The sequence below is a fragment of the Glycine max genome, chromosome 4 (genome assembly GCF_000004515.6).
Source record: "Glycine max cultivar Williams 82 chromosome 4, Glycine_max_v4.0, whole genome shotgun sequence".
Classification (NCBI taxonomy): Eukaryota; Viridiplantae; Streptophyta; class Magnoliopsida; order Fabales; family Fabaceae; genus Glycine; species Glycine max.
The window spans coordinates 47,768,353-47,909,690 of record NC_016091.4 but is presented as its reverse complement, the minus strand read 5'-3'; the positions used below and the strand labels follow the sequence as shown (position 1 = coordinate 47,909,690).

At 32.5% G+C, this 141,338-nt stretch overlaps 16 protein-coding genes and 1 pseudogene across 26 annotated transcripts in view; 8 read left to right on the top strand and 9 right to left on the bottom strand.

Annotated features, from left to right (window-relative positions):
• LOC100801705 (protein ACTIVITY OF BC1 COMPLEX KINASE 8, chloroplastic) overlaps positions 1-14,203 on the bottom strand; it is a 14,286-nt gene extending 83 nt beyond the window's left edge. The window contains exons 1-21 of one of the 3 annotated variants that reach the window (XM_006578758.2): positions 13,654-14,203; positions 13,433-13,568; positions 12,047-12,213; positions 7,639-7,759; positions 7,393-7,493; positions 7,200-7,298; positions 6,185-6,295; positions 6,005-6,084; positions 5,802-5,871; positions 5,314-5,387; positions 5,123-5,192; positions 4,927-5,015; positions 3,926-4,050; positions 3,563-3,643; positions 3,418-3,478; positions 3,257-3,311; positions 3,084-3,182; positions 2,883-2,972; positions 1,571-1,630; positions 1,339-1,466; positions 1-428 (exon numbers count right to left, since the gene is read on the bottom strand). The exon at positions 1-428 is cut by the window's left edge and continues 83 nt beyond it. In XM_006578758.2, coding sequence (XP_006578821.1) covers positions 1,350-1,466; positions 1,571-1,630; positions 2,883-2,972; positions 3,084-3,182; positions 3,257-3,311; positions 3,418-3,478; positions 3,563-3,643; positions 3,926-4,050; positions 4,927-5,015; positions 5,123-5,192; positions 5,314-5,387; positions 5,802-5,871; positions 6,005-6,084; positions 6,185-6,295; positions 7,200-7,298; positions 7,393-7,493; positions 7,639-7,759; positions 12,047-12,213; positions 13,433-13,568; positions 13,654-14,091 — 2,244 coding nt within the window. In that variant the 5' untranslated portion in view covers positions 14,092-14,203 and the 3' untranslated portion in view covers positions 1-428; positions 1,339-1,349. Of the gene's footprint in view, positions 429-1,338; positions 1,467-1,570; positions 1,631-1,915; positions 2,781-2,882; positions 2,973-3,083; positions 3,183-3,256; positions 3,312-3,417; positions 3,479-3,562; positions 3,644-3,925; positions 4,051-4,926; positions 5,016-5,122; positions 5,193-5,313; positions 5,388-5,801; positions 5,872-6,004; positions 6,085-6,184; positions 6,296-7,199; positions 7,299-7,392; positions 7,494-7,638; positions 7,760-12,046; positions 12,214-13,432; positions 13,569-13,653 lie in introns of those variants that run through there. The other 2 variants (XM_014774895.2, XR_001388074.2) reach the window with 2 other exon arrangements.
• Positions 14,204-15,981: 1,778 nt separating this feature from the next.
• On the bottom strand, positions 15,982-21,394 carry LOC100801162 (protein HEAT INTOLERANT 4). The gene is made up of 14 exons (XM_003523216.5): positions 21,137-21,394; positions 20,924-20,962; positions 20,782-20,835; positions 20,609-20,672; positions 20,470-20,528; positions 20,032-20,156; positions 19,872-19,931; positions 18,555-18,613; positions 18,325-18,404; positions 18,124-18,162; positions 17,651-17,713; positions 17,518-17,565; positions 17,317-17,445; positions 15,982-16,430 (listed from the first exon to the last, which is right to left on the bottom strand). The coding sequence occupies exons 1-14, from the start codon at positions 21,257-21,259 to the stop codon at positions 16,383-16,385; spliced, it is 990 nt and encodes a 329-aa protein (XP_003523264.1). The 5' UTR covers positions 21,260-21,394; the 3' UTR covers positions 15,982-16,382.
• Positions 21,395-31,297: 9,903 nt separating this feature from the next.
• On the top strand, positions 31,298-42,185 carry LOC100800617 (E3 ubiquitin-protein ligase RKP). 5 transcript variants are annotated; one of them, XM_014774893.3, is made up of 12 exons: positions 31,298-31,480; positions 31,674-31,772; positions 32,273-33,853; positions 34,765-35,580; positions 36,763-36,923; positions 38,231-38,369; positions 38,728-38,811; positions 39,629-39,910; positions 40,006-40,137; positions 40,448-40,647; positions 40,831-41,035; positions 41,545-42,185. In XM_014774893.3, the coding sequence occupies exons 3-12, from the start codon at positions 32,351-32,353 to the stop codon at positions 41,830-41,832; spliced, it is 3,810 nt and encodes a 1,269-aa protein (XP_014630379.1). In that variant the 5' UTR covers positions 31,298-31,480; positions 31,674-31,772; positions 32,273-32,350; the 3' UTR covers positions 41,833-42,185. The 5 variants fall into 5 exon arrangements, with proteins under 5 accessions (XP_014630379.1, XP_014630378.1, XP_014630380.1 ...); XM_014774892.3 differs by lacking the exon at positions 31,298-31,480 and having other exon boundaries at positions 31,575-31,772; XM_014774894.3 differs by lacking the exons at positions 31,298-31,480; positions 31,674-31,772 and adding an exon at positions 31,852-31,882.
• An 808-nt stretch (positions 42,186-42,993) lies between these two features.
• On the top strand, positions 42,994-43,570 carry LOC100785806 (uncharacterized). Its single transcript, XM_041014677.1, has 3 exons — positions 42,994-43,251; positions 43,345-43,395; positions 43,463-43,570. The coding sequence occupies exons 1-3, from the start codon at positions 42,994-42,996 to the stop codon at positions 43,568-43,570; spliced, it is 417 nt and encodes a 138-aa protein (XP_040870611.1).
• Positions 43,571-48,792: 5,222 nt separating this feature from the next.
• Positions 48,793-51,253, bottom strand: LOC100800087 (uncharacterized). Of its 2 annotated transcripts, none has more exons than NM_001404075.1 (2): positions 50,894-51,253; positions 48,793-49,193 (listed from the first exon to the last, which is right to left on the bottom strand). In NM_001404075.1, exons 1-2 carry the CDS (start codon positions 51,185-51,187, stop codon positions 48,963-48,965), a joined length of 525 nt encoding a protein of 174 aa, NP_001391004.1. In that variant the 5' UTR covers positions 51,188-51,253; the 3' UTR covers positions 48,793-48,962. The 2 variants fall into 2 exon arrangements, with proteins under 2 accessions (NP_001391004.1, XP_003523262.1); XM_003523214.5 differs by having other exon boundaries at positions 48,805-49,190; positions 50,894-51,187.
• Positions 51,254-51,599: 346 nt separating this feature from the next.
• Positions 51,600-52,326, top strand: LOC100799036 (toll/interleukin-1 receptor homology domain-containing protein). Its single transcript, NM_001253034.2, has one exon. It carries the CDS (start codon positions 51,672-51,674, stop codon positions 52,203-52,205), a length of 534 nt encoding a protein of 177 aa, NP_001239963.1. The 5' UTR covers positions 51,600-51,671; the 3' UTR covers positions 52,206-52,326.
• A 4,329-nt stretch (positions 52,327-56,655) lies between these two features.
• On the top strand, positions 56,656-61,897 carry LOC100785271 (4-alpha-glucanotransferase, chloroplastic/amyloplastic). Its single transcript, XM_003522451.5, has 15 exons — positions 56,656-57,226; positions 57,312-57,400; positions 57,480-57,540; positions 57,740-57,818; positions 58,512-58,648; positions 58,759-58,917; positions 59,023-59,099; positions 59,799-59,938; positions 60,026-60,057; positions 60,132-60,206; positions 60,349-60,421; positions 60,522-60,610; positions 61,078-61,122; positions 61,215-61,367; positions 61,545-61,897. The coding sequence occupies exons 1-15, from the start codon at positions 56,843-56,845 to the stop codon at positions 61,647-61,649; spliced, it is 1,698 nt and encodes a 565-aa protein (XP_003522499.1). The 5' UTR covers positions 56,656-56,842; the 3' UTR covers positions 61,650-61,897.
• Positions 61,898-62,042: 145 nt separating this feature from the next.
• Positions 62,043-64,222, top strand: LOC100798508 (F-box/kelch-repeat protein SKIP6). Its single transcript, XM_003523211.5, has one exon. The coding sequence runs from the start codon at positions 62,787-62,789 to the stop codon at positions 63,864-63,866; it is 1,080 nt and encodes a 359-aa protein (XP_003523259.1). The 5' UTR covers positions 62,043-62,786; the 3' UTR covers positions 63,867-64,222.
• Positions 64,223-64,291: 69 nt separating this feature from the next.
• LOC100784736 (shikimate kinase 1, chloroplastic) lies at positions 64,292-68,438 on the bottom strand. The gene is made up of 10 exons (XM_041014676.1): positions 68,409-68,438; positions 67,273-67,359; positions 67,077-67,143; positions 66,914-66,986; positions 66,369-66,456; positions 65,877-65,959; positions 65,643-65,772; positions 65,412-65,490; positions 65,035-65,099; positions 64,292-64,901 (listed from the first exon to the last, which is right to left on the bottom strand). Exons 1-10 carry the CDS (start codon positions 68,436-68,438, stop codon positions 64,854-64,856), a joined length of 750 nt encoding a protein of 249 aa, XP_040870610.1. The 3' UTR covers positions 64,292-64,853.
• A 1,916-nt stretch (positions 68,439-70,354) lies between these two features.
• LOC100797982 (shikimate kinase, chloroplastic) lies at positions 70,355-75,512 on the bottom strand. 2 transcript variants are annotated; one of them, XM_006578756.4, is made up of 10 exons: positions 75,099-75,512; positions 74,054-74,112; positions 73,805-73,859; positions 73,634-73,715; positions 73,235-73,322; positions 71,675-71,757; positions 71,440-71,569; positions 71,210-71,288; positions 70,844-70,908; positions 70,355-70,702 (listed from the first exon to the last, which is right to left on the bottom strand). In XM_006578756.4, the coding sequence occupies exons 1-10, from the start codon at positions 75,316-75,318 to the stop codon at positions 70,655-70,657; spliced, it is 909 nt and encodes a 302-aa protein (XP_006578819.1). In that variant the 5' UTR covers positions 75,319-75,512; the 3' UTR covers positions 70,355-70,654. The 2 variants fall into 2 exon arrangements, with proteins under 2 accessions (XP_006578819.1, XP_003523258.1); XM_003523210.5 differs by having other exon boundaries at positions 73,643-73,715; positions 75,099-75,505.
• Positions 75,513-78,697: 3,185 nt separating this feature from the next.
• Positions 78,698-86,100, top strand: LOC100797441 (developmentally-regulated G-protein 3). Of its 2 annotated transcripts, NM_001254962.3 has the most exons (10): positions 78,815-79,064; positions 79,432-79,485; positions 80,363-80,536; positions 81,104-81,175; positions 82,362-82,421; positions 82,934-83,043; positions 83,914-84,213; positions 84,784-84,975; positions 85,373-85,424; positions 85,553-86,100. In NM_001254962.3, exons 1-10 carry the CDS (start codon positions 79,023-79,025, stop codon positions 85,601-85,603), a joined length of 1,107 nt encoding a protein of 368 aa, NP_001241891.2. In that variant the 5' UTR covers positions 78,815-79,022; the 3' UTR covers positions 85,604-86,100. The 2 variants fall into 2 exon arrangements, with proteins under 2 accessions (XP_040870461.1, NP_001241891.2); XM_041014527.1 differs by lacking the exon at positions 84,784-84,975 and having other exon boundaries at positions 78,698-79,064; positions 85,553-86,006.
• Positions 86,101-87,318: 1,218 nt separating this feature from the next.
• On the bottom strand, positions 87,319-90,179 carry LOC100305497 (uncharacterized). The gene is given in 3 exon segments (NM_001249300.2): positions 87,319-87,727; positions 89,039-89,278; positions 90,134-90,179. Coding segments are annotated over 3 exon segments (306 nt in total). The 5' UTR covers positions 90,152-90,179; the 3' UTR covers positions 87,319-87,679.
• Positions 90,180-95,456: 5,277 nt separating this feature from the next.
• Positions 95,457-100,791, top strand: LOC100796907 (ABC transporter F family member 5). The gene is made up of 9 exons (XM_003523208.5): positions 95,457-96,663; positions 97,317-97,658; positions 98,104-98,244; positions 98,349-98,528; positions 98,658-98,813; positions 99,395-99,496; positions 99,587-99,715; positions 100,338-100,442; positions 100,557-100,791. The coding sequence occupies exons 1-9, from the start codon at positions 95,824-95,826 to the stop codon at positions 100,650-100,652; spliced, it is 2,091 nt and encodes a 696-aa protein (XP_003523256.1). The 5' UTR covers positions 95,457-95,823; the 3' UTR covers positions 100,653-100,791.
• Positions 100,792-102,240: 1,449 nt separating this feature from the next.
• On the top strand, positions 102,241-105,555 carry LOC100796380 (programmed cell death protein 2-like). 2 transcript variants are annotated; one of them, XM_003523207.5, is made up of 6 exons: positions 102,241-102,758; positions 103,046-103,233; positions 103,352-103,781; positions 103,886-104,129; positions 104,233-104,434; positions 104,918-105,555. In XM_003523207.5, exons 2-6 carry the CDS (start codon positions 103,129-103,131, stop codon positions 105,044-105,046), a joined length of 1,110 nt encoding a protein of 369 aa, XP_003523255.1. In that variant the 5' UTR covers positions 102,241-102,758; positions 103,046-103,128; the 3' UTR covers positions 105,047-105,555. The 2 variants fall into 2 exon arrangements, with proteins under 2 accessions (XP_003523255.1, XP_014630377.1); XM_014774891.3 differs by lacking the exon at positions 102,241-102,758 and having other exon boundaries at positions 102,978-103,233.
• Positions 105,556-115,106: 9,551 nt separating this feature from the next.
• Positions 115,107-117,589, bottom strand: WRKY21 (WRKY transcription factor 21). The gene is made up of 3 exons (NM_001250398.2): positions 117,313-117,589; positions 116,998-117,147; positions 115,107-115,321 (listed from the first exon to the last, which is right to left on the bottom strand). The coding sequence occupies exons 1-3, from the start codon at positions 117,552-117,554 to the stop codon at positions 115,123-115,125; spliced, it is 591 nt and encodes a 196-aa protein (NP_001237327.2). The 5' UTR covers positions 117,555-117,589; the 3' UTR covers positions 115,107-115,122.
• Positions 117,590-122,466: 4,877 nt separating this feature from the next.
• On the bottom strand, positions 122,467-123,672 carry LOC100783675 (glucan endo-1,3-beta-glucosidase 8-like; annotated as a pseudogene).
• A 450-nt stretch (positions 123,673-124,122) lies between these two features.
• Positions 124,123-128,677, bottom strand: LOC100795327 (protein SLOW GREEN 1, chloroplastic). The gene is made up of 4 exons (XM_003523205.4): positions 127,871-128,677; positions 126,104-126,250; positions 125,854-125,934; positions 124,123-124,696 (listed from the first exon to the last, which is right to left on the bottom strand). Exons 1-4 carry the CDS (start codon positions 128,525-128,527, stop codon positions 124,511-124,513), a joined length of 1,071 nt encoding a protein of 356 aa, XP_003523253.1. The 5' UTR covers positions 128,528-128,677; the 3' UTR covers positions 124,123-124,510.
• Between the last annotated feature and the right edge of the window lie 12,661 nt (positions 128,678-141,338).

Genomic DNA, 141,338 nt, shown 5'->3' with positions numbered 1-141,338 from the left:
ACCGTATGGTAATTACAATAAGGGTCATGCTACATAGAAAAATACTAGTAGCTGAATTTTGACAGATTTTGGTCCAATTCGGGCGTGGAATGTAATTGTGAATTGTGAATATATGAAAACTCTATATCATACCTATACAAGTTACTATGCGGCAATAACTTATATTTATAATTTTTTGGGAGAGGTGGGGTGTATGACAAAAATGTGGCTCTAAGCCAATTTGGCTATCGTAGAGCACATTTTTTTTATTAACAGAAACAGGTGAATGGAGAAAGCCCCCATCATTTGCTGCTTGAAATTTTTGTACTTGCTGAAGTCTTTCGAAATGTTGGGTAATGCTTTCTATCAGCTCCCCAGGTCATTTAATCCTTTTCTGAAGGTTGACTTGCAACCATGACCGTAACATGTGCTATTTCTCGGTCCTAAATCTGCAATAAGCCCAAGCAAAAGCAATGAATAAACATGTCAAAAACCTACAGGAACAGCAAAGTATTATTTTTAAATACCAAACTATCCACAGCTTAAGTATTCTAAACACCCTATACTTGCATCTCGGTTATACATAATTAACTCTACATATCCGAACTTTCTTGCTAGCGAGTAAGATTTGCCCCTATCTGGGATGCTTGCATACAAGCATCACAGGACATGAAAATATATGATACCTAGGAGCCCAAGTAAATTATCATACTGAACACAAGGTTTCTTAAGTTGGCCTATGTTTGACATGACCAGTATATTACGTACAAAGGAAAAAGCACACCAACATACCAAAAGCGTCTTAGTGTACTATGATACACTGGAATGGATAGAACACCATTTATGAACCTTGACAAAAAAATTTACAGGGATATACATTAGAATTTGCATTTGTCAGATTCATTTAATTACCAACATTCACTTGAATAATTATCATTAACCTGTATTCCATGAAAACAATTATGTCAAAGGCTCTCAGGAAACAATTCTTTTTAAAAAAAAGAAAAATTATAGAGGAACAGGTAAAAGGTGTTATTTATTACTAGTTACTTCTTTTTCTTTGTTCTATTTTGAAAACTACCAGAAGAGTGCACACAAGAAAATGATCACATTAGCAAAAGACTGGGCCCTGTTGGAAGATGGACTTAATACAATAGTACTTGGGTGGTGGCATCATGTGACATTTTCTCAGCTCTAAAAGTTCACAACATGCATGCTTAGTGTCACAAACTGTACAGCAATTTATGGGGGGAAATGACCTTCATGCCATAAAATTGCTAAACGATCTTTTTCACCATCATAACTTGAACACATATTAGTATAGAACATTTTTATAAAAATCAATAAAGCAAGATTCACCATGTAGCTGCTCATGCAATCCCTGTTATCAATCGTTCCCGTTCATCTAGCTTCTTGACCTTTACAATGCCCAAGAGCACTTGAAAACCAAAGATTGCACAGAAGATATATGCTGCAATGGCAGGCACCTGAAAAAGATAACCCGTGACTGAGCAATGAGATCACACCAGATAATCAATTGACTTTATAATCACTTCCAGTAAAAAAGAGATGCCAAATGGGAACAGCTTACACGAATTGAGTTGAGATACAAAACTGTTGCAAGATTGATTAGGCTCCCAGCAGCTACTGCCTGTTAATTGAGAAAACGGTAACATGAATGAAAAGATGTTTGATTTTATTTTTTTCATTTGTAAAACTGTGTTTATAAAATTGATTTTTAGATAGTAGGAATGAGGAGGAAGATTGAAAGTGAAATGAAGAACATGAGTAATAGAAAACTGAAAGTTGAAAATCAAAACAACTTGGGAGATGTTCTGGTTTTAGTTTTAAAAACTAAAGAAGAGATTAATTTTGAAAACAATTTTCAAAAACTACTCTTGTCAAACAAGTTATTTAAAAAAGGAAAGAAAAAAAAAGAATAAGAAAACAGTTTTCAAAACCAAGAAACAAACAGACTGTGTCATGCCAACAGGTTTTCCAAGTCTCTCCTATAATATTATGCATTAATGAGATCAAGATTAAAAAAAACATGCATCTAGCTTGCAATGGATGCATGCATAAAAGCATGAAATTGTGTCAAAAGTCAACAACTATTTAGTATTTATACACATCCATCAGTATTTAGAAGCCACGGGAGAAATAGAAATATTGAAATTCTGAGTCCAAGTATGTTAAAAGGTAGACATCAAACAGTCACGCCTTTGCAATATATGAACATATACCTGGATGCATGGGCAGTTGGGCACAAGCGTAAAAAGTATAAAAAACTGACAAATAAGAGTTACATTCATCTACAAGCATGTTTACAACTTGTTTAATATAGTACTGTATTGCCACCACATGAGAAAACAAACCTATACCTATTCTCAGTCCCACAGTGATAGATCCAGAAATCTATTGAGGGGGGGCGCTGAATTTTTTTTTCTTCCTTTGTAATTGTTTAAATGTCTAACTTTTAATAAATAATAGTAATTTTTAAAAAAAATATTTACTATTTTTTACACATAAAATTGAAATTTATTTTTATTTTAAATGATAATACCCTTAACTGTTATCACAATAACAACAAACACAACTAATTTTACACTAGTTAACCTTAACCACTATTATAATCACAACATACAAAATTAGTTTTACACAATGTTACACTAAGCCCCTGACTGCCCCCCTCTAGATCCATCCCTGGTTCCATAAAACTTAGACTTTGCAAGAGTGACCCTACAACAGCCAACTGAGCCTAGAGCTGCTTCCGATAAATAATAAATGAGGTGCTAGCATACCTACAAAGATTGACAAATACATGTTTTACAGGCAGTAGAACAAACTCTAACCAAATGGACCAAAGAAGTAAACTTTACAGTTCACATATTAGATTGACTCACATTCCCTATAGTCTTCTGGACTGCAGCAACACGTTGGAATGCCCTCTCAGATTCCAAAGTTCGAACTCGCAGCTTTAGATCACCTTGCTCCTGTGGAAAAATTAAATAAGCAGTGATCTAGAGTACCAAAAGTTCAAAACAAACAACAGGTATGAATCAAATAAATAACTTGAACTATATATCTGAAAATCAGGGAAATACCAGTCTTTGGATAATGTTAGCAAGCTTGTCAACCCTATCAGCCTGTCTGATTAAGTTGTAAAATGCTTGAGATTGTCTATCCCATCTCTTCCTGAAGTCCTGTACGTGATAGGATAGATGTAAAAGAAAGAATTAAATTAACTGAATTCACAGTAGAACATGTTTGTGACTACCTTTAGGACAACTTCAACCCCAGCTTCACGAAACCTGAGCAACTCCAGGGCATAACTACATGGCCAGGAAGGCTAGTTGTGTTAAGTACGTAAAACATATAAATTTAACATGAATAAATGAAAATAATTCAAAAGTTAAAAATTATGAAGACAATATTTACGGTTTGGCAATCTCAGTGATGTCAAAACGTGGGTCAAGCCCCTTTCCAATGCCATCCAACACTGCAGAGACAAAAATTGACTTGTAACCTTACAACCATATGCATGGATTATGCAAAATTATGCATTAAACTTGATTGCATTTACCTGAGAAGGCTCTAACAACAAATGTGAATGTAGCAGGAAATCGGAAGGGCTGGTCTGCTGCAATAGATAATAAATCTTCACCTGCTTAAAGCAAGACAGCTGAGTATCTGATAGAAACTGGTTCAGATACAAATGAAGGAATGATTTTTGTTAAGAACAGTCCTGGACATTCAAGAGGTCCGAATCTCTCCCAATTCCTTCCTATATTGTAGCTGGGTGGGAGATAGCCTGCATATTATATACTCTTCCCCAACACATTTTTTATCTTCACATACAGCAGATAAATCAACAATAATACTTACAAGCACACATTTATATAGCCTAAACTTAAATATGCATTCAATTATACACCAGGTGCATTACCAATAGCAGCCAGACGTTGTTTTTTCTTCTTTATTTTTTCCTCCTTGCTTAATGGTTTTTTGAATCCAAGTTCAGTTGTTGCTTCCTCTCTCTCTCTCCTTTGTGCAGCCAGGCGCTCTTCAAAACTGTAGAAGATAAGATTAATTCAAGGTCAGAGATTTCAGTAGGTTTCAACCATAACTAATCAGTACCCTAAGTTGTTCTTGAGCTAAAATTTGTTAGGAATCCAGAAATTGATTGTTATTTCAGTGAGAGAGAAACAGAAAACACAGAAAGAAAACCCTTTTCAAAGGGTTTTCCCTTTCTACATTAGAGCTAATCCTCAGCTTCCCAAAAGATAACAGAACAGAATAGAGCCACTTCCCATACATCCTCTTATTTATTTATCTAACTAAACTCCCTCTGAAATTATAAGGTTGGCTTGGTGGTTGGCAAGGGAGGTTTAAGGGTGAGGGGGAGTAGGGGGGTTGAATCCCTCCCACTATCATTCTAGCAAAACCTAATAACCAACATTGGTTGATAAAAAAAAAAACTAAACCACCTCTAAATACTCTAACTGTCCCTAACTAATTACTCTGACTGTTCCTTACAAACTTATCCTTCCTGTGTTCTAACAAGAATATTAGTGTGCAACAAAAAAATTAACCTAAAAAATCGAAAACTGATCAGAAATATGCAGTAAAAAGGTTCAGATAGATATTGATATATTTCTAACATCATAACAAATCAGGACAGACAAGTGCTTCTGCACAGACCACATTCAACAAGCAATGCATTTCAGCCTCCCACATGACAGGTATAAATGAAACAAACCAAAGAACCATCTAAAGAAATATATTGAATCTGCAAAACCTTTCTTTTTCAAGAAAAAATATTTTGACTTGGATTCTCCAACCCTTAAATTTTCCGTATAATACTATTAACTTGTAGAAATATCACTGCTTAAGTACTGGAGGTGATTCCATTTGTGATATATTCCTACTAAATTGGTTTATAAATACCTGTTGAGGAAGAATTGTGCTGTTCTTCTAACAGCAGTCATATCTCCAGTGGGGACAAGAACTCCCATTTGAATCATTGCTTGTAGAACCTAATACCAGAACACAAGCTTCATTTGGTAAGTATTTGAGTCAAGAATGAGATAATATGGTACAATATTCATATTATTATTCAACATAATTCATGAAAAGCATTTACCTTGTCTGGATCTTTCTCATAAACCCCATAAAATGTTTCGAGCAAACCTTCTCGAATGTTTGGACTGATACTGTAAGACGCAATACCAAACATAATTGTAAAAAGGCAAACCATCTCACAAAACTTAAAGCATGTGCAGGTGCTGCTAGAGAATTCATATTTGAAATAGCCATAGAAGACAAAGAAAATACCTCCCCATCATTCCAAAATCATAGAAGATCAATCTTCCACCATTGACATCATCAACTGCAATATTTCCAGGATGCTGCAGGAACAATGTAAACATCTATGGGTTACACACAAGATCATCTGATAGGAATCCAATACCTGTGAGTCCCAAGGTCCCTAAAGCCCTTTTGCTTTATACCCGTAGACCAAAACCAATCAGGACCCTTAAGGATTGCTTAACAATAACAGTTGCTCTAAGGTAGTGAGAGAGATAGCCTGAGATTGTCAAAATACAACCAAGCAGACTAGCAAAAGAATAATAATTGTAAAACACAAGTAGCGTACATCTCATTGCTCAGACAATAGATGCTAACGTTGCAACATAAGAGCAAGTTCAAAGACAGTTAACATTTTGGCTTTACTATACAATTTACCAGATAGCTAATCCATATATAATGTAACATAATATATAAAGAGATTTCTGATATTGATTCTAAAAGTACAAACTCACAGGGTCAGCATGGAAGAAACCATGTGATAAAATTTGTTCCAAGTATGACTCAACCGCATATCTCCCTAACCTGTAGAACATAACAAATAATAATTTGAATCAAGTTAGATGCCATCCTCAACAGAGATACACAAAAGTAAAAGGTAACAATCTAACATGTTCATTGTGATTTTGCCAAGCAAATAAATAGAGATTCTACTAACCTTTTGCGGTCAACACCCAGTTGGTCTAAAGCTTGTATTTTGTTTATTTTAATCCCAGGAACATACTCCATTGTCAGAATCTGCATTGACAACATAGATTATAGATAAATAAGTTCAGACATAAGATGGAAAATATGCGCATTACTACATTTGGCATAATAAGAGCCATGAAGGTTAAACCTGTGGAGTGGTATAATCCCAGTAGATTGTAGGAACTTTCACATAATCCATGTTCTTAAAGTTACTTGCAAACAATTCAGCATTAGCAGCCTCCTTGGTGTAATCAATCTCCTGAAAATTATTAATCCATGTTGCAGTAACAGGATCAGAGAATGTTATTTGCTGTGAACACGTGCATACATCATACCAAAACAAGAACAGATTCACAACTCAAGCAGGAACTGGAACGGGAATGACCACTCTTATGTATGATGATATGATCTAAATCCATATTTGTATTATTTAGATGGTTTTCTTACATCAAGTTTTCCTATACGTAAACAATTTATGATAATGCAAAACTGTGATCTAGCCGCTGGTTATGCATGCTAGCATTAAATTCCCTCAAACTTCTTTCTGTCTTCCCAATCATAGCAACATTGCCATAAGAAAAAGAAACTCTTTAGTAATACATCTACTAGAATCTACCACAGTAACACTTGCAAATTAATATTGCAGTTTGCAGTTTAAAAAGCATCTAACGAAACATGAAATCTGGAACACCAAACAAGCATGCCACTTTTTGAAGAATTACAGCTGCAGAACATAAATACTGCTCTGCCAATTTGCTCCATTGCCTAGCCAGGTCATAAAGAAGTACCATTGCAAGCCTCCTTATCCCTTCTCTCCAAACAACTCAAATATAGTTATCTCCTTAGTCTTTGAGTAAAAGACCCTCTTAATCAGCCAACACCCTGCAGAATTCTAGGATCTTTGTTATGAAAGTTTCCCATGAACCAGAGGGAACTTCTTCAATTTCCTAACATGCAATTCCACAGATAGCAACTTACAATCCTCTTGCCCACTCCATGCACCCAAACTCTAAAAAGTAGTGTTTCAATACAATCTTATTATTTTATTGGACTTCACTTTTTAGAAGAACAGGATCAAGATGATGGAGAACTATACAAATTACTTACTTCAGTTCAGTAATCTCAAGTAACATAAAAATGTAGTAACTTCCAGAAATCATCACCTGATATAAGACAGAGGCACATTCATCATAAATAGCAACCCAATCCCTCTTTGCACCATCTGATTTTGGATCAATTTTTTGAAGATATTCAGCAATAACCTGGGGTTAAAGAAAAGACATTATCAGAAAGTCATATCAGATTTGCTCATAGCTCCATAAGCATTATAGAAAAGCCTTAAGTTATAACACTGACCCTCAGGTTTTTAAGATCAATATCAAAAAGATCCTTGAGACCAGGCCTTTGTACTTTAACAACAACCTCCTGTCCCTTTAATGTCGCACGATGAACCTGACCTACATTAGTTAAAATAGAAGAGTTCACTATTCCAGTCTTCTCATCAAATATGATATGCAGAATCATGCTACACTTGATCTTGGTTCCTTCATTAATTGAGCATAATTTCTGTTACAAAGATGTGCAAAGTAAAACATCAATTACCAAGACTTGCAGCAGCTATTGGTTCATAGTCAAACTGATCAAAGATATCACCTAAAGGAGCTCCCAGCTCTTCTTCAACAATAGCTACAGAGGTCTCTGAGGGAAATGGAGGAACTTGATCCTGAACAGAAAACAATAAGTAACTAAGGCACCAAAGAAATGCAACCTTACTATTTTTTTCTCATTTAGTTTTATGCTATTTTTACATGTAGCTTTATGTTGAGATGATCTTTGTCATCAGCTTTGGAATTCAAAGGGAAACATTCTCAATAGTTTTTTATCGCTTACTGCCTAAGTAGATGAGCAAGATGAAGTCTTAAAACTCAAGAATACAAGGATTACAAATGAATCTATACAATCTCATATCCAGAAAGTTTGTTTCTCATATAATAATAATAAATTACATCAAAATGCATCTAGATCATTTGTCATTCCGTTTATGGAAATACATTGAGCAGGTGAAAATTGAGAAGATAAGAAATGAAAATGTATTTTTGTCTGATAAAGTGTAGATGTAACTTTGCACTAATTACACTTACATCCTTCTTGATTGAAAAATTACACCGACCTCCCTTATTTTATATTAAAGTCTTTTTTTTTTTTTTTAATCGGCAAAGATAAGTATTATATATAAAAAGAAGTACCAGAGGTACTCATAGTACAAAAGAGATCCATATAAATGGTTCCACAGTCAGACTTAAAATTCTGAGGGGGAACCAAACTATGGATACAAAAGCAAAAGTTTTTACAAGTATCAATGGAAACACTATGCAGTCCCCTGCTAATACATAAAACTCTGTGGTAAGTTAGTTGACCATTGATTGAAATGCACTGAAAAATCCTTCTCAAATCCCCTAAGCCAAGACCAAAGAAGGAATATGGCCTCTTCGAACAATTTGTTAGCGTCAAAAGTCCCATTAGAGAAGATAATGCTATTTCTAAATTTCCATATGGACGACGTCAAAGCTATCCACCAACATTGCCATCTACTATTTCTCACACCAGCTGGTTGAAGACCCAAATGATGGAGGAAGTGTTGCTTTGGGTTTAAAGGTGAAGCGCCCTTGAGTTGCAGCCATGACATGGATTCCCACCATATGGGTTGAACTTTGCTACAGTGGAAGAAGAGATGGGATGCATCCTCTTGATGGATTCTGCATAGAGGACAGAGAGAATCTGTTAGATGAATTTGTCTTCTCTGCAGGTTTTTCCTTGTCGGTAACCTATCCCTTAAAAGTCTCCACCCAAACACCAGGAACCTAGCTGGAACCTTCATCCTCCAAAGCTTCTCAAAACATTCCTCCTGCCTTCTATCTCCTGCGCCCTCTCCAATCAAGTCATAGGCACTACGAGTTGAGTAATGACCCTCTGAATCTGCAGACCATTCCCAACTATCTGAAATCTGTTGTTGGATTTTAAATTCTGCAACATCTTTGAGAAAATTAGCTGCTGAGGTAATTTCACTGTCAAACAAGGCTCTTCTCCACGCAAAGTTCCACTCCCACTCCCTATCTCGAAATATTCCCATGGTTCTAATGAGCTGGTGCTGCTGCATTGAAATTGAATACAACCTAGGGTACTTCACTGCTAATGGGTCCTCCTCCCCTATCCATCTATCCTCCCAAAATTTGATGTGATTACCACTCCCCACCTTCCACTTGATACCTTTTTGAATAAGCTGTCCACTATTAGAATTAAAAAGAACCTTTTGTAAATCCCTCCACCAGATTGATTGATGACCCACCCTACCCGCTTCAGCCAAGCCTCTCCACCCTCCATACTTTGACTCCAACACCTTTGCCCACAATTCTCCTTTATGGTGCATTAAATTCCACTCCCATTTACCAAGTAGTGCCGTGTTGAAACTTGTGATGTCCTTTAAGCCCAAACCACCCTTGTCTTTTGGCAAGCACACTGATTTCCAGCTGACCCAAGCAATTTTATTTTGATCGGGTCCTCCCCCCCAAAGGAATCGACGCTGTAAACGCACCAGCTTATCTTCCACTGATTTAGGAACCCTGAAAAAGGAGAACAAATAAATAGGAATCGAGGTTAGCACAGATTGGATGAGTGTCACTCTCCCCCCAAAGGATATATGTCTCTGTTTCCACTTAGCTAGCTTCCTCTCACAATTTTGGATGATAGGATCCCACATAGCGCATCTCCTAGGGTTTGCCCCAATAGGAATTCCCAGGTAATTGAAAGGAAGAACCAACAACTGACAATTCAAAAAGGTGGCAGCCTGCTGCTTCCAAAGGTCAGATTGTCCAAAAGCTCCAAAGGAGCTCTTGGCAAAATTTATTTTAAGTCCAGATGCAAGTTCAAAGGACCTTAGAACAGCCTTAATGGTTTTGACATTCTCCATGTCCGCTTCCCCCAGAAAGATAGTGTCATCTGCAAATTGTAGAAGGCTGACTTCCACTTTATTGGGTCCCACTTGATATGGTTTGTACAGATTCTCCTCCCTAGCTTTTCTCATCAAACCATTCAGCCCTTCAGCAACCACATTGAACAAGAAAGGTGCAAGTGGATCCCCTTGGCGTAGCCCCCTTTTGGGAAGGAACTCTCCCGTAGGGCTGCCATTGACCAAGACTGAAATGGATGCAGAATTGAGGCATCCCTCAATCCATCTGATCCACTTAGAGTTAAAACCTGTACGTTGGAGCATGTATAGTAAAAATCCCCAGGACACCCAATCATATGCTTTCTCATAATCAACTTTGAATGTAAGACAGGATTTATCACTCCTTTTAGCCTCCTCAGTCACCTCGTTTACAAATAAAGCGCTGTGCAGAAGGCTTCTTCCTTCAATAAATGCAGATTGAGTTTCATCAACAATAGAAGTCATCACCTTCTTCATTCTATTGGCCAGCACCTTTGCAACAATCTTATACATACATCCAATTAAAGAAATAGGGCGATATTCATTCAGAGTTTGAGGATCAGCCACCTTGGGTATCAATGCTATGAAGGATGCATTGCCACCTTTTGGAAAAACGCCATGGACATAAAACTCATCAAGGAAGCGCAGAATATCAGGTTTAAGAAGATACCAGAACTTCTTAATGAACCTGAAATTCAATCCATCAGGTCCCGGGCATTTATCACTCCCACAATCCCAAATAGCCTTTTTAACTTCCTCCTCTTGGAATCGGTCAATCAACCTCTCATTCTGGTGCTGGTTTAATTTCTGGAAGCAAATGCCCTCCAGTGTCGGTCTATGATAATCAGATTCATGGTATCTATTTGAGAAAAAGGTTTTGACTTCCTCCTTCACCAAAGCTGGCTCCTGAATCCACTTGCCATCAACCATAACACCCTTCAAGTAGTTATTCCTTCTAGTTGCCTTCATCAGAAAATGAAAATAGCGGGAGTTGCAATCTCCCTGCTTGAGCCACCTAATGCGCGCCTTTTGTCTCAATAAAGATTCATGGGTCTGAGCCGCTGTCCACAAAGATTCCTGCAAATGTCTCAATTGCATCCCTTCTTGAGTGGAGAGCTGTCTATGGCTTGTTTCCTCTTCTAATTTGTTTAACTCCCCTTCAAGCCTCTTGACCCTCTTGAAGGTATCACCAAACTGATCTTTATTCCACTTCTTCAGGACTTGCTTCAGAATTTTTATTTTCTCTTTTAGGGCGTAACCACCCCAACCTGCTATCTGAGAGGAGGTCCAGCAACTAGAGACAATGTCCTTGAAAGATTTATCTAACATCCAACAGTCTAGGATCCTAAAAGGTTTAGGACCCCAATCCACTGATGAAGATCTAAGTAAGATAGGACAATGATCGGAAAAGTTTCTGGGAAGGGTGGATTGAATGGTTGTAGGCCATCTGTCCAGCCATTCGGTAGAGAGTAAAAATCTATCAATCTTACTCCTAGACGTCCCATTTGGTCTAAACCAAGTAAATTGCCTTCCCATCCATGGAGGCTCTACCATCTCCAAGTCCTCAATCCAGTCATGCTTGTTGATACACGTTATTTTCTTTAAAAAAAAAAGTATATCTCCCCCTTTTTTTATGTACACATCATAAAATAGTATCTTTAAAAATACCAAAAGCAAGGGATGTGCAAAGGAGGTCCGTATAATTTTTCAATCAGAAAAGGTGTAAGTGTAATTATTGTTAACCTTGAGGGAGGTTAGTGTAATTACCCTAAACTTTATTGATAATTTTATACTTTGTGAGGCATTAAAAGAGATCATAATAGAATAGAAAACAGTCAATAGAATGGTAGACTATAATTAGAAAGTCATGTCCCTTAACAAATGAAAAACAAATCTGCATACAAGGCTTTTTTTCTTTTATCCGTTTTTTTTAAAATGAAACTTATGACAAGTAATAGAAACAAGTTCAAAGTATCTCAATGCAGGGAAATAATCTTACAAATTCTGTTCAAAACTCTAATGTACCTGAAGTTCGGACAACTGGTCAACATATTCTTGAGGAAGAATGTCCACTCTAGTGGAGAACTGCTGGCCAATTTTGATGAATGTAGGACCTAATCTCAGAATGTTTTCCTTCAGCCACTTGGCAAGGGCCTTTCGCCTTAAGGTTTTTTTTTCCTCGGTCATTCCTCCTGTATATAATATCTTCAGATCAAATAAAAACAGAAACTGGCATCCTACAAATTTGTCAAATTCAATACAGAAACACTTCATAGATTAAATGGTTTTTTAGTTGTAGTTAGGCGTAGGCTTTAAAACAGATGATGATCATAAAAGAATATTGTAAAAGATCAATAAGAAAACAAGGCTGTTGGAAAGCCTCCTTAATTGCAGTCACTCCTAGTCCGCCTTATTTGTGGCCTCTTTAAAGCACTTGCATTGTGCTGGGTGAGGGGTGTGTTTAGTCCCACTCCCACATATATTAGAGATATGGCAAATGAAGCTCTTGTAAAGCTCAGACAATCCTCACCTTATAAACCAATTCTATGAGTTATGCCCTAAACCCAAATTCTAAAATGGTAACAAAGCCTATTCTAGATCTGTAATTAAGCCACTTATATTTGTCTATGCTCTAGATATCCAGTCCTAGGCGCGAGAGGGTGTGGGTATTGGACCACCAACATTTGTCCACACTTTAGATGTCCAATCTTGGACATGAGGAGGTGTGTTGAGATCCCACGTCAACTAAAGATATTATGGCTAATGTTAGACCCTAGACCCAAATTCTAAGTTAGTAGTAGAGTCTATCATAGATCCATCATTAGGCACCCATATTGTCATGCTTCAGGCTCATAAATGTTGCAACTATAACGTAACATATCATGCTAGGTGGGAGAGGGGGTGTAAGCTTCCAGCTTTTTAGCTCCCTAACTTATAGCTTATAAGCTACATTTTGTACTTTTAGTTTTCACATATGACTATAAATGTTACAACTATAACATAACGTATTAACATCCCTACAAATTCGGTTTACGATTGCAATCACTCAAAACCTCACTTGATTAACATAATATTTAAAATTTAACCAGTAAGGAGTCATGCTTGGTAGTATCTGTTTTGAATGGTTCAGTTTCTGTCCAATCGGAGAACAAACACTCCCACTCTCCTACTACAGACGCATATGAATAAACCACGACCCTTTTTATTGTAATCGAAATTCCTGGCATGACTTCAGAATATTCGTGAGCACTTCATAGTTCATACACATTATTTGTTTAGAGAAGAACCAATGCTTCTCCAAGCTTAGTCGCACCAAGTTACGTTAAAAACACAACAAGGCCATAAACCACTTATCGATGATCCTAACAAATTCCAAGTCGAAACAATTAATAAAATCTTCAATGGGCGAACCTTTGTAAGAGAACTTCTGGTTGTTCAGCCAAGCCTTAAAGATGAACGTGGCAACAAATCCCCAAATCTCAAAGGTTCTTTGTATTGTGGAGTAAGTCTTGAACCTGTTCCAACGACCCCCAGGTGCAACTGCCACCTGCGAAAAACCACACGTTCATACTTCATTCCAAGTTCCAAGTAGTAGAACCTACTTAAACTCAATCAAAACGACGACCCTCAACTTGTTCGTTCCCGGTTTGTTTGAACCACGCGTCTTCTTTCCCAATCTCCTCCAACCTCTTCTTCCTCCCATCCTCGCTCAGCTTGTTAGAGGCTTCAACTTCCACCACCTCCGCAGCAGCAACGTCGTTTCCGTCTTCGTAACCGTACTTGACCAAGCTTCCGTTAGTGGCGCCGTTGACGTATCCACTAACGGAGGCACCATTGGCGTTGGAAGCAGCGGCGGCGGCGCCATTTCCGGTCCATTCGACGTCGTTGACTCGGTCGGCCAACGCGGATTCTTCTCTGCTTGCGCGGATTCGCGCGGTGCGGAGAGAAACGTTGGAGGTGACGTGGCGGGAAATGGAGGGGAGTTTGGAGAGGGAAATACGGCGTTTGGGGGTGATTTGCGGAGAAAGGAAATGGAGTTCGGGTAAAGGGAGAGGAGAAGACGCTGCCATGAATCGGAAGTTAGAAGAGAGTGAGAGAGGTTAAGGATCACAGTGTGAGTGTGATTTTCATGGCGTTGAGAGTAGAAGAAGAAGACAAGGAGGGAAAGGAGTGGAGATGAACAGAACACGTGGCTTTAGCGAAAATGAGCCATAAAAATTTTATTTATTTATTATTTTCATGGATCATGAAAGTATCTATTCTCTGTTTTATTTATCAAGGATACGTTTGGAAGGAATGAAAATAAAAATGATAGTTTTTCTTTTGTTTGATTGATGAAAAAACATAAGAAAATTGATTTTAAGAAGAAAAAAATTAAAAATTACTTTAATTTTTTTCAATTTAAATTTTAAAATTTCCTTGCTCTCTAATTTTCTTTTTTCCCTGCCAAACATAGGGGTACATGTTACATGTCCAGGCCCTCGATTGGGGCTGTCCGTTACATATGACATGAGACTGACTGTTACACACTTACCGACTTACCGTGGTGAAATAAGAATAAAGAGTTAAAAAAACATAAAATGTGTTGCAGACGTGCAGGAAGTCAATATTTGGCTAATAAAGACCCAAAAATAATTAAAGAACTAGTGATACGAGTTGTTTTTTGGTCTTAAGTATCAAGTATGGATGTTGCTGCCCAGTATCTTAAAGATAATGAATAAGAAATTCAAATAGAGTTGATATTGAACTTTATATTTAAACTTTATAAGAAATTATAACAAATATGCATTAGATACTTTTAAGTGAAAAAAAAAGTATTTAAAACTTTTTAACCAATGTTGTTAATTGTTACACTTGTTAGTATATATCACTCAGGGCCAGTCACTCCGGTGTGACAATAAATGGCTCATGACTAAAGGAATCTAAAAAAAATCTAGATAATTATATGTGAGTAGGAAAAAAAAATCGCCACAACTTTATCTCGTAGGTTTTTTCTGAAACTCATTTAATTTCAATCTTTTTGGAGACCAGCTAGTTGCATTCATTAAAACAAGTATAGCCTTTTTCCAACCTCCTTACTTTGCTTTAACAATCCAAAGATGGAAAAAAAATCCAAACATTTCTTTCCAAGTGTGTGAACTTAATATTGCCTGGCCAATCTTCCTCAACATTCATTATAAGTCTTAAATGTTCCACCGAAGAATGACCATTTTTATGGGCAGAGAAATTGATGCCTTAATGTCGTACTAAGATGTTAACATAATTTGAAAATATATTTTGCTAGTATAATTTTTTGAGGGGCATAATATTTAAGACGGTATAATACTTGCTTATTTGAGGAGCGTTAGTGTAAAAGGATATTTTACAAGTATTTTTCTTTTTTTTTGTAACATATTGGTGTACACATTCAAGGAATTCAACAAAATTGTCCTTTCAACAAATCCACGTAATATTTAAGTGTCATGTATTCAAATATGTTAGGAAAAGGGAGTGTGATTTTTAACATAAGAAGGGAAGACAATATAATATGAAAAACAATTTAATACAACTTATGTTTGTGGTGATGAAACTGAAAAGTTAAGATGAACTTACAAAATGTTAGATTTTCAATTTAAGCAGACGTTCATTACAACTTACCGGTACGAGTGTTTGATGTATCACCATTAGATAGTGTACATTTTTTCCCAACAACAAAAATAAAAAGTTAAGATGCACAGCACTATCACAATTTCTCTCTCCTACCATAACCAACCTTGGTAGTTTGGTGACACCATATTTGTTACTAGCAGCATGACACCCATGGCCATATCATCTCCCACAACCCTTCTTCTGGGAGCATCAACAACTGTTCCTTGCAATCGTTTTTCTCGTTATGAAGGGGATTTGCAAACAAAAAAAAAAAGACTCGTGGCATAACACAACCTCAACAGAAATAATAGTTAAATGCATCATTCAAGGAATTCAACAAAATTGTCCTTTCAACAAATATATTTTCGTTCTTGGATGTTAAAAGGACAACTATCTATTTTCATTTAGCTTATAGTCAAACCTTGCCGTACAACTTAGAATGGACAAAGAATCTGAAATTTGAAACCAAGACAAGCAAGAGCCACACCAATTAAAGCTCCTGAACTTCGGCTATTCTCCACAGATTGGAAATCAGAAACCCGTCCCATATATTCCTCCTATCTAATGCACTTCTCTGGGATTTCTGAGCTTAATTTTACATGGTATGTTCCTTCAGACACCTACACTTCTAACCAGGCACCAGGAGGTTGCCTTCTGAACGTCATAGATGACTAAATCCTTAGTGTCAGGTAAAACAAGCCTGCAGACGAAGTTGGCATCGTCTTGAATCCAATTACAGAACCTCATGAGCCTTTCCATAATACCTGTTTATGAATGGAGACTGCCAAACAACTATGTACATTAAATGTGCATTACGTGTATTTTGAATGTATCAAGAAATCAACTAAATATAAATTAGAGAAAAAAAGTTAAACTAAAACAGTTTTATACTCTCATTCAATCCCAAACAACTATGTATAGTAAGTTTGTTGACTTTTACAACAACTATTTTAAAAGTCATACCAACAATAATTTCTTATTGAATGAGTGTAAAACTACTGTCAATGCATTAAACTCTATAAATTATGTGAAAGAAAATAGTTATTTTCATAAATGTTGCTATGATCATTTCTTTTCCCTCCACTGATTGTTAGCAGCATCTCACATTCAATGAAAGAAAATTGATTATAGGTTGACGACCAAAAATTATTAAAAGAAGAATCTCAATCTTTTTTTGAAGATAATTGATTATAGAAAAGTCACACTATTAAATGAGATAATATTGGATAATCCTTCTAAAATGAATTGACTGTTTTAATTAGAATATGACAGAAATAGAGTGGCTAACAATTTTAAGATTTTGCACCTCTGATTTGGACAAGCTAGTTGCATTCATTACAACAAGTATAGTCTTTTTCCAACCTCCTTACTTTGCTTTAATAATCCATAGAAGAAAGAAAAATCAAACATCTCTTTCCATCAGTGTTCTTTGGCCCCTCCCTTGTCATTATTAGATATATATTTATATAGAGTATAGACACATGCAAGTGTATGAACTACAATTGCTTGGCCAATCTTCCTCAACATTCATTATAAGTCTTAAATGTTCCACGGAAGAATTACCATTTTTAAGGACAGAAATTGATGCATTAATGTTGTACTAAGATGTTAAGATAATTTGAAAATTGGAACTCCAAAAAGTTCAGTTAGAATGCCCAAACACCTACCTTAACATTAGATACATCAGGTGCATCTGGACTTTGCACAGGGTAGAACTTATAAAATCTCATATTCTCAAATGCAGCTCTAGCTTCCTCACTCATTTCTTGAATGGCTTTTCTTCGAGCTTCCCTTGCCTAAAGGAGACAAAGTAGGTAAAAATGCATAAAGCAACAACACAATCAGGGCAGAACCAAAAGTAAAAGTACCTCTCTATTAGCTTTCTTTGCTTCCCGTACTTTTTCTTTGACAAATTCCTGAAACAATAAAATGATCAGCTTAACTGCTACTTGAAAGAGTTGGAATACTTGAATCGATTATTGATTTCCAATTACTCAATACCTTAAAGGTATCTTTTTGATCTTCCAATAACTCCTCCTCCTCTATGAGCTTATCAGTGAACTCCTGTGGAACATAGAACAATTTTATAAATGAGAACTTTGTCAATTATTATATATTACATTCTTTCTAGATATTCTTTACTTTATCATCTCTATCAGGAGGTTCAGTGTGGAGAAACAATACAACACTCAATGGAGATATGTCTAGATTCTTAAGAATTCAATTTAATTCAATAACATGCCTGCTTATTGAAAGCAGACAATGGTAAATGGACAATGACAAACCAAAGAAACAAAAAGTTCCTGAAAAAGAATGCCAAGCTTGATAGTAATTTTTTAGTGTATGATTATAACTTGTAAGTATTGTACTAAGTTTTAAATAAAAATAAATAAAACCATTCTTCCTAATTTTCACAAAATACAACCTGGCAAGTTTTATCTAGCATCCTAAACATTAGAGAAATAATTCAATACCTCAAGCTCATCTAATTCCCAATCAAATTCACAGAAAACCTGCAGGAAAAAAGAGAAAAAAGTGATAGATAAGTAAGCATGTAGAAAACCTAATATGGTACTAACCTGCCTTACTCGTATGTAAACATGTCATATAAAAAACAATCCCAAGCAATCCAAAATTGGGGACATCTTTGCAAAACTTTTTTCAATCATAATTACCGGCTTTGGCTCTGCTGGAAATATTATTTGAACTTCAGTGCTCTGTTCAAGTTCATCTTCCTTAAACGGATGGTAGAAGTCTGTTACAAAAATAACAATTAAAGGATATAACAAAGCAAATCATAACCATAAAAATATAATGTTATATCTCCTCTCCACTAACTATTGTATACAAGTACACAGCTATTATACATATTCAGACAAATTATATTCTAGAGCTAGAAACTCACAAGGCAAGCAATACTCGTATTTCTTTACACGATCCAACTTCAGATGTTTCAATGCAGCCCTGTATCACACAGATTAATTAATATCACAAGATAAAAAGTCATTCATGAACATTCTACATTAAGGATCAAGAGTATATGGATCAAAAGTTTCAACATGCAGCTACAAATAGCTACTACAGTAAACGGTCAACCCATCAAGTTGCATATAGATATAAATCCCGAAATTGGCACAAAATATCAAAGTAATGAACTTACAGTTTTCCTAATTAACACTTAAGTGTCCATAGAATTAAAACCACATATTGATTTATATTATAATATTTAGTTGCAAGAGATCAATAAAACTAAACAACGTAGGTATAGCTAAATCTAGAAAGGTTCAATCCATTTTCATTTATTAATTATATGCAGGGAGCTGGAAAACATCGCAATGGAACCTATCCTACCAAGAATAAATTTTAAATAATTTTGTCACACAAGCACAGTTGCATCAGTGAGAAAGCATGCTTCGCATGTTTACTGTTTAAGACAGGAACTACAATTTTTTTGAATAGAAGAACGCCCTTCTTAAAGTGGCACTGGTATCTCCTCTCCCCTACATCAAGTGTTATTTTGATCCTGTATTTACCAGCCTCCAGTGACGATGAACCACTCTTTCCAACTCAGCAGGATTGACACACAAGTACAAGTCCAATATCAAATGGGATTGAGACACAAGACACGTTGTTTGAGGCGGAGGCACTCCTCTTCATTTTAAAAAGAGGGTTTAGCTCTTCATCAGTCAGTTAAGAAAGAATGTGCTGGAATGTATAACATTGTAGACACAGCATTGAACCTTGAAGGTTCAAAAGTACTATTTGAAAAGGCATTGCAATTCATCAAAACAATATAAAATTAAAATAAAAACCAGAGAATTATGCAAAAAGTTGAAAAAACTATAATCATTTTGGCAATATCATGAAGGAAAAGGGTAAATGTAACTGATGAAAGGCCAAACAAAAAAATAAAATCATTGGTTTAAAGCTCATAAAAATGACCATGAAATGAAAAGCAATAGTATCTAACAAATCGGTAGAAAGGAAGCAAAAGCAAAAGAAAGAGGAGGATTAATACACTCCAAAGAAAACATATAAAGTAGCAGGAGACAATGTTCTTTCTAAGAAAGATAACTTTTCAAAGTAATTCTATTAAATCAGAACTTCTAAGTTTTAACAAATCAAACATCTTCAGTAATAGTGCATTACTGAGCTTGAACCTAAAAGCCTGAAACATATAAAGTTGCAGACTGTGAGGGGAAGGGCAAAGGGAGAGCAATACCTTCTTTGGGTGCAACTTAAGATAAATATTTGAGACTTTAATCTATCAACTCGGCTTTCTCTGTTGAAGACAAAAAATTAATTATATAAATAAGTTCATAGATAATCATGAAGCAATATTTCAAAAAAACCTCTCAGAATAGCCAAATTGAGAAGAATACCGGTCCTCAAGGGGGATATATGGAATCCAGTCCATTTTCATTTGTTTCATGGGAATTATCTCTTCGAACTCTCTCTGAACTGAGTTAATCCCAATTTTATCAGACGGTGGGAAAGGTGATACAACCTGAATACAATAGCAAGTTGAAACATCTTTAAATTTAAAATAAAAATGAAAAATTAAGATTTTACAATCGTCAAAATGGATACAGTCACAAAGCTGATTCCAACAACATTTACACCTGCAATCTATGAACTGGAATTTCCAGCCAAATGTATATGCCCAAGGCCATGCCCGCAAGGAGTGACATACATATATCACAGCTAGAAAACTCAAATGGCAATTCCTAATTTGCACAATCTAATTTTCCTCCAAAAAAGGTCATAAGCACTAATCAATTTAACCAAAACACATAGAAGAGCCAAATTTGACTACTTACAGCTACAACAACAGGTATGCAGACAACTTTGCTTTCATCTTTGAACCAGACCAGTTGAGCTGAATATATCAAAGTAGTAAGATGAAACACCAACTAAAGGGAAATGAGCTACCAATCAAATTCAAGTCGTGCCACTTACGCTCGGTGCAACCAAAGAGATAAACCCTTTTCCCATGAAGTACACCACCCTCTTCAAACGCATTCTGAACACAATTCATGGACCAAATTAAACAGTTAAGATAAATCGCGTAAATTCTTCAGAAATGATCATCTAAGAGGAAAGTTGCGTTGACCGTTGACCACGATACTCACTTCCAGGTTAGAGAAATTCCACTTGTATTGATACACAGAATCCAATTGATCCCACTGGCAACACAATAAGGTGCAATAAGAAAAAATACACAACAGAAATGAAGCTATAAACGAAGAAGAATTATGAAATAAATAGACAAACCTCTGTTCCGACAGGGAATGTTTCCCTCCATAAGTCTTCCTACAAAGCATTTATCAGTAACAATCATTAGTTCCACAACTTTACAGCCGATAATAAATATAATTGCCACTAATTTGGATCAAGAACCACAAGCATTAGTAGAAATCCTCAACAAAGAGACATAATAATAAATAAAATAAAAGGTTGAAATTGAAAATTAGGATGTAGTAGTACCAAGTTGCGCTGATCCTCGAAGTACTCTTCGTGCTCGGCAGGTTTAATTGTTGTGGATCGCTTCTTGCGTTGTTTGGGCTGTTCGTCTTGCTTCGCTTTCCTCTTATTAGCTCTTTTGCTCATTGCGAATTTAGAGAGAGAAAGAGCGGCGGGTCGATTGAATTCAAATGTAGAGAGAGAAAGAAGGAGTAGTGTCAATGTGTGAGAGAGAAACACTTTTCAAATTTGCCACTTACAGCAATGAACAATCACAAGCCCTGTATTCTTCTTCTTTCTTTTAATTTAAATAAAATTAATTAACTAATCCAAAACATAATTGATTAATTGTTTATTTAATTAAAATAAAATAACAAACATTAAAAAAATATTAAATTATATGATACAAATTTGAGTTTTATTCTATATATTTTGAAAGTCATATATAATTTTTTTTAATTGATTAGTAATATAAAAATCTTTCGAATAATGAAGAACTTTTTTTACAAATTTTTGTAACTACAAAATATTAAAGAAAAACAAAACAAAATGTGTTGTATCCTTCTCATTTTAGACTAAGTTATGTGTGTGTGGATTAGTAGTTCTAAACTAGATAACAACTCCAATTAACAAAATCTAATACAATCAGTAAATTTTTAGAAGCATATTATCATGGATTTGGGTCCTGATCATATGAATGGAAAAAATTTCGTTAGTAGAGACAAAATACAATTGCTTTACGTTTCAAAGAGAATTAATCTTCTTTTATTAGTTAAAAAGTATATTTAAGAACAAAAATTTTCGAGTCCATTTTTTCTAATCTCTCGCTTGAATCCTTGGCCCATAATCGGATACCCAAACTCTTCTTTTTTTTTTTGCTGAATGATTTAGACAAAGAGCCACAGACACCAATCAGGCAAGTCCCAAGATGGGTATTAATAATATCATCATCCTCCACCAGGGAGTTTACAGCAAAATCAGGGATTGAATTGAAATAAACCGACATCAAAAGACAAGATAAACCATATTTGGCAAATGAATCAACCAACATATTAGGTTCTCTACGAATGTGACCTATGACAGTTTTGAAACTAAACCTTCACTTTGAGAATCTCACTCATCAATAAGTTGGTTGAATCTCATCATTAGGAAATATATAGGAAATATATAATTCAAGTTTTACATTTACTAAAATTAATCCCACATTAGAATGTATAAGTGAGGAACAATCTTCATCCTTTGAACTAGTTTTTGGGGTTGAGTTAGGTCTCTCATCTTATATTTATTCTCTTTTATGTTTTCACTTTTTCATCAAATTCTTATATTTTACCGATTTACATTCTATGTTTACACTTATAATACTTATTCCCTCTATTCTAAAATGGCTAACAATTTAATATTAAAAAAATGTTAACTAATATTTTTAGTTTTCAATGAGATATTAAAATTTTATTTTAAAGTTATCCAAATAAATTACACCAATATAATAGCTTTTTAGTATTGTGTTTATTAATTTTTCAACTAGTAACATAAATCACCCAATAAATACGGGTAATACATTTATACAAAGTATAAATATTTTGGTAAAACTACTTCAATAAATAACTTATTTATGATTCTTCTTAATCAATGTGAAAACACTTAAAACATTGGTCAATTTAAAATGGAGATACTATCGTCGAAGCGGTAATTTTTTGACAAGCAAGATGATGATTTTGACCATGCTTGTCGAGAGAATGGGCGTAATTGTATGGATTTTTCAACACAAATTGAACATCTTGGTGCGGATCAGCACAAACCATTGGAAACTTAACCTTTAATTCTTACAACCTGGTATAGTAAGCTGGAGGGAAAAAAAATGTGACAATCAAAGAAATGGATCAATCACGAATGCTTGTGTTTTTACCTCAGAAACTGGGAAAAAAAATATGGTCAATCAAAGAAATGGATCAATCACCCATGCTTGTGCGATTGCAGGCAATGCTAAGCTGAGTTACAAATTTGTTTAGCTTCTTTTAGTATTAGTGCTAATGAAAAGTTAAAAGTTACAATTAAGAATTTTAAGATCATTGACAAGGAAATTCTAATGATTTGGACTTTGGAGAATTTGTTTTTGGGTCCCGAATGTTGGCAGTAAAGGTTCAAGTATAAGGCACTTGCTTCCTACATCCCACAATTTATTATCTGCACCTTCATAATTTTAAAAATCTTAATTGCCATTACATTCTTCATAAGTTCCTCTCAAACATTTTTTCGACTAAAGTTGAACTTCTTCATCCCCATAATTGTGTACCTCACACAACAACGTACATTACCTTATGTATCTCCTTCTCGTTATCGGTTGTCCCCTATCCTTCCGCCAGTCATATTTTGTGTGAAGTAGCTTCTTGAGGTAGAAGGCGTTGGTAATTTTGAGCTTCTTCATCCCTCATTCTCCTCCCATTAAGTTATTGTTTGAGACACATTCGTAAATTTTTTTTCTTCAAATTTGCATATATTTTAGAATTGACAAACTTGTAAGAATGAACAAAATTGTGCCCTTATAGAACACCAAATCCAAAATTATGCAAACATAATTTTAAATTAACGGATCTAGGATACTAACTTGTACTTCGGATTACTTAATCTAGAATTATGTTTGAATAATTTTTGATTGAATGTTTTGTAAGAAATGATTTTTCGTATCTATATTATGAATTGTATATTCCATAACTCAATTTTGTATTCAGCGACAATATCTTTAGATATGAAGTTGGTTGTGTGGTGTGAGATGGGTGAGACACTGCACTCACACCCATTTACTATACCACTGCAAACAAGTTCTTCAACGACAAAGAGTTGAACATCGACTACAATTTTGATTGTCTTATTCATATTTAGCATTTTTGTTTTGTATGCCTTGTTCAAATTTAGCTATATATTATCTCTAACTCTATCTATAATAAGTTATTGGCTATTATTTATAAGCTATTAATTATTTGCAAGAGTCATAACAACCCTTGTCAACAAAGACCTCTGGTTCCATTTCACTCTATAAATATCAATTTCCCTTGAACCCTCAAAACACATCATTCATGTACTACAAACACACCATATTCATTCGTACTTTCTTGAGACGAACACACACCTAATCATGTATGCATATTTTCCCATTTATTCTCTTAACTCTCGTACTTACTTTAGCGTCGGGATCATTTGTTTTGTAGGTCTTCTATTATTCTCTCAATAAAATCACTCTCACTTCGACATGCAAAGTCAAAAACCCACCTTAGTCACGTTCCATCATGTCGTGTGTCAGTTCCGAATTTTGATAAGTACAAGTGATCTACTTGTGCTGTAAAAAAAAAAGATGATTCACTTGTGAACCATATACTTGGTGTCTCGTCTACACATGAATACACCCTATCTCATTATGATTTATTATTGTAATTTTAAATGTTTTCTAAATATTCACGTGTCTTTTTCAAATATTATAAATTCATGAAGTTTTTTTTAAAATTTTAAAACATAAATATATTAAAATCTAAACTTCAACAAAATATTATAAAAGTCTTTCTAAAATCCTATATGTTAAAATAATTGTTTAAAACCTCATTGCAATCCATTTCCTTATTCATGTTATTTAAAAATTTTGATCCAACAACACAATATTTTTTTTATTAAAAAAATTCTTTTAAAATTATTTAAAATCCTAATTCAATATCACCATTTACTCTAATTCAACTATCTTTCGTAACTTAAATAAACAAAAAGTTAACGGCTTTTGTGTAGCCTTTGAAAGTGCGCATATGCACTACGAGAGACAAGGAAAGGAGTAAGTCAATCTCAAACCCATTGCTCCATTAGTGATAGAGGATACAGATCCTAGGATTGTAGGTTACCTCCACTACTGAAGTGTTTCATCTCAAATGTGCTCTAACAATTAGAACAGTTTGGCCATTGTAAAGAGCATCTTCCACTAATGGATCAATTCACTTACACTCCAATCCATTCTTCCAAAATCTAGGAAGATTCTTCTATTTTACTCGTATGATCTTTTTCTACTCATTAGCTAATTAAAGTTTAATTAAAATGCATGAACGATGAATTTTGAGTTGACGAGTACATCTAGTGTTTTTTTTAAAAGAACAAATACGTCTAGTTATACCTTGAAAGTAGATGATTAGATGAAGTCCCTAATGTTGAAGAGAGTTATCAGGGAAATAGTATTGTTTCACTAAAATGAGATCATATGATATTATTTTACTTGAAAAAGAAGGGGATATCTTAGATGTGTAATTATTACTAGGGGATAGACCACACTAAGAAGAAGGTATAACCAATTAAGTTTAATTAATAACTTGAGGTTATGGTTTTCTCATGTGTGACTCGAGTTTAATAGTAAAGTTTTTAAAATTCCAATGTTTGGAGAGTTATTTTATTTTGAAAATTTTGGACTGAAAGAAAATTATTTTATCTTTGTAAAATTATTATTGGCTTTTGATTTATTTATATTGTTATTCTTTGAAAAAAAACTGAATAGATATTCTTTTGAATTGACTTAGCTTGCTGTAACAAAAATTTTATGGGTACGAACTATACATTTGTTTATTTCATTTTTTTTTATTATATGATATAATTTTCACTGAGTTTGTATGACTCACTCTTTTCTTATTCATTTAAAAAAAATAAAATCTATGTTTTTTAGAAGTTACAGTCCATCCAATAAAGCATCATCCTGTTGGCATGCTTCTCCATTGTTTCGATTCCTCTGTTTTGCCCTACATAGTACTTTTATGCTCTCCAGCTATAGGAAAAAAGTAATGTTGTTTTGGGAATATATATATATATATATATATATATATATATATATATATATATATATATATATATATATATATATATATCCAAAATAATATTAATAATTATTATATTATTTTATAATTTTTAATTGGACGATGTTTCTATAAAATTTATCATGGATTGAAATTTATAAATTATATATGTAAAATTTCATATTAATATAAAATTATTTATTATCTCATTTATATATATTAAAATTGATGAAATATAATTATTTTAAAATATATTAAAATAGAAATAATTTAATTATCTTATTTTTAATGTTTAATTTTGATAAAATTTAACATAAATAATTTTAATAGTATATAAATATAATTTAATAATTAAATTAATAAAAAATAATATAATAATTATTAAAGTTATATAAATATAATTTCATCTTTGTTTCAAAATTAACAAAGAGGTAGTTATGACTTATGTGCTGATCACAAGTTGGACTTTATGACACTTGTCTAAGCTGGCTTTGCCCCCACAGTCAACATCAATTCAAGTAGCCGCCAGTAGCTTTCACTTTTTATGCCAATGATCACCATATGTTTAGATTTGGGCTGGGTGTGTAGTTTTTACTTATCAGTGAATATTTTTAAAATTAATTCTGGATAAACTTAATTTTAAAGTGAACTAAATTTATGTTGAGATTTTAATTTTACGAACAAATTAATAATAAATTTCAGTATAAAATCATTGATCTAACACAAAAAATTATTTAAAATAACTAAACTCATAATTAATTTTAAACCTAAAATACATTATTTTTAACCAAAAATCAACATTTATACTTTTTATAGCGTTAAATGAGCATACGTCAACGTGTAGGTAGAGAGTTTCCAAACAAGCACGGTGTCGTTTTACTTTTTTCTTCTTCTTCTTCTTTCAATTTCAAATTAAGGTTACATTAGATAAATAATTAATAACCATAATGAAACTGTTGGACACATGTTGACATTTGTTGATTTTTTTTTCTCGCATCACATGCATTTTTAGGGTTGCAGTTTGAGTCCTTTATTTTTAATCACTCGAATTTATTTTTTGTATTTTTTAATTGCTAAATTAAGTTTTTATTTCCAACATTTATTATTTAATAATTGATAAAATATAATTAAAGTGTAAAGTATCGTTAATTTGTATACAATAATAAATAACTAAATATACATTGTCTAAATAAAAATAGAAAATGTATAAATATATATAATGTAAACTATTCTTGTTTTGATTTTAATGTTTTATATTTTTCTCTCTCTATCAACTATCTCTTATGCTTCTTTTTTTTGTATTTTTGTTAATTATTAGATAGGATCTTAATTTTAACAGTTGAAAAATTATGAAGACTAGATAAGGGTAATAAAAACTAAGATGATAAAAGCATACATAAATTTAATATCATGGTGTAACATCAATAATCTAACTATTAATATTTTATTATTAAATGTCAATGCTCTAAAATTGACAATTGTATCAAAATTTTATGATTTTGAAGAATAAAAAAACAAAAATTATAGATTAAGTAAAATAAGAGAATTAAAATTATATTTTAATTTTTTTTTATTATCGGGAAGGTGAATAAACTCCAAACTAAGATCTAACTCTACAATACTAGGGCATATGACAAGGACCTTTTACAACAAAAGCCTACCATCTTAATTTTATAAGAAATTTTTTTGATATGTAAGAATAAAAATAAATATTAAGATTTATAACATACATTATATTTAAGTAAGTTAACTAAGTTAGACCCTTGAATAATTCTTGTGGAGGATGCTATGTAATAAAAAAACCTCATTTTCAGACAGAGCACAATTTGATAACATAATTACAAACTTAAAAAACATAAGTACATCCCTATATTTTAAAATTTGTAAATAGATCTTTAAATTTATAATTTTTAATTGACTTCTTTGTCACATTTTTTATGAGATTTTGCTAAGCACCTATTTATATATATTAAAAAACTTAGAGAATTATAGAAAAATTAAATAAACAACTTGATTTTTAAATTATTTAAAAAATTAATTACTTTAATGGATTCCTAATGAAAATGAATTCAGAGACCTAATTAAAAAAAACAATTTTAAGTTTTAGAGACTCAATTATAAATTTTCAAAGTGTAAAAACATATTTTTCTTTTGGTACAAAAGTATAAGAACTTATTGAAAAATTCGCTAATAATTTAGAAGCTTATTAATTAATTTAATGTATTAAGCATGTAAAGTCGTTTATATTTTAATCGCTTATTTTTCGATTCAATGGAAAAAAATATATATTTTAATCACTTATGCATGTATAATTAGTTCCAGTCCTGCGAATGAGCCAGCTAAGCGTGATTTTGCTGAGCCTAACAATCTCTTTTGTTTTTTATTCTATTCCAGATTTTATGGCTTTGTATTGTTTGTCTGACTCCTTTGGAGTTTCTTGCGGCTGGGCTCTTAGCCCTGCATTTCACTTCAAGAAAATTACTTCGTTATTTGCTATCCTCTAATTCACGATATATCTTGAAATATCACATAATTTTTTTCATCATTTAAATTTTTAAAAACATACAATTTTGTTTGAAACTTTGAATGGAGGAAGAAGTAAGAAAAAATATATAAAAGAGAACTAAAATAAAAAAAAATATGAATTATTTGAATAGATACAAAATGGAAAAAAGGAAAAAAATTATATATAGAGATATATAATATGTCTTTTCTTTTATAATATTTCAGGCCAGCATGGTACCTTTAAAAGGGGAAAAAAAAACTTTCAAGTTCTAATTTCAACAACTGGACACGTGAGAAAAAAATCTGAGAAGATTCATGAGAATAGATGGGGTTAGAAGTGACAATTTCTTTTTCTTTTTTTCTTCCGTACGCGCATTTTTTCTTGAATAAAAAAAACAGCATCTCCATATACGCGCATTTTTTCTTGAATTATAATTTTGTTTTGATGTACAATAGTCATACACTAAGATTGGAATATGTGATCTCATGATTTATGAATTGCAACCTACCCAAAAACTTTTAAACAAAACTTCATAAGTGAGTTTTGTAATTTTTTTTACACAAAGTGGGTATTATGATTACTAACTTCACTTACTGCAATACGTATCACTACAATTCATTTCTAAATTGTTTTTTATTATCAAATAAAAAATAAACAAACATATAATATAAATTCAATTATCCAGAAAAAACAAGAGTGATTGAATTGAATTGGATTTAAATATTTTTAATTGTCAAATTTAACTGAAATCAAATTGTTGCATTAAGAAATTTACAATATAGCTACATATAAATCATATGACTAGATTGAGTTAGGTCATGTATAAAAAATGCACGGTTCGTTATCTAATTTGTATATGAATAAATCTAACTGAATTGAGTTAAATTTAATCCAAATCTTAAAAAAATTAGATTCAAACTATTTGGATTGGATTAGATACATAGCTTATTCAAACTCATGAATAATCTTATCATATAATGTAACTTACATTTCATTTAAGATTGTGATTGAATGCAATGTAAATTAAATTATATATAAACTGAAATTGGAAAATATTTAATATTTTTAATAATTAGATATTTCTATAAAGTTGTTTTTGGGATAATTTTAGATTAATTAATAATTGCACTAATGACAAGCGAAGAATAAACTTATAAAATATAAAATATGAAATTAGAAAATATTTAGGATTATATGCATTTTTAGTTCTTGTAATTTACCATTTATTTACTTTTGTCCTTGTAATTATTATTTTTAATCTTTACAAATTATATTATTTTGTTTTTGGCTACCGTAACCTTTTAGGTAAACACTTTTTTAACTTATAAGAAAAAAATTACAAAGATGAAAATAAAAAAAGTTAAAATACACAAACTAAAAGATATTTAAACCAAATATTTAATATGTTTTTTAATGATTAAATATTACTTTGTCTTATCTTTTATATAAGAAATACGTATCTTCATTTTTTCTTCTTAGAAACATAAATTTAGTTTTAGATTATTAATAACTATTTTTCTTTCATATTTCTGATTTATTGTGAAATCTATAAATGAGATACTCACTTATCTTCCATTAATGCATTTATTTACTTTTTAATAATATAAATTACACTTATTTGTAAAAAATATTAATTTTTTTTTTATCATAATATTGGTGTGGAATAGCTTCCATCAAAGACTTGATTGGACACATTTAATGAGATATTCTTTTCACATCATTTTTTTTATCCATAAACTTTAAACTTACCTTACTTAAAGAAACTGAACACATGATCATTTAGAATAATAACTTATTTAACAACTACTTAAATTACTTAATTTTATGAGTAAGTTTTACTACTTTTTGTTCCTAAACTTTTTTTCAAATTTATGCCTTTAGTTCTTAATCTAATTTTTGTCTAGTCTAAAAATTTTCTTTTAGTCTTATGGTTGAGTAACAACTTTTAATAATGATATGATAACAACATTATCATCCGAGTAATTTATTGCGTCATTAAAAAGTCAAATGTGATAATTCCACACGTGTAAAATTTTAAGTAAATTGTATTTTTAATTTTTCATATTTTTAGAATAATTGATGACTTTGAAATAGTTGAAAATGAATTAAAAATACAATTTTAAAAAAAATACACATAACTATTTCATTATTATTTTTATGACATGATAAATCAATATAAGGTTAACATTATTTTTATTGTTATGTTATAATAAATACTTACAAGCATTTTTAAAATAAAATATAAATTTCTAATATTATAAATCAAAATTAACTAATTCAATTATTATTATTGAGAATACTAATGAATACAAATAAGAATGCTTTTGAAGGTAATTTATCAAAGAATTTACATTTTTTTAATTTAAAATTATTTGTTTGGATGTTAAGAATTTAAATTTTTAAAATTTTAAAACAGAATTTTAATTTTTTCCAAAAGGTAAGAAATTAAATTTGTTTAAAATAAAAGAATCTCCCAAAATGTTCGAGTATTTTATTTATAATCTTCATCCTCTCTCCTCCATCTGAAATATCATAAAATTTTATTCTGGAACTCATAATTTTTTTCTCATGATTCTCTTCTTTAAGAAGAAACATTATTTTGACCTTGTGGAGCACATCAACTTTTTTCACCCTTATTATTTTAATTTTTTTATCCAAACACAAAATTTAAAAAATAAAAAAATTTTAAATAAAATATTTAAAATTGTTAAAATTTTAAATTCTCTAATCTAAGGAGACTCTAAAGCATTTGAATTATTGGATTAAATTGAAAGAAAGAAAATGAAATAGGCGGCATCTTTTCTCTCCAAAACCGAATGTCTCCTCAAGGCAAGTGCAGTGAAACGTATAATTGACCCAGCAACAGCACTATAGAGGGAAACAACGTTGTCCACCACCACTGCCATTCCTACAACGGGTGGCCCCTATCGTTCCAGTTGCCAGTATCATTACCCGTCAACTCAGCAGCCAAGTCACCAACTAACTGGTGCTTTCCCGACACGTGTCAGTCGAAACTCCATTCCCTACGGTTCCAGTCAGCGCGCACGGGTACGTGGTTCGTTCGTTCGTTTCAGCTTCCTTCACCCCCAAAATTTTTGGCGATAATAATTATTAGCCAAAAAAACAGAATCATTACTATTACTATTATAAATAAATCAACAGTTATTATATATATATATATAAAACGATTTCTCCCTCGGAAAATTCCACGTTCCCCTTTCTCATAATATCACTGTTGCAGTGTGTTACTGTCATCGAATCTCGAAGCAATGGAGCCTGCAAAGCAAAACCCTAGCAAACTTCCGCCGCCTTTTTTTTGTCCTTAGCATGAACTTTTTCTGTAAGTTTCTCTTTTTAATTAATTATTATTTGTTTAATTAATAGTACCGACTTTGAAAGCCTTTTCATGTTATTGGGGTGGTAACGCTTTTTGGTTCAATTTGAGGAGCGGTAAATAATTTTCAACATTTTTTTAATTTCTCGCTGTCATCAAGTCTTCGACCTTCTATGTATATTTCTCCCTTTCTTTTTTTTTTGTTTTGTTTTCCGGGAAAAGTGGTATTTTTTTTTTTGGAATGTTGTGGGCTTGTTGGGATTTGTTGTTGTTGTTGTTGTTGTGTATGTGAGCAACAAGTGCGATTGTTGCTTGTTTGTTTTTTAATTGTTGTTCAATTTTTGGGCATATTGTGTTTACTCGTAAGCTACTTTGTAGATTTCTGTTTTGTTATTGCGTGTTGTGAATTTTGGGGCCAAACTGTTTATAATAGATGTTGAGGATTTGCTAATTTTGTTTTGGAATGGATCGTGAATATTTAGCGAGCTCAATTGAATTTGTGACAGTTGGTAGGGATTTGAAATTGGAAAAGCTTTCAGCTGGCTTCGGGCTAGTTGAGGGGTAGTGCTTTCTGTGTGTCACAGATGGCTGAAGATATCCCGCGAGTTGGTGGGTTTTCGGCTGGTCTGGCTGTGATATTGAACGATAAGGACAGTAAGAAAAATTCGCCAAAGACTCGGCTTCTTTCTTGCTGTGACGATTTGGGTCAGCAGTCTGTGGAGCGAACCCTTGAGTACGTGTTTGGTCTCCCGAACAGATCACTCAATTCATTGACTGGCCTGGTTGATCGTAATTTTATTTGCTCTGTCATTAGGAATGATTTCTCAAGATATAATGTGAAATTGAGTGATTCTCATGGTGAAAGAGATGGGATTTGTATTAATAGTAAAAATGGCAATGGGCATGTTGTTATAGGCCTAGAAGAATCCAGCATCTGCGGTGATATTAAAGTCATCAAGTCACCTTTTCTTATAGAGAGCATGGCGATGTTCAGTAGTGCCAGGGCTAGTGCTTGTGTTTGGAAAGGAAAATGGATGTATGAAGTTATGTTGGAAACATCTGGCATACAGCAGCTTGGTTGGGCCACTCTTTCTTGCCCTTTCACTGACCACAAAGGTGTTGGTGATGCTGATGATTCATATGCTTATGATGGGAGACGAGTTAGCAAGTGGAACAAGGATGCTGAGACATATGGCCAGTCATGGGTTGTTGGTGATATCATTGGATGTTGTATAGATTTAGACCGAGATGAAATATTATTCTACAGGAATGGTAATTCCCTAGGGGTGGCATTCCAAGGAATTCGAAAATTGGGTCCTGGTTTTGGTTATTATCCAGCAGTTTCTCTCTCCCAGGGTGAAAGATGTGAGTTGAACTTTGGAGCTCGACCCTTTAAGTATCCAATTGAAGGTTACCTTCCTCTTCAGGCTCCTCCCTCTAAGAGCTACTTTGTCACCCAATTGCTGCAATGCTGGTCAAGGCTGTTGGACATGCATTCGGTGGAACGAGCTGAGCATTCTTTAGTTCAGAAATTGAGAAGAGTGAAGAGGTTTGTTTCATTGGAAGAAATTTTCCATCCAGCTTCTTATGCCATATGTGAGGAATTATTTTCTATCCTTGAAGCAGATGATGGGATCACAGAGTATATGGTTTGGGGTCCAATGTTGTCTTTCATGTTTGAAGTTTTTGGTTTGCATGCACCCCATGATTACTCAAGCATGGATAAAGTAGTTGAGATTCTGCTACAATTTCAAGGATCACATGTGCTATTTGAACACATCCTAAATGCCCTTTCCTGTGGTTGCAAAATAGCCTCATTAGTTCTAATTGAGTGTCCTTACTCTGGATCATATTCTCACCTTGCATTGGCATGTCATCTACTAAGACAAGAGGAACTTATGGTTCTTTGGTGGAAGTCACCAGATTTTGAATTCTTGTTTGAAGGGTTTCTTTCACGAAAGACTCCTAACAAACAGGATCTTGACTCCATGATACCAACTGTTTGGTGGCCTGGTTCATGTGAAGATGCATCTTATGAGGGTAACATGATGTTGACAACCACAGCTTTGTCTGAATCAATTGGCAAGGTAATTTCTTTATCTCCTTGACCTAGCTTCATTTTTAGTTATTCTGTCTGAATTTAATACCTCATTGATTCTATCTGAACTTTGAAGAAGCAAGAAGCAAACTATTAAACTGATAAGTTTCTGTATGCAATATGTTATATATTTTTCATCAATCAATTCAATTGTTACTTTACCTGTTAAATAAATTTATCTATTGCATTGTTATGATTGATGTAGTAGGATAGTAATGAAAAGGAAGAGGAGAGTGTGTCAGAGTGACGTGATTTATTGTACTTCTCTGTGCCTAGATGAAGCAGTTTTTTTTTTGACATGTTTGTTTTTCTCAATCCTAAGTCCTATATGGGTCAATGGGTGTAGGGAATGACTGTTATTGTTCTGAAATCACAGTAACAATGCTGTGATCTGTCATTTATGCATGAAGCTGAATGGAAATGAGAGAAACTATTACAAGTTTACTGATGACTATGATGCAAAAACTTATCAACTGAACACATTTCCCTCTTGATTAATCATGTGATCTAATTAGTGAATATGAGTATTATGTTACTTCTTAAGATACAAGGTTGAGCGAAATAAATCTTCACCTTTTGTTTATGTTGATTATTCTTGTTGATTATGAAATTATTTTCAATTTGATTTCATAATCTTCTTCTCCATCTTATTTCTATCAGACATGGCATGGGAGTAGGGATAAGGGGTTAGTGGTAAACTTATGCTATCTGAATTTTCTATAAAATAGAAGAAATTTTTTCATTTACCTACTCATTCTTAGCTTACAAGACAAAGTATAAGGTTGTTTCTATGAATTTTATGAATAATATTTCTTTCTTATTTGAGGGTAAAATTCTGTGAACTATTGTGCTATTGGACATAGTTTGCTATATTTCTGAGTATACCTTGTTCAAATGTAGATTGAAGAGAAGCATAGGGACCTTTGTCGCTTAGTGATACAATTTATACCACCTACGAATTCTCCCCAGTTACCTGGAGCAGTATTTAGGACATTTTTACGGAGCCTTCTACTGAAGAACAGAGGAGCAGAACGAAATATTCCACCACCTGGAGTTTCTAGCAACTCGGTTCTTGTTTCAGTTTACACAGTTGTACTCCATTTTCTATCTGAGGGATTTGCCTTGGGTGACATCTGTGGCTGGTTGAAGAGCTGCAAAGCAGATGTTGGTTTCCTTCATAGAGGTGGTGAACAAACTTTTCCTGTACATTTATTTCTGAAAAATGATCCCCATAGAGCTGATATTTCCAGGCTTGGGGGATCCTATAGCCATTTATCAAAGCTACACCCAACAATTGATCATGAAATGGAAGTGATTCAATGGGATGAAGGTTGCATGGATAGTGAAGAAACCAGGGTCACCCATTCAACCAGGCAGAAGCCATGCTGTTGTTCTAGTTATGATTCTGATTTTACAAGGAACTTCAAGGTTCCAGCTAAATACCTGGCCAAAGGTTCTAGTGGTCATTGTAGCTCTATTCCGGAAAGACCTGCTCATGTTGCTGCTGAATGCAGTGATGGGAGTTTGAACGATGAGATAACTGATAAACCAAGCTCCAGTGATCAATCTGAACCTGAGTATGGTTACCGCCAAGTGCACCATATGAAGTCTGTACCAAAGGATACTAATATGTCTACAGATACACTACAAGAAGAAGAGCTACTTGATGCTTTGCTATGGTTGTATCATGTTGGTCTTGCTCCGAATTTTAAGCAGGTGAGATCATGTTGGCAAAATTTATTGCACAACCGCAAGTTTAGACAGTGAATGGCTTGATTTCCTCTGAGATGGCTGATTTTTTTTCTAAAACAAGAATAATTAGTTACACTCAATAATATTAAAAATGGATCTAAAACTAAGTTTATGACTTGGTATGTGACTGTGTGTTTGTATTAGTTTATTTTGAGTTCAAAATAGCGTATAATTAAAATCTTACTGAATGGGCATTTGAAAAAAAAAATGAAGCAAAATTTCTCCCAAATTAATCAAAACCAAGCATGTATTTGAAGTCTTAAACCTAACTTGTGGATTACCTAAATTCCCTCTTTTTTGGTCTTTTGATTTTTCACCTATATGGAATGATATATCTGGAAAGAATTTAAATGCAATACCTGTTTGCTGAGAATTCATATCAGAAGTCTGTTTATTATATATCTGACACAAGAGGAGAGGATATTGAAAGTCATGAACATGCCGGAATATCTTAATTCTCTTATAACTACCACCTCCATAACTTTATTATGGTAAGTATGATGGAAAATAATATCTGGGGCATGTGCTAGAAAAACCATTTTCTTTGAAAAATAAGACAGGAGAGGAAAAGGAAACCAATACTCACACAGAGAAGATCAATTAAAACTGGTTTATATTTGACACTCCTACACCATTTAATATTTTTTATGGATTTGATTTTATCAATCCAACCATTGAGTCACAACCAATCATTATTTAGATCTTATATATCAGATTTAAAAAAATCAAAATAAGAGTAAGTATGCAATTGGATTATTGGTATTTTGTTCTTTTTAAACACCTATGTTATTTTAAAGAGATTTTGCTTGACCATTAAACAATCTTTGGTAAAAGTAAAATTTTCTGAGCATGATTTGCTTGAAACAAAATTTTCACCTAATAGTGAATTTTACGAAAATAGTATATCCTACAGTGTTTTTTAGTAATATGAATTTGATTTTGCTTTCACTGATGTCACTAAATCCTAACACCTTAGTAAAATGATCTTCCTATAGTGCTCAGCCTGGACTTTTATTATATTCATCCTCATTTTAGCTGGTGTAATTTTGGAATTTCTAATCGCTTAATTGATTTTGAATATCATTTAAATTTTAGAGATAAAATGAAAAAGACATGTGATGAATGTTATTCTTCCTGTTTTTGTAGGCATCATACTACATGACTCATCAGGCACAGTCAATTTCCCTTTTGGAGGAAACTGATAAGCAAATCAGAGAACGAGCTTGCAGTGAGCAATTGAAGCATTTGAAAGAAGCTCGTAATGAATATAGAGAAGAGGTTATTGATTGTGTTAGGCATTGTGCTTGGTAAGATGACCATAAGAAGTAACACTTAAGCTTGTTTGTCTCATTTGTCTATTCTTTCCCTCATAGGTTATTGAGAAAAACCCAAATTCCACATCAACTAGAGGTAGTGCCAAGATATAGTATCTAAGTGAGGGGCAACTCTCATCTTATGAGCTAGCTTTTAGGGTTGAGTTAAGCACGAACTTACATTATAAGATGGTATCAGAGCCTATCTTAGATCCATTAACGGGTCACCCACCATATTATCCACGCACCAAGCCCAAAAGTGCTTGAGTGTGAGGGGGTATATTGGAATAAATTCAAATCTCACATTGGCTAGAGATAGTGCCAAGATATAGTATATAAGTGGGGGACAACCCTCACCCCATGAGCTAACTTTTGGGGTTGAGTTAAGCTCAAACTCACATTCTAAGATAGATTTATGCTTTTCAATTGGCTTTCTACATCTTCCAAATGGTATTAGGTTGGAATTTTCCAGTAGTGTTGGCTAGGTTGTATTTCATGTTTTCAACTTCTCATTATCTAATTGTTAACCTAATTTGATAACTTCCAATTTGATGACAACAGTGTGATAGTGTTCTTACTTTTTAAAATTTTGGTGGTATTCACTCCTGCTACAGTAGTTAATAAGGACTGCACTTGTTGATTAAATGTCTGTTCATCCATTCCCTTCCTCACTTTATTTACATTTTTGGTTTATTGGACCCTACTAAGATTACCGAGTTAAACTAATTTCAATAAAGATAAAGTTGGTGAACATAGAGTGGAAGAATAGAAGTATAGTTCTCATTTTGTAAATAGCAGCAGTACACTTTAAAAATGTTTGTTTCTTTTCTGTTTCATTATGCATTCATGTTTCATAAAACTCATGCTATGCTGATGGTTTCAAACTGTGCATTATGACTTACAATAACTTGCATCAGCCTAAACTGTGCTGTCAGTTTGATGTTTACTTTGTGAAACTCATTATAATATGCTTTAAGTTTTAAGAACTGTGTTTTGAGATTTGGATTTTAGGTTTTGTTAATTATTAATTTTTAATAAAATTTTGCATCTGATTGAACTTTTCATGTATCAGTGTTTTATAGATACCTTTCTTTCATATGAAGTCAAACTGATAGAAATTTAGGAATTTATATTCGAATATATCATGTTTTGTTTCAGTATAGCTTTCTGGATGCTTTTCAAATAGTGATATCCTTTTTTAAAAAAAAGCCTAGCTTTCTAAGTCTTGATAACACTGTGAATGCATATCATTGTTGTTTCTTTTACAGCCTTGTTTTTTGGGGTCATTTCTTGCTTTACAGGTATCGCATCTCTCTATTTTCTCGATGGAAGCAGAGAGGAATGTATGCAATGTGCATGTGGGTTGTCCAGTTACTACTGGTTCTTAGCAATATGGATTCGGTGTTTATCTATATCCCTGAATATTATCTGGAAGCTTTGGTAAATAAGCATTTCTCATTGTTAGATTTAACAGCAGTTTTGATTCATTCAGTTGCAGAGTACAAAACATCTTCCCTAGTTATCTACTTTAATACTTATGGTTTTGGGTTTTCCTGTTTCTTACGAGTCAAACATAATTAACATATTAGATTGGGTATCTGACACATTGTGTTAAGACTGAGAGGGAGGGGTCGTATTAGAAAAAGCATAAAATTTGATATGAATTTTGGTTGGGAGTCACACATTAACCTTAATTTTTTGCAAAAGTATACATTTATTCATTCATTATAATTTCTCGTATCATTTCTTATAATTATATAAAAATTCTCTTGGCATTAATATTTTCTCCCCCATACAGGTTGATTGTTTTCATGTGTTGCGGAAAAGTGATCCTCCCTTTGTTCCATCTACAATTTTCATCAAGCGAGGGCTTGCTTCATTTGTATGCATCATCCTTTCAATCTCTACTTTTCTGTTTGTCTGATTTGATATTTGACTTCTGCTGGATGTAAATTATACTTGATATTTGTTTCTGGATTCTGAGTGAATGAAATCTGATTCTACAGAGTTCATGGGAATTTTAGAATAAATTTGGTGTCTTATATATGATATATGAAGTACAGACTCCTATACAGGCACTCTAACATGGCCAATATAAAAAAACACAGGGCATCAAGACACTGCCATGTGTGTATGTGTGTATCAAATAAAGTTAAACGTAAGCAACATAAAAAAGATCTAAAATAAAATAATTAAATGATAATCAAGATTTGTATATTCACCATCCTATGATAATGAGTCTTATAAAAACATACTTAAATGCTTGATGCTTGCAAGACTTGCATTTAGTAAGGGACTTAGGGTATTGAGTGACTTGAGAACTTGTGAAGGAAAAAGTGATAGGAGTTTCTGAATGCTCGCTGAAAAAATTTGATATGAGTTTGGGGTGGGAGTTGCACATTAACCTTAATTAATTTGCAAAAGTATACATTTATATTTGTTTATTAAAATTTCTCTTAACATTTCTTATGATTATATAATAATTCTCTTGGCATTAATATTTCCCATACAGAAATATATATATTAGATTTACAAGAAGAATAAATTGCAACTCCATAAGTACATGAGATAAAGCACTATGCATGAATCTGAAAAATTCATGAACCTAAGCTTTTAATGCAGCTACTTCAAAATAGATCGTTTCCAAACACTGTTTCTCTCATTGGTTCTAAATTATGCTTTGATATCTTTTTCACTAGGTCACCTTTGTAGTTACACATTTCAATGATCCGAGAATATCAAGTGCAGATCTTAGGGATCTTCTTCTTCAGTCTATATCTGTCCTGGTGCAATACCGGGAGTATTTGGCTACCTTTGAGAGCAATGAGGCCGCCACCCAAAGAATGCCGAAAGCTTTATTATCAGCTTTTGATAACAGATCTTGGATTCCAGTGATGAACATACTCCTACGATTATGCAAGGGTTCTGGTTTTAGTTTTTCAAAGAATGGAGAATCATCTTCGTCATCAGTTCTTTTCCAAGTATGTTAACAAACTCTTTTTGTTATTAAGTAGGTTTTGTTGGATCAATTTCTCACCATAAAGGTTTTTCCCCCTTGACACTTGATGGAATGCAGCGGTTGCTAAGAGAAGCTTGCATAAGTGATGAAGGGTTGTTTTCATCTTTTCTAAACCGTCTGTTCAATACACTCAGCTGGACCATGACTGAATTTTCAGTTTCTGTTCGAGAAATGCAAGAAAAGTACCAGGTATGAATATCCTTTTCCATCCTTGACTAAATTTGAATCTTGGTTTGCTTTCTGTCTTCTTCTGGTTGCTTAAGTTAGAGTTCTGTAGCAGTAGGAGTACTGAGTACATATGCTGCATAGGTTTTGGAATTTGAGTTTTTCTGTACTTTTTTAGCTGATTCATTGTTCTTTTAATTTAACTTATAGGTTCTTTCCAAGACATTGCATGCATAAGATTGAAGTTGTTTCTGTTATTATAATGATTGCTTGGCTAATTCAGAGTTTGATATATTCATTCCATTAATTTATTGTTGCAACACTTCTTTCTCAGGTAATAGAGTTTCAGCAAAGGAAATGCTGTGTCATATTTGATCTTTCATGTAATCTTACAAGGATTCTAGAGTTCTGTACTCATGAGATTCCTCAAGCATTCCTGTCTGGACCGGACACAAACCTCCGAAGGTTAACCGAGTTGGTTGTATTTATCTTAAATCACATTACTTCTGCAGCCGATGCCGAATTCTTTGACTTGTAAGTTCCAAGCCTATGACTTAATCATAGCCAGAACTGAATGCACCCCCTCCACACACACAAATATTGCTTCCTGAGAGACTGATAGTCCAAGGTTCCTTGGGAATTTGGAACCATCACATTTAGTTGAAAATAGTTTTATCAATTGAGTATTGATAAGAGGCTACCCTCTTAATCTTTCAGGTCCCTTAGACGGCATAACCAACCTCCAGAAAAAGTAAACAGAGGCATGATATTGGCACCTCTAGTAGGGATTATCTTAAATTTATTGGATGCTACAAATTCAGCAGAATATCGAGAAAACAATGATCTTTTAGATGTTTTTGCAAGCATGGACTGTCCAGATACTGTTCAGTATGGATTCCAGTATCTTTTGGATTATAACTGGGTTAGTTGCTGTCACCCTTAATCTATGTTCCTGATTCCTGATGAGTATCTAGAATGCCTTTTGTTTCTAATGCACTTTTTATCCAATTTTTCGAATATTCAAATTGATTTAGTTCATTAATTTGTTTATTTCCAACTTGGTGCTTATCTATATGCTAAATTAGTAACAAAGTCAACTTGGAAGTTCAGTTTTCATACTAAAAATTCTCGAGGAGATATTTATTTAGAATATCGGGATATACTATTACTATATGATTCTTAATGATCTTTCATTGGTACAAATCCCTCACAGTTTTGCAGACTTGCATTATAATATTAAAATTTGATATCTTGTTCATATAATAACTTCAATAATGATCAATTTCAATTCAGCTTTGAACATTTTATGAATAATTTCAAATTAAATGTGAGCTGTCTAAAAGTTGGCAGTTCTTATACATGTCAGATTCCAGTTTTCCCTTGATCTTTGACACTAATGTTTACCATTTTTCTGCTCTTTCCATTTGCCAGGATGGATCTTTTCGGGGGGAAGCTTATGTGGCAAAATATGAGCAACTAGAGAATTTTCTAAGTCTCCTTACTTGCCGCACTGTGTTACATCATGATAAAGTGGATAGTGTGGGAGATACAGATCTTGATGATGGCTTGTGCTGCATATGTTATGCATGTGAAGCAAATGCTCAAATTGCACCTTGTTCACACAGGTCTTGTTATGGCTGCATTACCAGGCACCTTTTGAACTGCCAAAGATGTTTCTTTTGCAACGCAACAGTGACAGATGTTAGCAAAATTGGTTAGAAGACCGGCTAAGGAGGAGCTTCTATTTTATGGTTGCTTGGTTCCGGTTGAAGTCAGCTAGTCAGTAACTGATTATTTGCTTATTTATGAACTACATATATAAAAAGTGACAAGAAATGTAAAGGAAAACAAAGAAGGAAAAGATGGGGGAGAAGAAAAAAAGAGGGGGTGGGGTAATCGGGTAGGAGTTAATACTGTTCCAGATAGTGAAGTGTTTCTTGACATGGGCAGGGGGGGGTAGTCGCCATCGGCGAATTAAGAATTTTGTAGGCTATGTTAGAGGGTGTTATGCTGTAAATATGCGATGTAAATGGCAGGCAAAATCGTTGAATGACAACTTTCATTATTCACTAGATTAGCTTTGAAGGCCGTAATGTCAAAGTTTGTAGCAGAGCAAACTGGATTTTTTAAAAAGCTGGTAAAGTTAATATGGGTGGAAAAAAAAATTCCTTAACAAAGGTGATATGAGTGAGTGTACAGGGATAAATTAGTGCGTATGACATGGCTTTGTTTATAAGAGCAAATTACTTGTTAGTGGTTGGACACGATACTAAGTATTACTTTATAAGAGCAAATTAATTTTTTCAAATACACTATATTGATACTCACCGTTACTAAACAAAACTATATACCGTGTTAAAAAAAAGTGCAGATACGGCGAGCAATCTCAATCACATTGAACTCTGTTGAGGTTATTGTATTTTTGTTATGAAAGTACACCTTTTTTTACATGTTGCAGTTTCTTCCTTTGGTGTTTTTAAGGGTATAACATTTATGGCTGTACATATAATGTGTAACTTTTTAAAAACAAGTATCAATGTGTAAGAATGATGTATAAAGTAAAAATGGTGTAGATGTATGTCTTCAATCGTGAACCAACATGGTAAGTCATTCTTGTACCAGTTTAGTTGGTTTCTTCTTTCAATAACATTTGCTCTTTTGCTTGTTAAAAAAAAAAAGTTATGGAGGGAGAGGATGAGGAGGAGGAGGAGGAAGAAGAAGAAAGATCAGAAGAGAGAAGGATAACTTTGGAATATTAGAAATTAAGGTGGTGCAGGAAGCAATTGCTGTCTCCTCCTTTCTGGGGCCCATAATGTGCAGAAAGAACAGTCTTGTCTGGTTATGGTGGATTCACTGCTTGTGTTTGTATCGCACACAGAAATGCAGAGTGCCCTGCGATTCCATTTCCAAGCTTCAAACCCAGGCATCGTTGTTCCGCACACGAACCACGCTTTCGCCACCAACGTTAACTCACACCGCACCCTCTCCTGCACAAAACACCGTTCCCTTCCCCAATCCCTGTGCTCCTTGACTGCACAACCTTCGAACCACACCTCCACCACCGTTGGATCTCCATCGCTTCCGCACTGGAACCTTACCAACCGCCACGTCACCGTTCTCAACGTCTTTGCCTGCGCGGTACTACTCTTCACTCAATAATAACTAATCTCTTGTTATCATTCTTCGATTAACTAATTAATTTAACCCGCGCGTGTTTGTTTTCTCGTGCAGACGGCGATATGTGCAACGTGGCTGTTTTGCTCCGCGATTCCGACGCTCCTGGTTTGTTTTGTGTTGTCGATTCGGTGTTAGATTCTGATTGTGAGAATGTGCGTGCTGTGATGTGAAGGCTTTCAAGAAAGCAGCGGAATCGATGGAGAAGCTCATGGATGCCACGAGGGAGGAACTTCCCAACACCATGGCCGTGATTCCGGTTATCCGGCATGGAAATCAATGACTTAACCACCGAGCTCGGTGATACAGGAGGTGTTGTGCTTGTTATTTTGTAGAATGTAGAGCGCTAACTTGGTTTTATGGGACGAAGAGAATCCATCGGTTCTGGGGTTTCATCTCTAAACATCATCAGTACCTTTGGGTTGAGTTTAATTTTTTTTGAAAAAATGATATATTTAGTCTTTTATCTTCTTTTTTTTTTTCTTTTTTTTTTAAAAAGTTCATTTTAATTTTTTTATTTTTTATTTTTTAAAAAAGATTCAAAATGATTCTTATGTTAGTTTGAAGTTGTGTAAGGTTTGTAATTTTCAGATTAAGGTTTGTGAAGAATGAAACTGTTAGTAGGCTTCTTTCTTATTTTGTGACGACTTTTAGTTGTTATATTTGATTATCAACAACGACATTAACTTTAAACTAACAAAATAACCATTTTGAACCTTTTTTAAAAAACCTTTTTTTAAAAAATGAAAAACTAAAATGAACTTAAAAAAAAATAAAAGAGCAAAATGATAAAAAAAAAAAAAGTCATTTGGTCAATTTTTTTAATAATGCGTGGAAATCACCTCATCACCTTATTAAGTGATTTGCAAAGATAATGTACCAAATAAAAGCGACCAGATACAAAGAAGTAACGAACTAAGACCTTTGTTTGATCTAATGAAACTAAGTGGCAATGTACAAAATTACAATTAATGATGTCTAAGCTAGGCGAGTTCTTTTAATTTCTAAGACGATAAAAGGTTGATTTGGGTACGTCCTGCGCTTAATGGTGGTTTTGGTGGCCTCCTCATTGCTCGTGATGTCGTGGATGTGACTCCTCCATCTTTCGTAGAAGTTGTATAAAGACCCAGGCAATTAGAGAAAGCTTTCACAACTTGTTCCATGAAATGGCATGGACTGTATGAATTCCATGCCGATACTCTTTCTCTCTGCACTTCCTCCATATTTCCTCACTCTGCTCGCCCTTTGATTTCACTACTTTTGTAATGTGTAGCTATATATATCTAACATGTCCCTTTGTGTTCCAAATATGTCACAACAAAGACACAGATTTATATAAGGTTGTACTTTAGTTGATTAGCATAAGGTGTGTTCTAGTATCACCACCTTGTGTCTATAAACCGACAAGTAAGGCCAAAAATTGGGTTTGAAACTTACACACCTGCGCCAAGAGGCATAGTCTCATAGACGTGTCCACCATGCACAGTGCCAGTATATGCAGACGTTGTGATACGTGTACACTGGAACGGTTCAGTGGGGCTTCTCAATTAAAAGATTATCTATAAATTATCGTTTTTCATATATCTATCTATATATGAATGTGATAGATTAAATTGTATTATATGTCAAACTATATATGTTAAAATTTGTTTATTTTCAACTCATCCCATAATACTTTCTGAAATCTAAACAGAGATATATATATTATCAGTTTGGGCTGTTTGGCACATGATATATGAAAATCAATTCCACAATATATTAAGGTTGTATAAATGATATTATATGAATAGATTTTTTGACTTTATTTGTAATGATATGCTTTAGTTGTATGCAATTAAATGAAATAGTTATATATAAATTCTTAGTGAAAATGTTAAAAAGTTACCTCCAGATAACCACTTGAAGATGGCCTATGATCGTGGGAAGGGTGCCCCTTTGTGATATTAGATATACTCGGTTAATTGCCAAGCAGGTAAATCAATTTTGTTTTCAGATTATAATCATGCAGCTGGCCATTACATCTTTTGTATTATAACAAAGGGATTGCAATTGGGTAGTGGGTTTTAGATCCCCAAAATAAGAATGACAATTCACAACTGTGATGGGTGGAAACAATGCATCCTTTATTTCTATGCATTTTGCCACACTGCTATATGATTTCAGTCTTGGTGAGATGAAGATTTGCTTCATTGCTAGTTATTACGTTTAGCTTACAACCCAACTGTTTTTCCACTTTGTTTTTATTGACCAATCAAGGCTGAAATCAAGAACTATTTATATGCATACTACATGTTTTTGTCAATTGTTTTTATTAGTAACCCAAAATTTATAATTATGTAATTAAAATTAATTTTGAGGGAAAAAATCATACAATTGTGATATTTAATCGACTAAAATTGTCCAAGACTCAATTTTGCAATTAATATTTAGGGGATTAAAATTACAAATTTATAATACCTAATAAATATAATTTGCACCATAAGAAGCAAAGGAACTAAAATTTACACAATTATAATATTTGGATCAAAAGTGCAATTGAACCTATAAGAAACTAATAAAAGTACAAAAACTGAGGTTAGATACAAAAGAAAATTAATCTAAATATAAAAGTTTAGGTTAAAAGATCGCGAAAAACTAAAAAGAATTAATAATTTTATATATTTAAAAATGGGTTATAAATAATAATAAAAATTACATGTTACTATAGTAATTGATGAGTAATTTTATATATTTAAGAATAGGTTATAAGTCATCGAGTGATTACAAGCCGAACAGACATTGAGCCATTGAGGTTGGGTAGAGACTAGAAAGGTGCGCGATGAGTTGCAACTTGCAGTGTTGGAATGCGCTTCCACGTTGCCATGAGTGTTGCTCCATAGGTACACGTACATGAAATGAATATCCCCTGCACTTATTGCCTGTAATGATTCAACAACAACAACAACGTCTTATCCCATTAGGTGGGGTCGGCTACATGGATCAACTTCCGCCATAATGTTCTATCAAGTACCATACTTCTATCCAAACCATTAATTTCGAGATCCTTTTTGATAACCTCTCTTATAGTCTTTTTGGGTCTTCCCTGCCTCGAATTGTTTGTCTTCTCTCCATCTGGTCTACTCTCCTCACTATAGAGTCTACCGGTCTTCTCTTTACATGCCCAAACCACCTAAGTCTATTTTCCACCATCTTCTCTACAATAGGCGCTACTCCAACCCTCTCTCTAATAGCTTCGTTTCTAATTTTATCCTGTCGAGTCTTACCACACATCCACCGCAACATCCTCATCTCCGCTACATCTACTTTATTCTCATGTTGGCTCTTGACCGCCCAACATTCTATTCCATACAAAATCGCCGGTCTTACCGCAGTCCGATAAAACTTTCCCTTTAGCTTGATCGGTACCTTTGCATCACATAACACCCCCGATGCTTTTCTCCATTTCATCCATCCTGCTTGAATGCGATGATTCACATCCCCGTCAATTTCCCCATCATCCTGTATTACAGACCCAAGATATTTAAATCGTGTGACTTGAGGGATAATATGGTCTCCTATTTTCACCTCTGAGTTAGAAACCCTCCTTCTTTTGTTGAACTTACATTCCATATACTCCGATTTGCTTCTGCTTAGGCGAAAGCCATGTGTTTCTAGAGCTCGTCTCCAAGTTTCCAACCTCTCATTCAGCTCCTCCCTCGACTCTCCAAGGAGGACTATGTCATCTGCAAAAAGCATGCATCTCGGCGCTATCTCTTGGATTTGTTCCGAGAGGACATCCAGAATTAAGGTAAAAAGGTAGGGGCTAAGGGTTGACCCTTGATGTAAACCAATTGTGATGGGAAAATCGTCTGACTCTCCACCCTGTGTCCTAACACTAGTCGATACCCTATCATACATATCTTGGATAGCTCGAATATATGCAACCCTAACCCCTTTCTTCTCTAGAGCTTTCCACAAAATCTCTCTAGGCACTCTATCATACGCTTTCTCCAAGTCAATAAAAATCAAGTGCAAGTCTTGTTGGGCCATGCGATATTGCTCCATCACCCGCCGTAATAAATAAATCGCTTCCATGGTCGACCTTCCCGGCATGAAACCAAATTGATTCTCAGTAACTTGAGTCTCCTTTCTTAATCTCCGTTCGATCACTCTTTCCCATAATTTCATGGTATGACTCATGAGCTTGATTCCCCTATAATTTGCACAATTTTGTATATCCCCCTTGTTCTTATAGATTGGCACTAACGTGCTTCTCCTCCATTCCTCCGGCATGCGTTTTGACCTCATAATTTCGTTAAAGAGTTCGGTGAGCCACTCAAGACCTCTATCTCCAAGAGTTTTCCACACTTCAATAGATATGTAATGATTCAAACTACTATAATAATTTTATTTGGTTTAGTTTAATTATTAATTCCTGAAACTAATCCAATGGTCATCTTTACGGAAAGACGTTTCTTTTTAGGGTGGAATCAAAAGTTGTGCTATTCAGAATGTGAGTGTGAAGCTTCTACATCAGATTTCTAAATAGACAATAATTGGTGCGGCACTTTTTTTTATCCCAACAAAAATGTTGAAAACTACAAGCTAGGTTTGCAAGTTTGCCATGTAACATATAGACATTGATTGAGATTAGCTAATAATTAGACATTGAGATTATAAAATTTTTGTCAAGCATAATTGATGAGTCCTAATGTGAATGTGAATTGAGATTAGCTAATAATTAGACATTGAGATTATAAAAGTTTTGTCAACATAATTGGTGAGTCCTAATGTTAATGTGAATTGACATATAAATGGTTAAAGATTTAAATTAATTTTTTCTTATGGATGACAGGTTCGACTTTTTGATATCATTAAAATCTTATTTGATAGACAACCCTATTCGGGGAGGTCCTTCGACGTCCAAAAACTAATTAAGTAATAGATAAAACTGTTTGTAATTTGCCTAAGAAAATTTTAAGTGAGTGTCGACTAAAATTTCATGTGCCATTTTAGTGCATTTTTCATGTTTTATTTTTCTCATAAGTGGTGGGGTCCATTGAAGGCATGTGAGTCCAAACTTCATTTACTTTTCTGTAGCTCCAAACATCATTATTTAAAATATTAAAATCAAAATAAAAGTCCATACCAATAAATTATGTCAACATCGTATATTTAATTTTTTAAAGAAACAAGAAGAAACAGCCAGATTCAAAATCATATTCAATTGAAACCAACAGTGTGTAATTTAGAAATGAGAATATGGACGGTTATATAAATCACATCGTTAGAAGGAAGAAAGTTTCATTTTTTAAGCATTTCCCTTCATATCAAGAGTAAGGTCTATTGAATAGCTACCACATCCTAAACTTCATCCAATTAACACCTTAGAAGGGAACAAAACTATCTCTATCACCAACTTATGATGAGCATATGTTATAGTATTTTTTCTTAAAAAAAGTATATAAAAAAAATGATCAAGTGGCGGTGTCTAAATCAGATCGTGCGTAAGAAAACTGTGTTTTTGCTTCTCTAATCTCTACCCAATTGCCGTGGGGTTAATTTGTCAAATTAAGCAAGCGTCATTATGCTACAACGACATAATTTCTGTGCCACCAAATTGCGTAGAGCCTCGGGCTATAAGAGAAATGATGAAGAAAATGTTCATAATGGTGACAATTACATAATTTTCATAATCAGCTTTCTTTTCTTTTCCTATGTCTTCGTGTTGAAGGGCTATCAGATGTAGAATCCAAGCCGAAACATTTGAGGAATGCCACCGTGGCTAATTGAAAATAATGGCAAGGGTGGAAATACAACGATGCAGCCTCCTCCTCCTCCTCCTCCATTATCTCTTCTTCCCTTCTCATGCTTGGACTTGGACCCGTTGCTATTTCGCCTTTTAATAATAGGTTCTGCCCACCCTGCTAACATACTTAAAGTCAGTGCAAATTATAATGGTACAAGTTAAAAATACTTTTACGTTGTCGTTCAATCATAATTAGTCGTTAATATAACTTTTTAAGTAATCATTATTAAAGTTAACAAACAAACTGTATATAGTGGATTGTGATTAGATGACTTATATAGAAGTTACCCTTATGCTTGTATGAACTAGAGTTGATGATAAGTCAAAGATTTCTTAGGAATTAAGTTTTCCTATTTAAGGAATTGATCAACAGGATTCTCTTTCGACCATATATCAAAGTAGGAAAGAATAAAACTTAACTTATACATTAAGATCAATCAATGAAAACAAGAAAATAATTCAATATGTTCATATTTTCACTCAACACACTGCAGTTCAACCACCACCCCACCTTCGAAGCAAGTAAGACAAAGAAAGAGAGAACAAGGAACAATGATTCTTTTCATAAAAGTTACAAAAAAGAATATATATATCCCTCATAATAGACATTAAATAAATAAGACTTAATATACAATCTTATCTAACTAAATTTTTAATATGAAATGATTCATTCCATCTTGTTATGTAAAAATTGCGTATCTTTTTTTTGATAAATTTTCATAAATTATAATTGAACCCTACTTATATAATGTCCTTGGAGGAAAAGAGTAACACTAACACAATTTTTCAATGACAAAAATCAAATATGAAGCTATTCGTTCCTGAGCTACAATATATCAGTCAACCCACACAAGGCACATGACTCGCTAATTTTAGATTCAGTATTCATCAAACAACAACAATCTATCATTGTTTTCCATTCCCAATTACCACTTAAAATCGTAGTTTTCTTATCAAATGCAATGTTAAAATAATGAATGCAGCTCACCAAACTTTAAATGGAATTCCTTAGTTGTCTTTCCATGTTTACACATCAAAATTAGAATTTCGTCTCTGCATCCCCTGTAATATTAGTGAAAACTAACTATAGTGCAGTCTAAAGTTTGGATCCGAGTGGTGTAATATGAATTGTGAGAAAAGATAATTTGAGGAGTTAGTTAATACAATACATTTAGCAATTCTCCCACCCTTGTTTCTTCTTCTTATTATTAGAAATATTTCTTCCAGACTGGCAACAAACTTGTCTTCACAAGTCACAATAAACAATCCCAAAATCAAAATAATACCAAAATAAGAAAATATTAAATGCAGTACAGAATGGCCATATCCAATTTTCTAATCCAGACACCACCACCAACCCAGCTTAGGAGAAGGTAAAATGACTAAAATCCAAATCTAAAAAAGGTGGAACGAATAAGGATCTAATTTGATCCACTTATATCCACCGTGTCACATAAGATGAGCACAAGTTTGTGCAGCAAAGCAATTTTGTCATTTTTTTTTTCTCTCTCCCAGTTAAACAATGCAACACTGTCCAATCTAGGGTGAAAAAAACAATTCTACGTTTTACCTTGGCTACAAGATTCTCAAAACCGGCAAAAGTTTTCAGAAAACGAACAAAAAGAAAAGAGCTTGGTCTTTAATCAAAATTAAAATATTCCGTGATGTTTAGAATTGTACTAAGCAATTTAATCTAGTAGATATACATGATGGAAATTAACAAACGAAGACAAATAGATGGATTTCTTTCTTGGAATAAAAGTGATAATTAAAATAGCAAAAAAAAAAAAAATTTGTAGGAGAGAAAAAGTGGGTGACCTGCAAGGTGGTTGGTGGATGAGTGGGCGATGAATCGTGATTAGTAAACGGGGAGTCAATCTGCTGAATTTGAATATCGTCGAAAAAGAAGACACTGGAAGAGGTTGTCGGAGGAGGGGGCGTGTCGGCGGTGACAAGGTTGTTGTGGTGGTGGTCGTCGGGACCCAATGGGAGGAGGGTGAAGAAAAAGAGGAGCGCAAAGAGGAGAAGGAGGACTATAAGTTGAGTCAAAATCAGCCATGGAATTGTGTTGTTGTTCTCTATTGTGAGTTCTTTCTCACCTACACCCAACATGAGCTCAATCTCAGAACATTTGATGATAATAAGGTGAAGAAGAAATTAAGGAAGAAACACGGACACGGGCGCTTCTAACTTCTGCTAAGTAATTAAATGAGCCGTGCGTCACGCGCCGCTCAACGCGTAGTGCAAATAATGCAACGCTTTCTTTTCTCACCTTTCACGCCAACGCAACACCCACTGCTTTTAAAATTGTCATTGGATTCGATTTTTTTTTTCTCTTAAAAAAAGTATACATGTGTGGGTGTGAATTATGAAACCACGACAGTGATGCATTTGTTCTATTTAAGGTTTTTTTTTTTTAATTTACAAGTCTAACAAAATTAATGACACGTCACCGTTGAAACTTGAAAATTGGAAAGGATAGTACTCTAATAAGTAGGGGAAGAGAAAATAGATCTGAAGCTTCGTCGCGAAAAAAAACAAAACATTTTGATTCCATTCTATCCATAATCAATAGCAGCTTTTGTTCTCAGTTCTCATGGCTTTGAGATCTGGTTCATCTTCCTTCACCTACGATCTGTTCCTCAGCTTCAGAGGCTCTGACACACGCCAGGGTTTCGCCGCCAATCTCTACAAAGCTCTTGCTAACAGGGGAATCTACACTTCCATCGACGATGAGGAGCTTCAGAGTGGAGAGGAGATAACACCGACGCTTCTGAAAGCAATTGAAGAGTCCAGGATTTCCATGGCCGTGCTCTCTGTAAACTATGCTTCTTCCTCGTTTTGTTTAGATGAACTTGCAACCATCTTTGACTGCGCCGAGAGGAAAGCACTGTTGGTTTTTTATAAAGTGGAACCTTCTCACGTGCGACACCGGAAAGTTAGTTATGGAGAAGCGTTGGCTAAGAAGGAAGAAAGGTTCAAGCATAACATGGACAAGTTGCCAAAATGGAAGATGCCTTTTTATCAAGCAGCTAACTTGTCTGGCTATCATTTCAAAGATGGGTACCCACCTTACCAATCTTATTTACTTAGTAATTTTTGTTGGATTAAGTTTCACTTGTTTAATTGAGAAATTATTAGATAGTTTTGGACCACCGTTTGGTCATGGTCTTGATGAATGTTTATATAAATGTATTTAATTTTTACAATTTAGGAGAAATAATTAATAACACGATTATATGTTATGTAAATATTAGAAGGAGGTCCGGGATCACCTTATTATTTCTCATAAGGTTTGAGGTTAAAATATAAAGGGAAAAAGAAATGTTTGTTAACCTTGACAACATATGTATCAAGACATGGATATACAAGGCAATATTTGACTTCATTAAAACTTTTTTGTTTTAAACAGATATGCACATGAATATGAGTTCATTGGGAGGATGGTTGAGCAGGTCTGCTGCAAGATTAATCCCACTTGTTTACATGTTGCGGATTATTTGGTTGGACTAGAGTCACAAGTGTCAAAAGTAATGAAGCTTTTGGACGTTGGATCTGATGATGGTGTCCACCACATGACAGGGATCCATGGTATGGGTGGAATAGGGAAAACAACACTTGCTCTGTCTGTAATTTAATTGCTAACTGTTTTGATAGTTCATGTTTTCTTCAAAATGTAAGAAAAATCAAACAAACATGAGCTACAACATTTCCAAAGCATCCTTCTTTCATATATACTTGGAAAGAAGAAAATTAAGTTAGCAAGTGAGCAACAAGGAGTTTCAATGATACAACATAGACTCCAGCGAAAGAAGGTTCTCTTGATTCTAGATGATGTTGACAAGCTCGAGCAATTACTTCCATTGGCTTTGGAAGTAATAGGTTCCAACTTGTTTGGAAAAAATACAAGAAGAACCAAAATCTGTCATCAAACAATATAAACAAATTCTTACTATTCAAATCCTAGAGATACTTAAACTAAGCTTTGATGCATTGGAAGAAGAAGAGAAGAGTGCTTTTCTTGACATTGCTTGTTGCTTCAAAGAATATGGACTTATATTGCTTTTCTTGACATTGCTTGTTGCTTCAAAGGATATGCATTGATAGTGCTTTGCTTGACATTTGTGCGTTGATAAATGTTGAAGATATACTTGGTGCTCATTATGGTGACAACGTGAAATAGTATTGACATATTGGCTGAAAAAATCTCTCATAAAGGTTAGAGATGGTAGAGGTACATTGCACGACTTTAGGACATGGTTACAAAAATTGTCACTCAAGAATCACCAAGAGAACCAGGGAAGCTATAATTCAAGTTTTGGAAGACAACACCTTGAGTGAGACTCATGAATGATTTGGTTTCTTATCTTGATTTATCTTTTTTTGACTATCATATGTTCACATCATAATTGCTTTTTTCTTTATATTATGCAAATTTCTCTAAAAACGTTTATTGAAGTCTTACATTGTGGTTGATTTCTGCCTTTGTATTAACAGGGAACTAGTGAAATTGAAATCATATGTCTAGATTTCTCCATATTTGCCAAAGAAATAGTATAATGGAATAGAAAGGCCTTCAAGAAGATGAAAAACCTCAAAACACTTATTATTAGAAATGGAAAATTTTCCAAAGGTCCCAAATAACTTGAGTTGGATGGCTTATCCAAGGCAAGTTTAAAGAGTACATCTTCCTCATCTTGTAAATCAATAAATTCACTTTATGATTATTCGTTTGGTTCTTATTTTTTCCCCTTTATTTTCTTTGCAGAAGTTTGTGAATCTAACAGTTTTGAATTTTGGCCGGTGCGAATCTTTAATTACACAAATACCTGATGTGTCTGGTCTCCCAAATTTGGAGGAACTTTTATTTGAATTTTGTAAGAATTTAACTACAGTTCACGGTTCCATTGATTACTTGGACAAACTTAAAATATTGAGTGCTTTTAATAAATGTACTGAACTTGGAAGTTTTTCACCCATCAAGTTGATCTCTCTTGAAAAACTTGAACTTTCATATTGTTCTGGTCTCGAGAGTTTTCCAGAAATATTAGTAAAGATGGAAAAGATAAAGAAACTTGAGTTGGGGGACATTCCCATAAAAAAAGCTTCGCAATAAGTTTCCTGACAGTTCTTTCTGGTTTCGTAATAAGTTCGCTCACCATTTCCTCATCTAGGAAGTCAAGGATTTACAGTTTATTGCAAAGCTCTTTTCTCAATTCCACCAAAGTAGGGAGCCTTCAAGTTCTTTCTGGTTTCATAATAAGTTCCCTGACAAAGTTCTTTCTCTTGTTATTGCACCTGTGGGTGATAACGGATCTAGAATGTTTAGTCCCAATCCCATGGTGTTCATCAATGGCAAAGCTCATGAATCTGTCATTAGTTGGAATGAGGAAATGGTGAGAATGGAAATGGATTGTATATATCTTGTTGATTTACAACTGATTTTTGGTAATCTGTATGAAGTGCCTTTAGAAAATGAATGGAACCATGTGGAGGTTACATATGTGGGTGTGATAAAGACTTCAATCCTTAAAGCAAGCAGAATCTATGTAATCAAGCAGGAGAGAAGCACAGAGGATATTTAATTTGTTGATCCTTATAGGTAGAGAAAATTAGACTATGATTTTCCTTATAGCTAGAGAAAATTTGACTATGATCACGTTAATTGATAACTACAAAATTTGAGTTAATTTGATAGTCAATTTTGACTAATAATGAGTATAATTTTTTCACTTTACTATTTTTTTTAATGAAATAACGAAGAAATTAATATCTTTATAATTTTTTATTAGCAATATTGAAAAGAAGAATAATTAAAGTGATTTAAAAGAAAATTGATGCAAAAATTAAAAGAAAAAGCTTTGAAGAAAAGTGCGAAGAAGTGGACTGTTAGTTTGCTTAGCACACGATACTAATCCAGAGCACATGCTTGCTTAGCGCAAAGAAGACCCAAGAGAAAGCCCAAGGTCGCGCTTAGTACGCAAATCGCAAAGTCAACGTGAAAAGTAAACTACCCTAGACCTATAAAAAGAGTAGGAAGTAAAAGGAAAAAACACATTGAGTCTAGTGAATAAATCCAAAGTTTGAGCATTTCTAATAGAAGGAAAGCTCTTCTTATCAGTCATTCCCATTAAGGGTAAAACCTCTCGAGTTGGGAGTCTGGTATATCAAACTTTTGTAATGTAACTTTTTTTATTATCTATTTAATGTAATCTTGTTTCTACTATTCTTCTATGAGTTTTTCTATTTATTATGACCTAATCATTCATATAATGGTTAAATTGTAATGTATTGAAAAATGATTATTTTCTAAAGAACTAGAGAAGGGTATCTAAATAAATTCATTGTTAGAAATAATATGTTAGTAAATTATTTTCACTTCATACTTTGAAATAACATATTCAGCTTAATATTAATACTAATAGGCTATGAAATTGTTTGAAGAAATGAGAAAATGGGTATTAGTAATATTAGATAGTGAAGACAGTTGTTTTGATTTTAAAGTGTTTTGAGAGACAGGAACTTGTTGGTTGTTTGGAAGATTCACAATTTCTTTTCCCTCCTTTACAGGAGAAATTAGAAAATCAGTAGATGCTGCAGCATCTGGAGCAGCGTAAGCATATTATTCGTTGGCATATTGCTTTGAAGTTCAATTAGTTCTAGAAAAAAACATTTTTAATGTTTCAGTCAATACATATCTACATCATCTGAAACTTTTTTGCTTTTGCAGGTTCAAGTTTTTCCTTCTAATTGTTAGTATGATCAGATTGCTGGCTATGATAAATAATTTGATCAGGAAGGAGAAAGACTTAAACCCGTTAAATTTTGTAACTATAATGCTTAGGTTTTATCATACTACTATATCAACTACTTACCACACTAAAATTGATTGATGCTTATGCATTCTAAGTCTATCTCTCTTAAAATTATTGAGGTCACAAAGTCTAACAAAAACATATTTAAATGCTTTAGATAAACAATCTCAAACCTTAATAGAGCTAATTTATACTAAAACATATAGTAAACCAAATAATATAAAAAATGCTAATATTTTCTTTTCAATTTTACATATATATTCCTCAAACCAAACAATCTAAAAAATCATTGTATTTCTCTTTCATGTATCAAAAGGGAGCGTATTTGGTGGATATACGTTCTATGAATATAAATACAGCCGTAGTAATTAGTTATAGAATTAATTAATTTGTTTAATTTTATAAAAAAAGACCTGGAGTGCCAAATAAACTCATTAGGTTCCTTAAAAAAAAAAAAAACTCATTAGGTAATTGTGTTTGTATGAACTTTATTTATCTGAAAAGATTTTCATCAATTACCACTACACACAGTAACAGTGTGTTTGACGGAAATGCTTGAATTAGATCTCCATTTAGGAAAAATACTTATAATTCATTTGTTTTCTTTCTCATTTATTTTCATATTATTTGTTTCTTTTCTTATCACACCATCTATCAAATTTATTACTTTCTTTCTATCTTTTATCTTTTCTTCTTATATTTCTTATTTGTATCTTAAATATATTTCTTTTTAAGGTGGACGAATATGATTGCTCATTTTTTAATTACAAACTTAATATGAATTAAACTAGTTACTCATTTTTTCTCTCTTGGCTTCTACCATCAATCACCATTTCCATCTTCCAAAGAATCGATCATAATGACGCTGAATATAGAAACCCAATCTCTAACATCGTCCGTCCACTGCTCCTTCGCGCAGCTACTGAAGATTGAGTGGAGAAAGAGATAAGAGATGGGTCTGGCATTGAACATCTCAGTGTGTTGTTTCCCACAGCAGCGTTGCCCCACTCTCTTCAAACCCACCATTACCAAACAAACCCTCTCCTTCCCCACCGCTTCCGCTTTCTCCTCCGTAACTCAACTCAGCGTGGGCCAGGATTTACCCGCCAACTACAGCGATTGGGTTCCCAGTCCCGACCCCGAGCTTCGCAGAAGATGCGGCATTCTGCTCCACCCGACGTCGTTTCGCGGCCCCTACGGCATCGGCGATCTCGGCGACGAGGCGTTCCGTTTCATCGACTGGCTCCACCACTCGGGTTGCTCCGTCTGGCAGGTTCTTCCTCTCGTGCCACCTGGCAGAAAGGCCAACGAAGAAGGATCCCCTTATTCTGGCCAGGTTCGGTTCGGTTAATTTATCCCTTTTTTGTTTTCGCGCAACTCTTTTAACGCAATGCATTCGTTTTTGACTTTTTGCTTTTCAGGATGCGAATTGTGGCAACACGCTCTTGATCTCTCTTGAGGGCCTCGTCGAGGATGGGTTGTTGGAAAAACACGAGCTTCCTCAACCAATGTGAGTGAGCCACGTGGTTTTCAGCTCTATTTGTTCTTGTGTTCCCTGTTTCCCCTGTCTTATTGTTAAATCAATGCAGTGATGCAGGGCGGGTTAATTTTTCACTCGTTGCTGATCTTAAGGATCCTTTGATAACTAAGGTAAGCTGTTTACACTTACACATTGTTACTGCTTGTAGTTGTATTGTATGCATCTAAACTACCTTGTTTTCGATTTTTTGTGACTCTTCCTTTGTGGCATTATTCTATTTTCTTTCCATCATTCAAATATTCAGATTCTTTTGTGTGTCTTGTATTTTATTTTATGTTAATTTTCCTCTTGCTGAAATTCTATGTGTAGGCTGCAGAGAGGCTCATTTCAAGTGAAGGGGAACTCAAAACACAGCTTGAGAATTTTCGAAGGGATCCTGACATATCATGTGAGACACTCATTTAGTTGCAATTCTAATTAAAAATGTATGGATGTACGCTGGCTTCAGTGCTGTTTGTCGTTGAAAAGATAATTTGTTTATACAATTGTTTTATATTATTTACATGTAAGTGTACAATAAGCTTGTATTCATAATTTCTTTTTGTATTTTTTCTTCCCACGGATTTCGGGGATTTGATCCTTCTGTTTTGTGCCATTTCCTCTTTTAATAAACTTTTCATTTATTGAAAAGATATTCAACTGGGAAAAATAAATAAAATCTAGAAGCTTGTTGTGATGGGAAATTTCAACACAAAATTCCTGTTCCATGATTGCACCAAGAGAATCAATTCAAGTTAGAAACAAGTAAATATATGAATAGTTATGTATGTTTCTTATGGATGCTTGCATGGTGGAGACAGCTTAGGGATTTTAGGATTACATGTTATAGAAGTTGGAAGGAAAGAAACATTAGGATTCGTGGAAGTAATAAGTAAAATACTGAGGGGACAGAGGACTTGGACGAGAACTTTCTTATGCGTTTCTTGTCTCAAAAGGGTATATGTGAGAAGACATGCATCTGTCTCAACATTACCTACGTTATTTGTTTCTAACACTTTCCTTGCAAATTTTGTCAAAGATCATTAGAGGAATTTCTTTCTTTTATAAGGTTGTAACTTGTAATATATTCTCAATGTTGTAGGTTGGCTTGAAGATGCAGCCTATTTTGCTGCTATTGACGATAGTTTAAACACAATCAGCTGGTACAGTTGGCCTGAACCTTTAAGAAATCGACATCTTGTAGCTTTAGAAGATATTTACCAACAAAAGCGAGATTTTGTAAGAACACAGTAATCCTTATAGCTAAAATTATCATTAACTTTTTCTCATTGTATGTCTACTTAAAACGAGAAAGGGTCTTGATGAGTCATTTATACTTTTGCATGCAGATAAATGTATTTATTGCCCAACAGTTCCTGTTTCAAAGGCAGTGGCAGAAAGTTCACAGCTATGCACAGAGTAAGGGAATCAGCATAATGGGAGACATGCCAATATATGTTGGTTATCATAGCGCAGATGTTTGGGCAAATAAGAAACAGTTTTTACTGGTTAGTAGTTCCTAAAGAATGTCTCTGAAGTGTGATCTGACTTTTCTTTTTTTTTGGAGCATATTGTACCTTTTGATCATAAAATAATATCTATTTATCTGGCAGAACAGGAAGGGCTTTCCTCTTTTAGTTAGTGGTGTTCCTCCTGACGCATTCAGTGAAACTGGTCAGCTTTGGGGCAGGTTGGAAGTTAATCCTGTCATAAAAAAATTGTGATAAATCTTAATTTTCCATGTTCTTTATTCATTTCTTGTCCTGATTCCAATATATAATGCTCTTTCTTTTTTCTTAAAGATATCTGCTTATTCTGTGATTATGGTCAGCAAGACATCTCCTGGACTTGTGTCAGTTTAGTTCTTTTCATCTTTCCATAGTTTAACCATTTGTGCCTGTATACGACCATATATCCCGCCTGATTATTTCTATTAGAAAGGGGCCCAAAACTAGCTCAAGGGAAGAGGATTGCCTAGGTCCTACATCAAGTATTTTGATCATATCTCTAGTTGATGTTGGACATTTTAACAATTTCTAGACCCTTATTCAGCATTTTTTCTTGGTATTTACTTCTTTTTCCTTGAGGGCGAGCCCTGGTGCAGCGGTAAAGTTGTGTCTTGGTGACTTGTTGGTCATGGGTTCGAATCCGGAAACAGCCTCTTTGCATATGCAAGGGTAAGGCTGCGTACAACATCCCTCCCCCATACCTTCGCATAGCGAAGAGCCTCTGGGCAATGGGGTACGAAGTTTTTTTATTTACTTCTTTTTCCTTGTAGTAATTGCTAGCATATTCTAGTACAATACCATGAATACATTGTAGTAGACTTCCTGTCCTATTTAGTTTACTGACTTCTCATATTTAATATTTTCAAATTTTAATGAAAAAGCCCCCTGTATGATTGGAAAGCCATGGAGAAAGATGGATACTCATGGTGGGTACGTCGCATACGACGTGCACAAAATTTATTTGATGAATTTAGGATTGACCACTTTAGAGGATTTGCTGGATATTGGGCTGTTCCCTCTGGTTAGTCTACACTCAACACAAATCTTATTTCACCCTTTTGCTTGGTGTGCTGTTTTTGTAACATGTGTGTGCTCTACAAATTTGCAGAAGCAAAAGTAGCTATGCTTGGAAAGTGGAAGGTCAGATCCTGTCTTGTTATTCTTTTGATCTATGTGTTCAAACTATAATCTGTTTTGTATCATTTAAATGATAGGTAGGACCTGGAATATCCTTATTTGATGCCATTTTCAGAGCTGTTGGAAGGATTAATATTATAGCAGAAGACTTGGTATGCATATTAAAACAAATTCTAAAACTGTTTTAACATTATTGCATAATAGGTTTCATGAGGGCTGGCTGTTGCGTTTCATTCATTCCTGGCTATTGCTAGGCAAGTCCTTGTAAATTTTTGGGTTTGTGATTTATGGCAGGGAGTTATCACTGAGGATGTAGTCCAACTAAGAAGATCCATTGGAGCACCTGGAATGGCTGTTCTCCAGTTTGGTAATGATTAATTGCAAATTTTGTTTACCATCCTTCAGTATCGTACTCTAAGTAACTTGATGAGTGCCCGAATACTTTCATATCTATTTCACCTTGTCAGGGTTTGGAGGTGGTGCTAATAACCCTCATTTGCCCCATAATCACGAGTGCAATCAAGTTGTCTATACAGGGACTCATGACAATGACACAGTAAGAATTTCTTCTTCCATACATCTGCCAATGTTGCATATTTATCTTCTTAGAAAGGACCTGGGTATGCTCTGCAGAAATCAGTCAAAGTTTGTGATAGGAAACTGGTGTCTTTATTAGAAAGTGTGGGGAAGAACTTTCCAATTTACAGAATAGAACACACACACTATAGAACTTATTTGACAAGATGCCCATCCCTCTTATCCCCCTTTCTTATTTATATGCAACATGCCTTATTTTTTTGATTCTCAGCCCCCAACTAACTCACTAATTATTCCACTAACTTTGGTCTATCTAACGTATTGCCAATGCTGCCTATAAGATAAGATTTGCTATATGGAGCACCCACACTTTCTTTTTTGTGAGATGATTTACTTGCTGAAATAGATGCATGGCACTTTCATCATGTCTTAAAAAGTATTACCTGCCAACACTAAATCTTGACAAGAATTGTGTTTCTGCTACAGATTGGAGGTTGGTGGGAAGCTTTGAACCAAGAAGAGAAATCCAATGTGGGTTCTATAGTCTATACATAGCAATCAAATGAATGTTTTTTAACCAAGTTGGATGAGAGTTCATCTCCCTCTTCATTTTCATATTTCAGGTACTAAGTTATCTTTCATTAAATGAGGGAGATGAAATTTCATGGGCGCTAATCCAGAGAGTATTGGCTTCTGTTGCTCAAACAGCAATAATACCTATGCAAGATGTTCTTGGATTGGGTAATTCTGCCAGGATGAATATTCCCGCAACTCAGGTAAAATGTTATGCATGGTGTTCATAGTTTGTTCTGGCAACATTTTGGTTTATTCAACCAGAACAAGCAAAATAAAAATATTTTAGATGACTTGTAACCTCTGGACAAATTTGGACGCCCCCTCTCACAAAAATAAATAATAAAATCATGACATTGTTGATCCCCTGACCTATGCAGTTTGGAAACTGGGGTTGGAGAATTGGAAGTTCGGTGAGCTTTGATGGCTTGGAGAGAGAGGCAGACAGACTCAGAGAAATGCTTTCAATGTATGGCCGACTTTGAATATGGAATTCCTTTGAGTGTAAAGAAGAAGAGTTTGCTTTGTAAAGGCAGCTTATTTGGAAAATGCTATAGTATGCATGATGTTGATAAATCAACGCTGGGTGCTTATGTTGGTCAAGTAATTTGAGTATTTTGGATGCTTCAATGGAAATTTGTAAACATGATAATGCCTGGCTGTTACATCTTGACATGCTCGTTTAAATAAGGGGAAAAAATGGCATGTTATATCAATTGCCAATTCATAGAAATATTTATTAACAAAAAAATATCGCAATGAAGATTTGAGTGTCACAATGTGAATGCAACGCTGGAGTACAATTACTCAAACGGATATTTTTGCATTTGGCAATAGTAGCCAAAGTGCATGATTAGAGTTTTTTGCCACAACAACCAATCAGAGAAAAGGCGATTTACAACTTGAGCTATTTGTGCATTTAGCATTTGAAGTGTGTTTGGTTTCGTGATGGATGCAGCGGGTATTGCATTCACCCTGGTCGGACCACTTTTGATCCAAATTTGGGATCTTTGGTTGCAATAAAGCAAGATCGATTTAGCTGATAAAGTCCAAGTTGGGTATGAAGTAACCTCGGGTAGCTTTTGCTTCATCCAATAATATAGATTTGTTGGACCTCTTCACCGATTGTAAAGTGGCCTTTCTTGTCTGCATCCTGCAAACGTAAGAACCTGAAATTGGATACAAGATTTAAATGTCTTTGAAATATTAAAAGCCTAGCCTATTAGATACTGCCATGATTGTGAAGCTCTAGAGTTTTAAATTTTAAACTCTTCCAAGTTTATTATACTAGGACAAACACAAGCTTACAGCATGTTTGGATACCACCAAAAATCGTGGTGGATCCAATAAAATCACGGTGAATACGTGAATTTTCTAAAGCATCTACCAGTAACTTCAAATACAACGTGATTTTAGAATCGAATTTGATTGACCCCACCGCCATCCCAAACATACCATTAATCTCTTCTAAACTTATTTTTTTGTCAAACTTGCACAATTTCAAGTGAACGTGACAAAAATCAGTGAGATGTTGATTATATAAGAGTTTTCAGGTTCGGATAAACTGAGTTCCTCAAAGCATTGCCATACACCTGCTACCAGAAGGCAATTGTTCAGGGAAAATGATGTCGTGGGCGTGTCGTTCGGAAGAGTCAGAGAGCCCCAACAACCTAATCCCGTACCTCCCAAACGACGTCGCATTGAACTGCCTAGCACGCATCCCTCGTTCCCACCACCCAACCCTCTCGCTTGTGTCGAAACCAATCCGAAGCCTCCTCTATTCCCCTCTCTTGTTCACCACGCGCTCCCTCCTCCAATGCACCCAACCCCTCCTCTACCTCACTCTCCGCTCACGCGATTCCTCCCTCCAGTGGTTCACGCTCCACCGCACAAACCCTAACCCCCTCCTTGCTCCTCTTCCTCCCATCCCCTCCCCCGCCGTTGGCTCCGCCTACGCCGTCCTTGGCCCCACCATCTACGTCCTCGGCGGCTCCATCCAAGACGTCCCCTCCTCCCACGTCTGGCTCCTCGACTGCCGCTTCCACCGCTGGCTCCGTGGTCCCCCCATGCGCGTCGCCCGCGAGTTCGCCGCCGCCGGCGTCCTCCACGGCAAGATCTACGTCCTCGGAGGCTGCGTCGCCGACACCTGGTCCCGCTCCGCCAACTGGGCAGAGGTCCTTGACCCCGCCTCGGGCCGGTGGGAGAGGGTCGCCAGTCCGACGGAGGTCCGGGAGAAGTGGATGCACGCCAGCGCCGTCGTCGGGGACCGAATCTACGCGATGGCGGACCGCGGCGGCATCGCTTTCGAGCCACGCAGCTGCGCGTGGGAGAGCGTGGGGGGAGAATTGGACCACGGGTGGAGGGGGAGGGCGTGCGTGGTGGAGGGAATCTTATACTGCTACGACTACTTGGGGAAAATCAAAGGGTTCGATGTGGGGCGCGGGGTGTGGGAGGAGCTGAAGGGGTTGGAGAATGCTTTGCCGAGGTTTTTGTGTGGGGCCACCATGGCTGATTTGGGTGGGAAACTGTGCGTGGTTTGGGAGTGCCAATGCAATGGGAAGGAGATGGAGATTTGGTGCGCGGAGATTGGGGTGAAGAAGAATTCGGATGGGGAATTGTGGGGTCAACTTGGTTGGTTTGGGAAGGTTCTTTCTGTTCCCAAAGGCTCTTCTATTGTCAACTGTTCTTCTGTTTCCTTGTGATTGTGACCATGCATGCAAGCATTCTTTGATTTTGCATTGAATTGCCGCCACTTCCTGCTCTGATGTTTGTATGTGAAACTATGAATAATTAAATAAACAGGAGCTGCTCAAGCAGTACTACGCCTGGAAGTGAATCAAGTGATGTGTTTGTGGAATGAAAGTTTGTGTACAAATGTCTCCGCGACATTGAATTTCAGTTACTGGATGATTAAGCAATACTCTTGTTGCATAACATGGACATTCATTTGTCAGTTATTCGGATAATCATAGGAAATGTGTATTTATATCTGAATTCCGTTTCATATTTGTATCTGTATTTACATTTACATACTTAATATATGATATATTCTCACTCATAATTGAGGAAATAGATTTGGCAAGTGAATGCTGTTAGTTCTTTAGCTTATATTTACAAGAGGTTCTAAGTATAACAGCTGATTTAAACCAGTAAGCCAGGTCCAAGAATACCTATTACCTACGGTCTAGCTGCATTTCTTTAGGGAGATTTGTACTCTGGTTGGAGCCGAATTCATGTATTCGGAATATTTAGTTCAAAATGTTCAATATTCTTCAGAGTATTAGCAGCATTTTTGCCCATAGTTAGTACTGAACTAAAAAACAATGTAACAACTTTTAAAATGGTTATCTCGTAAGGCACAAACTTACAAATAGAATGGCGGAGACTGGGTTGACCTATTGCATTAAAAGGAAGAATGCATAAACTGATCTATCCAGTTCGGATTACAACAAACATCACATCTACCCGTATATATACAAGAACAAAAATATATATACACGTCACATTCTACCCGAGGATTATACAACAAACATCACATCTACCCGTCAAATTATGCTTACACAAATTACGCATAAAAACTAAAACATGTGCATCTTGATCATGCATGCATCATTCTTTTTCTAAGCAAAAAGATACGCCACATTGCCATGCTAAAGCATGTTTGTGTTGAAGATTGTGCTAGCACGTGCTTAACAGCCATCTTCACCCATAAGAAAGCCTTTGATCTGTTCGAGCGCCTGAGAAATACATAGGCACAAATAAGTATCAGTGATGCAAAATGTAGATATGATTTTAGCTCTCAGGAATGTTAGTTAGGCAAGAGCAAATTAAAATGAATTCAGAAGAGAGAAGAAGCAGGAAGTGGCTCACCTCCATTGCAATAGCAGTTGGAGATAAATCTGACTCATCTCTGCTACCCAATTTTGCTGCCATATCTGTACAAAAGAACGTAACACAACAATAGATGGATGTTATCTAGAACTAAAATGCAGATGATAAATGAATAGCGCCCTTCAAGAGCTTCACAGAAATCTAAAAAATTTAGCTATCTGAATTTTCATGCTTTACCATTGGACAATCTTTAAAGACCTTATACCCGAAACTCAAGACCAAAAACATTAAGCTGCAGAAGTCACAAGAGTCTATAAATAACAACCCCTTCCCTGTTGTACGTACTCCCAAAGATTCTGGACGGAACAACAATTGTTATTTAAAAAAAAAAAAAAAAACAACATTTGTAGACATACTTTCCAAGGAGACCTTCACATTGGCGTTTGCATATGCTTCACTTCTTTCTTTAAAAAGGGCAGACAAACGCATGAAAGTCTGCAGGTCAATTCCAAAGGGTAAAATTATTTACTGGAAAAAAATGTTTTTGATGCTAAGATCAGTTCCTCCAAATTTCCAAGATTCTTATTAGTTACTGTCTTATATTTTGCAAAAGAAAAAACTTGTGTCATGGAAGAAAAATCATTTACCTTTGTGTATGCATCTCCTTCTTCATAATGTAGAAGTGGTCGAGAATCAGTTCCTACAGCTGTTATTCTCTGAGCCAAGGCTTCTACAGGTACATCCAACCAAACACTAATCCCCTGCTGCATATATTTCCTGGCAATCCATATATAAGTATGCGTGATGACTAAAGTGAGAAGAGTTAATGGCAAAAGTGGAGGTAATTAAAACTTTTCTCATTAGTATGTTAATTATTATACCAATTGATGGGTCTCACAACAGCGCCTCCACCAGTAGAAATGACATATCTATGCATCATTGACAACTTCCGCAATACCTCAGTCTGCAACATCAAAATAAGCATGGAAAACGAACAGTAGATGTAATAAACAGTTGGGAATGTAAATTACAAATTTTCAATCATTAATTCAAGTGAGTGATTTTGATTTCAAGTGTGGGGTGTGTGTAAGTGTTTGCAGGTTGTGCCACTCGCCAGAGATCATTCAACCGACTCACATGTCCACCACCTTCAGAGGTACCAATTTTCTCCTAACACTTGCCACCAATATACTTGCATAATACAATACAGTTTCTTTCATTCAGCTCAAATTAAATTTGCATAGAGGAAATTGAGATGATTGCATAGGATAGAAGAAATAGGAAAACCTAACAATTCAAAAACCTTAACAAAAAATTTCCATACACTGAGTGAGGAACACTTAAACTGGAAATATTGTGTTTTTTTAACTGACCTCCTTATTACGAAAAAAAGGCTCTCCATTGTGCTTGAATATATCAGCTACGGCTGTTCCATCAACCTCCTCCTCCACCAATGCATCACTGCTCCACATAAATGCAAAAAAGAAAAGACGAAAAATGTTAAACAGAAACTTTAATGCATGCATGAAATAGAATATCTCTTCGTGGAGATATAAGGTTAGTTGGGTGATTAAGAAAGAAGGAAAGGAGGGGGGGAAAGTTATGGGTTCCATTCTCCTTCTAATAAAAACTAACAACTAACATTTTGCTGATAAAAAATAAAATCATTTCTACTGTGATATGCAAACACATACACAAGGAATCTTTTATACCCAACACAGAACCGGCTTTATGCTATTGATACAATACAATACATTTGTAGCACTCCTTAAAGTCAAATGATATCAATCTGCTATAATCATCAATAGAAATTCTTTCTCTATTGTGCTAGTCTATTGGATATTCAAATGTTGCATGCTTTAGTTACCCTAAATACTTTATTTTCACTTTGAAAAGGTAGGGCAATTAACATACTAACCTATCAAAAAACAAATAAGAAAGCACTTGTGACAATATCTTCCCAACAGTTGTCTTTCCAGAGCCCATCATTCCTGCATTTATAATTCAAAATATTATACTTGCAATGAATGCAAACATAATTACTTCTACCAGAAAAATTTATTAAGGTCTTCTACGAATACCAAGAGACTGATCAACAAGATATATACAGCGTCCATTTAAATATGGCTCGATCTCTTGCGATTTACTCTGCAATTTTATTAGTTAAGCAAAAACTGAGCTCAGATTATCGTGTCTTGATGTTGTATTGTAACTATAGCATCGCTACACTGAAATGGCTTAAATCAATTAGAAGTGACAAAGGGCACGATGCTATACCTTCAAAATCAACATTTCATCAACAGGAGCATGAAAACTTCCAGATTGCAATGTCGAAGCTGACATTGAAAAAAAATTATGTTCACACTCAAAATAGGCAGCACTTATTACAATCAACAACAAGCTACATCTCAACTAAGCATATTTATATAGTACATTTGGTCAAACACATGCATGCCTTGCCTTAAAAGATACTATCAAGTTTTCCAATTAATCGACTTAGGGAATTGTGACTGAAACTGCAGATAAAATTAAGTAACGTAGCCACGTTTAGCTCACCTTGATAAAAAACAGGCCTCAAGGATTCAGTTGGTAAGATCATTACTCTTTTTAGTAAGCCGCGTAATGATTTTCAATATAGATAATAGATAATCCACAATATTTAATCTCAAAGAACTGTGTCCGGTTATTTAAAAGAAAAATACTGGGTGAAGCAACGAATTAGAGATATTAATAGGGGGAGAAAAGAAAACTAAAGTAATGGCCCTAATGGGAAGGTATCCCTCCCATAAACTAATATTAATGACTAAAAATAAACGACAGACAAAAAAAATATGAAATTTCATTGGAATCAAAAAACTTGTTTAACCCTCTGAATAATTAAACCTTATTCCCGTAACCAGTAGTAACACAATTTTTAGTTTGCAAAACGGCTAGTTCAAATTATAATACTATCATTTTCGTAAACAACCACTCTATATATTAAAGTCGAGAAGAAAAAGAGTGCAATCCAGCATTGCCTCTTTTGAAACCATGGATAATATTCATTTGAATAAATTCACTCGGTCAAAAATCAAATTGTATTATTATATTAGTACATTATTATTATGTTATTATGATAAAGACATAAATTACACAATAACATGTATAACGAAATAGTTTTTGATCTAGTAGTATTAGACTTTATTCTTTTGATTCAAATGGTATTGAATTTGATCCTTTGAAGTAAAATTTTAAATTTTAAAAAAAATATTTAAATTTTTTTACGAAAATTAATTGTACAACGTACAACAGATACATACGTACGTCTAAAAGCTAAAGGGGAGAAAAAATGGAAAAAGAAAAAGAAAAATCAATTGTGGAAGTATGGACATTTTTTACAGCATTGTGGGGCACAACTTAGACGAAACAAAAACCTGCTCCTTGAATCCACCCGGCAGAACCATTTGGCTCTGTTCTTCCAAGCTTCTTGGAATGCACCATAGCTGAAAATTTGCAAGCCTTGAACCACTTTAGGTTTCGTGGCGCTTCATCTTGAAACTGCGGAATTCACCAACAAACAAATCAACTACAATCAGAAATGACGAAAATAAGGGACAAATTAATAGAGTGAGTGAATCAGAATGAAAGGTAAACAAATATACACACATAAATTAGGACATTCCATAACATACTGTTATAAGTCTTTGACTTGAAGTGTGTTGGATTTCTATTTTCAAGAACTGTTTTTAGATTTTGAAATCATAAATAAATCTTTGTAAAACTAGCACAGGTCATACTCATGCATGCAACACGTTTTCATATGACTCATACAGTGGGGCTAGGAGTAACCAATCAAGGTACGAGTTTTGGAAAATGGGTAGAGATCATAGGAGTAACCAAAACATACTAATTTATAATTCTTATGAATCATATGAACTCAATTTTTTTAAATTAAAAAATATATATTTTTAAAGTTTTTAAAATAAATTTAGTTATAGTGTTTTATAATACTTGTGTAAATATTATTACATTAAGTAAATTTCTATTTTTGATCTTATTATAATTAATTTTTGATTTAATAATATATATTTTTACAATTATAAATTTTAAATAAAAATTATGGGTTTAATAAAAATTTATATATAAAAAAGTTAATTATTAAATTAAAATTAATTGTTACAACATTTATTATGTAAACTTATATATATATTAAATATACATTAAAAATCTTAGTATTATATATAATTACATTAATTATTTTATAACATAATTGACTTATTAGTTCAATTGGATAAAATATCGTCATAATAATATAAATAGGTAATGGTCTTATTGACAATCCAAACAAATTATACGTAAGTAAGAGTATTTTTTTTATTTTCCACTCTCACTAAAAAAATAAATGGTGTAGGAAAAAAAATATGATAAATCACACACCTTTGAACTTAGAACTTAAAGTGTAAGTGGTCTATACCACGAAAGAAATGTAATGTGGTCCAGGTAGATTTGGCATATGCGTATCTTTGTTCCCTACACATACATACGGTACTTATTTTAAAATTGTCCGACGTGAGAAAGATACTTTTTGTTTTATTTTTATCATACATAATCATGTTTTTTTTCCTTAATAGTTAAAAGAAAGAAACTTTATCGAAAGTAGTCAATCAGATTTTTTTTAATAAAAATTAATCATTAATAAAATTAAAATTTGTAACTTCATGATCAGCAAGAGGGTACTTCAATAAAATGCAAGAATTTCTTTGCATTTCTTCACAATTTTGAGCAAAGGGTTTTTTACTAGGTCCTACACCGTTTTTTTTAAATTTCTTTGCTATTTGAACCCAATCAATCGAAGGAAGTTTCATACCTTCCTCCTACTTTCTTCCTTTCTTACTTATTTATATTGTAACAGAGCATAAAATGATAAAATTATGTAAAAAATAAAATCCTACAAGATAATAAAAAATTATTAAAAACAATTTAAAAATTATTTTATTTTATGCAGCTTAAAAGTTTTTTTTAAAGGAAAGCTCAAAAGTTTATAGTATTTATTACAAATGCATTACTTTCTTATCCGAAGCAGTCACTCTAGAAAAGGTAGTTTACTTGATTTTTTTTAACACGGTAAAATGAGAAATTACCTGTGAATTTGTTTACTTAAAATTATTTATAATGTACAATATTTATCACCAAAATCGGCAGATCTTGAGACACATAAACTGATCTATCCAGTTTTGATTACAAAAAATATCACATCTATGATCTATCCCTGTTTGGTACTCTTAGGGTGTCTTCCAGTTTTACCTTTGTACTTTTCAGAGAAGAAGTAAAAAACGTCGCATCTACTCATAAATATACAAAAAAAAAAAAAAAAAAGATATACAAATTAAATGCTGCATGCCGTCAAATTATATATGATCACACAAATTACACATAAACACTAAATTCCTACACTAACGAGATCTAGTTCAGTACGTGAAAGTTGTAAAACTTCAATTCTAGTACTTATTTTTAATTTTTACGAATAAAAAAAATACTAAATATGTGCATGTTGATGATGCTGCATCATTCCTTTTCCTAACAAAAAGATATAACACATTGCCATGCTATAATTATTATTTGAAGAGAAAAATATGCACAATTAAAGCATGCTTGTGTGGAAGATTCTGCTAGCACACGCTTAAAAGCCATCTTCACCTATAAGAAAGCCTTTGATCTGTTCCAGCGCCTGAGAAATACATTGGCACTAGTAAATGTCAGTGATTCAAAATTTAGATACGATTTCAGCTCTGGCCTCTCCAGAAAGTTAGGTTGGTCAAGAGCAAACTAAGATGAAGTTCAGAAGGGGATGAAGCGGGAAGTGACGCACCTCCATTGCAATAGCAGTTGGAGATAAATCTAACACATCTCTTCGGCCCAGTTTTGCTGCCATATCTGTACAAAAGAACATAACACAATAATAGATGGATGTTATCTAGAATGCAGATAATGAATGAGTAGTATACCCTTTAGAGCTTCACAGAAATCTAAAAATAAAGCAATCTGAATTTTCATGCTTTAGCAATGGACAATCCTTAAAGACTAACTACTATCCATAAATGAAGACCAAAAAAGTTAAGCTTCAGAAGTCCCAAGAGTCTATAAGTAGCAACTTCCTTTCCTGTTGTATTCCCAAAGATTCTGGACAGAACCAGAATTCTCATTTAAAGAAATGAAATAACATTTGCAGACATACTTTCCAAGGAGACCTTCACATTGGCGTTTGCATATGCTTCACTTCTTTCTTCAAAAAGGGAAGACAAATGCGTGATAGTCTGCAGGTGAATTCCAAAGGGTAAAATTATTTACTGGAAAAGAAAAATATTTTTGATGCTAAGATCAGTTCCTCCAAATTTCCAAGATTCTTAATAGTTACTGTCTTATATTTTGCAAAAGAAAAAATGTCATGGAAGAAAAATCATTTACCTTTGTGTATGCATCTCCTCCTTCATAATGTAGAAGTGGGCGAGAATCAGTTCCTTCAGCTGTTATTCTCTGAGTCAAGACTTCTACAGGTACATCCAACCAAACACTAATCCCCTGCTGCATATATTTCCTGGCAATCCATATATAAAGTATGTGTGAAGACTGAAGTGAGAAGAGTTAATGGCAAAAGTGGAGGTAATTAAAACTTTTCTCGTTAGTATGTTAATTATTATACCAATTGATGGGCCTCACGACAGCACCTCCACCAGTAGAAATAAGATGTCTATGCATTATTGACACCTTCTGCAACACCTCAGTCTGCAACAGTAAAATAAGCATGGAAAATGAGCAATGAATGTGATAAATTGATAATAGAACCTGGAGGAAAAACAGAACAATTCACAACAGCCCCAAATCTTCTTATTTTTAAACAGAAGAATAGTAATTTGGGAGATTCTGCCGTGGCTTGTTGGCACATGTCATCATCATTACTTCCTTCATCTCTAATTACAAGACTCTTTAGAAATTTGTTTGTCCATTTTTATAAGACTATTTTGTAATTTCTAGATGTATTAATTATTTTTTCTTCACATACAGTTACTTAAATTATCTCTCTTAACATTAATGAGAAAAAATTTAGAGAATAAAAAGATAAAAAAAGGATAATTTTGAAATGATAGTATAAATAATTGACAGATTTAAGATAATTAACTACTTTTCTTAAAGGACATGAATTAGTTGAAAGAATTTTATAATTAGAGACGAAGGGAATAGATATTAAGCCCTCAACTTTATCTAATATCACATTCCATGAGCCTTACTATTAGTTATTAAACAGATTAACCAAAGTTTAACTTTAGGTTGATATCAATCTAACTTTTACATCAAATGATCATGCAATTACTGAGAGATCACTAACTGTAGAACTGAAAGAGTAAACACATGTGCCTCGACAGGGGCCAGGGCCAGGGCCAGGGCCAGGGTCAGGGCCGTGATTAGGTGACAACTCCCCCACCATTTAGGAGCTATTGTGGCATTGTTGACAACCCATAAAAGAACCATTGGTTAATAGCCCAAGAAGCTAGAGTTCCTGCATCTGGGTTTGGTGAAGTTTATGTAGTATTAGAAGGGTCTGCCACAAAGCTGAGGAGAAAGGGTGTGTAGGGAGATGAGGGGGTTGACTAGTCTGTTACACAAGAATGAAAGAAGGTGGGAGGTAATATAGGGGAAATTATGATATGGAAGGGATGTGCAAAACTCTGTATTACATCAGAGGAGTACTTGTCTGTGTGAAGTTGGGAGTTTCTTCTTCGAAGGATCCATCACTACACTTGAATAATGCAATTTCAATACAATACATAACTGTCTTAAAATGCTTACTTTAATACAGTATCCATGCTCCTGCCTAAGTTTGTATTTGATTTCTCTACAAACCAAACCCAACCAATTTATTTTCAAAATTCCAAATTTTCAAGACTAATGTTCTTCATTTATTATATTAAGAAAGGAGAGGAGTTAATCTGTGGGATAGACATTCTTTCTATCCATTAATTAAAAGAAGCTAGGTTGTATCATCAATTAGTACTTTAGAATAGATTGCTCCCATTTCCCTGTTGCAGCTTACTTTATGAAGGTACACATTCTGCGCAGATTAAATTTGGATAAAAGAAAATGAGAGAGGGTTGCCTAGGATAGAAGAAATAGGAAAACCTTACAATTAGAAAACCTTAACAAAAAAATTTCAAATACTTAGTGAGGAACACAAAAACTGAAAACATTGTGTTTTTTAACTGACCTCCTTATTACGAAAAAAAGGCTCTCCATAGTGCTTGAATATATCAGTTACAGATATTCCACCAACCTCCTTCACCACCAATGCATCACTGCTTCCATAAATGCAGAAAATGTTCAGCAGAAACTTTAATGCGTGCATGAAATAGAATATTTCTGTTGTGATACACAAACACTTACATTAGGAATCTTGTATACAAAAGACAGACCCGGGTTTATCCTAATGATACAATAAATTTGCCGCATCTCCTTAAAGTCAGATGATATCAATCCAATATAATCATCAGTTGAAATTCTTTCTCTATTGTGCTAGCCTATTTATTGGTTTTTCAAATGTTGCATGCTTCACTTTCACTCATAACTCTATTCCTCAATTTGAAAAGAAGACAGGTGGGGCAATTACCACACTAACCTATCATAAAACGAATAAGAAAGCGCCTCTGACAATATCCGTCCCACAGTTGTCTTCCCAGAGGCCATCATTCCTGCATTTCAGATTCAAAATATTTTGAATACCCTAAGTAATTATACTTGCAATGTATGTATGCACAAGCACTTCTGCCCAGAGTCTGACCAACAAGATATATACAGCGTCCACTTAAGTATGGTTCGATCTCTTGTGATTTAATCTGCAGTTTTATTGATTCGAGTAAGATAATGAATAATGGCACGTAGATTCTCAGACAATGTTAAGAGATGCTCACACAAAAAACAACTAAGCTCAGGTTATCATGTCCAGATGGTGTACTATAACTGAAGGGGCATCTTTGCAGTGAAAGAGCTTAAATCAATTAAAAGTGACAAAGGGCATTGTGCTATATACCTTCAAAATCAACTTTTCTTCAACAGAAGAATGAAAGCTTCCATATTCCAATGCTGAAGCTACATGAGTGACATTTGAAAAATTATGTTAAGACTCAAAATAGGCAACACTTATTACAAATTACAATCATCAACAAACTACATAGTACAGGGTAAACACATGCCTTCCCTTATATGTTAGTTTTCCAATTAATCACCCGAGGGAATTGTGACTGACACTACAGATAATGAAAGGTAGCTCAAAATTAAGTGTAGCCACGGTTAGCTCAACTTGATAGAAACAGACCCTCAAGGATCCAGCTGGTAAGAGCATTACCCTTTCTAATTAATAAACCATGTAACGATTTTCAATATAGATAGTAGATAATCCACCATATTTAGTCTCAAATAACGGTGCCCTATTATAATAAATAAAAGGCTTCCTTCCTTTACTTTTTCGAACAACATTCTACTAACTTCAAAAGTGCTAAAGCTACGAAGAAATTTCATTTGATTTTTCTACAAATAATTCACTGTCAACTTACAATAATTACACCTTCTTCCCGTACAGGCCGTACTCAGTAGTAACACAACTTTTGGTTTGCAAGACGTCTAGTTCAAATTATAGTATTCCTTAAGCACTCTAAAATCCAAAGGAATTCAATGGTGTAAGGTTTTATTGCATTCACATGTGTGAAAAGGATCTATTTAATTCTCACTATATATAAAATTCTCTTGGATCAAAGGTTTTGATTCTCACTTATGTAAAATTCCCTTTGACCGATGGCTTCGCGGTGGTGCGAGTGAGCCGGATTAATCTCTACACGGTGGGGTGGGGGCACCCGGAGAATAAAAAAATCACACTCTAAAGATTGATATTGATTTGGATAAATTGACACAAATCTGGTTCTATTATTATATCACATATCATACTTTGATAAAGACATATACGAATAGCATATGCATCAGATATATATACGTACGTAGGTATGAAAACTCAAGGAAATAAAAAAAGAAAACAATCATTGTTTGCAAATTGTCAAAGTATGCATGGTTTTTACAACAACCTGGAATATTATTATGCGAACATGCAACCACCAAAGATGCTGTCCTTCGCCGTATATTCGCCGAAGGTTTTGCACTCTGCAACTTAGACGAAACAAAAAGCTGTTTCTTAAATCCACCAAACATTCGGAGAGAGCCATTGGTCCCTGTTTTCTCAAGCTTGGGATTATTGGAATGCAGCGTAGCTGAATATCGCAAGACTTGAACCGCTTGAGCTTCCATGGCGCTTCAGGCTTCACCTTGAAACTGCAGAATTCAGTAATAATAATGATGCTACAATCAGAAATGGTGTCGGCCGCTAGCGATAATGCAGAGCCACGTTTTTCTAATGCCAACTGTTTTACAAATTCCTGTATCCACCACCCAGATGCCAAGTTTTGATGAGTAAAAATGTAGAAAGACGACAAAAATAATTGATAAAATAAAGTAAAGTGATCCCAGAATGAAAGGTAAAAGACAAATATCATCCACTTAAATTACGAGATTCCATATAAGAAAGTTGTCAGCCTTTCGACTGTTTAGATCAACTTTTTTGGTTTAATTATTCATATTTAGTTGCTATAGTTATTAAAAAAAATGACTTTTTAGGCATGTTTGGTGGTATTCTATCTTGTTGTAATATAATATTGTTTATTACACTAATTATTGCATCCTTCAATAAATTTATATATCATGTAAAACTATTATACCGTTTAATATTTTTGTGTATATTGTGAATTCGATTGAAATCTTGAATTATAATTATATAATATTATCTCTGTTGTCTGTGTTAATTTTTTAAAATTTAACCATCAATGAATAAAAATGAGGTATTAAATACGTTGTATTTTAATATATTTATATTATTATGTCAATTTTGATCTATAAAAATGAGGTATTAAATACTTTTTAATTAATATAAAGTTAAACAAATATGATATATATAAAAGAAACTTTCAATCTAATAATTAATTTTGAGATAAAATTATGCTATTAAAAGTTATTAAATGATGTAATAGTTAGTTTAAATTAACATAATCTTATTTCATCACCAATATGTCATTGATATGCACAAAACTAGACTTTTTTTTTAAGTAAGATTTAGAATTTTAATCTTATGAATAAAAAAAATGATTGAAAAGAGACCATACTAAAGGTTGATAGCTAGATTTACAATGAAAATTAATTATTTACAAAATTGTTGGATACTTTCTATAACTATATATAAAAAAATAACATAGGTTTAGTTTAAATATATTTTTAGGCTCTCAAATTTAAGAATTTATCTTTCTTAATCTCACATATTAAAATTTGTATACTTTTAGTTCTTAAATTCTGGATTTTTCTAATTCCTTGTGTGAAAAAATATCATACATCAATTAAATCAAATAATTCTAAAGATATTTTTGAAATAAATTTTAAATTTATGTCAATAATAATTAAAATAATTAATTTAACTATTTTTATTATTTTTGATGAATTAAGTATCTGTTAGTAAGAATAAAGGTAGTAATTGATAATTGATTATAAACAGTATTTTTTATAGATATTTAATCTAAATTACTTTGATTAATACTACAATTAAAAAATTATTAGTTAAATTAGAACAACTTTTTTTCCCAAAAATTAAAACAACTAAATACAAAAAAAAATTCTGTTTAATTAAAATTTTGAAACCGTAGGTATATTTATGACCCAATTAAAGTATAAGTTAGTATCACGAAATCAAAAAAAAAAATGTTGCTAGTAAATAAAAATATTTAATATCATGAAATTTTCAAGAGTTATTAAGATGGCTTGATAAAAAATATTTTATGAATTGATGTTTACAGTGTTAGCATGTGAGAGGAAATGACTGTTGACTTGTTGTTGGGGAACAGAGCTTAGTGACTGGTGGGTGGGAATTGGGAACCACTTTCAGGCAGGGGTCCTTAATGCCCATCCTACTAGGAAATGACTGTGGCACATGGCACTGTAACATCACGGGTTACGCCATGCTTACCAACCACAAATTTCAGGGAATGACGTAGTTTTTTTCCTTAAAAGGGCAAATAATGACAGTAGCAATGTAGCAGTGACACTTGTATTGTCAGCAGTAGAAACATAAATACTAAAGTTTATGGAAAAGATCTTTCTCTAAAAGAACTAATAAATAAGAAAAAAATATTTATTATGACATAATAAAAAAGTGTAAAAAATATTATGAACAGTATAATTTTGAGTATTAAAAAAAATATTTTTTTAATTTATTAACTAATGTTCTCAGACATCGACTAACATTGAAATTGACAAGGAGATTAAAAGGATATTTTGGAAAAATAATAAAAATAAAGAAATAAATTACACTCACATCCCAAGAGATTAGTGCTTATTACATTCAACCTCACTTCTTTTTTCTAATTATACACAAGAATTTATTATTTTTTTTATTATTCATTACATTGAGATTCCCTAACCCACTAAAATTGTCAAAGATGATGAGAAAAAAGAAAAGGAAGTGAGGATCTAGTGACATCATCGTCATGTCCTCGACCCGATGAAAGTAACATTATCTTACTTAACGAAACAATTGTCGAGTTACGTATCATTGTCAGAGGTGTAGAGGTTGTCGAGTTGGATGACCGCATGCGATACGGAGCAAGAGCACTGGTCATTGGTGAGGTCACTGCGACACTAGAAGAGGCAATAGACGACATCATAGGAGGCAAAGATGGTGAAGTTGTTGTGGTTGGTGAAGGTGATAGAGTTGACGAAGGAGGTGAGGAGCAAGTTGACAATGTTTTCATTAGCGAAATACGAAGTGAACTTAGGCTAGGAGTAGACTTGCACAAAAGTGATAAGGGTTCTTAAGACATTGAACTTAGTAACGATGATTGTTCAGGGAAAACAAAATAAATGTGATTTTTAGGAAGGGGATGTAAGTGTAATAAACACTAACTTTGGAGGACGAATGTAATTTGCTCATAATAAAAAGAAAATAAGAGAATATTATTAATACAATAGAATATATTTAACAATTACCCAGAGTTATGTGAGATGAGATTCATCGATATTTGTCCATACATAGTTGGCGTGAACTTGGGTCAAAAAGAAACCTAAGCCCAAATAAAGGAAACTACTATTTCACTATCAATCCTTGTTAATGACACTATCAGTCTTGATAAATTCTTCTTTTGCTCAGTCACCAAATCTCCACACCTTTTTTCCTTCTCCTTAGATTCAAAATTGTCTCCCCCACTGATGTCCCCGTGTTGCCACCCTCTCCTTATGCCACCCATCCCCCACCCAACCCAGATAAAAAATAAATTTGAGTGTTTGTAATGTTTTGTTGTTGTGAGTGTTTGTGTGATCGTTAGGAATAAGGGTAGGGGAAGGGAAAGGAGAGAGGGTAAGGTGGGGGGATTTTTGGTCAAAAGGGAATTGCATTTTCATTTTGGGAGGGGGTGGGGATTTTTGCGAAACGAAATTACATTTTTGTTTTGTAAAAAAACAAAAAATAAATAAAAACACAATTTTGTTTCATAAATTTTTAAGTGTATAATGAAAATATTTTTATTGTGCTCCATTGGAAAGATAATTTGAAAATATAGCTAAAAGACATCCCGGTGTGAGTAGTCCAATAGCAGTTGACGCTATCCCAAATAAATTGTAAGCTAATTATTTTGGGCTTACGCAGCTTATTTAAAAAATGGCCCATGTTTGTTGTAATTTTAATTTGGATCCGAGAACTGAATACTCTACCCTAGGTCCCACCGTAAGCGTTTCTGCATACGAGATGTTCTAGTACCTTCTTCGTTCACCTCTTCTCTTCACCGTCGCAACACAACGCTGAGCTGCAGCAATTCACCACCGCAGAGTTTTCCAAGTCCAATCTCACTTCACTTATCGCCAGGGTTTAATCTGAATATCTTTCGCGTTGCCACTGAGGTTGTTATCTTTCTTCCAAAATGGCGACGGTGATGCAGAAGATCAAAGATATCGAAGATGAGGTACTTGGGTTCTGAGTGGAATACAGGGGAATGATTGTGGACATGTGATTTATTCAAGCAGAACACTAACCTTTTTTCAGCAGTGTTCATTTAGCACTTCAAAATAATTTAGAAAAAAATTGAGATAAATGTTTCTCTGCCGCAGTAGGGTTTTCCTTCTTTTTTTTTTTTAATAGTTGTCAATTAACTTCTACTTGATTATGAATCACCATTTCTTTTTATAAAAGAGAACTGTTTCTTTCCAACTTAGCTTAGATTCAGTGGTTATCCTTCATTTTTATTATTTGAATTGGTGCTGCAAACTTTATTCTGCTTTCAATGTTTTTAATTCTGCAATCATTGGTTAATTGTATTTTTCATTTTGCAGATGGCAAAGACCCAAAAAAACAAGGCTACTGCTCATCATCTGGGCTTGCTGAAGGTAAGCACATAAAGTTAATTTGTTTGATTATTAAATGACATATGAAAAAGGAAAAGAGATCAAGTATGTTAATAATGTGTGTGCTGTTCTGAATTTTTTTGGTAGTTGTGGTTAACTATCGAAGACAATGGGATGTCTTGTTTTTGTTTCAAATCAGGAGAAAATGTTTATTTCAAAGTACTGAAATATTGACATGATCTTATATGAGTTGGTTGAAGTGGATACTGGATAGTTGTTACAGGGATTGCATTTGGAAGTGTATCTGGTTCATGATGATATTATTTGCTCTACATTTTATATTAGAAATTGTAGGCATAAGCCTCATAGCACATTCTGCACATACAATTGACCTAGTTTGTTTCCATGTATTAAGGATTCTCATTGATTTTTATATTGACTTATTTCTATTCCCTTTTCTATATTCATTATGGAAGTTATATTTGTAGGCGTAATACTTTCTTCTGGTGCTATCTGCCTACTTTGTCTCCACTTTTCATCCATCATAGTAATCTCTACTGCTGATTATTGTGATTTATTTATAATTTTGGGTGCATGTTGCTTATATATTTATGCCCCTAAAGGAATGCTAACATATAAGTAAATAACTCTAAATGTATGGAATCTTATCCTGCTCATCTTTGTTTCTATTGGCCTCATGGATCTTCCATATCAATTTCTTCTGATATGTGATATTGAAGCAAGATGGTTGTTTCTGTATTCTGCTTCTATGTGGAATCAACCTTCCATAAGTATCATTAGGATTTTATTCCTTGTTGTCCCCTTCTTTGAGCTTTTCAAGTTCCTCTTCTGTTTTCCTGTATTCTGTTGCTGTTTTTGTTGAGGGGTTGATTCATTATTGGTAAATATCTGGTGCCAGGCTAAATTAGCAAAGTTGCGGAGGGAACTCCTTACACCTTCATCAAAAGGAGCTGGAGGTGCTGGTGAAGGTTTTGATGTTACTAAAAGTGGGGATTCAAGAGTTGGTCTTGTGGGCTTCCCTTCAGTTGGCAAATCTACTCTACTAAATAAGTTGACCGGGACATTTTCTGAGGTATGGAGGTATTCCAGGCCTATCATTTATTTCTTTTCTGTGTTTGGGTCCTTTTTGAAAGTGAATTTGATTTAATGTAGTCAGAGGAAGTGCAACCTTTTGACAAGAAAAAGAAAATGAGAACCTCAAGAGAGAAAACGTTTAGAAATATGGCCATAGTGGGAAAGAAGCTCTTGAGAAATTAAAAAGGGTCATTGGACATATGGCTAAAATAAGGGTTTTTGAAATATTATAATGCTAAAACTTTCTTTCTAAACCTAGTGAGCAATGTAGACATAGAACTCCCAATCCCATAAAGTTCCACTTCTCAACAATTTCCATTGTCCCGACTCTATAGCACTAAGGGGGAACTATAAACAGAAGTTCAAGTGCTCTGCTTTTTCTTTCTAATAATGCAACAGAGGTTATGCATTATGTTCATTAAGTAATCAATTATAATGTGCATGCAGGGTGATTTTATCTTTGTATTGGGTTTGGGTGGTGGGTAGCATAATAATTTTCCAAATTATCTAAAGTTTAGTTTGTATTAAAGAACTTTCTGAAGTTTTTACTTGTTTTTGTTTATAGGTTGCTTCCTATGAGTTTACTACCTTAACTTGCATCCCAGGTGTGATCACATATCGTGGAGCTAAAATCCAGGTATCTCCACATAAACATATTATATGTTGATAAATTTATCACCTTACTGTGCAAAAGATATTCTGCTTGTGGGTTGAAAAGCTTGGGATGCCTAAAGCTGAATTTAGTTGTACCTTTTTCTGATAATAGTTGAGAGAAGATTAAATGATATGTGAATGTTGCCACTCTATATTAGTAGCCTCTGACTATAAGCTGCATGTGTGCTCAGGTCTTTAAGGAACATTGGCATATAGGTTTTGGCAAATTTTATATTTCATCCTCTCACTGTTCATATTTCATGTATTAGTAAGTAGAGTTGCTTGTGTTGGTTGTTGGACCATAATAAAGTGACACTGACACCTAGAGAATCTAGGGCTACACTTGGTTAATCTAAGACTAGGTAATAAAAAGAAAATACTTCATTCATTTCATAACCTTCTTACAACTGAAAAGGCTCCCTTTATAAGGCAAAGCTCCCAATGGGCTATAAAGCAGAACCATACAGGTGTACACTACAGATAACAGATAAAAGTAAATCGCATTCTAATTGAAAATTCTAATAATTGGCAAAGTCAGTCATCTAGGATGGTCTGCGTGCTTTTTGCTTGGGCCTTGCTACGGAGTAGGCTGAAGTACTAGCTTTGCTTCTGGACCAGCTATCCCTAGATGATTTAAGTGATAAACACCTAAAGTTGATTAAAGCTTTGTCCTGTGTCATTTAATTGTTTGTGTTGATATTTTTATCCATATTATAAATGAATATATCTGGAGTTTTATTTTGATTGGGCTGTAGATTTTCTTAAATTAAAAATTTGAGAATATCTTTTTAAGGTTCCTAATGCTTGTACGAGTACAATCTAGTCCGTCTGTTTCTACTGTCAAATTAGGCATCAAAACATTTTGAGGATGAAGTTTATACGACTATGCGGAGGAGTTTCTTTTGTTTTTTTTTATATATAAATAATTTAGGCATTGAAGGGTTAATGTTGACTGTGTTTTCTAAATCTATCTTACCAAGAAGTCCCATTAATATTGTTTACTTCAAAATAAAAATTTTAACCATGAAAAAGCTTATCTTCAATTAGTTTGAACTTAGGTTCAGTTGGATATTAGTCACTGTACAATTTATTAATATGATTGTGATGCATATTTAAGTTATGTTAATATTTTCCATTTTTAACTGGTAGTTGTTCAATTTTATGTGCAGTTGTTGGATCTCCCTGGAATTATCGAGGGTGCTAAGGATGGAAAGGGTAGAGGAAGGCAGGTAAAAAAAAGACCATAGTTTACTTTCGTCATGGTTTAACTACATTTGATATCATTTTTAAGAAGATAATTTCAATCAAAGTAACTGAAGTGTATCTTTTTAAGTAAAGTCTGCAATGTAGTCAAACTTCCATCAGAATATCTTTTGTCAAAATTTTTTTCAGAGGGAAAAGTTCCTCATGAATTTTAAAAAAGTTTTTTCTCTTGATTTTTTTGCTGAATGTTGAGGTGAGATCCATGGCATATTTAAAGAAGTTAAGGGTTTTATGTTGTCATAATATGAACTGGGCAGGGGATTCCTGGAATCTATTTTGGTGTTTAACACCTTGGTCCTACTTGTGCTATCAAGTTTGTTAGCATTGAATGCTGTCTTCCTTGTAATATATTTTGCATTTACTTATACCACGAACCTTACCTTTCACAATGCACCTTTCATTTTCCACACTTCATTCACACACCAACAAACACTGATACATTTTCGTAATTCATTTATTTATTGTTTTGGAAATGCAGGTTATTAGTACTGCAAGAACATGCAATTGCATTTTGATTGTCCTTGATGCAATTAAGCCAATAACTCATAAGCGTCTTATCGAAAAAGAGCTAGAGGGATTTGGTATAAGGTAACATGTAATATTGATTATTTGCTATTTTTATGTTATGTTACCAATATTCTGATTTCTGAACAAGGCAAGGGTCTCCTCTTATAATTTTTTCCCATTGTGTGCAGCAGCCTATACTTGCATGAATACTTCACTTTTTCTGCACTTGTTTTAAAATATATTTCTCAATGAAGCATGAATATGATGAATGAAGATTATAGTGGTTAGGCATTTGACTCTAAAAGCAAGCATTTCTGGCTTCATTGATGGCAGCAGTTGCACCCATAGGGCAGAAGAAACTCTAATATGATGTTTTGGTGATCATGTGGTGAAATATGATTTTTGAGAGATAATAATTGAATCTTGTGGAGGCTTGCTTCCTATCGGGTCTAAGTGGGAGCAGCCACTTATGAATTGGCTTTGCTATTTCAAATTTCTGGCTTCAGCAACCTTTCCTGTTTAATTTACCTATTAACAAAAAATGTTCAGTGTATGTACTGGTAGTCTTGTTAGTAGTCTCATAGATTTCTATTTGGCCTCCGACTTTGACTTTGGTCCAAAGAAGGAGGGTTTTAGAAGTGAAGCAGGGGGTCTTACATCCAAATTAGCCACAAGGGAAGTGTTACTGCATGTAACCATTTGTTCATGTGGCAGGTGCACCAGGATCTGCTGGAAGAGTTGTTCAGTTAAAGCAGATAACTTGTTTTGTATTATATGTTATGAACTATATTGTCTTTGGCTATTATGTCTTTCAGATGAACAGAATCGTATGTATATATTTTGATGTATTTCAATTAAAAAAATTGATGTAAGATTTTCTGGTTTTTTATTTTCTTCTCTTCATAACAATTTGTTCCTCTTTAATCGACTAAATTCATTTTCTGACTGTAGGTTAAACAAAGAGCCACCAAATCTGACTTTTAGGAAGAAAGACAAAGGTGGACTCAATCTCACCTCAACTGTCACCACAACACATCTAGATCTTGAGACTGTGAAGGCTATATGTAGTGAGTACAGAATTCACAATGCAGATATTACTCTCAGGTATGATGCCACTGCTGATGACCTTATAGATGTCATTGAGGGAAGTAGGGTGTATATACCTTGTATCTATGTTGTGAACAAGATTGATCAGATCACACTTGAGGAACTGGAGATCTTGGATAAGCTACCTCATTACTGCCCAATCAGGTAATACTTCAAATCATTGGTCTTATTATTACCTCAAACCTTTTTTCCATTTTGAATAAAGAAAAATCATAAGACTTGTGTACATCCTTAGATTATTATTTCTTGTTTATCACTAGTTTTTGAGGATTTCATTTTGGGGGTATTTGCATGATATTCTCACACTCAACAAAAAGCACCGGAGATTTTTGCTGTATCATTGTTTATTTTTGTTGGATCTCTTGTATTGTCTTTGATTTTGTTCCACTGACTAGTTGCTTGGCCTGTTTAATGCTTTGTATTCATGCCCACAAACTCCTTAAATTCTCTAACTTATTGTTTTCTTCCTTTTTATGTCTTTGCTTGATATTAGGTAATCCCCCTCTTGTTTTGTAACTATAATATTTTAGTCCAAATTCCAAAATTATCACAGATTATTATACAAAGTATCTATGTTTGAGACCAAGAGGGGAAAGAGCACTGTATGATTGGCAACTGTCACGTTTCCCCCATTTCTGTTGTGATTTTTGCAATAAATTTATTCACAAAGTTGTTTTCTTAATAAATATGTGTAATTTTCTATCTATGCTTCAGTGCACATCTGGAGTGGAACCTTGATGGTCTTCTGGAGAAAATTTGGGAATATCTCAACTTAACTCGTATTTATACTAAACCTAAAGGGATGAATCCTGATTATGAAGACCCTGTAATATTATCCTCTAAGAAGAGGACAGTTGAGGACTTCTGCGATCGCATTCACAAGGACATGCTTAAACAGTTTAAGTAGTGAGCACTTCTCTTAAAACATATCTTTAGCTTTATTGCTTGATAATGTTAGTGATTTCTCCATTGTGCGTTAATGAGGAGCAATGAATATGAAGATTAACTTGGCTTTTCAACTATTAAGTCTGAATTCTAGTTAGCTTTATTAGGAAGCCTTTCATTTGTATATATGAAGCACTCGTTTTGGCTATTATCTCTTGTTTCTGTGGCCCGTACTCACCTGAATGAACTTTATAAACATATAAAATGGATCTTTAGTTTGATGAATGAACTAGTTTGAGGGGTGTCATTTTGTTCTTTGAGAAAAAAGTTGAGTAAAAAAATCTCACCCCTCGGTCCTCCATAAAAAATGTTTTTCTTTCCTGACATTCATTTAATTCACATTTACCGAATGATGCAGTGCTTTGGTCTGGGGTTCAAGTGCAAAACACAAGCCTCAAAGAGTTGGCAAGGTTGATATTGTACTTAATTTACTTTATTTTTGGCTTCATCCTCTTTTTGTGTTGTGTTTCTACTTTTATTCTTCTCCCTCATTGTTGAGCATGCCACCTACTAATCGAAATATGTTGTTGCTTACCAGGAGCATGAACTTGAAGATGAAGACGTTGTTCAGATTATCAAGAAAGTATAATTTGTTATAATCAGAAGAATCCAAGATGACGTTTTCTGCAAATCGATCAGAATGCCGGCACTCTCATTAGATTAATAGAGGATATTCTGAGCAGAATCAAAGATCCCTTCGTGAGACTTTCACCAGGATCTTTAGATTACACTCCAATTATTTGTCTTTTTTAAGTTGGGGGTGAGGTAGAGTATATTAAAGTTTGATGCGTTGTTAAACCATTAGTTATTTCAGGGGACGCCGTTTGTCGCGGAAGTTTTGAAAATGATGTATCTTGTGGTGGGATTATACAATTAATGGGTAGAATAATTTGGTGTCTACTTAGTAAACATTGATAGGCTTTGCTGGAAAGATATATATTATTCAGGTGGATATGTCAGACTGTCCATCCTGCTGGACATTTTTCACAAAACGATGGCATGAGCTTGATACAGCATTTACATTGTTTTTAAAATTTATTGACAGTGATAAAGCTTTTTACATTGTCTATGCTTCTGGACATTTTTAACAAAATGATGGCATGATTTTGATTCAGCATTTACATAATTTATTTTTAAAATTTAAGAAAATATTGTATTTAAATAATTAATATTGATATATACGTGTGTGCATCTGCGTGCAAGTGCGTATATGAGAAGTTTTAATTTAAGTTAACGAAGGATTTGGAGATATTGAACTCCAAATAGAAGGAAGAAAGCCGAAGCATTGAAGGTTTGAAAATCTGTATTTACTAATCATTAATTTCCTTACCGCATTTAAATATTGTTAGTAATTCGGTTCTTATTTCATAGTCTTTCTAAAATTTCCTTACAAAAGAAATGCAGAGGATCCAAACCAGAACCAGAACTCCAACCACAGGCACGGAATCATTCCCTTCCAACAATCCTAACCCACAACTTTTTTTGTCAACATCCTAGCCCACAGTTTGAATAGGAGTCGCCAACTGTGATTCTGTGAAGCTTGCCGTTGGTGTTTGAGGCAGACAAATTTGTAGGAGGCCCACAGCCCCACACAATAAAAACCTAAGGGTGTGATCGGTTTAAAAGATAAAAATAGAAATAGAGAAAATAAAAATAAAAGATAATTTTTTTTAATTAAAGTAGAATATATGAAATGTGGAATCCACATAATTTTTTCTCTATTTCTCTCATCTCCCCTTCAACCAAATACACCCTAAAGGGTGGAAAAATGTTAAGGCCAACAGGGTGTGGAAAATTTCAGGAATGACTTTGGAATATATAATTTTAGCTTTTTTTATATACTTAATAATTTTAAAATTACTCTAAATGCATAAATAATGTAAAAAGCATCTATATGGTCAACAAATTTAAAAGTCATAATAAATTTATTAACTTTTATAATAATTATTTAAAAATTTTAGTTTACATCAAATGAGTTCTAACAAGATAAAAGTCTTTACATGGATAGAGCACAGAAATTAAACTCAATATTTTAAGAGGAGGAATCCTTCAACAACTACATTTTATTTACATGGTTTGCAGGGTAGCAAGCAAGCAATGTGATACTGATCTATTGAACGACTGAATAACATGCGGATACAAGTCTAATAAATGAAGTTCAGATAAAACATCGGGGAGAATAACAGTAAACGTGATTATCTCTGTATGAAAAGTGATTGCAGGTTACCATTGGAGCTCACTTAATAAATTGCTACCAAAACTGAAAGAAGGAAAAAATTGAAGACCATTACAAGTCCAACCTAATTGTAAGCATTCAACTCCAGACTGAATAGTTAATCGAGGAACAAGAGCAAAGGAAATTTCAAGGTCAACAGCATTACTTTGCTGGATTAATTCATCGTATCTTGGAGCTGGTTTACAGGTTCAAACGTCCTAAGCGCCATTTACATGCTTACCATCTTTATACCTCTAATTAAATACAAAAATTTCAAACTAAGACGGAAGCGTAATAGAATCACTATTGAAGATTATGGCTTAAATGAAACATTTGCTTTCCTAAATAAAAAACAAGTGCGAAGTAATGATCACCAAGCGCAAAACCATAATTATTGTCCCTGTCCATGAGGTTAGGCAGACACGAAAAGGTTCTAGATTCCCTTGAGAATCAAGCTTTTACGCAACAGTTGAAGTAGCTCAGGAAGCTCCTCCTGGACTGTCAAGACAAAAAATCAAACAAAGATGCAATATTTAGACACCATATCCTAGTCTAATATTTTGTGGATCTACAGAATGAATATGACTTCAAAGTTCCACTAATCAATAACCAAACACCATATTTTATATATAGCCCTCTTACCAATGAAATGAATGTAACTGCCCAAAACATTCATTGCATGTGCTGCAACTAGAATTGCGTGTTTCCTGGTCAAATAGAATATATCTACATATAAATAAATATTAATATTTACATCCTTCAACCTAACCACCGCCCCGGCTCAATTTTCTGCCAACATTAGGTTAAAAAACGGGAGAAGCTTATCATGGGTCTCACATTATAATTCCCTGTAATGTATAGTTTAATATATCCTTTCTCTTTTTGGGTTGAAAAACTATTAGTATTGGTTAAAGAAGCAGATGGACGTGAATTTTGCCATTAACCGGTAGGCCTCGACCTTAGTGAGCTTTGTTGTTTTTTTATGCTAATAGAACCTCCTTGGCGAGAAGCTGTCATGTTGTGTTGTATTTGTCTTTGTCTTCCACTTTTCTTAGATAAAAAGTTTCCGCCTCACATTCTTCTCATTCTATCTCTGTTCTCTTCACAGATCATATTCATTATTATATAAATATATAGTACGGTTGGGAGATTGAAAACTATAGATATATGTGGTTTTCTTGCTTAAAATATCATTTAGGTATTCAATTTTTTGTTAATTAGCTCCCTTTTTAAAAGATTTTTTGGTATTAAAGTAAGCAGACTGCAGACAGAAGATTCAATATGTCAAGTTTAATTTATTCCTTATTTGTGTTTAATCCAACCTGATGAAGATTTGAGGCTAGGTTCCCTTAATAATAGACAATTACATAAGAAGAAATGAACTAAATTAACTAGAAGAGGGGTAAATGAAAAAATAAAGAGTTTAGCATAGAAATTTTTCATGAAAGAGTAATGAAAATTTTGATTAGGAGTTCTCACTATCAACTCATATGATAATTAAAAGTTACTATTTTAATTCAAAGTTTTTGCTTGATCAACAGAACAGAAACAGGTGATTAGTGTTGTTTGAAACAATCAGTTTTGCAAAAATGCTTACTGCACCAATTAAGTAACAGACGCATGACATAGTCATTTTCTCAGTCAGTTAATTAATGTAGGAATTAATTTGAATTACTATTCCCATAATACCCCCTCCTCTGTTAATTACTGTATAATCAATTTGAATTACTATTCCCAATTTTCCACAATACCAACAAATAGTAGCTAAACTAATAAAATAAGAATGATGAAGCAGGTGAGGGATCTTACAGTTGGAGAGTTGGTTTGGTTGTAGTGGGGGTGCTGGTGCTCATCACTGTGGACAGTGTTTGCATTGTTAGTGGCAGAAGCCGTGAGCTCCTCTTCGTTACCAAGACTTGCCCTTGAAATATTTGTCTTGTTTTGCTTCCTCGTTTCCCGAATTTTAGAGAAATCTAGCGAGTAGTCCGGCACTTGTCCCTTCTGATCCCAGTCCCCAAACTGTGGCACTGATAACCAAGGAGCATTTTTCTACAGAGAAAAAAATTTATAGGTTAGAGGACTTATCACCATAACAAAACTATCTTTTGGCATATAGTAGTACTTACAATAAAATAAATAGAAATTATTAGTTAGACTGCATGATAAAATTTCAGAAACCTAATGGTTAATTATTGAAAAGGTTTTACTTCAATCCAGAAGAACCATTACAAGCAAAATTACTAATGCCAATGTGCAGGCAAAGTTTATGAACTTCACCATACCCTCTAGACTCTAGTTAATAATAATAATAATAATAATAATAATAATTTATTGACAGTTAATTTGAATAATTTACAAGATAGAAAAAAAACTTCATTATATTCATACAAGAGAAAAAATAAAGAGAAACAGCATAACAGATGATAAGTATTCATGCAATACATCTGATATTCCATTAGCTTCAGAAAGGGAATTACGATTACTTGTGCTACTGCAACACTGATATCATCATATCAAACAATAAACACAAAACAAATCGATTAAGTTAAAGGAAAGACAAACAGCACGACACGAAGTACAACAAACAGAGCTTGAAATGAAAGAAAGAGTTTTATCATCATAGTTCATAGACGTTTCTATTCATTGAGTACACGAAAAGTTCCAACAGAACAGCATGAGCCAGAAAAACGACAAATACAACTAAATCAAAGTACGCATATGCTTTCGACGAAGGAAACATATTATTTCCAGGTCAATAGCAACCAAACCAAACACACAGAAACATCGTTCGTTCGATTCCATTCGATTATTATTATTTTTTTTTCCTTAGCCGCCAAACACAAAACATCGTCTCAGGGGAAAATGAACGGACGCGTTTAGAAAGAGAGAGAAATCAGAACTAACCTCCTTACTCTGCTCCATCAGAGTGATTTCAGATCTTGAGAGAGAGAGAGAGAGAGAGATTTGGCACAGGCTTTGTTGATAAAAGGATGCTAGATAGGCATAGCTGTTGCAGCATGTATCTTCTCAAATATATACACGAGAATAAACAATTACATTTTCTTTACATTTGTCTTTTCAAAAATACGTTTACCTTTCGTAGGGTTTACCAATTGTGATTGTGATCAAAATGAAATAAGAAATAATAATATATATTTTTACAATCAAATAAGAAAGATGTAATGATAATATTTTTATTATCTATTTAGTAACATGCTTTAAAACAAAAACCCGAAAATATCTTCAAAAATATAATCGGTTGGCTTCTCTTTTAGTTTTATTTAATTTAATTACCAAAAATGGCACTCTTCTATTTATTTATTATTAAGATAAGTTATGCTTAGTTAGAGTTGTATTGAATGAGCAACAAGCATATACTTGTCATTTGTACTAAAGATATCTTTATTTCATTTATTATGGCTTTAATTTTAGTGTACCTTCAATCCGTGTTGTGGCGCCCGCCTCCTGCTTTCGGTTTTCTAGCTGTCTTCCCGCACAAAATATTCTTCCCCATTTGCGACCCACAACTCACAAGTCACAACTACCAATTTATTATATATTTTTCATTTTTTTAACACTTTTTTTAGGTTAATTTTTTAACACTACTATTATTATTCATTTAAAGTTCTTCATTTATCTAATTCCGTTTTTTCTATAATGTTGTTTTTCTAATCTTTCTATTGGTTAAATATAAAAGGTATTGAAAAATTCTATGTTCTTCAAATATCATTTCGCATTTTTATATAAAATATTAAAAAGACCTATAGAATAAATTGAAAGAAAATATACCATCTACTGTTACATATAATAAAACTTATAAAAAATTATATTTAATATAATTTTTAAGTAATTAATAATATGTAAAAGTTAAACTCTTATTTTTTTATATATATAAAAGACAATAATATAATGTCAAAATATATTTAATCGGGACCATCTAATTTATTTCTTTTGCTTCGAAATTTAATGAACAATAAAGTCGTGCCTAGACAATGACAGATAATAAAAGGGTGCACTATTTTTTTTATTGAAAAAATATGTAAAAGGTAACAATCATTGCCGAAACAAGCAGGTAATGGAAGGATAGTGTTATGAACATTAATTATTAACTAGATTTTTTCTTTATCGTCATTAGTTTCAATTATTTAAAGTCTGTCAATTATTATACCAATAATAAAAACCTAATTGAGAAGAAAGAATTCATGTGATCAATCATCATACAGAAAAATTATACTAAGAATATATTATTTTTATTTGTAATTTTCAAAGAAAATTTTGTTTTTATTTATCAGTTGTTTAAAAAATTCAAAATGACCTTAATTATTAATTATAGTAGTAATTTTTTTATAAAAAGTAGAAAAATAACAGTTTGTGAAACATCAAAATAATAAATAAGAGCAATAAAAATTATGCTACAAAATTACAAATAATTTTAATGAAAATAAAATAAAATGTTTTGAATTTAATGTCACTAATAAAAAATTATTGTTGATATGGTAATTATTATAAGTTGTAAATTTGTCATACATATTAATTTATAATTAGATGAAAATATATAATCTATTTTCTTAATTTTTTTAATTTATTACAACAACTTCAAACAATAAATAGATTTAAATATATTTTTAGTTTCATCCCAAACTTAGTAAAATTACTATTGATGGTAGATTTTTTTATTGTAACCCTCGTGCAATTACTATTAATGTCTTTCATAAAAAAAATCTACTATGTATTTCATAAAAAAATCTATCATTAATGTAATTGCTATCATATTTAATCATTCATTCTTTCTCTCTCAAGAAACTAAGATTTCATGTATAATACACATAACACATCTTATATATTTTTATTTTCATACATTGTTTTCTTATTTTATTTTATTCATTTTACAACATACAAGTATAATTTTTTAAATTTTTTTTATAACATTTTGATTATAATTTTTAATTAAAAATTATAAACAAACATTATAATTGTGAAATTATAGATAAAATAATGAAACTTGAAATTATAGCATTTTGATTATCACCACGTACATGTCATATATTTATTACCTTAATAGATAAAGAGTTAAATTATAGTTTTTAATTAAAATTTAATAATTAGAATTATGCTAAAATCAATAAATATATGTAATAAAATATTAAATATTAAATCTTAATAATTATTTTTAATTAATTATAAAATTTATACTCTTTATTCAGTTTATATAAATATTTTTTATTTATTTTCAAACTAGAAAAATTATTTTTAATTTATTAATCTGAATTAAATATGTAAAATTAACTTTTTAAAAAATCCAACATCTTACAACTTCTAGGGCCTAAGTAATAGTTTACTCACGAATAATTCTTAAAAATATTTTTCTTTAAGAATAACTCATAAAAACACATTCTTGTTCCAAATTATGATTCAAATTTATATTATAAGAGTAGATTTTAATGAAATAAAAACTAATTTCTTAGTGGTTAAAAAATTAGGAATTAAATTCGAATTTAACAACTAAAAATAATTAAAATTTAAGTAATTAATTAATATAAAAGTAAAATGTTATTGAAAAACTATTTTTTTATATATTTCAATCACATTAATATATAAAAAATGATTTATCTAAAGCTCTAATTTTAAATATAAATGACATGAGAGAGAAAGGATGATGCATTAAATACAATAATAATCATATTATTGATAGAAATTAAAACGGGGTAATTGTCCAAAATTTTATTGGTCAAGATGGGATTATTTAACCCCATGTTTTCCTTGGGTCAATTAGGCAAACCCATAATTGAATGATTAAATAGAGGGAGAAAGAGTATTTAAGTAAAGTTTAAAAACAGATAATTTAATAGAAAGGGATAGTTTAGCCATTGTCTTAATTAAATCATGATTTTTCTATCCAAATATATAATTTAATTGGGGGACAAGCTATTCTTACACCTTATTAATTAGGAAAAAAAGACAGGGTTGAGTATATTTTTAATTACTTTAATTAAATTATGTGCAAGACTATTTTTAAAGTTTTTTTAACCAATATTTTATTTTTAAAATTATGTAAAAATAATATTTATGTCAGTTTTATTTTATTTAAAATTTCATTTTCCATCTGAATATTTTGGAGTTCATGATAGATTTGAGATGTGAAATTATTATAAAATTTTAGAAGTAAGATAAGTGAAAATTTGAATAATTTTATAAGATGTGATATTAAGGTTTAAAATTTGGAATTCTAAAATTTTAGAAGTATGATTAGTGAAAATTTAAATAATTTTATAATATATGATATTGAGGTTTAAAATTGGGGAAATAAAATTTGATGTTTCAGTTAGTAAATTTTAAGTAGAAGGGGGGCGCTGTTGTTATAAACAATGTAATAATTCAATTCAGGAAGGTTTTAAGCAAAAAAGAAAAAAAAAAGGAATTTAGGGATAGTAAATAGACAAAGATCGACGGTAAAAATGTTGAAGAAAAATATCATCTAACCTATCATTGAGTTTGCAAAACAATTAATACATTATTGTTTCAACTTAGAAGGAGGAATTTTGAATTGGAAATATAAGTTTGTTTGATTTAATAATGAATGGGAAAAATGTGGTGGGTTTGAATCTTCCTACTTACAAAAATTAGTAATACTAATAATTAATATTTGATGAAAATACACCAAAAAAAAAATTTGATAAAAAAGTAATTCCAAATTTGAGTCATAGACATATGATTGTGTTAACTATTTGAAGGTAAAGCTTTATTATTTATAGTGATCCTGTTATGTTTGAAAAAAATTGTGTCTCTGAAAAAATATATATGGTCTATGCTAAAAAAACAAAAACAAATAAATTCAACTTTATAATTTTAATGGAAAACAATGCAATTAGGTAAATACAAGTGTTATATACCAATTTGTTATACAACAATAAAAATTTGACAATTAATCTAATAGAAGGATATATAATCTCACAATAATTGTCTTAAACTTATATGCAACATCAATATAAATACTTCATTGTTCTATGATTATTTAAGTTCTAATTGTTTTGTTTAGCTCTCTTGTATGTATCGTCTCATTTCTACTTGCTCAACCAATAAGTCCTCAATATACCCCTCAAACTCATCCCCTTTGACATGTTAGAAGCCGCTATGTATTACTTATCATGTTGTCGCGTTCTGTATTAATTAGTAGTATAGATTTTGTTTGCAATATCCTACGAGACTCATGATTTCCTTACTAGAGACACTTGACGTCACTTTTTACTACTCAAGAATGATCCAACATAAAGTAAGATCAAAAGCAAAAGTTGAGATAAACTTTTTTACTTTAGAGAAAGTAGTGATATATTAAGGCCTTTTAGCCAATATGTGATCTTTTAAAAAATTAATAGTAAATAAATTTTATTGGTAAACCTAAAACTTAAGCTTTAATTGTTTTACCCTTAGGTTTACCCTACTCGATAGGTCGATAGGTGTGTGCGTCTTGCCTCCAGTATGGACAAGGGGATTGTGGGGTAGATATGTTCCTCCAATGGTCAATTTAGGGTTAATTTTGGTGACAAACTAGTGTGAGTTACGTATTCATTCGGTCTTGTGGGTTGACTATTTGGTTGGATAATCCACAACTCCCTAAACATTGAGCTTATAAGGTATAAGTGCTTTGTATTGCTGGCAAGTCAATTTTGTAGGTCAGTCTTTTGATTGAATGATCAACAACCTTTTAGACATTGAGCATGTATGGCATAATTGTTTCGTGTTACTAACAAGTAACAACTTAGTTTCATGGGTTGGCCTCTTAGGATTAGTTTGTTTAAACTTATTTGTTAAAAAATACTTATTTTAATAAAATAAACAACTTTTTGTTTTTCAGGGTGTATATCTAAAGTGTTTTTGTTTATTTTGATAAACAAATCATGCTACTTATTAAATAAGTGGTTTTTTTAAAACACTTATTTTAAAACTATTTATTTTAAGTTTAAAAAAACTCAACCTAAGTCACTCAAACAGTCCAGCAGGCAATGATTTATTCACTTTGTTTTTAGAGAAATGGTTCGGTTTCAAAAGACAAGGTCATACAAGGAGCAAAAGAAAACACGAAGACAGTAGTAGCCCAGGTTTTTCAATGGGCGGTTCGTTTAGAAGATAGTGTTGGGCCAAGAAAAAAACAAAAACCCATCAGATGATCTAAACCCCCCAATAATGGGTTAAAAGAAAACAAAGAAAGAAGTGAGAAATTTTGGTTGTTTGCGGCGGTGCGACGTGGACCGAAGAGAACGATGAGAGTCACACACCGAGACAGCGTGTCACAAAAAGAGAGGGACCTATTGCACTTCTCTGCACCGCACAAAACACATATTCTACCAGGATCGTTATCTATCTGTTGGTTGATTTTTCATATTTATGTTGTGGCCACAATAAATCCAAATGGAACATTTTAAATAATTTAATTTTTCCCCGTCCGAGACAACATATCCTTCTACCTACACAAAATTACAAAACCCAGTGAAGGAAGCGCAAAATTTTCCAACAGTTGGCGAAACTGGTTTATGGGTTGAAGTCTGGTTCAGGATTTGTGGGGGAAGAGAAGAGCACTCACACCATATCCATTATCAATGGACTTGGCCGCGAAGCTTCACCACTTAGACCTGACCGGCGTGGTCATTTTGGACGCCCGAAAGCCCTCCGCACTCCGCCACCTTCCGCCACGCGTTCTCAGCAGAACAAACACCAACACCAATTTGATTTACACGAACCGGTTCTCGGGCCCACCGAGGCCCAATTCCGCTTCCTCAACGGGCCTGTCCATGATAACCGTCGAGGACGATATCGAGTCTCTTTTCTCCGAGACGAACTCGGAGGAGGAGCGGCGCGTGAGGAAGCAACCTAGCATTGGGGCGTCGGGGATTTCCTCCGGGGTGAAGCTCGAAAACGTGGGGAAAGCCTACAAGGGCGTGACGGTGCTGAAGGACGTGAGCTGGGAGGTGAAGAAGGGGGAGAAGGTGGGCCTGGTCGGCGTGAACGGCGCCGGGAAGACGACGCAGATGAGGATAATCGCGGGCCTTGAGGAGCCGGATTTCGGGAACGTGGTGAAGGCGAAGGCGAACATGAAAATCGCGTTTCTGAACCAGGAGTTCGAGGTGGCGCCGAGCAGGACGGTGAGGGAGGAGTTCATGAACGCATTCAAGGAGGAGATGGAGGTGGCAGGGAAGCTGGAGAAGGTGCAGAAGGCGCTCGAGGGTGCCGTTAATGATTTGGAGCTCATGGGGAGGCTCTTGGATGAGTTCGATTTGCTTCAGAGGAGGGCGCAGAATGTGAACTTGGATGAGGTTGATGCCAAGATTAGTAAGTTGATGCCTGAGCTTGGTTTTGCTCCTGAGGATTCTGATAGGCTGGTCGCGTCTTTCAGTGGAGGCTGGCAGATGAGGATGTGTCTCGGCAAGATTCTACTTCAGGTGTGTTAATGCTTCATGTTGGATTGTCCTGAATCATCTTGAAATATCAGCTAATGTTATTTCAAGTAAATGTTCACATGTTTGTTTTCATGTTGAGGAATTACTTCAATTGATTTTGAGTTGAGCTAACTTTTAGCTTTTACGTTGGATTAAATGTTTTATATCGAATTCTACTAGTAACTTACTTTTAGAATAGAAACATCTAAATATAAATCACATTACTTGAAAATTAAATTTAACCAAAATCAATTCTACAAGCATTTATCCAAACACATACTTAGTTGTAGTGCATGTTTGGTTCAATGTCTCAACATTGGACTCATGTCAAGCTGAAAGTTACTATTAGTAGCTTTTGCATTTTTCTTTGGTTTGTCCTGAAAAGTTGGGAATACGTACGATGAAATGCCAATCCAAATACATTGATACTTCACAATATGGTGCTATTTGTATAGGATACTGCGTGTTCAGCCATCACGTGGGTGTCATTTGCACTTTGACATACACTTTATTGCTTTGCTTTGTTTAGAAAGGAATAATTCAATTTCCTGGGTGATAAAATGTCTCACTGAGTACACTGTTTTGTGGTGTAGATGATGCGTGTTTGAGTGTTGCAAGTGTTGATGATAAGAATGGGAACTTATGTTTGTTTGCAGGAGCCTGATTTGTTGCTGTTAGATGAGCCTACAAATCACCTTGATCTTGACACCATTGAGTGGCTTGAAGACTATCTTAACCAGCAGGATGTTCCAATGGTTATCATATCCCATGATCGAGCTTTTCTTGATCAGCTGTGTACAAAAATTGTGGAAACTGACATGGGTGTGTCCAGGACGTTTGAGGGGAATTACTCTCAGTATGTAATTTCAAAAGCAGCATGGATTGAAGCACAGTATGCTGCATGGGAGAAGCAGCAGAAAGAAATTGAGCAGACAAGAGACTTGATAAGTAGATTAGGTGCTGGAGCAAATTCTGGCCGTGCTTCTTCTGCCGAGAAGGTATATGTCAAGAATATATTTTCCCAAGTTTAAAGGGTTGTTCATGAATTTATTTTATATCTAACATGTCTTTATGCTAGGGCTGTTTGAGCTTGAAGTGTACAAGTCTACCATAGCTTGCGCTGAAATTTAATTTTCATTTAGAAGAATAAGGCTGCCAAGGATCAAACTCCTAATCACTTGGTTATAATTTAAGAAGGCTCTAATACCATGTCAAGAATCAACACTCCCGAAAGCTTAATCTAATGGGTTATAGGAGTTCATAGACACTTTATTTTAACAAGTTATTAGCAATCTTACATAACTTAAGATGACTTAAAAACATGGTGCTTGTGTTAATTACACATACTAGTTTCATTGCATCCTGTCACATTGAATATTTTAATGATTTGTTGTTCTATGTTATTTGCTTAAAAGAATTTCCTTTCTTTATACATGACCACAGAAGCTGGAGAGACTTCAGGAAGAGGAACTAGTGGAGAAACCTTTTGAACGGAAACAAATGAAAATCAGGTTCCCTGAGCGTGGAAGGAGTGGAAGATCTGTTGTAGCAATTAATAACTTGGAATTTGGCTTTGAGGATAAGGTGAGTTAGCATGATCTTATTATTGAAAACCTGATCATTAAAATACCTTACTGTCTGTATGTCATCGTTATATGATATCAACTGATCATGTTTTACTGTGCCAGACACTTTTCAAAAAGGCAAATCTTACAATTGAAAGGGGAGAAAAAATTGCCATTATTGGTCCAAATGGATGTGGCAAGAGTACTTTACTGAAATTGATTATGGGTTTGGAAAAGCCAACCGGGGGTGAAGTTTTGCTTGGGGAGCATAATGTATTACCTAACTATTTTGAGCAGAATCAGGTGTGCTACTTTAACCTAGGAAATGTTAATTGTAATTCAATTGATGAATTTGCTACCAGTTCCTGTTCTTTATGTCAACAAATTTGTGTGGTTAATAATTTTTTAGTGCTGACTTCATTTATTTAACAGGCTGAGGCACTTGATCTGGAAAAAACAGTGCTCGAGACAGTAGAGGAAGCTGCAGAGGACTGGAGGATTGATGATATTAAAGGGCTTCTTGGGCGTTGTAATTTTAAAGCTGATATGCTTGACCGAAAAGTTTCACTATTGAGTGGTGGTGAGAAGGTAAATTCAAGATTTGTGTCTTCTTTTTCAGTTGACATTTATTTAGCATTTGTGAGCAACATAACATTCAAATTCCAACTTAATTCTATGACTGAATGGTTCACTTTTTGGAATTAAGTTTGTTATTCATATTAGTTAACCGAGAATCTTTTGACGAATGTTAGTTTTATTAGTTAATTGAGAATTACTTTGTTACCTGCAGATTTGTGTGAATTTTCTGTTAATTGTAATAGACATTTTGAAAATCTCATACTAGATGTTCAAGTGGTTATTGCTTGAGTAAAAGCTTTGATGATTGTCTTGAATGAAATATAGGAATCAAGAAGAGTTGTAATTGCTAAATGATATTAAGACCATCCAACCTCAAGCATTGAGAAATGAGGGGCAATGTTTTTCCACCCATAAATGTATTCGATAATCTCAGGATGCATGCATTCCTTTAGTCACTTTCTTGAACTGTAGCATCAAGAATAGTATATACATGAATGGCTTTGGTAGTTTCATTGCAATGTTCCACTCTTTCTCACTCTTTGCATATGATGCTTAAATATTTGGATTTATCCCGTTTTGTGTTTTACTAGGCACGGCTGGCCTTTTGCAAATTCATGGTAAAGCCATCAACTATGCTTGTGTTGGATGAACCAACCAATCACTTGGATATACCTTCTAAAGAAATGCTCGAGGTTTGTCTCACTTTTGTCATATGCTTTTCTATATAAAATAAAAAGCTTGTTGTCACCTTTCAGCCTGCTGATTTCTGATTCTTCTCCCAGGAAGCAATAAATGAATACCAGGGCACTGTTATCACAGTATCTCATGACCGATACTTTATAAAGCAAATAGTTAATAGAGTGATAGAAATTAAAGATGGCACCATACAGGATTATGCAGGTGATTACGATGTAAGTTAATCGATCCCTTGATCTCTTCTCTTACCCTACCCTTTCTGTGGCTCATTGAGTGTGATAGTATACAATTTATTTTATTTTTATATTTTAGGATTAGAGTTAGTTTAAAAAGGGTTAAGTGAACTTTATTCATGACGCAATTGATCCTAGGAACTCATTGATCATTTGTACAATGCGTTTTTTAGTTGTACTATTTTCTTATAAACTTTTTTATGTTTGAATCATTGGCAGTATTTTGGTGTTTAATATTATCTAGATGCTTAGGATGATTTTGGATACCTGACTGCACTTGATCCTCAATTGTTTTATATTATCCCCTGCTTGATTCTCAATTCTCTTATATGTTATCCCAGTTACCCCCTACTCGATGATCTTTTTCATGTCTAGTCTCAGTTGTGTATATAATATTATTATATTTAATTTATGGTAACTTCAAGATCATTTTCCGACACTATATTTTCATTGAAATGATTTAATAGACATTGAATTGTAATATTTTGGCTTCTTATATAGCTCATTTAAACCTCATCCGGTTTTGTTTATATTCAATGACAAGACCAGCCATTGCATGGCTCATTATAGGTTTCTAACATGTTGAAATCTAAAAAAATTGCAGTATTATTTAGAGAAGAATTTTGATGCTAGGGAAAGAGAACTTGAACGCGAGGCTGAGCTTGATAGCAAAGCTCCTAAAGTGAAAGCCAAATCTAAGATGTCCAAGGTAAACTTTTGTTAGTTAAATCCATGAGATGTCCAAGGTTAACACTAAACAGTATTGCATAATTTCCAGGGAGCTTGTAAATTCGTTTCTTTCTTTCTGTTTTTGCAATAACAGGCTGAGAAAGAGGCACGGAAGAAACAAAAGATGCAGGCCTTTCAGGCAGCAAAACAGAAGTCCAAAGGCGTGAAAAATGCCAAGAGATGGAATTGAGTGAACCATTTCATTGTTACACTAATTTACCGCCAGAAGGTGATGTAGCTAGCATATTGGGTTAAGCTACACAGCCTTTGTATAATCATGTATCTATTCACTAACTCATTTACGGAAATATAAAAGGATGATTACACCATATGTGATTCTCAACTGCGACTTGCTAACCCTCTCCCCCTTCCCCCGTCGTATTATTTTCATCTATTATGCTAATTTACTCGTGAATTCCCTAATAAATTGAAGAAAGCAGCTGGCCCTGATATCAATTTTTTTTAACGGTAGTAATCGAAAACAAGTATTAAGAGACTTACAATTCTTACACACTCTATTCAATCAATTAAGCTGGATAAATAACTTGTGTTGAAAAAGCTTTTTTTAGGCTCAACAACTTGATATATATATATATATATATATATATATATAATAAATAGTTAAATTGGTAATTAAAGTATTTTTCTCTTTTAAGTAATCTTTAAAGTAATGAAATTATATAAATAAAAAAAACTTCGTACCTCATTGCCCAGAGGCTCTTCGTTATGCGAAGGTATGGGGGAGGGATATTGTACGCAGCCTTACCCTTGCATATGCAAAGAGGCTGTTTCCGGATTCGAACCCATGACCAACAAGGCACCAAGGCACAACTTTACCGCTGCATCAAGGCACAATTTTTTTTTTTTCAAAAAAATTTGTAGCATGATTTTTAACATTTTAAAGAATATTTATGAAATTATATAAATATTCTTTAAAATGTTAAAAATCATGCTACAAATTTTTTGAAGTATTGGAACTTTTTTCAAATTAATCTAAATATGTTAATATAGAGTTGACTGATGGATTTTTATTAATTAAGAACTACTTATAATTTTATTATTTTAAGAATTATTTAATAGATAATAGTACTTTATGGATTAAATTTATGATTTATTTTTTATATTTGATGGAGTAGAATGAATATTTTTTTATCTGTAAAAAACAAACAAACAAGAAGCTAAAAAAGCAATAAATAAAAAAAATCTAAGTTAGATATAGAACAGCCGTGGCATCCACAAGGATCAGAGAACTTAGAGCTGGGGGAGAAGAATCCCATACATGAAGAGGAGCCAAGGAAGAAGCTCCATGCTTTGCCAACCAGTCAGCACAGAAGTTTGCTTGTTTATTGACATTATGAATTGAGGCATTCCAGTCTAATTGAAGAATCTGCTTAATCTTGTAGATAATTGCATGATAAAGAATGAATACAGTAGGTATACTGTCCAACTTATATATAGATCAATACTGTAGGTAAATGACTTGAGTAACTACTAAGCTTGTTGTACAACAATTTATAGTGTTTGGATAACATCAAAGAGAAAAATTCTACCCCATAAAACCATGGTGATAATAACATGAAAAAGTAGAAATGTCTATTTGTTTCTTTGCCTTCACTATGAAAAATCATTTATTATTTCTCACCATGAATCTGATTCAGACACACTATAACTCGGTAACATTTGTCATTATACCCTAACGGCTAACACTTCCTTAAGCAGGAGAGTGAATGGATGACACTCCCAGCTTGGACATTAGTGGCTGAAATGGGGAAATATCAAGGGGTTTTATGAAGAAATGTGCAAGCTAATTGAGAGTAGATGGGAGAGTTGGAATTGAAGTTTTTCTCTGACAATGAGGCAATCTATATCAAAATGTTTTGTGTGTCCCTGAAAGCTAGTGCCTAGTATGTTTCGCAGTTCAACAAAGGAGGAGGGATGAAAGGAAGCGAGAGATCTTGTTACAAGTATTTGAGCCATTGAAGCTCACAATAGTGGATCCAAACATTGGTATTCTGCATCAGAAGAAGAGCGTGAGGGAGGTGCCAAGAAAGATGCAGAATCTAGTGATGGATCAGTGAATGATGGGATAGAGTCACTAAAGGCCTTCAATTGGAAAGAGGAATTTGTGGAAAAGAATAAGCCTCGAGTTGGAGCACCTCGAAGACGAATTCAATTGTGGGGATGAATCAAGTAAAAAACTTGAACGAGTCTAAATCTATGACTATGCTTGGTGAGGGATTTGGTCTGTCTGAGTATGAAAAAATGTGCTCATGGTCATGGAAGACTACATTACGAGGTATAAGAATTTCTCTGGAATATAAATAAAAAGCTATATACTATTCTTTCACACCAAATTTGAAACCAAGAAAGATGTACTTTTGAGACCTCAACTCCAACTTAGTTCTGAGATGCTCAAATGTAGAATAGTAGAAGTAAAGCATAGACATGTTATTAGTTTATTGTTTTGTCGTGATCCACATGTTATTTATATACTTTTTCATATAAAGAATATTATTTTAATTTTTACATAAAAACTTATGTAGAAAGTAAATGAGTTAAGTTGAAGTTTGTAAACCCATCCAGGCAGTACTTGTGGTTTGTTTGACTAAACCCTAGGAGTAGGAGCCGCTTTTTGGTTGCGACTTGGGAGGAAGAAGAAGAAGAAGATGTCTGCAACTGCAAGTGCAACTTTGCTAGGCATGCCGGGGCCATGGGCTTACGATTATCACGAGCCATCTGATCCCTATACAACTAAAATTGGAGGACTCCCTGTAAACTACTCACTCTTCTCTTTTCTTCTTTTCAATCGCGCACAATTTTCGAACACTGAATTCATATTAGTTTTTTTCGTGAAATTGGTTTTTAAGATTGGTTTATATTTGATGACAGGACTGGCCCCTTCCCATAAACACCGATTTGCTTCGCTGCGCCGAGTGCACCGGCCAACTATGTCTGGTGGCGCAGGTTTACGCTCCCCTTTCTCACCACCGGACTCTCTTCGTTCTCGGTTGCGTCTCGCCCAATTGCGGAACCGCTTGGCGCGTTCTTCGACTTCAGAACGTTGCTGACGTGGACACCTCTCAGCAAAAACACGCCGCGTCCGTTGCTGAAGTTCCAATTGCCACCGTGTCGGACGACGACGACGACGACGACGCAATTGACATGGATTTCGAACAACTCGGTAAGGCACTCTTCGAAGCCGGGACGCTCGCTTCCAACACCAAGCGCAAGAAACCGCGGAAGAAATGCCAGAACAAGCTCCCTTCGTCTTCTCCACATCCAAAAACAACAACAACTATAGTTCAAAATGACGTGCCTGGTAACTGTTTGTGATAAAATTGATGTAATTAGTACTACTATTAGTTACCTAATGTTGTGATAAAATTGATGTCATTGGTTATTGTGTTTGTTGGTTGTTTTCAGTGGTGCCATGCTTTTATATATATGCACAGGAAGAGCAGTCTTTGGGGGATATTAGTTCTGTATGTTCTAGTTACTCGTCCCTTTCTATTAAAGGGAATGGAAGTGACGTGGAGGATCCCGATCCTTCACAGGCTGAAGAAACCTGGGAAAAGGAACAATATGAATACGATAAAGCTTTGAATGCCGATAGGACGTACCTCAAGTTCAAGAAACGATTGGACGCGTATCCTGAGCAATGTTTTAGGTGTGGAAACAGATGATTATTTGATGTGGACTATAGTGTTAAACACGTATTCGTTCCTATTTGTGTGGCTTACTAACATGTTTTTCTTATAATTTCTGTGTAGATATTCATATGGTGGGAGACCAATTTTAGCTGCAGCTGATAAAATAAACCCCGGCAGTTGCAGTCTCTGTGGCAGACCAATGCAATTTGAGATGCAGCTGATGCCTCCATTACTATACTTTCTTCAGGAAGCACTTGGTGACCAGAGAAAGATGGTGGAAAAATGGGATTGGATGACCCTTATTGTATATACTTGCTCAGAGGTTGGTATTCTTCCATTGTCGACTTCATAAGTTTTCCTTACCCATTTACAAGTTTCACTATATAAGAAAGGCTTTGCAGTGATAAAGCTGTTAGATGCCAATTGTATCTATAGTATGTACCATGCTAGTTATATCAGCCAGATGCTTGCTTATTAAAAAATGCAGCCATCCCTCGAAACCTGGTTGATTGTCCAGCCATTTTACCCCTTCATATTAGCCTTAGTTGCTATATTTCCTCCTTTAAACATTTTGCATTTTCTGATTTTGATTCAACTATCTTCATTGTGTTTCATTGATGGGAGTATAAGGTGTCTGTGTTTTGTGCAAACAATGTATGGCTGCAGACAACTAGGTTTGTATTTAGAGATTTGTTCTTTATTTTGTGGAAGGATGTTGTAGGTTTAAATGTTTTAGAGAATAATGTCTATCTTGTGAACTTGTCTTTTTGTGCCTATTGTGTTCTTATGTCTTTGATTTTCTCAGAGTTGCTGTGAAGGGATTGAACAAGCAAAGTCCAATAACAAGGGCTGGATTATAGCAGAGGAGGCAGTTGTAGCTCAATGTGAGGAACCCTTGGCCGTTCAGCTTGGTGTTGAGGAAGCTATAGCTTAATCAAAGAAAAGGAGTTAGCAGTGTGTTACTTAGTATTGGAATTGCATTTACAAAGTAAGATTTGGTGAGTTGAAATTGTGTCTGGTGTATCCATTTGGACCTTCTAACCTGCTACACAAATACTCCTGGCTTGAGCTAGAGAGCAACAAGATGGATGTTGCATACGCTGCCTTCCCTGGTCTTTCTAAACAAGTTATGTTCAATTGTTTATAATTTTGAAGCAGGCTTCCGTAGGCTCTCAAATTGTAGAACAACCAGGTGGAGTCACATGCCAACACACTCATAAATGGTCACATCATCACAAATGTCTCAATTTAAATGATTGCTGGTTTAAGTTGAAGAATATTTCTCATGGATTCTCCTTCATGAATTCAGTGTCTGATTCATTTGAATTGTAAATGTTAGTTTTTGGTCATGGGCATGTAGTCCATATTTTAGGTGTTCACATAATTTTTATCAATTGTTGCAGATATAGGAACGAATTCTTAATGAAATTTTTACCTATGGAAGTTTGCTTTAAAATCAAATAATATTTGTTGCAGTTAAGTGGTTCTTATAAGTGTTTGTAGCCGTAAAAAAAGTACACAATATATACCATATGTGCTTTTAATAACCGTCTCTGAATATGGTGGGCACTGGCATTTTAGTTACGTACTTACGTTATTTGTTCTTCAAAACTATGGAAATGAACACATGAAACGTTACGATAGTTGCAAGGGAGAGATGTGTACTTAATGTGCATCAACTGATTTGTGCTAATTTGTACGTCATTTACGCACTCCTGGCTGAATTTGAAGAATGATTTGGACGCAAAAGAGAATATTACAGTTGTTCTCCAGAAATTCTCCATGTTCTTATATGTTGTAGCAGGCGTAAAAAAGTCGAGAATTACTTGAGGCAAAAGAGAAAAAAAAACTGACACCCCATTTGTACACATGTATGTGCAGAAAGCACACGATTTGCGATTCCCAGAAAATTAACCACTTCGGCGACGGATTTGAACACAAGTTATGAAGAGGGCAAGAGATAAAAGGAAGTGTAAGATAAAGATTGGTCGGAATGAAATTTGCATTGTAGGCACTATGTACCAAATGATTCATGTCATGGGAGGGTGAAGGAACCTAGCACACAAAGAAATTAATAATGATTGCACCATAATTTATTATTAGTCACAAAATTCAATGTTTTAATGGTTAATCTGAAAATTATTGGTTGGAAATTACTTATTTAATAACGGTATTGCTGCTAGTTAGGGGTGGAAATAGGTTATCAAGTAGCCTACGATGAATTTTTTAGGTCTGAGTTTTATCAAAGATCTTTATTTTGGACCTTTTTAAAGATCTAACCTGGTCTAGAAACCTTTTTAGAAGCCTTCTTCACAATAAACCTTTAATATCTCTTTGATAGTTGTTTTTATCAAAGAAATAACACACCTTCTATGATAGACTAAATAAGGTCTTAATATATAATTTGACTTAATTTTTAATCTAATGTTAATTTAGTTGATAGTCTTATAAATATATTAATGATATAGACTGAAATCACCATATATAAAATAATCCAAAAAAAAAGAGAACCTCATACTTGAGATAACATTATCCAAGTCTATCGAACTAACATATTAACTATTACAAACAAGACAATCACTAGCTCCTTCATATCATACACGGTCACACCATAAGAATTTCAATGCAGCATGTCACCTTTCTAACCAGACAAGACAATCAAAGACAATCAAAACTTCCAATGTGATTTGTATCTCTTCTTTTTCAGCCTTCAAAATAAGAAGAAAAATACATATATGTTAGTTACAGGATTGAAAAACACTACATAAATAAATGAACAAGTTGCTAAAAAATGATTAAATATCACTTATAAAAATTATAATAAGTAATGTTAACCTTTGATTTTTTTTCACATTATATTTTTTTACGAAACCAATCTCCACCACAAATTAAAGCAACAGATTCTTCGATTAATTTAGAGCAAAATTAATCAATTACTCTACCTTCAGCACTAAATGTGGACTCCGATGCCACAGTTGAAATTGGAATAGCTAGTATATCAGCAGTCATCTTAGACAATATCTTATATTTCACCTTCTTTATATTCTCATCAACAACTTCTTTAGAATATATCAAGGGAAAACATATACTCACCATATGAAATCTGCACGTAGGATCCAAAACACTTGCGATAGCCATCAACTTAATAGGAAAAGGAAACGTTTAAAGGGACAGGAAAATAAGCCAATAAAAATAATGAGGAATATAAAAGGAAATGAACTGAATCTCTTGAAACTAATAAAAAGAATGAAATTGCAGTCAGCACATGACTCACACTACTTGATTATACGAATGGAAGTTATAAAGCAATAGTGTGTAATCCTAGTTAAAAAAAAAATAATATTAATTATACGTGTGTTCTGTTCAATGCAATGACACATGTATATTTGACTCGACCTGACCTTTCTAACTGGCCTGTTAATCTTTCTAAAAGTCTTCTTCACATCAAACCTTTAATATTCCTTTGATAGTTGTTTTTACCAAAAAAAAAATAACACACCTTTTGTAATAGGCTAAACAAGGCCTTAATATATATAATTTGTCTTAATTTTTTATCTAACATTAATTTAGTTGGTAGTCCTACTAATATATTAATAATATAAACTGAAATCATCAGATGATATAAAATAATCCAAAACAAAAAAGAACATCATACTTGAGGTAGCATCATCCAAGCCTGTCAAATCAACATATTAACTATTACAAAAAAAAATAAAGCCTACATCTCCATTCCATTTGAACATGACTGGTACATAAATATCTACCAATAAAATTAATAGTAACACCATTTCATCATTATCTAACACAGGGAATCATAAAAGGGTTATTTGAATTTGAAGGCATGAGTCATTGTAACCTTATGCATGAGTCACTGTAACCTTACGAATAACCTTATGAAAATCAGGGTATGCATATTGGAAGATCCACATCTAAATAGAATCCTCAACAACACTAAAAGGATATTCATGAATCATGATAGCAGTTGCAATTATTTCCCTCATCTTTTTGTTAGAGTATCGGAATCATAAAAGGATTATTTGAATTTGAAGACATAAGTCATTGTAATCTTATCCATGAGTCATTGTAACCTTATGCATGAGTGATGGTAACCTTATGAAAATTAGGGTTTGCCAATATTTAACCTTCATTGAACGACTATCTCGAAAAAACTTGCAAAAATCACCTAAAACGGCACAAATCGGACGATAGTGAAAGAAAGAAAGCGTAAAATCGTAAAAAATTACACAAGCACCGTAACTTAAAAAAAACAAAACGGGCAAAATTGACATTTTATAAAAGTATTGGGTGCACCAGTAATGTTGCTAGGTGCACCTAGCAACTCCCTAGCATAAATTCGCACCATGAGTGGCTAACTGAATTGTGAGCCAAAGACTCCACATGATGAGGACTAAGAACAAGAGTAAAGAACCCAATAACACCATCTTTTGCTAGATGAAAAATGGTCTTCATGGCGTAAACGGTGGAAATAATCCAAGTTTCATCGACTAACAATACAACCATATTAGACTTGAAGGACAACCTCACCTGCTAACTTTTGGGTTGAGTTAGGCCTAAACTCGCATTCTAAGATCAGGTTCTGATCACATTCTAAGGTGCTTTACATTTTAGTCCTTATAATTGTACCTTTTTATATGTTGGTTCTTATAATTATAGTTGCACAAATTTTATATTTTAGTCTATACACCTAAAAAAAAACTATATATTTTAGTACTTATATAAATTAAATTTTATATTTTAGTCTATGCACCTAAAAAAATCATATGTTTTAGTACTTACAAAATTTTAGTTCCATTTTGATCTTTATTGTAAAAAACTTAACATTATTAACCGTGGATGATGTTGCATTTTAGAAATTATGTCAATTTTTTTAATATTAAATATGAAAAAATATAAAGTATCAATGAATAGACAACAAAAGTAACGGTGGAGGTCATTCAACAATTAAAAAAATAACACAATCCTAAATAATAAGTCATAATATATATATAGAGACTTGATTATAAAAATAAATGTCTGATCATGCTTTTTTGTCTCCTTTACTTAAGTTGTGAGTAAAAAATATATAAGTGTGAAGTTTATTCACATCTTTGTTATGATTTTTTTTTTCTAGAACCATTCTTATGACTTTATACTATAAAACTATAATAATAACATTAATGATTTTAAAGTTAAGTTAATTATTTTATATATATTTTTTTCTTATTCAAATACTAATAACTATGAAATATAAAAAAAGTAAATATGAATATATAATACTGTATAATTATCAAAATTTATCAATTTATTTTAGTATTATTGACATAATATTAATATGTAGTAATTTTTAAATACATTTATTATGAAAATTAAAATTTGTTTTACATTTTTTGAAATAGTGTATTTTTATTAAAGAAGATATAATTTTTAATTGTTTTAAAATAATATTTTTTATGATTTTAAAGATATTAACTTTAATTATGTGATTTTATTGAGTAATATATATATATATATATACTCATCAAAAGATTGAATTTGTGCATTGGCAATTGTGCTTCTCTCAACCTAAAGGTCCATGGTTCAATTAATAGGTGTATGTGTGTTCATTCACAAAACATAATACTTAAGTTTTTATAAATTATAATTATTTTTTATATGCATTTACATAGCTGTCAAGATGCTTACTCACAAGTGCCATAATCATAATCTTGACATTATTATTTAATTATAGGAGAATTGTACAATACAAGCCATGCACTACTAACAGTAATAAGAATTAACACTTATCACCGGCAATTAAACGCACTCTAAACAAAGCCATAAGAGCTCCATCCTAGAGAAGAAAGAATTTAGCATCAAAGGTATATTTAGCTCCTCCAAGCTTTTTAATAAATGTATATATTCATTTTGTTCTCTTAAATTAAATACAATTAACTCATCCAATTTCACTTTTCCGTAACATGAATGATCTGATCCAGCATCATTCTCAAGACAAACAACAAATCATCGATACAATTTTTGAGGCCTGACTTGGAAATAGCCTGGATATATAACACGAGAAACAAATACGATTCAACATGAACATGCAACTATGGAAAATTTTAAAGAGAACCCTAGATGTGATATGTTGAATTCAGTACATGATATGCGAGGTTATTGAGAAAATTCTGTATCTATACCAAGTATAAAGGCTATAGATTCAATACCTTCATAGTGCATCAAACGCAGAGTTGCAATGGGCTCTCCAAGCATTTCTGGCTGATAAAAAATAGCATCCAAATCAAGTGCAAGCATGCATGCATGTAAGTAGGGGGCACAACACTAGCATAGTATCTTCTAGAAGAAGTTTAATAAAGGAATATCATTAGGATATTGTTGGATCGGTTAGTGTTAAACTGTTATAGCTGTGAAGTAGCAACTATAGATGTATGTATATTCCAGTGGTAAGAAGCATTTCCTCTGTTGTGTATATATACGAACCTTCCTCAGATTTACCTACTAATCCAGAAGCAGTTGTAAGACAGATCTGGTCTATAACTTAAATCGTTTTTGTTCTTGATGAATATTTGAACAATTGCATTACTTACATTTGTATAGTATTTTTTTACGATGTTAAGTTTGTATAATATAACATTATATATATATATATATATATATATATATATATATATATATATATATATATATATTATTCTATAATAAATATTATTATTATATTAAGATAATTAAGATTAAAAATGATATTATAATGAATTTTATATTTTTTTCTTGTGTTATTCATTATCCACCAAACAATATATAGAACAAAATATATCTTTATATTCCTCCCCATTTTCATAAGAATCCAAAGATCACCACCATGTCCTTGTGTAATAGCAACATATCCATATTTTGTTTTTCGCCAAAAGATATCATCCTTTCAAAGGGAATATGGGTTTCCATAAGGATGAAAAAGGCTTTCCTCACCAATTCCATTAGATGTCATTTAGCTCGAGCATTACTTGATCCTCTAATATTTCAAGAGAGGAGAAAAATATCTTTAAAAATATTCATGGAAAAATCATAACAAAAAAAATGACCCCGTCACAACATTCTTTTAGGAGGATCCTTCCATAATAATCTCATTCATCATAATTGTTTTCATCACCATCTATCGAGTCATATGTAGGCTTAATTACACATTTTACCATCCAATTATCACTATTTCATAAATTTTAAAATCCAAGTCTTCAACATTTACATGCTTCATAAAAAACTTGAATCATAAAATTAGCAAAATGATAGAAGTTTGGTGGTAAACTGGACAATTAAGCCTAATATTTATTCCTTGAAATTCAATTCATATTTATCCATTGAAAATGGCAAAATGCAAATACAGACACAAAACATTTCCTAAAATGAAACACTCAAATATGGAATGAATTGATCAATTTCAAAATAACTATATTTTCTAATTTTTAAATCCTCAAAGCCTACATGTTTGCTACAACTTAAATTAAATTTTCAGTTTTTAGCTATTTTTGTTAAAAGTTAGAAAAAGAATTTCAGCTTGTTTGGATATTTGGACAATTGCATTGCTAAAAAAATCTCAGCTTGTTTGGATATTTTAGCTTAAATATAGAAAAAAGCTTTTTCTAAAAAAAATAAGTTATTTTTATTAATATGAAAATTTTTAGCTTAACATTATTTTCCAACAACTTTTTTTTTATATTTCAGTTATTTTTATACTATTTTATCATAAAAAAACTGGTTTTTTTTTGCATGCAAAAGAAATTAATTATCTTCAAATCACTCTTTAGCAAACTTACACAAACAAAAATTAATTTTTTGATTATAATCGATTCTAACAATAATCAACTATACATATAATTGATTATTGAAATAATCTAATTTTTGCAATTATCCCAAATACACTCTTAACAATTAATTTTAACTTTAATTTTTAAGGTTAAATGTTACTTCTGATCTTTATGTTTAGTATTTTTTTTATTTTGATACATTAAATTTTAAAATTTTTTATGCTATGCTTGTGTCAAAACTTAAATTTGAAATAATTACACCTAAAATTATCATTATCTTTATTTTACATCAAACATTATAAATCACTAAAAAAGTATCGCATCTCCTCCAACCTAGATCTCCAAATCTAACATCATTTTTGTTGTTCCCTCCCACCTTGGAAACCTGTTTCTGCAACCTTAAATTATTTTCACCTGTTAAACTCAACACTAATCCTCTGTTTCGATTGAAAGAGAGAAAAATTTAAAATTTGAATGGAGAGAAAAAAAGTTTAAAATTTTTGTCTCTAGTAATCAATCTTTCTCTTTATTTTGTTTTCCTTTTCTCTCCCAAATCCAAAGGTTTTCAGATACAGAGGTCTGTTCAAAAAGAGTAAGAAGATGTTGAAGGTTTAGGTGTCTAGCTCGGCAGAGATATTGGAAGAGGAAGCGTCCGTAGAGTCAGACAGGGTAAAATTTCAGATTCTGACGAAACTCTGGTATGAAATTTTGAACCCTCACTTGTTTGTTGCCTTGCACTTTTGTTGTGCACCGATAAGAAGACGTTACGCTACTCTGGCTTTTAGATCTAAATTGACCACAAATTCCAAATTGTTTCTTGTTAGATTTGCCCATTACAAAAGCTTAAGCTACTCGTATGAACAAAAAACGTAAACAACAACTAAAAGGAAGATGGGTTGTTGAGCTTGATTTAGGCTCAATATGACAAAACCTGTGCGATTCATTTTTGAGAGAAGGTGAAAGCCGGAAGGGAAAAACTATTTTGAAAGGACGGGAAACAAATTTCTGGCGGTTATTATACTTAATAACCATTATTATATTAAATTAATTGTTTTAAAATTAAAAATTTAACCAAACACCATTATTACAGGAAAATTGAAAAAAGAATCAAAAGAAAGCATAAAAACGTAATAAATCTAATAAAATAAATGTATCAAAATTTAACAAATACTAAAATATAAAGGATAAAAAATAACATTTAATCATTTTTTAAAAAACATTACTGAAAATGAAAGTGTATCACATTCAAGAAGCCCAAAATGACCCGTCAGCCCGGAGGACATAATTAAAAAGAAAATATTTAAGACATTTTTTTTTGGGTAAAAGTGCACCTATTTGGACTGATTGAAGTCTGACGTGGGCTGAAGATGCTGGTTTAGAATTGCTATTGGCACCCAAATATATCCCAAAGATTTCTTAAAAACTGGTTCATAAGGGATAATTTACCCAACTATATAAGCACTTATCAAGCTTGTTCATTGCTTATCCATTCAGATCATTCTGCTTTTGCAGTGGGCTTTGTAAAGGGGTTTGCTGGTTCATATTGCAGCTGTCTCTGGTTTATTTGTTTCCTAATTTGTATCAAAATTTCCTGACTTAAGTATTTCTTGTACTCAACTGAATATATTTCTTTTTTCTTAATAAAAATTTGGAAATCTTTTACGTGTTGAGTTGTGTATGACAAAGCCTAGTTATGTAGTTAGGATGATTTATAATAACATTTACTGAGGATGACCATGGATGATTTATATTATTCGCTTAGGATGTTGGCGTCCATTGACGGCTCCCCAGTACTAACCACTACTTGATGGAGTTGGATTTTCATCGTAGAGAAATACTTGTGTCGATCTTTTGACAAATTAAAATTAGTATATTAAACTACTTTACATTTTTAATATATGTCATTATATGATACAAAAACTTATTTAATCATTTAATGTAAAATGATATAATATGCATCTATCGATCGGTTTGTACCTTGGAAGCACCTATCACGTGTTTGATTTCTGTATCACGGTTTCGTTCATAAAATATCTATGATGGAAAAAACATAAAAAGGTGGTTGGAATGTTTGGCTTTATCCTGACAAATCCTTTGACACAACATAATTTCTTGAATAAGTCAAGTATACATTTGATCCTTTTTTCATGTTGAGTTTAATTAATAAAGACAAACTCGTTATTTTTTTTTCCATTACTTCTGTTGTTTATGTGTCCAATGATTTTGATAATTTGACTTTATTTTGGCACCGGTCATTTGACTTTGTCTCAATTAATACACTTTGATTGCCTTAAATTGATTGCATTTCATTTAATCTAGATTTATCTAGCTACTTAAAATTATTATACACATTTTTACATTCAGTCGTTCGTAGCTTTATAGGTTTCTACATAAACAAATATTTAAGATCTAAAAGAAGATTTCCTATAGAGTGAATTGCAGTGTTATAGAGAATGTGCTATTAGATTAGAAGTACGATAAAGATTGTATTGCTAGCAGCTCCTCCTTGTCAATCACAAACATCATCAGGTACTACGTTCTCCCAATATTCTTTTCGAAGTCATTAATTAATATTCCATCATATATATACTTAACAGTTGCAAATTAAATATTCGTGTCGCCGCCAGTTTATCTGGATACATCGAAGAATATAAATTTGAAAATGAAGGCTTGCATGGACAATGAAATGAGTAATTACACATGCAACAATATAGAAATAATTATGATTAATTAGGGAAATCGATAATAACCAATAGCTAATTACCAACTAAAACCTTTCCTTGCGCGCGAGGATATATATGCAAGGGATTGGGATGGTGTTATTCAGCGTGGATTGGCATGTGCATAATCAATATACATAAAATAATATCAGCAGGGGTTGGTTTTAGCCAAAAGGATTGAGTTTAACGAAAAAGATTAATCTCTCACAATATTAGTGAATAAGGTTCGAATTTCAGTGGAAAAAAATATTCATATTTAATATCTCATAGTTCGAATAGGATTATATTGGTTCCAAAAAAAGAAGACAAATGGTGGGAAACCAAAAAAAAAAACGAAACATATAATAACGGTTATTGACCAGCAATATACGAAAGAACATATATATGTATATATGTCAAAAACACACACACACACACACACACATATATATATATATATATATATATATATATATATATATATATATATATATATATTACTGTATTGAAGAGGATCATGAGTTTGCAGAAGGGTGCAGCTGGGGCCAATCATGGTTAGAATGCACCAAGGGAATTTGGCTGTAGTAGGCAGTCGACGGGCTCTCATGATTGTGGACACCGTCGTACGTTGTTAAAACATAGTTCGAGTCATCCCTGTCTCTTTCCACCCTTTTCTTCACATTGCATCCTTCACCTGAACACTTGTAGTAGTTCCTGCATCATCATCATCGATTGATAGTTAATTTGAAAACTAGAATTTATTATCTATTAAACTTAACAAATTTTAATGGAATAATTAATTAATTAAGCTGAAAGATGACCATATATATATTTGTAATTTTTAATTAGATAATTTTATTTCAAAATTACCATTAGATTTAAAGTTTTTATCGCATAGATTATGTTTATAAAAAATTATATTAATTTAAGGCTATTTAATAGTCCACTAACATACATAAAATTTAACATAATTTATATTCTTAAAATATATAAAAATAATAACCCTTTGATTATATATTATAATTATTCAATTTTGATAAAATTTAACACAAATAATCAATTAATGTTAATAGTTAATTATAATTTAATAAATGAATCAATAAAAAGTAAAAATCATATTTTAGGAATATATGATATATATATATATATATATATATATATATATATATATATATATATATATATATATATTTTAGAAGAATTATACACAGATACGACATGAGTACTATCATATATCTCTCAACTTTTTAGAAGAACTATACAGCATATACGCACGCAAATACAATGATGTCAAACTGCAGGCAGCTTATGACGATGGGAGATCTACTTTTATTTCGCCAATACGTAATAACTTTAAACAGGAGTTCAAACTTGACAGCCTTCAAAATATTTTCACAGTTGCTAAATTCTAATTATATAAAGTCAGTCTAAAATATTAGTTGCCGTAAATATTAAATTATAACTAGTAAATATTTTTTTGTTTTTAATTTTTCTTATTCTTTTTATAGGCTATACCTGGCAGACAAGGGAGCTAAAGCCAGCAAAAGTGGCAATCATCGGAGTAGTGATGCACGTCACGGTCTTACAGATACACCCGTGTTCATAAAGAGATAATACTTGTCTAATTGTCGTAACCGCAAATTGAAACCATTTTGCTACTTTTATTAATCAAAACAAACGAACCCCACATACACTGAGCACTTAGAGTTAATTAATCCTTGACCACTTGCTTCTTAATTAAGCAGCTAAAAATGCATACATATTATCTAAGCTTCAATATGGGTCCATTGATAACACTCCAATCATGGAGGATTAAGGCCCAGAAGTCCTTGTCCCCCTCTTAAAATCATTATAAATATCAGCCGCCCCATGCACATTATTCATGTTTATCTAGCTAGGTATCACATATCGGGCCCAATATCCTATCCTATTTAACAGTGCATGGTTGACATGATTCCCGGATTTCCCCCTCCATTCATAATCATGTCTAGACATTGATTTGTTTAATCTAAATTCACCAACTTAGATCCTAACTTAATCTTTAAAATATAGTCGATCATTTCATGACACATGCAGAAAGGAAGTTGGAATATTAGAACAATAGATCGATCGAGTATGAGTTAACTATATCACATCAGATTCATTTTGTTTGCTAATATTCCTTCAATTCGATCCTAGTTTACTTTTCTTTGAACATTTTAATGTCTCAAAATACTTATTACTTAAAAAATGAAAAAAAAATATTAATTATTTTTTCAGAACTAACCTTGTTTATTAGTATTTAATTTTATACCTAAATACTTAAATGGATTCATAACAATATTCTAATTCTTTCAATAAAAACATTTTTGATAATAAAATTAAATAGAGAGATAGAGAATATTTATTACCTTGGGTTGGGATTGTTCTTCACTGTCTTCTTTCCGTATTTCCTCCATTTATATCCATCATCCATAACCTCAAGCTGCGATCTGGTTCTAAACGTGATCATTTGACTCACTTCTTCCTTCTTTCGCTTTATCCCATTATTTTCGCACTTTCTGTCAAAGGAATCCATAATTTACTCTATATCAACGATTAAAATCCCTAGAACATTAGTTACCGTTTATGCATACTTACACACATAAAATAGCATAGAATACACGATATACCATTTTCTTGTTTAATGAAATATAAAAAAAAAAATCGAGACAAGAAGCACTTGCATATGCATGTTGGTGTTGCTGAAGGTTGCATCACCAAACCCATGACTGACATCGCTGGAGTTTCCTTTCTCCGATGATTCAGTTTCAGTGCTTTGTGACCAAGACTCTTGATTATCGACAGCATCTTCCAACACGAGATAATCAGATAGCATGAACTCGGAGGAAGGAGATTCCGTGTTCACTACGGCAGAGTGACGGTTATCATAAGGTTTAGGATTAGGGTTTCCAAAATAGTAATCCATTGAGGTAATAGCTAGATATGTGTCACTTGCAAAGAGCCAAAGACCCAAGAGACTTTGGCCTTTTTTCACGCCTTGAATGTATATAAATACAAATAATAATTTCAGAATAAAAGTAAATTGTGTTTTCTTTTTTCTTTTTAAATATGCTTGCTTTTAGAGTTGGAAGGATCCTTCCAAACACCTTCTTGGAAGATGCAGAGAACTGGCCTGACTGAGCTACATGTCAACACGAGAGACGTTAAGCTAACGTCATTGCTATGACGTAGTAGCTATGGTAGGGCCTACTACTACTTTCAATTTGCACAATGGGTGAAAATGGAACCGTCAAGTCAGTGATATATACCATGTTGTTACTTTTTTAGACGATGCCGATCGATGTGGTGGTGTTATTCCTATTTCCTAGTAGTTTCATCATTTTCTTTAACTTAAATCAAATATATATGTATTATGTTGTGGCTATCCATCGACACTGGACCATCCCTGCTTATCTACAAATGGGTATGTATTGCAACTCGCAGGGCAACTTACTTCAGCCACTGATATATAATTGCCTCTAGATTCCGTGTTCACACTCAAATTCCCTTTGCAATATTTTTAAAAAGGTTTACTTATCTATATAGTTGTATATAATTGATATGTTTATTATTTGTTTAAGGGGACCAACGTTTTTGAAGCTGCATAGTATTTAATTTCACCCAAATGTAAATAGGTTACATGTTCTCTTAGCTTATTACATATTTCACGCAAAATCAAATGCTTTAATATTATCTAAGATTATTAATTTTCTCTGAAATTTTAAAATTAATTTAAATACATGTGGGATATATAAGAATATACGAAGCTTTCATATTTATATATCTTTTTATGCTGAGACTCACTACCGTTGGATTAAGATGAAAAATCAAAGATTAAAATACTTAAAATTTAAATTAAAATCTCATTTAAATATAAAATTTATATAAGATTTATCAAGTAAAAAATTAAATATTTTAAACATTTAATTTAGGATAAGATCGTCATCACAGACAAAAGACCATGATGACATCAATCATAATGATAGTGATTGCGATAATGATGGTGATTGTCATGATGATGATCTTGACATAAATTAAAATTTTAAAATATTTGATTTACTGTTTGGTAAATCTTATATAAATTTTACAATTAAATAAGATTTTAATTTGGATATAAAATATTTTAATCTTTGACATTTCATTTTTATCTAATGGATAAGAATGATCATTCTCATTCTTATATAACATGATGATTCTCAAATGAAACGTCTATATATATATATGACTCATGTGGGGGAACACTTTGTCGAATGAGAATAATTAATAACAATCATCAATAAATTATATTTACATATTACCAAAATCATTTATGTCAAATTTTATAAAAATTGAATAACAACAAGAAGGTAATATAATGATTCATATTTTAGTGTATTTTGAAATGTTTATGTTATATCAATTTTAGTCTATATGAACGAAGTAACAAATAATGTTGGATTAATATGAGATTTAACATATGTGATTGATGTAAAAAGAATTTTCAATTTAATGGTGAGTTTTAAAAAAATATTATCGAGTTGAATATTGTTAGAGGATGGTGTAATAGTTGTCACATATGAGAACATCATCTTACATGAGAATGAGACTGTTAGATTAAAATGAAAGACACAATTAAAATATTTTAAATTCAATTTAAAATTTCATTTAACTATAAAATCTTTATAAGATTTGTTAAACAAAAAATCAAATATCTTAAAGATTTAATATATGATGTCTTAAAACATCTCAAACATATCATCATCATAGTCACTACCACCATCATTATGATCATTTCTACCATAGTTGTCATAATCACCACCACAACCATCATTGTGATTGCTACCACCATCACCACTACTATGATCGTAGTTCGTCGTCACCATCAACATGATTGTTGTCATCACCACCGTTGACGGTAGTCATGTTGATGGTGACAACGATGGTTATAACGATGATCACCGTGATGATGGGGCAGCGATCACAGTTGTAGACTTGATGTAAATTAAATCTTAGGATATTTAATTTTCTATTTGATAAATCTTACAGAGATTTTATAATTAAATACGATTTTAATGTTAACCTTTCATTTTAATGTAACGATTTAGATTAGTTATCTTTATTTTCACCGTCATTCTCACATCCTCTCTCTGTATGTATAAATACACATAATATAAATTTTTTTAATAATTATATATTTTTAATTTTTACACCATTAACTAATAATAATAAATCATGTTTGATATGACTTACGCAATGTTTGAGAATCACCCCTTACTGACAGGTTTATACAGTTATTATAAGTATATCTTAAGAGGAGTCTTTCCTAAATTAAGTATATTATCATGTGTCTTTAATGTCAGGTACGCCGATCATCACTAGTGCAGTACGTTTGGAATTGTGAAGTTGGCTTTAGGGTTACGGCATTTAAGAGTTCGAACTATTACCTCTCAGAGTTCGAATCACTGGATATTGCTCAAGTTCGGATCATTACAATCCACACTTTGGACTGAACGAATATAGTAAATTCAATATTGTTAGGATTGTACGTACTTCAGCAGGGTCACAGAATTTTTTTATTCTAGTATACATTTTGAGGCATTAATTAGCACACATGCACGTCCATTTTAGATTTTTACTAGACACTAAATTTTGGTATTAATTATTCATGGTTATGTTGTCTCTTTTCTTATATACACCTTTGAGCATCCAAAACTTGAGTGTCTGATAATTTTATTTTATTATGCTAAAGAAAAATCTTTTATTTCATGTTGGATATTTGTTTAGTTACAAATTTGATATATTGTTTCATTCATGGTATGCACTTATACCATGGTACAGGGAATAGGGAGGCACATATAGGAAATGAATTGTCTGCAGTCACAACAGTGACTACATGAAATCTCAACCTTTTAAAATACATTATATATTTTAAATAATTAAATTAAAAAATTATACCCTTAAATGATGATAATAATTTCACAAAATAAAAATTAAAATAATAACGAAAAAGTAAATGTCATTGTTATGTTTTACATTTACTTCATTTTTTAACATTCCTTTTCCCTATTATGTTCAAAAAGAGTTCAGATTCTCACTTTTGGCAAAGATGACTCGACGAGAAAAGCATAACTAACTTCTTCGCTGTTGCCGTTATTATCATTATTATTGTTAAAATCACAATTTTCTTGTTCAGAGTGAAATTTTAAATGATTTCTTTATGTATGTGTGTACACACATAAAGTAAAAAAAAAAAAAAAAAAAACAAAAGTGTTTGAGAAGAATAAAAATCACTTAAGAATATATTTAAAATTAATGCACTTCTATTAATTACTAAAAAGGTAATTAAAAAAAAGATAGAATGTCTCTTCGTGTAAATTAATAAATTATTTCTGCATAAATGATTCCGCTAAATAGAAGTCTTGGTGCCAATGCTGATGGTTCGTTATAGTGTGACTTCAATTACATAAATAAATTATATGTAAAATATAGTATATCGGGTACACTGTACAGTATAGTGCTGATATATAAAGTATATATTAAAATAAATAATTAGAGAGTTATATTATAAATGCAAACATATTTTATATAAATATTTTTATTAATATAATGAAATTGTGTACTCTAGTTAATTCTTTTTTTTATTATTAGAATCAACAATATGTAAGTACATTAACTATGGTAGGGATTATAATATCCATCAAACTATTTAATTATAAGTTTTAGTATTTTATGATCACTATTTCATGATTTTTCTATAAAGATTGTATTTTTATCCTTTTTCTAAATATTTAAATTTCATTTTTTAAAACTTAAAAATTATCCTTTAAACAACTATTAAAAATAAATCAGGAATACATATATTATTTTGTTAATATTAATATAACAGAAATCATAATTATAAGTTAAGACTCTTAAGGAACAAATCTCAACCTTGCGGAAAGGTTCAATGTATCATACTATTTTTAAGAATGAATTCCCCAATGAATAACAATCACATAAAGAAACTTAACGTGACACTTTAATCTAAAATTTTTATGTTTAGGCTTATGGATTTTTTCTTATTTGTATTGTACTTAACTTTTTTACTTCTACACATATATGGTGCTCAAATTTTGTTTATAAAATTTCACCTCACACTTATATTTCAATAAAGAAACACGTGAGAAACTTGCATAAATGAAAGGACAAGGAAATAAACCTTAGAAGGGGGGTAAGTAATTGTATTGAAGGAGAATTTTTAAGCAACAATATTTGGACATAATTCTCTTTTTTGGTTAGGTAATGAGGATTTTTTAAGAAAAAAAATTAGAATGACTGATTTTTGCATTCACCACTATAGTAATTAAAAAGAGTCTTTTTTCTTGTCCTCTCTCTTTAATTTGTATCAAGGATTTGATATTTTACAAACATAAAGAAAGAATGAGAAAAAAAAAGTAAAACGTTTTTCTTATTTTATTTTTTATTTTCTCATTGTAAGATAATTCTCAACTAGCTTAATACGGGCATGTTTGGATACAAGCCACAACTGCTTTTAAAATCTTTTCTATTAGAAATATAGAGCTTTTTTCAATAAAAAAACTCTCAAAAGCACTTCTAGCCTTGTATCTAAACAGGTTCTACATCTGTTATTAAATCTTGCATTTGAACTATATAAATATAAATATAGTATTTCAACCTGATAATACAAACTGAAAATTGTAATCATTAGATTATAATAACAGCACTTGACTCTAGTCTCTAGACGATCTATTTCCAAAATCATCCTAGATTATCTATTTCCTAAATCATCTTCACTAACCGCAAGAGGAAATAAAAACTAATGGCATGTTATATCAATCATGATAAACATTATATGGTCTCTACGTAAATGTTATGAAAAACAATGGCAATCCAATAAAAAGGCTTCCAATTGTACACATTGCTCTGAGCATTTCACCACTGCTCTGAATTTCTATAGGGAACAAGCAACTTCCCTTGGATGGATCCTGTTTCACAATAGTTGCCATTCCATTGAAATCACACGCCTCAACACTTTGGTCCCTTGTCTGAAAATACTGGTTGAAAGCAAATGAAGCATTGCCAGCAAGGTCCAATTTTTCACAAGAACAACCAAATCCTAAGCTTGTGCAATCAGAACCATCACAAGCATAGTCCAATGCACTTGGCACCAAACTCATGTTCTTAACATCACCACTTACGTTCTTGGTACACGACACCTTTGGCTGCCACTGGCCATTTGTCCTGTCCCTGGCCAGAAAAATCAATGGGAAACTTTGGCCTTCCGTCGTAGCGAAAAATTTCCCAATGACGCTCAAAGTTGCCAGGCTCAATGCTCTTCAAGTTCTCATCAGTTAGAGAAAACAGATAAATATCCATCGCTCCGGGGTGAAGAGGAGTTCCTTTCTTGTGTGCCATTTTCTTGAGTATCCCTTGGTAGAACCTTTTTGCATTGTTGTTGTTAGCATTTTTGTTACCATCAGTTGGCCATCCAATTTCACCAACCACTATTCTCAAGTCAGGTTAGCCAGCCTTTTTCAATGACCAAACAAGGGTGTCTAAATTTGCGTCATACACATTGCTGTATTGTGCATCTTTGTCTTGAATTATTCTGCCTTGACCATCAAAGAATGCAAATTCTTCAGGAAAATAGGTGTTCTGGTTGAGACTAAGGAAAGGGTATATGTTGACAAGAAATGGAGAGTTCCTTTCGAGAATCAAACTCAGTATTTGTTTTATGGCGTCACGAATGTCTCTGCGAAAATCTCCATCTGATGACTTGTCCGAGGCAGACTCGTAAACATCCGGCATTCAAAGCCGTTGTCACCTTCACTGTGTCTCCAAGACCAGCCTTGTCTATGGCCTTCTGAATGTTTTGCATTGCTGGGAATGTGGTCTTCACATATGAACCCTTGTAATCTTTAATGAATGGCTCATTTCCAACAGATGGTAAATCTTATTTTTTAATTTAAAGATGATATATAATAATATCAATAACACAATTTAAATATAAATCTTATTTTTTAATTTTGTTTAAATAATAATATAATTTTTATTTAATTACTCATTTAATTCTCATAATTACATAATCCATTTTCGTGCATGAGTTAAGATGATGAGGAATAAAAAGAATTAAAAATAATATATATATATATATATATATATATATATATATATATATATATATATATATATATATAAGAACTAAAAACAATAATTTTTAAATATAAGAAGTAAAAAGTAAAGTTTATAAAACTATACAGATCAAATTAATAATTAAATCTATAATTATCATTTTTTTTAATTATGATAGGAAGGTCGCTACCTAACATAACATGTATTGGAAAAAAATGTAAAATTTTGTTACATTCATATGAGAAGAAGTATCTATTTAACGAGAGAATTTATGTTTGATTTTCACTTTGTACAAAAGTTACGCACCGCAAACAAAATTAATCTTTAATCCAATTGATTAAGAAACACGCCTGAGCTCCAACTCATGACAAAAAAGAATTGTATTGAAAAAAGTATCAAATAGTATATATTATATAACACATTAAGACTTCTATCCACAGATTGGATGGGAAGATAAAACATTTCAAAGAGGTGTCGATCCTCAATGAACTCGCCCAGCAAGTTCCTAACACCCTCAAAAGAGAACAAAAAAGGTGATTCCAAAATAAAGCACCATATTTAATGATTGAAATACGTGATCTAACCAAAGTAAAACAAGAAAATCCTATCCAAACCATGTGCTATAAGCCCAGGGAAAAAAAAAGCTGATATACATTACATTGCAGTACATCATGAAAGTGGTCTAGCTTTTCGCTTCTACAAGAGCCTGCTACTGAATTGCACTGATGTTTATTGCCAAGACAGCAAAGAAGAAAACGTCCTATATTATCTTTATTTCCGATAAGAAAATTGATCCCTAAATTCCTTCTTAAACTGTTCCAGGGATGTTCTTTTTGCTGCTATGGCAACATCATCAAGAAATCCTCTCTGAGGAAATTCTTCAGGTACAAGAGTTTGATATGTTTCAAACTGTTGTGCTGCTTCCTCATTTTTACCCAGGAGACTGTATATTATACCCTGCAATTTTGTTTAAAATCAATTTAGTAAAGTAGTCCTTCACTGTGTGAGTTATCTTACAAACAGAAAAAACGGAATGGAATTGGAAGGCCGAAAATGCTGATGACTGAAATGAAGTTTATTGGAGAAAACTACAAGATGCGGAAAGGGGGCGGGGGGGGCTCTAAAGTCAAAGCATTCTGTTCAACAGATTATTAACTCCACTCTTCACAAGACAGCAAAAGAATTTAGGGATCCAACTAATCCTTCTCTCTAAACAAGAGCACCCAGAAAAGAGAGGAAAAGACGAGCTAAAGGAGAAAGCCCTTAATGCTTAGGTTATCTATTTACAAGGGTTTCTTACTTTTCACACCCAAGAACTTTTGTTATATACAGTCAAACTATAATGACACAGGATAATTTGCAGAGTCTCTTGAAAACCTCTCCTCAGTCCTCTCCCATGTATACTCTGAAGTTTTTCAAATAAAAATACTGTTAAATTAAAAACTTAGTACCTACACCTGACAGTTTTTTTTTTTGTTTTAGTCCTCATATGAAATAACTCTACATTTGGGTCCCTACAAGAAAAATTGTTCACAAACCAGTCTATTGTATATGAAAGTTATGAGTGTTAGATTTTGCTTAGCTGTCCATTGTCTTTGTTGAGATGGCAAGATATATCAAGTATGACAGTGTTAGATTTTGCTAGGTTGTCCCCTTAAACTATTTAATGTGAGCAATGTTATAACTTAATAGAAAATGTCAAATATTTCCATTTTGTCAGACTTTTGTTCTTGTTTTTCATTTTTACCCCTTTCTCCTTTTCTTACCCACTTCACTAATTGACTGAGATCAAAGGACTCGACTGAACCAACTTTGGGACCAAGTGTCCAAGCCAATGATGTTTCAGTCCAGCTGGCAGAGCTAACATTATGACCTTAGTCATTTACTTTTTATCTAACGGATTAATAAGTGAGTGAGCTCATAAAACATATTCCAATTTTGAAGTTATAAAACCAAATGAACATAAATTTTGGCAATATTATGATACACAGAACTTTTGTCTATAGAAAGCATTGGTGCTATCCTACTTTTTCAGAACGAGTCGCATAGATTAACCAATGTACACCATTGTATGCACTATGCACAAATCGTAATTGACTAGCTGACAAACTCACCTGGCAAATATAAGGCCTAAAATCTCGAGGATTTTGATCAATCAATTCTTGAAATCTTTTTAAGCCCTCCTCCAAATTACCCTGCAAAGCACACAAAGCTATGCTTGTTAAGTTATTAATGGCTAAAAGATATTGCTTATGGTTTATCCTAAATTGGTAGCAGATAAGCAGAGAAAGAGGAAAGGAAACTTGTCTGGTACTAGAACAATTTAAAACAGCCCCACCCCAAACTGATGGATCAACAGTTCACCTGGACAACATGCATTTGTGCAATTAAGATTCTTATATTTCTCTCCTCAGTAACTCTATTTTCACGAGAAGCTAACTCTTGAGCATTATTTAGCATTTCAAATACAGCAGGGCCTTCATGATTTTTGTGCATCGCCATAGCCAAACCCTGTAAATGAGAGTATCACACATTTCAGTCATAAATGTAAAAACATTACAAAGTTTGATGGTAACTTGATTATAATACAGTATTAATATGGGAACCATATTTCTTTTAATATATCAGCAACAAAAAGTTGTCAAGGAAACATCTAACATGCTACCTCCAAAGCTAAATCTAAAAGTATGCAACATATCTCTTGGAATGAAGTATTTTTCAACTAATCTGATCAAATACTACCTAAAGAATGCATACAGCAAATGATAAGGCCAGAATAATATTAATAAAAAAAATCCATATTATTTATGGCGCAGAAATAATGGCAGGATGCTTGTTACAATAACTCTTTGAACTTCAAGCCAAACAAATAATAATACCAGCACACTTAATTGTTATAACTTACAAGATGTTGAAGCAAGGTTCACAGGACAATGACTAATATACCTTTTCTGCAGAAATAGTACAAATAATAATACCAACACACTTTAAAAGAAAATGAAAATAATACAGTCAAACACAATATTGAACAGAACTTGGTAAGCTGCAGAACCATGACAAATTGACAATACATAAGCAATAAATATGCTTAAAGCAACTGCCAATTGGTATCCCTCCTATGAGACAAGTCATCTACATTGGTATGTATATTGATCAATTATCTCAAGCCTATTTCAATGCTTGACCCTGATCTTTTTTTTGGGTAAAATGCAAAAGTCAAATGTTTGACCTTTGTTTAAAAAAAATGAGGAGAGGCAGTAATGAATGGAGAGTTACATTACATGTTCTCTCCTAACTGATTTTTGTAGATGGCATTCTAAGAATAATATTGTGTAATTTAGAATACAAAACTGTATATTCTTATTTTCTGTTTACTTTCTCTCTGTTTCATAGGAAACTGACTTTGGTGCAACGTAAGATCAGCCTTCTCTTCATTTCAGTTTCTTTCATTTTCCCCTTTGTTTCCCAGACTGAGACAAGTTTATGTAATTCATCTCTAATTTGAATTAGTCCCAAATCAATCCTTCCAAAGTGTTACATTACAATATAGTTATAGTAGTTATTTTAACAATTGGCTAAAAATTATCATAACTGCCACTAATATTCATCATATTCACCAGAGAAATCCTCTTCCCAATCTATCTACTAAAGCTTTTGAGTATTGATATGAATCCACTACCCTCTAATAGAAGCATCACCTCTGGAAACAATACTAAAAAATCTGACATTAATGTTCTACGCTTCTGGTGAATGAACATCACGAAATAAAAACTAAAGAAATTAGGGAAGATATAAAATGCCAACCTGCAATCATCATTAACACATTTGCATACAGAACAAAAAACAAGTTATCTTTTCCACAGAAGAGCAATTTTTATGATGTGCACTCTTCAAGAATGATGACTAGCATAACAATAGAATACTTATCAATATTCAAATTTCAAATAACTAAAACTGGGCCACATTTCCAAAAATTTCTAACCCCTCACTAACAACATACGACTAACTAAAACAAAGCACTCATATCCTATTCCTATCTATCCACCCACCTTTCCAATCATAACCAAGATTCAAACTTTCGAGTAAGCATTCAAAATTCCACCAGAAAAAAGAGAGAGAGAGAAATATTACATGCAAAGCTCTAACTAGAAGAGGCCTCTTCTTCAAGATTTCCCTGAACAATTTTTTAGCCTTGCTCAATTGCCCCATAGTCTCATAACAAAGTGCCAGCAAGAGCCTCCACTCAACCTCATTCGGCTCCGCAGCAATCAAATCCTCCACAAACTTCACAGCCTCCTTCGACTTCCCTTTCCTAATCTTCCCATACAAAACCACCTTCAGAGCCTCAACATTTTTCGGATCCTTCTCCAAAATGCTCTCCCACATTTCCTCCACCTCTTCCTCACTTTTCTCTTCCTCGTTTTTCTCTTCAGTGGGATTCATATTCTGCTCCAACACTGCGCCAGAACCCACGGAAGGAGCTGCTTCTGCGAAGGCAGATCTTTTGCTGAAGCAACCCGATAAGAGAAACGACCCAATGAGGAAAAATGCAACCTTTTCTGAGAGGAACTTGGATAAAGCCCTTCCAGATGGGAAATTTGAGGAGGGTGTGGAAGGGGTGTGGGAAGAAGTGAATGTAGAGAAAAGGGTGGCGCGAACTATCGGTGGCTGAAACGAAATTGATGTGCGTTTGGTGCGGGTGTGAATGAGTGGGTGTTGAAGCAAATTGAGGAACTTTGGTTGGGATTGGGAGTAGATGGAAAAGGTAGTGATTGAAGTTGACGTCATGTTGATGTCGTCGACGTCGATGTTCTTGCCGGGAAAATACTCGCCGGTAGTCGTCGGCGTTTGTGACCAAGGAGACAAGGACACCCCGTTTTCTTTTATCCCACTCCCCCCTCCCCCTCCCCCATAAAAATAAAAAATAAAAAAAAACTATTGGGTAAAATGTAAAATCACTCTTTCTTTTAATATCTTAAATTTAAAAATTGAGTAAATAGTTTTTTCTTATCAAAGTTAATATTTAATTTTTAAGGATAAAATGACTAAAATTACTTGTTTTAAACATAAAAAACTTTTTCTTAATTTATAAATAAAATAATCAAAATCACATATTTTAAATTATAAGAGATGAAAATTATAATTTAAGATTCTTTTAGTTATAAAAGAATCATTTTTGAGGTAATTTATAAATTCTGTAAGTCCAACAAATAAGAGAACATCCTTCTTAACTCAGTTTTTACAAACGCGCCGCGATACATCAGATCAATTAATAACTTGCTAGTGCAAGACAGGGTTTTAAAAATAACCATTTTTATTTTGTTATATAAAAAATAATCATTTTTATTTAGTACTGTATTTCTTAATTTAATAGATAGTGTTTTAATTTTTGTTTCAAGTGTACGTTAGTGATAGAGAACGTACTCTCACGTTTCGACACAAGTCGTCTCACCCATTATATAAATTGACTTGCTGTATCTTTCTAGTAACTTGGGTTTGAAGCATATGATAAACCAAAATTTTATTCTAACATGTTATAATGGGAATTTGAAGATTTACAATATCAGATGTGTGCCAATTAAAGCTAGAAAAAACATATCAACCAAGCAGACATATTCCTTCCGTACCTTAAAAGCCTCCATTAAAATACATTTTTCAACACTTTTTTATTATTGATTAAAATTATTAAAAATTATGAATACTAAATAAGACTTATTAAATAAAAAATACTGATATAATATTGTATTTTTTAAATACATTTCAATTAAAAATAAATATATTTTAAAAAAATTTACTAAAAAGTGCATTACTAACCTTTGTTTTCATAATGTAAAAAACATTTATTTTTATAAAGTCGCGTTAAGGTATGGCTTTACTTTTCAAAATGAGGAAAGTGGGAGAAAGATATATATGTAGTTATAATAACTATAATTAATCAACAAATTGACGAAATTTGGAAAGACATCTGTTATATATGTATATGTAGTGTTTATTCTGATAGGGGAAAAAATAAAGGCCTGTCTGATTGCCATTTGTTTACGATATAATATTATTCTGTTTGTGTTCAATGTCAATCCTTATTATGTCAAATATAAAAAAATTGCTTATTCAGAAAATTTTAAACCCGATAGCTTGCAATGACAAACAAAAGGTAATAATAACAAAGACTTTAAGGGAAAATAATTCTCCCTTATGGTAGGGACCTTTTCTCATAGCACGCATTTAAATACCCCGAAAGAGGACGAATTGAAGATTTCACCTTTGTCAGGATATTTTATATACAGAGACATAAAAAGCATTGTAAAAGGGATTAATTACTGTAGAAAAGCATTGTTTCATTAGGATATGTCACTTTATAGCCAACGAATCCCGTCGAAAAAAATAACGTTAAAGTTAAAAGAAGTAATTATGATTCCTGTTGCGTTAATAAAATATTTTTTATTTTATTTTGAAACTATAATTTGTTCCATAAGTGAAAGACTACCAATCTGCCAAAATACAGTTAGGCATTAAAGTAGAAACTCAACGGTGCGTGTATATATATAAGATTCATTTGGATAATTTCTTATTTAAGGTTTCACGTTCCTTAAAAAAAAAAAAAAGTAAGATTTCACATTTGACATTTGTATATGAGAAAAATACTGTTATACAAGAAGAAATTTGATTAAAAATAGTTTTGACCGATAAAAATTAATTATCAGTCAAATCAATATATATATCACATGATAAGTAAAAAAATATCAAATTATTTTCCTATGTTTCTAATATTATTGATACTAAAATTTTGTAATTTCAATCAATAACTAATATTTTAGATCTCGATTAGAGGAAGAAAATCACTTTTGAAAATTAATGTGTTTGTTTTTATATTTTCATATAGCAAGAGGTTACGGCTTCTATGTAATTGACCTAATTTAATGTGATTTTTTTTTAGTATACGCGCATATTGGACGTGTGTGGAAACACATTCATTAGGCAATGGGTAACTCTGGTTAAAAAGAACCAACTTTAAAGCGAAACCAACTAATAATGAATTAACTATAAATTAATTAAAGTGGACAGACTGATTTTGGATATAATTGTTATTCGCGATTCTTTTATTAAGTCATCTTAACACATCCTTACTAAATTCGTGACATAACTTGTAAACATATATATACCTAGCCAGAACCGAACGGTAGTGTCAACAAGCAAACAATGATTGCATCTCGATATGACTATGGGAGCAGTGGAATAAATTGCAGGACAGAGCTGCATGATGAAGTAGGCCCATGTTTATTGAAATTGAGAACGAATTGAACCCAACAGGCAAAATATTATATTTCTATCAATTTTAACATAATGTTATTAGAGTTATCTCATCTAAATATCTAATTATTTAGTACTCCAAATTAATTAACTTCATATTCTAAATATCTAATCCTAAGTATAACTACAAGATCTTAAATCAAATAGAAATATGACTAAAGTTTCCTTTTATAATAATGACTTTGGTCTCCGAGTGACAGATATGTCATATATATCAGATTCAGATTACATCATTTAGGTTAATTATAATAATTGATCAGTTTCGGCTCAAATAACAGAGCAACATGGTGTGTAATAAGATATAGAGCGTGCACGCATGTCAGGCTAGGTAGCACTTCAGAGTTCAGAAAGCTCACTTCACTACTCAATTGACGACGCAGCAACCGTAACCCCACCTGCAGCACCACCACCTCCTCCCTTATTGGTCTACCTGAACAGTCATTTTCAGACAACTAGACGACCATGATTCGTTGATGTGATACTTTATTCTTTTGCAGAAGGGAATGTGCAGAGTTGAATGAATCTGCTTGTTCTCACCTTAGTACATAAGCAAGATAGCTACAGCCTAACTAATTATACTACCACTTCTCTAACAATGCTAGAGAATAGAGATATACTATATATTTTAGTAGGGAAAAAATGTTTTTTTTTCCTTTCTTTCTTGAACTCTTAAGGTTAGTTTGTAAGGAGTGAAAATAGAAGGAAAAAAAAAAATAAGATGAAAAAAATGTGGATAAGGATATTTTTTTTCTTTGTTTAATTGAAAGAAAAAAAACAAAAAATCATAAGAAAGTTGATTTTAAAAACAAAATTTTAAAATTTCTTTTCTATCAATTTTCTTCCAATTTAAATTTAATTTTTTTTTCTTTCTCATTTTCCTTCCTCTCTACTAAACATAGGATTAGTTAAATTTAGTTTTGATTCTTATATTTTTAAATTATAAATTTAGTCTTTAACTTTTAAAAAAAATGTAAATTCGATCATCCTGTTCTGGAAGTATTTTAAATTTAAAATAAGTTAAATCTTTTTCTAAAAAATTTAAAAATCAATTTCTCATATTATTTGCTACATATTTTAAATGAAATAAAAAATATGTAAATTCGATCATCCTGTTCAGGAAGTATTTTGGATCTTACCATATGGTTGAGGACTCACGATATCTTGTTGTGCAAGTGCATGCATGTCTTGTCACTCAGTGAAAATCGTTGTTGTTGCTCATCAAAATCGTCATCCCTACAAGAATCGTTCATCGTGTTCATAGATTCGAAAATTCTTTCAAGCAAGTTCCTTCTCATGTTTAAACTTAATATTTAGTCATGATTTTTTTATCACCATATAGTTGAAAGAGGGACCAAATACATATATTTTCAAAAGTTGAATGATAATATTTTATTGAGAGACAATGTATAGTTTTTTACACTAAAAATGCATAAGAAATTATAAATTATATAAAAACTTATTTTATGTTTATTTTTATACCTAATTATAAGAGCAATCTATTCTGTCATGAATAATCCAAAAACATGTCCATGATTCTGAGTTTTCCAACTTCCAAGTTCGGCACTCATAGGATATTTGAAGAAGTGAATTAAAAAAAAAAAAAAGCAAAACATGAAATCATCTTCGCTATTAACTGCATACTTCTATATATACTATAATAAAACAATGACCTCCTTAAATATGTGTAGTCCTTTGGTGATATTTTTTTCCTTCAAAAACTTTCTCTCTCCTTTTGTCTTTTTTTCCCACTTTTCTTTTGCAATTTTTTTGTTTTTATTTTTCCTTTTATCATCTATCTATTTTATATAGGAAAAAAATATTTTTTATTATTTATCCTAGTCAATTTTTATTTTTTTTTCTTTTAACGTTTACTCTTTCCCTTTTTTTTCTTTTCTAATTTAATTTTTTCTATATTTTATTTCTTTATAGTGTGCGATTTTTTTCTTTTAATGTCTTCTCTTTCATTTTTCCTTATTATTTATCTATAATAAAAAAATATTTCTAAATTCAATATCTATATACTATCCATCTATATCGATACATACTATAATAAAACAATGTCCTCCTTGAACATGTCAACATTTTGTAAAAAAATATCCCTGCGAAAACATTCTCTCCCTTTTTTTTTATCTTTCTTTCTACTTTTTTTGTATTTATTTTTAAATTCCATTACTATTATCTATCTATTTTATATAGAAAAACAATCTTTTATCATCTACTCTACTATTTTTTGTCTTTGTTTTTTTTTCTTTTATGTTTTTTCTTTCTTTTTTTCATTTTTCATTTTCTTGCTTTCCTTTTCTCATTTAATACTTTTATTCCCTTTTTAGTTTCTCTTTCTTTTTTTTATTTTATTTATTTTATTTCTTTTTTATATTTTTTTCTTGTATTCTTTTTACGTTGTTTTAAGAGCTTAAAATTAATTTTATTTATTCATTTCTGAGCTTAATTTTATTTATCTATTAGAATCAAAGACACTAAGTTGACAATAACTTCTATTATCTATTGCTTATATTATTTATTAATAAAAGAAGGTTTGCTATGAACTATATTACTCTTAAAAAAATCCTCCAAAATTTCTATTTCTTTTCAACTTTTCTATCTCCTAAAAATATTTTTAATTTTTTATAAATATATAAAAATTATTTTAAACTACTTACTGAATAATATGATATATTAAACTATTTTTAATTTTAATTATAATTTATAAACTATAAATATTATAAAAATTAATAATTTTTCAGAGTACAATTATAAAATAATTGAATGCTATTATTTTGTTCACATTTAAAATTTACAAAAATATTTAAATTTAAAGTAAGTTAAATATTTTTAAAAAAATTTAAAAATCAATTTCTCATATTATTTGCTGTATATTTTAAATGAAGTAAGAAATAATTGTGTGACTATGATTAAATATATTTTGTATATTTGAATACTTTTACTCTTTCTGTATTTTCAAAAGGTTTAAATAATTAATTATGTTTTCTACAAATATTTATAATCTTTTAATGGGACTTTATATTTTTTAATTGTAATGGGTTGAGTTTATGTTATAAGGTATTGCATTTTTATGACTTATTCAATTTAATGGCATCTAAAATTAATTTAAAATTTAAAATTAGACAAAAAAATATCTACAAATATATTATTTTAAGTAGTAATCAATTTTAGTGGACAAAACTAAAAACATGGCAAATACACCTAAGAAGACGATAGCAAGTACAAATTTTTATCATCTCAGATCAAGGACAAGGATGAGAGTGGAAATGAAGATAGAAAACGACATACTCATACTCATCCTGATCATCTTGACATGTTGTCATGTTTATTTACAAACATCACTTATATATTTTTTGTTGTTGAATATTATAAATTTGAATAAGACTAAAATAACTTTTAATATTTGAATTATTTTATTTTTTGGTTTTTAATTTTATTAAATGGGGATGGATGAAAATGGGGATGTGAAACAACATACCTATCCCAGCCTTATCATATGGTTATGTCTATTTACAATCATTACTTATATTTTTTATTTTAAATAATTATATATTTAGATAAGATTTAAATATCTTTTACTCTTTTAATTATTTTATTTTGTAATTTTAATCTTATTTTTTAAATTAATGAATACTTTGATCCATTCACCTGTCTTTATTAAATCAATTTATCATATAATGTTATATTACTATTAAATTAAAAATTAGTTTATCATGTCTATCCTTTTAATATAATGGTAATATACTAAATTTGAATCTCATCTATGATTATTCTTATTTTGCATGACATCATATTTCTTAAAACAGAATCTTGCATCGTACGTATTTGCTTTTATCCAAAGATTTGTGTATTTATTGGCCACAAAAAAATATAATTTGAATTTTTTTAAAATAATTTACTTATCACATAAACATTAATTCTTTTGCAACAATGATCTTAAAAAATAAATATGTATTATATTATTTATTTTGTTATTAAACAAGTAAAAGTAATCAAATCAGCCGTGCGAAGACACAAATATATACTTATGGATAAAAGTTCAGAAAACGACGACAATTCTCAGTTGTTCTTTCGAAATGTGAAGATTAAATCATAGAGGGAGCAGTGTCTTGTCACAACAGCAGCATGTTACTGTAGGGCATGGCATGGGTTGTCTCTGTAGAGACAAGATACGGACAAGAATTGCAAACCCACGCACACAGACACTAGAGCGGAAGGGGTGTGCTGTAATCATTCTACACAGTTGGAGATGATTGACATTCCAATTCACTTTCCTCCACCACAATTCTTTTTTTTTTGGAATTCAGATGAATAAAAATAGACACCAAAAACTAAAATATATATATATATAGGTTAAAATTTAGAACTTATAATCTCTTTTATTTAAGTGACTTATCAAACGTATTCAATACTCTCTTGAACCCGTTTCCTCTATAACCAGTAGGACAAGATTACATTTTAATATCAGTTTAAGTTATTCATTTATTTATCATGAGGTTTAAATTTTATTTTTTAATATATATTTCATCAATTCTGTTGTCGTTTTTTCACTTGTAATTTTTAAACATTTATGAATAAATGATACGTGGGAGAGAGATAAGCACAAAAAAATTATTGTTATACAATTATTATACAAACAATGCTTCTCATTTTTAAACGTGTTAATTCCCTTTAAAGCGGGATATGTTGATGTTTTTAACAGAGGGCCAGTTGAACCTCAGTTGTTCACGACAAGGTGAAACAAGTTGTAATGGACGGACTCATTTTGACATTTTTATCAATAAATGACGTCATTTTCTATTTATTTTCTTACAATAGTTTAATTAAATTTTAATGCTAGTATATATATAATTTTGAACCCCAATAGGGTGTATGTATCCTTGGAGGAGAGAGACTTATATTTTTGTTTAAATGCAAGAAGAAATAAGGTAGAAAATTTTTTGAGAGAAGAAAAAATAAATAAATTACAGGTAGATTAACTTTAAGTTATTTAAATTAAAAAAGTAAGAAATAAAGGAAACTGAAATTTAGTTGTTTTTGCTTCTTATTAATTTGGTCAAATAAAAAAATGTAAAAAGACATTTTCATTCTTATATTATAATATAATTTTGTAATATTAAAAAATATTTTAATAATAATAACTTTTTTCAATTTTTATATATGATAAAATAGTTCTGCACCGACAATATTAAAGTTTATATACCATTAGTCAATCACAAATTAGCACTATAACATGTATGAACCATAAAACGTGTCAATCAATTGAGTTTAACTAATAACTTCAAATTCGAATATTGATTCTTGAGTATGTATTTATGTTAAATATGTAGAGAAAGGATTTTTTTTTTTGTTTATAATTATCCTACCTGCCTTGAAGGTAATTGACTTTAGTTAAGAATACTTGTGATTTGAAAGGAAAAATTTAACTTGTATGATAAATTTTGTAACTTTTGCAACAATCATCATAAAACTCACACTTACAATAATTTTTTATTGATTAACAAGGTAAGTTTTTGACATCGATATAGTTTATAAAAATTAAACTCTTTTATTTTATATTTCACTAAAACAGTATCACATCAATAATGTTATAATAATATCCTATTTGTCAGTAAAATATTTTCTTTTAATTTTAAAATTATATAACCTTTTAGTATTAAATTAAAAAGGTTATTGCATAAAATTAATTATAAAAATATCATTATATTTAACAAAAAAAATCGCAAAGTACAAAACAATATTTCATTAATGACACAAAAAACAAGACTTTAATTTCTATGCATTGTTATGTGGATTTTTTTATATTATGAATCAATTAAAAATTATTATTAATTTATTATACATATGATTAAATGACGTGATGTAAAATCTCTTTACATTGTCAATACATTTACTCAAAAAAATAAAACACTATAATGACAAAATTCTATATAAAAAGTTATTTAATATAGAGCAAATAAGTTATAGTAGTAATTAAAATATATAGTATTGAAAAGTATATTTTTTATATAATATTGTTTATTTAGTACCTTAAAAATATATGTACACTTTTGGTCTCTCACACGCAGTAATGTTATACAAAACATACTTTTATACATGTGTTTAATAAGCAATATAACTTAGTAACTTTGAATGGAAAAAAAAACATAGTGATTTTTAGTTTAGTGATAAAATAAATGATTATGAGTTCAAAATTCTCTTTTAGCACTCTTTAAATGTTGCGTTTATTTTCATTCCGACTTGATTGGTATTTGATATTTAAGGAGACTAAAAAGTGAAATTAAATCTATAATATTTTATTTGTTTTTTAAGATATAATGAATATTTTATATGTGCATTACATTTTCTCTCTGTTTTTTCTTCAAATTTTAAGTTTTATTTTATGAGTAACTTTTCGTAAGTCTTTAGTTTTATTTCTTTCTCTCCTTTTCTCATCCTGTTTCAAACGAATTGAATATATCTCAATTTAGGTATTTTTCTTCTTTACTTTTTTCTTCTCCAATTTTTTTCTACAACACGAAGAGAAAATAATAATGATCGCAGGTGATGCGACCAGAACATTAAGAAGAGACAAATAAAGAGAAGTAAGTGACTGTAAAATAGAATGTAAAAAGATCAAGATTGGAGGAAATAAATAAGTATATTGATCGTATAAATATTCTATTATGTAAGTACAAGCTGCAATATTGTACCTTCCCGGAACAGTAAAGTTCCTTCTCGTCATGCAACTAAATTATTGCAAATCGTGTGTTCTTGATAAAAATATGTATCACATGTAGGAACGCTATGCATCTGTTGCCTTGGCTTCTCAAAACAAATCGTGCTATACGTACACGCACGAAGGTAGAAAGAATAATATCATATATAATTACGGGTTCATACTGATATATATATATATATATATATATATATATATATATATATATATATATATATATATATATATATATATATATACAGACAAAAAAATAATCATCTACTTGAACATGCCATGATTAAAATTACGTTCAAAGACGATATTAATTAATTTTTGGTAAAGTATGTAAGTAATCATCTACTTATCATATACGTTGGCTGTGAATACAGAGAGCTAGGATGCGCCAAAAAAGAATACAGAGAGAGAGGGAGGGAGAGCTAGAGAGAGAATAAATTGAGAAGAATGTGGATTAATCATTAGTAGGTGGTAGTTCGAATGCTATAATGGCCACCTATAGGCAGTGGCATAAAGAAATGATGCATGTTTGCCACTGCATGCCCTTTCTCCAATTAACTCACTCAGGGCTTAATCCGAAAAAGGAAAAAGCATGATCATTTAAAATTCATACATAATTTATCAATATACAAGGGGTTTTTCTGTAGAGAGTAGTAGACGATGCAATCCTTTAATCATCTTATATTCCTATTACTAAGGTACGTACTCCTTATGACATCATTGGCACGTTAGCCTCACGCTAGCAATACCATTTCTCATATTATTTCCTTCGTGGCTTCGTACGTCCATGTTTACTTGGCTAGCTGGTGAAGTTATATATCCTTGACAATCATTTTTAACATTTTCCCCAAATCAGTTAAAATAAAAATATTAAATTTAATTATTTAGAGTGTAAAAATGGAAAAGCATTTAGTACTTTTATAAGTAATTTCAAATTATATCAAATTCATTGTAAAATATAATTTATTTATTTTTTGTTATAATTAATTTGTATTTGTATTTTAAAAATAGAATCAATGTTAAAGTGCATTGATTAGACAAAAAAAAATTCAAAAATTAATTTAGTAGAAATATTATATTTTTCACGGGATACAAAAAAACTTTAAAATTATCATGAGTTCAAATTTATTCTTCTTACTTTCATATATGTTTCAATGACTAAATACCCCAAGAGATAATTTACTGATTTAGGGCTAGCAAATGAATGGAGCATTAAAAAATTGTCTCGTGTTCCTTAGGATTTCGATCGCCTTTGGGGTATATACTCTATGAAAACATGACCACCAGGTCATGTCAGATCTTGCGGGGTAGCAGTTTATCCATTCTTAGCAGATAATTAGATACCCGTAAAATCACCGAAAGACCTTATTGATATTTGAACATTGAATCGTTAAAAGGCACCACAAAATATAGGTACTTGGAATACATCTAAGCACAGACAAATAATAAGTACAATTATGGGCCAACGTGATCCCCCAAAGGTATCGAGTAAAGAGAAAATGATATATAACCACACTGGTCCTAGATCGAATAAGCCTTAATTTCATTTAAGTTCGACCAAGGTGCTTAAACTAAGGATCGATACATAAATAATCCTTCAGTCTTTAGTAAAAAAAGACAAAGAGACTAATATCCAAAGGTTATTCTTGGATGCTAAATTGTGGAGGAATACATGATCATTCAGCTTCAAGCCAGATAGGCAAAAATGCTAATATACATTTATAGACATAACAGAGACAAATATTATCAACATGCTTTTTTATTGATTAAAGTTTATTAAAAATTAAAAAATCACAAAATAAAATTATTAAAAAGATATGAGACTTAAAAAATTGTGTTTCTCAATAATTTTAACAAATAAAAGAGAATATTCGAAAAAGCTTTACAAAACGTATGTTTCTAGCATTTTTTGTAAAAGAGATATATTAAATTAGAGAACCTAAATTTCTGTAAGAGAAGGATAAATAAATATGGAACATTTTATCTTGTCACAAACACAAAACTTACATGTAGCTTTATAAACATTATTTGTGCTATTCTTCAATTAGAAGGACAGTTTCACCGTGATAATAGCAAAATAAAGATTTTCATAATAAAAAAATTAAGCATATTTTCGAAGTGAAAATTCAATTTTAATTGAAAAACAACATAAATAACACTTGCAGAATTATATATATATAAGTGTTGACTTATCACAAATTATACAAACATATAAGTCATATAAACTTTTAAAATGTGACTTTTAAGTAATAATGTAATTTAAAAAAATGAAATCTTAATATATTATTGCACATATAATTTTTCGTTCATTAGATACTCGCAATTAAGAATTAAGCAAATTAAGCTAAAAAAATTGCTTAGTTGTATTAGTAGCTAAGTATTTTGGTGATATCACAGCTGACGAAAGGGTGACCCGTTTCAACAGCGACGTTCTTTCCGTTTCACGTTTTCTGTTTTTTTAATTAACTTTATGAATTATGAGCATGCCCATTATATGCTAAGCGGTTCAATTCAATGGCAGAACTTTAAACATATATTTTGAAAGTGTAAAATGAATGCTGCTTGTATAAATTAATTTATAATGATATACACTCTTTTAACAAGTTATACACGAATTAAGCTGTAATTATTTGTTGAATTTAGGAGATAAAAGATTTAGAAAGAAAGACATTTCAGTTTCAGGCATGCATGCTGTCTTGACTTGAAGAGAGAATTTATCTATATTTTTATACAGTAAAATTTCCTTGAAACAATTAATTAATAACATTATTAAATTATTGCATGTAATATTACCTTGAGAAGAAACCCTTACATTATAAATTATAAATAAAATGGTAACATTAATAACGAAAATAAAGAGTAAAAATTTAAATTTTTCTATATCATAAAAAAATACTTAACATGTCAAAATTAATTAAAATGATTTTTAATGATACATTTAATTAAATATTGTTACAAAAAATAAAATAAACAACCAAAAACACTAAAACTAAAATCAAACTAAGTCACATAATTAACTACTTAATTATTATTAAGAGCTCATTTTTACTATCACAGGAAAAATAATGGTAAGTTTATGATTAAAATTGGGATAATATAATTTCTCCTATTATATATATCTTCCAACCCACCTTCGAATAGAGTGGGTATCAAGCATTACTGACAAATAAAACAAATTAAGGATTTTCACTCTAAATGCATACATATAATCAATTGTTCATGGATTGCATCAATCATATATATAATCTTTCACTGTATAAATTATTACTCAACAGCTACTTTTTATTTCATTCATTAATTTCTACAAATGAAGTTCATCATTTAGTGCTTAGTTAAGCAACTAGATAAAGTACAAAAAAAGAACACATAATTATTGAATTGTGGGTAATTTTCAACCGGGTAGAGAAAACTATGCTTTCAATCGCCACATTGGTCCACGTAAAGTTTAGGCATACAAAATATAAAGTTAATAATGAATGTTACACAATTAATTCAAGAGATGATAACTATATTATAAGGTTGTTCTGGAGGAATTTGAGGGAAAAGGTTGGTGGATTGATGTGGGTTAGTTCGAGT

Excerpts from the sequence above, each read along its gene's own strand:
- LOC100797441 (NM_001254962.3), top strand. The coding sequence starts at position 79,023 with ATGGCGACGGTGATGCAGAAGATCAAAGATATCGAAGATGAG. Across the intron at positions 79,486-80,362 it reads ATCATCTGGGCTTGCTGAAG|GCTAAATTAGCAAAGTTGCG; the intron begins GTAAGCACATAA and ends ATCTGGTGCCAG. Across the intron at positions 82,422-82,933 it reads GAAAGGGTAGAGGAAGGCAG|GTTATTAGTACTGCAAGAAC; the intron begins GTAAAAAAAAGA and ends TTGGAAATGCAG.
- LOC100801162 (XM_003523216.5), bottom strand. The coding sequence starts at position 21,259 with ATGAGCAAAAGAGCTAATAAGAGGAAAGCGAAGCAAGACGAACAGCCC. Across the intron at positions 18,405-18,554 it reads ATACGAGTATTGCTTGCCTT|ACTTCTACCATCCGTTTAAG; the intron begins GTGAGTTTCTAG and ends TTTTTGTAACAG. Across the intron at positions 18,163-18,324 it reads TTCCAGCAGAGCCAAAGCCG|GTTTTCTGTGAATTTGATTG; the intron begins GTAATTATGATT and ends TTTTTCCTGCAG.
- LOC100800617 (XM_014774893.3), top strand. The coding sequence starts at position 32,351 with ATGGCTGAAGATATCCCGCGAGTTGGTGGGTTTTCGGCTGGTCTGGCT. Across the intron at positions 35,581-36,762 it reads TTGCTCCGAATTTTAAGCAG|GCATCATACTACATGACTCA; the intron begins GTGAGATCATGT and ends CTGTTTTTGTAG. Across the intron at positions 41,036-41,544 it reads ATCTTTTGGATTATAACTGG|GATGGATCTTTTCGGGGGGA; the intron begins GTTAGTTGCTGT and ends TCCATTTGCCAG.
- LOC100785271 (XM_003522451.5), top strand. The coding sequence starts at position 56,843 with ATGGGTCTGGCATTGAACATCTCAGTGTGTTGTTTCCCACAGCAGCGT. Across the intron at positions 57,401-57,479 it reads CACGAGCTTCCTCAACCAAT|TGATGCAGGGCGGGTTAATT; the intron begins GTGAGTGAGCCA and ends AAATCAATGCAG. Across the intron at positions 59,100-59,798 it reads ACTGGTCAGCTTTGGGGCAG|CCCCCTGTATGATTGGAAAG; the intron begins GTTGGAAGTTAA and ends TTAATGAAAAAG.
- LOC100796380 (XM_003523207.5), top strand. The coding sequence starts at position 103,129 with ATGTCTGCAACTGCAAGTGCAACTTTGCTAGGCATGCCGGGGCCATGG. Across the intron at positions 103,234-103,351 it reads CTAAAATTGGAGGACTCCCT|GACTGGCCCCTTCCCATAAA; the intron begins GTAAACTACTCA and ends ATTTGATGACAG. Across the intron at positions 103,782-103,885 it reads AGTTCAAAATGACGTGCCTG|TGGTGCCATGCTTTTATATA; the intron begins GTAACTGTTTGT and ends GGTTGTTTTCAG.
- LOC100800087 (NM_001404075.1), bottom strand. The coding sequence starts at position 51,187 with ATGTTGGGTGTAGGTGAGAAAGAACTCACAATAGAGAACAACAACACA. Across the intron at positions 49,194-50,893 it reads ATCCACCAACCACCTTGCAG|CAGGGTGGGCAGAACCTATT; the intron begins GTCACCCACTTT and ends TAAGTATGTTAG.
- LOC100796907 (XM_003523208.5), top strand. The coding sequence starts at position 95,824 with ATGGACTTGGCCGCGAAGCTTCACCACTTAGACCTGACCGGCGTGGTC. Across the intron at positions 96,664-97,316 it reads TCGGCAAGATTCTACTTCAG|GAGCCTGATTTGTTGCTGTT; the intron begins GTGTGTTAATGC and ends GTTTGTTTGCAG. Across the intron at positions 98,245-98,348 it reads AATTTGGCTTTGAGGATAAG|ACACTTTTCAAAAAGGCAAA; the intron begins GTGAGTTAGCAT and ends TTACTGTGCCAG.
- WRKY21 (NM_001250398.2), bottom strand. The coding sequence starts at position 117,554 with ATGGATTACTATTTTGGAAACCCTAATCCTAAACCTTATGATAACCGT. Across the intron at positions 117,148-117,312 it reads AGCAACACCAACATGCATAT|AAAGTGCGAAAATAATGGGA; the intron begins GCAAGTGCTTCT and ends TTCCTTTGACAG. Across the intron at positions 115,322-116,997 it reads AAGAACAATCCCAACCCAAG|GAACTACTACAAGTGTTCAG; the intron begins GTAATAAATATT and ends ATGATGATGCAG.
- LOC100799036 (NM_001253034.2), top strand. The coding sequence starts at position 51,672 with ATGGCTTTGAGATCTGGTTCATCTTCCTTCACCTACGATCTGTTCCTC.
- LOC100785806 (XM_041014677.1), top strand. The coding sequence starts at position 42,994 with ATGCAGAGTGCCCTGCGATTCCATTTCCAAGCTTCAAACCCAGGCATC. Across the intron at positions 43,252-43,344 it reads TCAACGTCTTTGCCTGCGCG|ACGGCGATATGTGCAACGTG; the intron begins GTACTACTCTTC and ends TTTCTCGTGCAG. Across the intron at positions 43,396-43,462 it reads CCGCGATTCCGACGCTCCTG|GCTTTCAAGAAAGCAGCGGA; the intron begins GTTTGTTTTGTG and ends TGTGATGTGAAG.
- LOC100784736 (XM_041014676.1), bottom strand. The coding sequence starts at position 68,438 with ATGGTTCTGCCGGGTGGATTCAAGGAGCAG. Across the intron at positions 65,100-65,411 it reads TGTGAAGGTCTCCTTGGAAA|ATATGGCAGCAAAATTGGGT; the intron begins GTATGTCTACAA and ends TCTTTTGTACAG. Across the intron at positions 64,902-65,034 it reads CAACTGCTATTGCAATGGAG|GCGCTCGAACAGATCAAAGG; the intron begins GTGAGCCACTTC and ends TGTATTTCTCAG.
- LOC100797982 (XM_006578756.4), bottom strand. The coding sequence starts at position 75,318 with ATGGAAGCTCAAGCGGTTCAAGTCTTGCGATATTCAGCTACGCTGCAT. Across the intron at positions 73,323-73,633 it reads TTTTATGATAGGTTAGTGTG|TGATGCATTGGTGGTGAAGG; the intron begins GTAATTGCCCCA and ends TTATGGAAGCAG. Across the intron at positions 71,570-71,674 it reads GTCGTGAGGCCCATCAATTG|GAAATATATGCAGCAGGGGA; the intron begins GTATAATAATTA and ends ATGGATTGCCAG.
- LOC100798508 (XM_003523211.5), top strand. The coding sequence starts at position 62,787 with ATGATGTCGTGGGCGTGTCGTTCGGAAGAGTCAGAGAGCCCCAACAAC.
- LOC100795327 (XM_003523205.4), bottom strand. The coding sequence starts at position 128,527 with ATGACGTCAACTTCAATCACTACCTTTTCCATCTACTCCCAATCCCAA. Across the intron at positions 125,935-126,103 it reads CACAAATGCATGTTGTCCAG|GGTAATTTGGAGGAGGGCTT; the intron begins GTGAACTGTTGA and ends TGTGCTTTGCAG. Across the intron at positions 124,697-125,853 it reads TTAGGCCTTATATTTGCCAG|GGTATAATATACAGTCTCCT; the intron begins GTGAGTTTGTCA and ends ACAAAATTGCAG.